Below are 144179 nucleotides of genomic sequence, written 5' to 3' on the forward strand. Positions count from 1 at the left end.
TTGCCACATCTTTGCATTACCAGAGACTCACACAACCATGACAGTCCCTAGCCAGAAACCTGCTGCACAGATTCTGGCTGCCATTTGCCATTCTAGGCACCCTGCTAGCCAGATGAGGCTAGCAGAGAAAAGTTCAGAGGGCCAGACACAAAATGACTCCGCGGGCCTTATACGGCCCCCGGGCCTGAGGTTCCCCATCCCTGGTTTAGACCACATGCTCCAATGCTCCCTAAAACTGAAAGGGATAAATTTACTAAAGGTTGACTTTTATTGACTAAGGGGGATATGTATCAAAGCTTGATGTGAGATAAAAATGTGAGATATATATCACCAACCAATCAGCTCCTAACTATAATATTTTAAACACAGCCTGCAAAATGTAAGCTAGAAGCTGATTGGTTGGTCATATATATCTCACAAATTTATTTCAAGCTTTAATACATATGCCCCTAAAAATCGATTCAAATCATTCAACATTGATGTTGTGTTTCTGGGGCTAAATCACACGATTACAATTTAAACAAATTGACTCGGTTGATCAATAAGCCTTGTGGGTTCTGTTGTGTCATGACTACAGTACAGGAACAGAGGGGCATACTGTACCATGTACCCACATCTACTGTACGTCATCCTACAGATAGAGCCACCATTATGGAGGTCACCTATCTATCACCCTACAACTGACTGACTTTCTCCTAGTTCATAAGACAAAGCTGAACCTGAAATACTATTACTGCACATTTAGTAGTTTATAAATGGCCACAAGAGGGCTCTTCGAGCACATAACATATTTCATTAAGTTTGCATTCAGTACACCATAGATTCACATCGGGTTTTGTCAATTAAACTTAATTGACCATTTAAATAATAGTTTGCTCTGATGATCATTATGATTCTGTAAACACAATGGGGAATATAGAGCTGCTTCTGCACTCTGGATCTGACCCATAATGGGTATATTTACTAAAGTGCGGGTTTTAAGAAGTAGAGATGTAGCCCAAAGCATCCAATCAGATTCTAATTATCATTTATCTAGCACCTTCTTAAATATAATAGCTAGAATCTCATTGGTTGCTATGGGCAACAACTCTACTTATAAAAACACACACTTTAGTAAAATATACCCCTAAGAAGCACCTTAGGGGATTTATGGGGTCTATTTACTAAGCTGTGTTAGGAGATCAAGTGAACGGTGATAAGGTACCAGCCAATCAGCTCCTAACTCTCATTTTTCAAACACAGCCTGTGACTTGGCAGTTAGGAGCTGATTGGCTGATATCTTATCACCGGTCACTTTATCTCCTAACACAGCTTAGTAAATAGACCCCATAAATCCCTTAAGGCACATGCGTTACACAGAGTGTAGGCACAAATGGGTTCTGCTGCAATCAATTCAGACGGTATCAGAAAGCTGGTGGAAAAGCGATGGGTGTTCCTGGGCGGAGACTGGGAGGTGGCCAGTAGTGCATGCACAAATAGGCCATTCAGTGGGCGTGTCATGGGAGTGTCGTGGGCGTGTCAGTGCAAGAAGCTGAGTTCACAGACCCTCAGCCGCAGCCATGGTCAGACGGAGACACCGCGCCTGCCTTAGGGCTGGTGCAATTTTGGATGGTGCGACTGAGGGTGGCATCTAAGGATGTACCAATCAGTATTTCAGTGTGCATGGGCGCTAAAAGTGGGCGTCTCTGTCCTGCATTCGGCCGCATGTATACAAGGGAAGAGTTTGTAGGCCATTTACATAGACTGGCAGACAGGCGACCGCCAATTCACGCTGCTGCCTGCGACTCAGAATCAGCCTGCTGAGCATTGTACTGCACTGCGCATGTGTCTGAGTCGCACCGCGCATGTGTCGAGGTGCATTACTGTAGTCACACGCTGTGAGTCTTTATTCACAGTGTGAGCGACAGGCAGGGAGCGTTTGGTGGAGGCAACGGGGAGTGTCGGCTAAAAACACAGGGGTGTCTCCCCCATTTTGGGTGCGTATCACATCCTGCATCTGCGATCTCGTACGCGGTTTACATGGCTCCGGCGTCTCTGCAACGTCGTGCATTCTAAGTGAGCATAGACTGACTCAAGGAGTCGATGTTGTCATGATCTGTGTCCGATGCTGCGTATGTGTACACAGTTCATTCTTGCCTACCCTCCCTATTTGGTCGGGAGCCTCCCGAAAATCGGGTGTTGCTCCCGACCTCCTGGGAAGGCAGGCAATCCTCCCGGCTGCCGCCCACCCCTCCTACCCCCCCGCAATTACCTCTGAATTCCCTGCAGCGGGGGGGGGGCCGTGACGCGATTCACGTGTAATTTTGGCCTCGCCCCCTGCATCACAATGCCTTTAATATCGGCATTGTGTAGCGGCAGCGGGGCCAAAATGATGTGATTGCGTGGCTCCGCCCCGCCCACAAATACTCACAGCCTGGCCGGCCCCGCCTCCTTGAGCTGGCCACGCCCCGTCATACCGATCTGGCTGCTCCCTCCCGGAAGGGGCAGCCAGAAAGTTGGCAAGCCTGACACAGTTGCGATGGCGTCCTGTGGACGTCTCAGTACAGGTCCAGGCGGCTGTACCATTAGCATATTTTCACACATCCTCAGCTGCTAAAACGCAGCTGCAGAAGCAATAGCGTACAGCTCTGTATCAGGCCCATGGAGGATCCTGCTGAGAAGAGGGACATGAGAGGTGTACGGATACTGTGTCACTTTGTAAATTAGCAAGAGCGATGAGACCTAGATCTCAGATGCTGAGTGCCATGCTCAGGCCTGCTGCCTGGGGAAAAGGCTTATCCGACTGCAAATAATATAGGGTATAACGTAGTCTTGCTATAGATTCAAAGCATATTACAGTTTGACCGTGAAAAAGCTACAGGATCATTGATGCTAAAATTCTCCACCTCAGATGTGTTTCTAATGTAAGTTCAGCGCATGAAAGTAGAAGTGAAAATAATAATCATTGTACTAAATAAGATAATACACATTTGCATGTTTTTTGTGCTGTAATGCAGAGCATTGTTTTTGCTTTTATTTTGGTACCACTCTATTTTACTGTCCAATACGTCTGATGGGGTTGGGTTTGTTTTGTTGACATCCATCATTTACATACATTTATAATGTCACCATGAGAAAGTTCACATGGTCTTAATGTTAACAAGCAGCACGCCAACACTAACGAAACCAGTCCCAGTGGAGCAGCGGCTTCACCTACCTGCTCCGGTGGCTCCAGCAGTGTCCTGTGGTCTGGCAGCCAGCTGACGCTGAGTTCCGATGGAGTAATCTGCAGTCAGTATGCTAAACAGGGGCGTATCTATAATGGGTGCAGGGTGTGCGATGCACATGGGCCCCTGGATCCAAGGGGGGCCACACAGCACATACTGCACCCATATTTTTTATACTTACCTCTCCGAAGCCCCGCTTCGACTGTAGCAGCGTTACACAAAACCCCTGAAAAATGACTGCGGTGACCATTTTCCCGGCATTTTGCGCATGCACAGGAGGGAAATCACCGGGAAAATGGCTGCCGTGCCATTTACCCGGTGACCTGTGTATGTGCAGTAGACTCTGGGCACAGACTAGTGCCCAGAGTCTACTGCTTCGTAGACCCAGCCGGACGAGGAATGAACATGGCCCCACTCTCTTAATACGCCCCTGATGCTCACCCTATTCCTCCCCCTCCCCCCACAGCATAACCCTAACCCTCCACCCCGCAGCCTAATTCTCCCCTCCTGCAGCCTAACCCTCCCCTCCAGCAGCCTAACCCTCCACCCCGCAGCCTAATTCTCCCCTCCTGCAGCCTAACCCTCCCCTCCAGCAGCCTAACCCTCCACCCCGCAGCCTAATTCTCCCCTCCTGCAGCCTAACCCTAACCCATTCCTCAACAGCCTAACCCTCCACTCCAGCAGCCTAACCCTCCACCCCACAGCCTAATTCTCCCCTCCTGCAGCCTAACCCTCCCCTTCTGCAGTCTAACTCTAACATCTCCCCCACATCATAATCCTCCTGCAGCCTAACCCTTCCCCCAACAGCCTAACACTCCCCCCAAAGCCTAACTCACCCCCCAGCCTAACCCTCCCCTCCTGCAGCCTAACCCACCCCTCCTGCAGCCTCACCCCCTGCAAGCTCACCCTAAACCTCCCCTCCCACAGCTTAAACCTCCCCTCCCACTGCTTAACCCTCCCCTCCTGCAGCCTCCCCCTCCTCTCACAGTCTAACCCTCTCCACCCACTGCCTAACCCTCCCCCCTGACATCCTAAACCTAATATCAGCATTGTGCAGAAGGTCAACATTTCAAATGTCAACTTTGCGCAGATGATGACATGTTCTGTGTTGACACCTGAGATGTCGGCATGTGAAATTCCCTATCTGATACACATCAATGTAGTTGAAAATTTACATTCATCTCAACGGGAAGCGTGTGGTAACTACAATGACATGCGGTTCAACTGCATACATGTCATACTTGCCTACCTTTGAAAAAGCATTTCAGGGAGATTGTGAAAGCAGCACCTATGAGCGTGGCGGTAAAGTGGGCGTGTACCGCTACATCTGAGAAGGGTGTCATAATACTGACTTACATCCAAATGTAAATGAGACCCAAAGCAATTAGTAAGATCTACTTGTTGATGGAAACACACTGAGACGTTTCAGAAAATACATGTAGCCATAGGGATCACTGTGCCTTATAACCAATGCAGGAAAATACTAATGATCCCATTTGAATGTATATATCTCTGTTTTTATTAATATGACAGCTTCATATTGGGGGTAAGGTACAATCAGGGAGATTGCTAGACTCTTCAGGGAGTCAGGGAGATTGCTGCTATTGCAGGCAGTCTCCCTGACAATCAGGGAAAGTTGGCAAGTATGATACATGTATACATATATCTGTGTTTCTATATGGATTTTCCTTTAACAAAATAACTAATTTCTATTATGTCATATATGTATGGTTAACAAAAACAAATAAAAGATGATTGAATGCATTTGTAAATACCTTCATAAAGAAATGTGGTTTATATAGGTTTTTACTTGTTCTCTTAGCATGTGATAAAACATGCCTTGCAAATGCTTAGCTACTGTATATAAACGTTATATACAGATCTTTATACATACAGTACATAACCATTTATATAACCGTTTCTTCTGTATAAGGATAATATGAACACTATTAGCACTACAGCTCTACAGTGAGGACTCTACACATGTGCTTGGCCAAATGATAGCGCTACCCGCTGACTGTATAGGCAACTACTGGTCCAATGCTCGGTATTCAGTGCACAACACAGTAATATGCATATGCTTCTGTTGTGTAGGCATAATTGTTGTTTCTATATAGCTCTAGCTTTACATTTCTGCCCTATAAACCTCCATATTACCAATGTGTTTTTTTTAGCTCTCCATTTATTTTTGTGTGTTTACCAGTATCCAAGGCCGTTTCATCCTCGCCCAACCACTCTCAGCCCAGTGACTGCACTAGAATTCACATTACAGGCAACAATTGTGTTCGAACCACTCTTCTGCCATTCAGCTAAGAACGAAGTTCAGGCAAATGGTTTACAGGTTAGGAAATTAATTTCTGATCTATGCATAGTTAAATGTAATGTAGCTTCAATATTTGTTAAGGCCACATAGGCACGGTATAGAGCTTTCAGTGGCAGCGTCTCTATCACTATTTTGTGTCATTTGTTATATCAATAATATGGGGGAGATTTTTCAAAGCTTGGAGAGAGATAAAGTACCAACCATTCAGCTCCTAACTGTCATTTTTCAAACTGAGGGTTCTATTTATTGAGCATTGGGTGGAGATGAGATCAAGTACCAGTCAATCAGCTCCTACCTGCCATGTCACAGGCTGTGTTTGAGAAATGACAGTTAGGAGCTGGTTGGTTGGTACTTTATATCCATTCACTTTATCTCCATCCAAGCCTTAGTAAATAGACCCCAAAGCCTGTAACATGACAGGAGCTGATGGGTTGGTACTATATCTCTCTCCACTTTATCTCTTCACTCCAAGCTTTGTTAAATCTCCCTCTAAATTAGTCTTTATCATAAACACCCAGCCATGGAATTAATTAGGGCTGACTGATTTGCAGAGAGGGGCGTGTAACAGAAAAACAATTGGTTTGGGGGGCAAAAAATGTGAATCCTGTTTGAATCTATTGATAATAAGGGGTCTATTTACTAAGCAGTGTTAGGAGACAGAGGGCCTGATTCAGAGCCGGACGCTCTGACCAGAGCGCTCACTCTGAATCAGGGCCCTCCTACCTCTTATTGGAGCGGCCTTTTGGACGCTCGCATAGCTGTGGGTTACCACCCACAGCTTATGCGAGCGTCCATGATGATGGTCACGATGGTCAAGACCATCGCGACCATCGGGCTTGCGACGAGACCCTGCGGTAGGATCTCGCTGCCGCAAGCCCTGGAGTGATTTTGGCTCTATCAGAGTCAAAATCACTCCCACTGACATCACTAGTGATGTCAGTGGGGCCGGACCCAGACGGTAGGCGTTCCCATGGGAACGCCTCCGTCTGGCAGGCACGCCCACCAAAGGGGGCGTGCTGTCACTCACCATCGACAGCACGTCCCCTTTTGTGCGAGACCCGTCTCCGTCGCTCGCCGGGTCTCGGTCTCACGCATGCGCACGACGGAGGCGCCTGTGAGATGGCAGTTGGTATCTGATTGGCTGGCACCTTATCACTTTTCTCTCTGTCTCCTAACACTACTTAGTAACTAGACCCCTAAGTAACAAAGGGACCGATGTATGAACGTGTTAATTGTCTCTGCGCTAAAATACATCCTGCATCTAATCTTATCACAGCAATAGGATGTCTTAGAGCAACAATATATTAAAAAGAGAGGCCCCGGAGAGGTGTTACAGTAACTTACCCCTCTGGCGATTTGTCCCGTCTGTATATAGGGATGGCCATCAACTATCAAAGGTTACCCACCGATGGTAGATGGATTTGCTATCAATAGCTCCAATGGTTCTCTGCCATCAATGGTACAGAGCTCTCCGAAGGACTTTTTCTTTCTACTTGGTGTCAGGACCTGGAGCTTATCTCCGCCCATGATGAGACCCACGAAGCCCCATTCCCAGTTCTGATTGACCAGCGTCCCAGGGAGTCGTAGTGCAGGGATGACCATCGGTGGGTGAAAACATTGATGATTACCCTGTCAATGGTTTCATACCATCAAGGTTAACCAATCGATGGCCATCTGTATCTCATTAGCCTAGTTCTGATGCTATACCTAATGGCTCCTGGGTGACTGCGTTGGGCAAGCGTGAAATCTTGATAACCTGCGAGATCTCAATGAGTGTGAAGCATGCATGTGGCGTTGGGACATGTAAATAGCTGTAACGCCATATTAAGACTGCAATATGTGTAATTAGACAAGCAACAAAAGCTCAACCTTTAGGCACTTAGTAAGTGGCCGTCATGCTTCACAGCCCTAGCTGGGTATAGGGGCTGCGTTATACAGAGAAACCATAGGCGCCCTTGAAGAAATCTCTGATTTCCCTACAGACTGTCTTTATTACATTTCGGAGAAGCAGCAATGACCACTTTGTTCTGGCAAGAACGCCACAAAAAGAGGTTATCACTGTTTGGTACGTTTGCCCCATAATCATTTATGAGAAGCATCACAGTAGTCAGTGAATGTATTGATTTATATAGAAAATAATATACACACTTTATTATTGTTGCGACTTTAGCAAATCTATGCAGTTGGCTGTCATTTCATGGCTACAGATAATGTCTAAAACCAATGTATTCTTGCATTAGCAGCTCCTCGGTGCCTCTGGGACCACACTCGTCATATTTTTATACATGTGCTTTTTATATCTGGAGTATCTGACAGCATATTAAAGCAGTGTGACATGGAATCTTCAATGGATCTCAGTAAAAATTCACCCTCAATGCATTTCAAATGTTCCTAGTGTTATGGAGGATTGCAGGAGCTGAGGTACGTATGAATCTGAGACCCTGATATAAAGGTGTCTGAGACATAAACCTGGGCAAACGCATTTTGTAGACAAACAAACATATCAGAAAAGTGACATTTTCCTCTAACAAATCAATGCTTTCAATGTTGTCCAGGAAATGTTGTTTAATTTAGTTTTTTAGCCAATTCTATTTGCATTGATCAGTAAATAAGCAAAATCAGCATTTTGTGATACATTATCCACAAAACAGTAATACCAATACTATAATAGCAATAACAAACATGATATACACTCTTGGGCATATGTATTAAAGCAACCAATCAGCTCCTGTCATTTATCAAACATAGGAGTCTATTTACTAAGCCTTGAATGGAAATAAAGTCCCAACCAATCAGCTCCTAACTGTCATTTTTCAAATACAGCCTGTGACATGGCAGTTAGGAGCTGATTGGTTGGGACTTTAGGGTCTATTCACTAAGCCTTGGATGGAGATAAAGTGAACAGAGATAAAGTACCAGCCAATCAGCTCCTAGCTGCCATGTCACAGGCTGTGTTTGAAAAATGACAATTAGGAGCTGGTTGGCTGGTACCTTATTTCCAATCACTTTATCTCCATCCAAGGCTTAGTAAATAGACCCCATAACCTGTAACATGACAGTTAGGAGCTGATTGGTACTTTTTATCTCTCGTCAAGGTTTGATACATATGCCCCAATGTATTATGTATCTGTTACTATGCCTTTTTATCTGCCACTAAAACTATACTGTTTTGCTGCATTGTTTGAACAGACACAATACACAGCAGATACAGAGTGATATTCTGCACCCTCTATAAATGTATACATTCATTTTAACTCCATCCAGGCTTTTTATAGAATTCTTCAGTTTATATTCACTGGGGGTATTAGTTTGAAAACTGGTGCACAGATTCTGTCAGTGCAATGGATTGCAGGACCTTATTCTACGGTTATCTGTGCCCCAGTTTTGATAAATGTCATAAATCCCTGTAGCTATTCCATATAAGTCACATACATGTGCTGTATGTCACGCAAGGGTTCTGAAACCATCCCCAGTCTCAAAGGAAGTGCTGCAATTTATGAGTACTGACATTTAATGCTCACCTCTTGGTGTACCACTAGGACTGTGGTGCGAACACTTTGTGGTGACTAATAAAACATAATAATAATAATAATAATGTAATAATAATAATATAATAATAAAGTGTGTTTTCTTAAGGCAAGAAGCGTCTGCTGGCTCGCCCACTTGTGTCATATGAATCATGGTGGAAGCAGTCATAGGCATATCACACGTAAAATATAATTATCTGATATAAAATGCACTTACTGTACTCCTCATTCCTTATTGTATTTTCCGTCTTTGATATACAGTATAGTTTAGCATATACATTGAAAAATTTAATTATTTCTGTAAATTAGTGAATCGTGGCTGCGGCCTCTTTCCTGGGAAAAAGGTGCCCTTTGCCAGCCAGTGACTGCACGCCAGCAGTTACGCTCATAAAATTGGGTGCAATTGTAGGGTTTTGTTTCAGCGCTTCTCAACTTTGTGGTATAATAGCCTCAGGTTGAGAATGGTGGTGTACTATAGCATCCAATATTCAATTGCTGTAATGAGAAAAGAAGAGGTAGATAACAATGTACACTGTGAGTGAATATTTCAAAAGTGAAAAAGTGTGCAGTAGCACTCAGCAATACCATATGCGGCAACGTGCCGGGGTTGTGCCCAGGTGTGCGATGGTCGGTGGCCCTTAGACACTCAGGAGATGATTAAGATGAAGAACAACACACAGTATTGTGTGCCAATCACAAATGGATGGGTATTCCCAATACTTGTCATGAAAGGTACTCACCGTCTCCTTATAGAATACGGGTATTGGACATTTATTTATATTTGCAATGTCCGTCAGTTTCTTGGAATGTGGAATATAATAGTTCTGATCTTAGGGGTCTATGTTCTAAGCCTTGGAGAGAGATAAAGTGGATGGAGATAAAGTTCCATCCAATCAGCTCCTAACTGTCATTTTTCAAACACAGCCTGTAACATGACAGGAGCTGATTGGTTGGTACTTTATCTCCATGCACTTTATCTTCATCCAAGGCTTAGGACATAGATCTGTAAGGATGTAATCTAGGAACAAGTCCTATGTTGCTTAACCCTCTAAGTGCCTAAACCTAACCACCCCTTCCCCGCAACCTAAACCTAAGTCTCCTGGGGGGGTGCCTAACCCTAAGTCCCCACCGGGAGCCCTTAACCTGATCCTTCCCCCCCCCCCACAGTTGTCCGCGCCCGGCGCACGGCTTACCTTCGATCGGGATGCTGGGCGTCAGGCTCCCGGCATAGGTAAAATGACAGGCATCGGGATTTTGACACCTGTCAGTAGATCCTTGCCGGGATTAGACAGTTGGGATGCCGACGGTCGTCATTTAGACCGTCGGCATCCCGACTGCACACCGTAGTTATGCCACTGGTTTGGATGCTGCACCACGATGTAGGAAATGAACTAGCCATACATGTTGTATGACAAGTTAAAAGTGATTAAAAAAAATGGCAGTAATTACTAGTTAATAATAATGGTATGACAGAGCAAAATATCCAACTATATATTACATAGGGAAAATAAGCTGTACATAAAATGAAAAAGAAAAGGAGAAAAACCTACTCACATTAAAATGGACATCCAGTCCAGGCTATCTTCTTCAGCTTGACCTTGGTTTTAGTATCACTCTATATGCTATAGATAGAAGAAGCCATCTTGGAAGTATTTACATAATTAATGCAAGAATATGCCAGATATGAAGAGAGCAGGCCGTCCCTATTGCCTTGTTAGTGTCACCTCCATCTAGTGTTATTACCAGTGCAGCCCGCATGTCAATATGTCAAATACATAACCTTGGAGTATTTATGTGTTAGCTGTGACCTGAGCTCCTGTCTGCATCTACAATGCAGCTTATTAAGGGGAGATGTTTCAAACCTTGGTTAGGGATAAGGTGGAGAGAGATATAGTGACAACCAATCAGCTGCGGTCATTTTATAGGCTGTGTTACAGTTAGGAGCTTACTTTATCTGTCTCTACTCTATCTCACTCCAAGTCTTGATACATCTCCGCCACAGTCTGTAAAATGACAACTAGAAGCTGATTGGTTGGCACTTTATCTCTCTCCACTTTATCTCTCTCCAATGTTTGATATATCTCCCCATAGATTCCTTAAACACTGGTGCTGCATCAAAAAACAAAAGTACATGGTAAAAAGCAATTGTGTTTGATATGCGATTGCCATGTTTGCATGCATTTTTTTTAATGCCTTGGCAATGCGAGTGGTTGGGAATTTTACCTGTTCATTTCTACAAACAATTAATTTCAATGGCTTTTCCAGAGAGTAAAAAATAAATAGTTATCGAAATTTGGGCAGCAAGTCCACTAACAATGCAAGACGCTGTGGTCACAAAGAGTGTGGGAAACTGCTGCTAGAGTGATAATCAGCTCGAACCTAGACAGTCTGGGCTGGTTCCCATTCCCAATAGTAACAGGTAGAACATGAGTGTACGGTTCCCAAGTGGAATATGCTTATGTACCACGAAAAGGTGACCTCATTCAGAAGGAACCTCTGCTAACAGGGGCTATTGTTACATACTGTAAATACCACTATCTAAGCTAACAGTTCATTCCTGTAATGAGGAATATAACCCTTTTTGTGGCAATTGCCTGCAAACCTCAGATAACACTTTTAGTACTAATGCTGTATATTTAATTAAACAAGTGCCAACATGCTCTGGCAACCCTTGGCATGCTGGCACATATACCAAAACAGTTAATAATAGATGATTATCCAAACTTACCTCGTCTGTCGTCTACCAAAACGTTGGGAAGCTTAGACCATACTTGCCTACTTTTGAAAAAGCATTTCAGGGAGATTGTGAAAGTAGCACCTATGACCGCGTGTTACAGTGGGCGTGTACTGATAAATCTGAGAGGCGTGTCATACATGTGATGGGCGTGTATTGATAGATCTGAGAGGTGTGTCCTAAACCTGATTTACATCCAAATGTAAACCCAGCCCAAAAGCAGTTAGTAAGATCTGTTTGTTGTTGAAAACACACTAATACTTTTCAGAAATTCATAGGGATCATTGTGCCTTATAATAACCAATGCAAGGAAATTACACTAATGATCCCATTTGAATGTATATATCTAGTTTTTTTTTATATAACAGCTTCATAATAGGGGTAAGGATGAAATGAGGGAGATTGCTAGACTCTTCAGGGAGACAGGGAGATTGCTACTATTTCAGGGAGTCTCCCTGACAATGAGGGAGAGTTGGCAAGTATGGCTTAGACTAGCCTCCCAATTCCCTCCCACTACAGTCCCCCAGCCTTCCCTAGTGATGACACCTCTCACCTGCACCTTTCAAACCATGATCTCCTGGGCACAGTTGATAAGTTTGCTAATACTGGATTATCTAACTTCTGCACATTACCCCTTCATCCACTGCACAGTGGTCAGGAAGAGCCGTATAGCTATTCATTTTTCTTAGAAGGACCCAGGCATTTTTAAAGGGAATAACTCCTAGGTTAATCAGTCCACATGATTGCAAGTCAGGGTCGTAACTAGGGGGGTGCGACATGTGCCATGGCACAGGGCGCCACAGGGCAGTGGGCATTGTTCGGCGACGCCTGTCAATTTTCTGTTCATAATCATTCTCACTTTTAGCTTCCTCTTCTTTTATCCCTAGCATCTCCTGGTCGCCCCTATCTCCTCCCTGGCTGCCTCCACCTCCATCTGGCCACCTCACCAAGCACCTTCAGTCACATCCTCCTTTATTTAAGGCACATATTTCATAACACTGTCGTACCCGGGATGCCCTTTGAAAGCATCTCAAATCCACCGCTCATGCACGAAACCGTAAACATCAGAAACATCGAAGGCAAATCTGAGTAAGTCTAAGCTGTCGCAGACATAGCGGGTCTCCAGACACGCATAGGGCTCTCCTCAGGCTTGCCTACCCTCCCGATTGGGTCGGGAGCCTCCCGAATATTGGGTGCCGCTACCGACCCCCTGGAAAGGCAGGCAAGCCTCCCGGCTGACACTTGCCCCCCCCCTCCCCGCTAATCATAGAAACCAACGCAGCGGGGGGGGCCAGTGAAGCGATTCGCACCAATATTTTCGGCATTGTGAAGAGGGGGCGGAGCTGCGATGACGCAATGACGTGGCCCCACCCTCGGCTCCACCCCCAATGACACGTCATTACACGGCCATGCCCGCAGCTGTGTGCAGACATTCAGCTCCCTCTGGAAGGAGGGAGCTGAATGTCTGCAAGTATGGCTGTCCTGCTGCGAGCAAGAACGCAGTGGCTAATTTATGCACTCCCCAAAAACAGTGTTTAAACAGTCCAACACACGTGCATTTTTCTTACCACCGCCGTTACCTCCTGCAAACGCTGACTACTGGTCACTCACTTTGCAAGTGAATCCTCTGTCGCAAAACATTTGCTTTCGCATATGCGCAATGGCTATCAATCGCTCAAAGTGCGTCAATATCGGCATTGCGCGCAGTTCTGAATCAGGCCCAGTAGTTGGCAGTGACACCTGGATTACAGTGGTACAAAGGGATCGGTACCCCTTCATCATCATATGGGACAGTCATATTTGTCATGCCCCTTCCCCATGAAACCCATTTTCAGGTGCATGTTTCTATTTGAAAAGGGGGGGGGGGTGCCAATGCTCTTTCTGGCCCAGAGCACCAAAAAGTCTACTTACGGCTCTGATGGCCAGACTGGGGCTGCAGCGTTTTATGACAGGGGGGGACCCCACACTCCGGGTCTCCCTGCTATGGTACCCATTCCATCTTATGAAACTCCAGGTCTCCCTGTTATGATAACCATTTTAACCAGGCACAGGAGCTCCGAGAGGTAGAAGACAGCGAATATATATTACCCAAGCCTCTGTAGGGGCCTTAGAGTGCAGGGGAGGTGTAACCATGCCCCCTGTGATGTTGCAATCATGACCTCTGATACATGCGCCACAGTAACATATACAAGGGGCTTGGCTGCACCCCCTACAGCATCTACACCTCCCAGCACCTGTCTTGCCCAAAGTCTTGGCAGCCCTGGCTAAGCATAGTACTGGGTGCTATTTGAACACCACACTCTTTGTTACCCCACAGTAGCGGTAACAAGCCCAGGTTATTTTTATTTTAGGGGGGAGGGGGCACTTTTTTGTTTTATTTATTTATTTAGTTTAAAACTAATTCTGGGGATCAAAGCTTGTGTTTACATGCACCGTAGAACCCATTTAATAATGGCAATAACATAAAACAACATCATATTTATTTAAAGCAAAGTCTGCAAACCACTGGGAAATAATTAAAAGCCCAAACAGCACAAACTTTATTAATCAGGAGGCATACAAAACGTGACAATATTTTTTACTTAAAAAGGAGAGTGTTTTATGGTTCCACCTGTTTTCTGCAGTCTTGAAAAACCAGGAGACTCTAATAAATCCTCCCTAACTCCCCCAGCACTGTCAAGGAAACACTGTATGCATTTGTATTCAAACAACACGCCTTGCAAATCACTTTTTATTGTACATTATACCACATACAGATGAGCCAGGTTTAATCTATTTCCCTTGATTTGCTAAACTACTGCTTAGCAGTGGTTTCAGCTGAGAATAGATAATGGGGGGATTCAGTTACCATATATTTGTTGTATTATATTTTTCTTCCTCTCTAACAAGTTATTTTCATTGGAATCACAGTGTCAGCAGTTTACACATTCGCGTACAGATTAGCAACATCTGGACAAGACCCTCTGGTGCTTTCACTATAAGGAGGCAAAGTTGGCTGTAACATATGTCTGCGCTTCTGAATAAAATGCCAAAGGACGAATTCCTTCCCTGGAGCTATATCAGCTCAGGCTTTCATTTTGTCATCCCACCATTTTTCTTATTATACGCTGATTGCTATACACACAGGTAGTCAGGGGAACAAGACAGTATGTATTAAATGAGCTAATCCCTAATACATATTGTCAAGGAGAGCATCCATTAAAAAAAACGTTTTTCTCTGGTAGTTGCAGCACTGACTGAACACAAATGAAACAGCAGCATGCTAATAAACTGTATTAAATGCCCACCTTTAGATGCACTGGCGAGGGAGGGAACACAGGGCTTAGACTGACGCCTATGCAGGTGATTAAAGGCCTGTATCACTTATCAGTGCACCTGTCAGTTACTATTTAAAATACATAAAGACCCTCAGGATATCAGATAGGGTACAGTAACCATGATTGATGCTGGTGGGCACAGTATGCAGTCACTGAGCTATTTTCAAACTCCACCTTTGAATTTCCTGTTCAGACCAGTGCTTATTTAACATTAATTATAAATTTGACTGACACCTATTATTTGGGACAGATTTAGTGCTTAATTATCACTATGGTTCTGATTCTGTGTCACACGCTGCTGCGACCACGTTAGTTTCTTTTGCTGTAGACGCATCTCTGGCTTTATGCTAATGCTGGTATCAGCCCTTCCTCCTGGCGTACAGCCGTGCGCTCTGAATGCGGAAGGGCAGGGACGCCCACTTTCAGTCACAAACAGGGCTGGCTCTAGGGGTGTTCGACCAGTGTGGTCGCACAGGGGCGCCACCTATAGAGGGTGCACCCCTCCCCAACATCCCGATTTCAGCGGGACAGTACTGTCCCGCTGTTCCACTCGGGGGCCGAAGTGGCCCGCAGGTGGTCAAACCAGGAGGTTGGGGACCCCCAGCACCGCAGCTGTGCAGTGGTGCCGGACCTCGGAGTGTGAATGGATGCAGCGTGCTTGAGCATGGCATCCATTCACTGACAGGAGAGGGGTGGGGGAAGCCCAGCCAGTGACGGAGGGCTGGGCTTTACCCCCAGCCTGACGTTATTTGGAGGCGTGCCATGCGGGCACACCTCCAAATAGCGTCACTTCGGGGGCGTGGCCTATGGTAATGAGGCCACGCGTGATTGCGGGGCGCTATGTACCGGGCAGGCACAGGGTTCTCAGACCCCTATAGCCAGCCCTGGTCACAAACATCGGTAGCAGCATCAGGCACCAGCCCCATGCTAGCTGCAAAATCTCCATCAGAGTATTGTCTCCAATGTACTTGGTAAAGCATCTGAGTCCAAAACCATTCTTGCTCCACGCCCGCAACACTCCTATAACATGAGAAGAAATATCTGCTGGCATCTGCATAGCCACCTCCCGGTCACTGCCCAGGAACGCCAAATACATTTCAGAGCTGGTGCGGCTCAATAGGTCCTAGGACTCCGTATGTTGGCCCTGTGTGATACATGCGCCATGCGACTTTGTAGTGATTTAGATGCATGCGCAGATGGAAAACATTCCCGATTTACATGGACATCTCCATTGCACCCGACTCAGAAAAAGCCCCTGTACTGTATGTGTCCACAATGTTATCAGTAAAATCTACAATAGTTGGAGATCACAATAGGCCTGGTCATTGTCAGCGCTGTCATAGTTAGAAAGTGAACAGGTGTTCTGCAGCTAGTGTACAACTTTGACAAGTGCTAAATGTCAGTGATAGTTTTGATCGGTTGTATTATAGGGTATATTGTAGGCTATTACCACTACCATATTTTCTCAAGAGTCTGTCACACATTACACTCCACAACAATGGACAATTTCAGGCCTCCTAACTGTTAGAAATTCATATTACCATGTTAGATTCAGCAGTACAGTAACTGGCTGTCTAAAGTCGCTTATACCCCTTTCACACACAGTGCAAAAACCCGGGTTTTAGCTATGTGTGAATGCAAACGACCTGGGTTGAAGTCCCAGGTCCACGACCCTGCTCTGTATCAAGATCGGGGACTGAGACCCGGGAAATCCTTGGTCATCGGTCTGAGATGGGTAAAACAGAACCATAACTTAAAATAGAGAAAACTTTTTCCTGGGCATACATTATACAACATCCTATGAAATTGAAGGATAAGAACACAGTATGCAGTGTCTCCCAGTAAATTATAAACATCCACTGTACAGTTACAAGTCACAGGGCAGGATGAACTATTGCGGTTTATGGCAGTTTTTGTGGTCAAACCTCTGAAAATTATGTTTTCAGAGGTTTGACCGTTCATCGCATGCGATGCATTCCGGGGCTTGGATGCAGTGCTTCTATTCGCAACACTCCTCTGGGAGGGATCTAATTGTATCCCTCCCAGCACCCCCTGTGGCGCGTGTGTCACTTGACACATGCGTAGAGGGACTTCTGGATCATAGAAGACCTTCTATTGCCAAGGACAGCTCTTAACGGGAGAGCTATAGTTTGTGATTTTATTCATGCATATCGGCATTATTTACGCTGGTATGCATGCGATGAGTGGCGGGTGGCATCGCATACAGATTGTGCATCCCGTCCACATAGTCTATGTCAGAGGTAGCCAACCTGGTCCTCAAGAGCTACTAACAGTTCAGGTTTTCCAGATCACCTAACTGGTGCACAGGTGTAGTCATTACTCACTAACACATTTTAAAAGATCCCTTGGTGGAGCTAATTATTTCACTTGTGATTCTGTGAGGAAAACATGCACTGTTGGTAGCTCTTGAGGACCAGTGTTGGCTACCCCTGGTTTATGTAGTACTGGGGTTCCCAACCACGGTCCTCAAGGCACACTAACAGTCCAGGTTTTAAGGATAGCCATACTTGAGCACAGGTGTCTTAATTAGTACCTCAGCTATTTTGATTTAACCATCTGTGCTCAATCATGGATATCACTAAAACCTGGACTATTAGTGTGCCTTGAGGACCGAAGTTGGGAAACACTGATGTAGCATTACCATTTTATAAAGCATATACATAATACTTGATGATTTTTCCACCCTGTCCACCTCGTGGAGATTGCAGAGGATTACTTACCTGCATTATATAGAATCATTTGGTTAATGATTTTGTGATATCAAATGGCAATACATTTATGTTCTAATGTATTGCTTGTATCCCACATGCTTCCAAGATGGTGAGACCAAGCCACGTTCAGCTATGGATTTCTATCGACCATGGATTCTTTACAAACATTAATGACCAGGGGCTGATAGTCCATAGTTTGCCTACCCTCCAACATGACCCGTTCCACCCGGTACAAAATGCTCTGCTCCTGGACTTCCCACCTAATTAATGATTGCAGCCACCTATGTTGAGCTAGTTAATAGATGAGGCAGGTGTTTCACCACAGGTGGCTGCAATCATCAATTAAGAGAGAAATCCAGGAGCAGACCATTTTGTAAGGGGTGGAAGGGGTCATGTTGGAGGGTCTGAGGTTGCCCATCGCAAGTTGGAGGACTGATGGTTTCCCACCATCGATGATTTTAAAGTAATGGCTTGCTGAGCTGTAATTTTCAGTGGTAGTGGATTCTCTCAATCAGTGTTTTTTTTGCAAAGACAGTCTGATGGACTCCTGGGGTCATGACATAGCCAGCCCAGGGGTGGAGCATCGGTCATCGATGTTCAAAATTTTTGGTAGTGATGACCATAGACCTTCATTGGTCTTTGACTGATGAAAATTGCTGATGCTGCACTGTTGATGGTGTTGCCTGATGTTTAGATCTACATGTGTCCAATAATCAACTCTTGATGGCTCAACCATCAGTGTTCTCCACCTAATGGTAGAGCCATCAATGTCTATTACTAATTTTTTTTGTCATCGATGTTTAAAACAAAATACCATCGATTTTAAAACAAACAACAGGAAAATCATATTAGGGCCTAAGTGTTCACAATGGGACATAGCACACTTCCACATGTTTAACCATGCCCTCCAAGTGTGGCATTTATACCTCAATTGCTATGATAAACAGTAATCCCCCTTTTGTTGGTGTCACCCTCTGCTTACTTGTAGTGGGACTGTGTAAAAGCGTTGTGTAATATGTGTACGGTATATAAATAACTATTAGTAAATAAATAAGTAGGAGCAACTAATAAACTGCTGCAGGGTATGGTTTGTAAACCTAACGGTGCCCCTGTATTGCCAGCTGAGTGCCCAGACTTCTTAACCTCATGAATGCCACAATCATAGGAGCTACATATCAGCATCTGGTGTGCCTATGATAAGGGATGTTTAGATGCCTATAAATAGTCTCCTATACCTTCTTACCATATGCTAAAATAGGTGTATGTAACCTGGGAATACATTACCTTTTACCGCCTGTATTACAGACCCCATAGGAAATCAAGGCTTGTAGTATTAACCTTGATTGAAAACATTAACCTTTACACAGACCTCGCCAAATCAAACATCAGTGTTTCGCTACTGAAACTGTGGGATTATGAAAATCCTTTCCACGGGTGGTTTGTTTCCCTGGTTTATTGTTACAGCCCAAATAGCAGGGATTGGTGACACAGTCATCCAATAAACAGCAATGCTTATATAGTGACACATTCTGAATGTAAGTACTGTCGGGGGAGAAGAGAGAGAATATAAAGGGAGCTCAGTCTTTATCAGTATTGCTATGGAATTAACGTTTATCCGGCTGCCTGGATTGTAATCCTGGGATATAATTAAAAAATCAGTATTAACAAGGAAAACGGTGTGCATCAAAATGTAATCAATTCTGCAGAAGCTTAACCATCTGCTAAAGGTTAAGTCTATGCATGTATACGGATGTCAGACTATTTATATGCAGGGTTTAGCTCTGGGTGAGTGTTTGGTCCTTTTAATCTACTGCAATGATAAAGCGAACATCTGCAGACAGATATCCCTGACATGGTGCTCAGCTGTTGGAGAGGGCAGTGGGTTTATCATGGTTAGCAGGATAAAGTTCTAAAGTATCACGGAACAATTTACTTCCATCTACGCTTAATACATCAGCCAATGCTATTACTATATTAGGGTATTTGCTCTTGTAGGGGGTTATCATCCTAAAAACACTGCATTTATTTTAAGCATATCTATAGAACAGTGTTTTAGTATAGTTTCACACAACAATAGGTGGAACTCTCTACCTACCTTTATATTCATCTGTTTGTATAACTCTCTACCTACCTTTATATTCATCTGTTTGTATAACTCTCTACCTACCTTTATATTCATCTGATTGTATGTATAACTCTCTATCTACCTTTATATTCATCCGTTTGTATGTATAACTACCTACCTTTATATTCATCTGTATGTATATATATATATATATATATATATATATATATATAGATACTTTTATCCATACAGTGTATATATATATATATATATATATATTTGGCCACACCTGTTAATTAATGAATTGAGCTGTTTGAATCAGACCCGTTGCCACAGGTGTATAAAACCAAACACCTAGCTATGCAGTCTCTTTGCAAACATTTGTGATACAAAATTGGTTGTGACTTAAAGCGTGGTACTGTGATAGGATGCCACCTTTGCAATAAGACGGATCGTGAAAGGTCAAAAACTATTCGGGATGAGCCTATTGGAATGGGATCCCATGGCCGGGCACCTGCATGCAAGCCTCACATCACCAAGTCCAATGCCAAGCATCGGATGGAGTGGTGTAATGCACACCAACACTGGACTGTGGAGCAGTGGAAACGTGTTCTGTGGAGTGACGAATCACACTTCAGTGTTTGGCAGTCAGAAGGTCAAGTCTGGGTTTAGTGGATGCCGGGAGAACACCTGCCTGACTATCTGTCTATGGGGTCTATGTACTAAGATTTGGAGAGATCAAGTAGATGAAGATAAAGTACCAACCAATCAGTTCCTAACGGGATCAGTATGATTTAACGCCGGCCGCATGGTTGGCGGTTCAAATCCAGACAGCGGAAGCCCGGCAGAGGTGAAGATCCCGACTGCACTACAGGTAAGTATAAACTAACCTAACCCCCCCTTAACCCTAACCCTCCCCTAGGGGTGCGTAACCCTAACCTCTCCCCCCCAAGTGCCTAACCCTAATCCCCCTCTAAGTGCCTAAACCTAACCCCCCCTTCCCTGCTGCCTAAGCCTAAGTCTCCCGGGGGGGGGGTGCCTAACCCTACACTCCCCCTGGAGGTGCCGAACCCTAACCCCCCCTTCCCCTAGCCTAAACCTAACCCTCCCCGGGGGGATGCCTGACCCTAAGTCCCTCCCGGGAGCCCCTAACCTAACCCTCCTCCCCCACGGCTGTCCGCGCCAGGCTTACCTTCGATCGGGAAGCCGGGCGCCGGTCTCCCAGCATAGGAAAAATGATAGGCGTCGGGATTTCGATGCCTGTCATTTAACCCTTGCTGGGATTAGACAGTCGGGAAGCCGATGGTCGGGATTCCGTCCGTGGGCTTCCCGACTGCTTCCCGTTCCTAACTGTCACGTTACAAGCTGTGTTTGAAAAATGACAGGAGCTGAATGGTTGGTACTTTATCTCCGTCCACTTTATCTCTCTCCAAGGCTTAGTACATAGACCCTTATATTAGCACACAGGACCCATTGATTCAAGGGGTAGAGAAGTCTCCCTCCCCAGACACTTACACAAGCTGTGCCATAGTTTGGCTGATACCCATTATCCCCCCACAGGAGGAGCTGTTAGCAGGGGGGTGGAAGGGGGGCATGTTCTATTCCACTATGCATGTCAGAGACTGGTCAGACCATACACTCTTATATAGATATAACGTATATATGTATGGATTAATGTACTTGCTACTACAAGAAAGAGATATCAGAAGCCACCATGGGTATGATAACCATTCTGCTTTCTTGCAGGTCTCAGAATGCAAAGTTTACCTCTTATATTGTGTGACCTTAGGAAAAAAAAAAGTTTTATTCAAATAAAAAATGGGTGTTTTATGCCGCAAATATTTAATGATTAACTACAAAAGGTGATACAATATAAAAATGTGCTGTACTTTATAATACTGTGAGAGGTGATACAATATAACAATGTGCTGTACTTTATAATACTGTGAGAGGTGATACAATATAACAATGTGCTGTACTTTATGTGTGAGAGGTGATACAATATAACAATGTGTTGTACTTTATGTGTGAGAGGTGATACAATATAATAATGTGCTGTACTTTATGTGTGAGAGGTGATACAATATAACAATGTGCTGTACTTTATGTGTGAGAGGTGATACAGTATAACAATGTGCGGTACTTTATGTGTGAGAGGTGATACAATATAACAATGTGCGGTACTTTATGTGTGAGAGGTGATACAGTATAACAATGCGCTGTACTTTATGTGTGAGAGGTGATACAATATAACAATGTGCTGTACTTTATGTGTGAGAGGTGATACAATATAACAATGTGCTGTACTTTATGTGTGAGAGGTGATACATTATAACAATGTGGTGTACTTTATGTGTTAGAGGTGATACAATATAACAATGTGGTGTACTTTGTGTGAGAGGTGATACAGTATAACAATGTGCTGTACTTTATGTGTGAGAGGTGATACAGTATAACAATGCGCTGTACTTTATGTGTGAGAGGTGATACAATATAACAATGTGCTGTACTTTATGTGTGAGAGGTGATACAGTATAACAATGCGCTGTACTTTATGTGTGAGAGGTGATACAATATAACAATGTGCTGTACTTTATGTGTGAGAGGTGATACAATATAACAATTTGCGGTACTTTGTGTGAGAGGTGATACAATATAACAATGTGCTGTACTTTATGTGTGAGAGGTGATACAATATAACAATGTGCTGTACTTTATAATACTGTGAGAGGTGATACAATATAACAATGTGCTGCACTTTATGTGTGAGAGGTGATACAATATAACAATGTGCTGTACTTTATAATACTGTGAGAGGTGATACAATATAACAATGTGCTGTACTTTATAATACTGTGAGAGGTGATACAATATAACAATGTGTTGTACTTTATGTGTGAGAGGTGATACAATATAATAATGTGTTGTACTTTATGTGTGAGGTGATACAGTATAACAATGTGCTGTACTTTATGTGTGAGAGGTGATACAATATAACAATGTGCGGTACTTTATGTGTGAGAGGTGATACAATATAACAATGTGCGGTACTTTATGTGTGAGAGGTGATACAGTATAACAATGCGCTGTACTTTGTGTGAGAGGTGATACAATATAACAATGTGCTGTACTTTATGTGTGAGAGGTGATACAATATAACAATGTGGTGTACTTTATGTGTGAGAGGTGATACAATATAACAATGTGCTGTACTTTATGTGTGAGAGGTGATACAATATAACAATGTGGTGTACTTTATGTGTTAGAGGTGATACAATATAACAATGTGCTGTACTTTATGTGTGAGAGGTGATACAGTATAACAATGTGCTGTACTTTATGTGTGAGAGGTGATACAGTATAACAATGTGCTGTACTTTATGTGTGAGAGGTGATACAATATAACAATGTGCTGTACTTTATGTGTGAGAGGTGATACAGTATAACAATGCGCTGTACTTTATGTGTGAGAGGTGATACAGTATAACAATGTGCTGTACTTTATGTGTGAGAGGTGATACAATATAACAATGTGCTGTACTTTATATGTGAGAGGTGATACAATATAACAATGCGCTGTACTTTATGTGTGAGAGGTGATACAGTATAACAATGCGCTGTACTTTATGTATGAGAGGTGATACAGTATAACAATGTGCTGTACTTTATGTGTGAGAGGTGATACAGTATAACAATGTGCTGTACTTTATGTGTGAGAGGTGATACAATATAACAATGTGCGGTACTTTATGTGTGAGAGGTGATACAATATAACAATGTGCGGTACTTTGTGTGAGGTGATACAGTATAACAATGTGCTGTACTTTATGTGTGAGAGGTGATACAATATAACAATGTGCGGTACTTTATGTGTGAGAGGTGATACAATATAACAATGTGCGGTACTTTATGTGTGAGAGGTGATACAGTATAACAATGCGCTGTACTTTATGTGTGAGAGGTGATACAATATAACAATGTGCTGTACTTTATAATACTGTGAGAGGTGATACAATATAACAATGTGTTGTACTTTATGTGTGAGAGGTAATACAATATAACAATGTGCTGTACTTTATGTGTGAGAGGTGATACAATATAACAATGTGCTGTACTTTATGTGTGAGAGGTAATACAATATAACAATGTGTGGTACTTTATGTGTGAGAGGTGATACAATATAACAATGTGCTGTACTTTATGTGTGAGAGGTAATACAATATAACAATGTGCGGTACTTTATGTGTGAGAGGTGATACAATATAACAATGTGCTGTACTTTATGTGTGAGAGGTGATACAATATAACAATGTGCGGTACTTTATGTGTGAGAGGTGATACAATATAACAATGTGTTGTACTTTGTGTGTGAGAGGTGATACAGTATAACAATGTGCTGTACTTTGTGTGAGAGGTAATACAGTATAACAATGTGCTGTACTTTATGTGTGAGAGGTGATACAATATAACAATGTGCTGTACTTTATGTGTGAGAGGTGATACAGTATAACAATGTGCTGTACTTTATGTGTGAGAGGTGATACAATATAACAATGTGCGGTACTTTATGTGTGAGAGGTGATACAATATAACAATGTGCTGTACTTTGTGTGTGAGAGGTGATACAGTATAACAATGTGCTGTACTTTATGTGTGAGAGGTAATACAGTATAACAATGTGCTGTACTTTATGTGTGAGAGGTGATACAATATAACAATGTGCTGTACTTTGTGTGTGAGAGGTGATACAATATAACAATGTGCTGTACTTTGTGTGTGAGAGGTGATACAGTATAACAATGTGCTGTACTTTGTGTGTGAGAGGTGATACAATATAACAATGTGCGGTACTTTATGTGTGAGAGGTGATACAGTATAACAATGTGCTGTACTTTATGTGTGAGAGGTGATACAATATAACAATGTGCTGTACTTTGTGTGTGAGAGGTGATACAATATAACAATGTGCGGTACTTTATGATACTAGTGCGTCTGCCACGTCTGTGCTAAACAAAAGGTGACTACTAATGCTGAGCACATCCCGCAGACACATCCAACATTATAGCTTTGTGCTTGCACTGAGCACATTGTAGTAGCCAGGCTGATGAAGGTGGCTATTACTGGGAAATATTTATACATTGACATAACAGCTTTATACAGTATGCATCCTTGTAAATGTATATACAGTATTTACTAATATACATATAGATGTTCAGTTCATCCTCCAGCAGCAGAACATTAAAAGCTACAGGAAACATCATCACATCTGTTTCAGATTTTAGGAATACTGTTAACTCCTCGCCTGCCGAACAGTGAGGACAAGAATCCCCTATGCGCCGTTAACGCGCTCCTGTGCGCCCTGGCAACTCCACTGTTAATGCATCACCCATTGCCATTGGCGTTAAGCAACAACCCCCCCCCCCCCCCTGCCCAATCTGTGGAAGGGGTTAAGGACAACAGCTGTAATAATAGTTTACTTACATCTCTGTCCACCAATGCTGAAGCTCTGATGTGAATTTGGATCCCTCCCTCCCCTCATCCACCTTCTAAAATGAAAAAAAAAAAAAAAAAGTAGGGGAGGGGGGTGACTGGGGAGAGAGGGGGATTGCTGAAAGTATATTGAAGAAACACAAGTCCGTGTAGCACGATCTTCACATTTAGCAAAAGAGCTTCCGATTTTCTGCTATCAGATTGGATTAAGAGATCTTCTGGAACCAGGTTCCCCAGTGAGAGGGGAGAGAGCAAGAGGAGGAATATTTCTTTTTCTTCTTTTTTTTTTTTTTTTGCCTGAGGATTTGTTGAGTTTCATTAGGTCTGACCGGTTGCTCAGCGATCAGAATCAGCAGCCAGTGGAGATGTGGTGGGGCATGAGACGACCATGGTCTGGCCAGGTCCTGCTGTGGAACGTGAGAAGAAGACCATGGAATGGACAGTTCCTGCTGTGGAGCGTGATAAGAAGACCATGGTCTGGCCAGGTCCTGCTGTGGAGCATGAGAAGACCATGGTCTTGCCAGGTTCTCCTGGCTCTCCTAACTTGTTGCCTGGTCCCTGCTTCCAGCCAGATCCGCTACAGCGTCCCGGAGGAGCTGGACCATGGAGCATTCGTGGGCAACATCGCTGAGGACCTGGGTTTGGACATCTCCAAGCTGTCCCCGAGGCGCTTCAGGATCGCCTCAGGGAGCAACAAACAGTACCTGGAGGTCAATTTGGAGAACGGGATTTTGTTTGTCAACGAGAAGATCGACCGGGAAGAAGTTTGCGAGTTCTTGCCGGTCTGCTCCTTGCACCTGCAGGTGGTGATGGAGAACCCGCTGGAGCTCTACCGAGTGGAGGTGGAGATCTTGGACATCAACGACAACGCGCCCAGCTTCCCCTGGCACGACTACGTGCTGGAGGTGACCGAGTCCGCCGCTCCTGGCGCCCGCTTCCCCCTGGAGAGCGCTCAGGACCCCGACGTAGGCACCAACTCCTTGCGCACCTACAAACTCAGCCCCAACGGGTTTTTCTCCCTAGAGGTGCAGAGCAGGAGCGACGGGAGCAAGTTTGCGGAGCTGGTGCTGGAGAGGCCCCTGGACCGGGAGCAGCAGAAAAGCCACAGGGTGCTGCTGACTGCCATGGATGGGGGCATCCCTGAGCGCTCTGGTACAGCTCTGATAATCATCAGCGTCCTGGATGCCAATGACAACATTCCCACTTTCGACCAGACCTTCTACCGGGTGAGCCTGCTGGAGAACGCCCCTAGGGGCACACTGGTCATCAGACTCAATGCCACCGACCTGGATGAGGGCACCAACGGAGAGATAGAGTACTCCTTCAGCGGACACGCCCCTCAGAGGGTGAGGGACCTGTTCCTGGTGGAGCCCCGCACCGGCAACGTCAGGGTGAAGGGAGTCCTGGACTATGAGAAGTCCAATCTCTATGAGCTGTACATCCAGGCCAAGGACCGCGGCCCTTCCGCGGTGGCCGTGCACTGCCGCGTGCTCCTCAGCCTGCTGGACGCTAACGACAACGCCCCCGAGGTGCTGCTGACCTCGGTGGCCACCCCGGTGATGGAGGATGCGGCCCCGGGGACGGTCATCGCCGTCATCAGCGTGATGGATCGAGACTCTGGGGACAACGGGGACGTCAGCTGCGATATCCCCGGCGATGTCCCCTTCCAACTGCACTCGTCCTACAAGAACTACTACACCCTAGTGACCACCCAAGCGCTGGACAGGGAGGCTGTGCCCGAGTACAACCTCACCCTCAGCGCTAGGGACTTCGGCTCCCCACCTCTAATGACCAAGAAGGTCATCTCTGTCCAGGTGACCGACATCAACGACAATATCCCGACTTTCCTGCAGCCCTCGTATACGGTCTACGTGATGGAGAACAACCCTCCCGGTGCCTCAATTTGCTCGGTGACTGCCCTGGACCCAGACTCTAACCAGAATGCCTACTTGTCCTACTCCATCCTGGAGGGTCAGATCCAGGGGATGCCGGTGGCCACCTACGTCTCCATCAACTCGGACAGCGGTAGCATTTACGCCTTGCGCTCTTTTGACTATGAGCAGTTGCGCAGCTTCCAGATCCGGGCACAGGCACAGGACGCCGGCTTCCCCCCGCTCAGCAGCAATGTCACCGTCAATGTTTTCATCTTGGACCAGAACGACAACGTGCCAGTCATTGTCTCCCCCTTGCCCAAGAATGGCACGGTGGCCACAGAGGTCCTGCCCAGGTCTGCAGAGCCAGGGTACATGGTGGGCAAGGTCTCAGCCATGGATGCCGACTCTGGCCAGAACTCTCGTCTCTCCTACCAGATCCTCCAGGCTACCGATGCCACCCTCTTCAGCATCGCCCTGTACACCGGCGAGCTGAGGACTATCCGTGCCCTGACAGACAGGGATGCCACCAAGCACAGGCTCCTTATCCAAGTCCGGGACAACGGGCTCCCTGCGCTCTCCACCACGGTCTCCATAGTCCTGACGGTGGTGGACAGCATCCCCGAGACCCCCTCAGAGTTCAACGACCTGCCCCTAAACCCAGAGCCTGCCGCCTCTTCCCTCACCCTCTACCTAATAGTCTCCCTGGGCTCGGTGTCTTTCACCTTCCTGGTGGCCATCATTGTCCTCACAGTCATCAAGTGCCACAAGGACAGGCTGTCCCTGCGGGACTACAAGTGTGCAATCCCCACCTGTTGCTGCTGCCTCAGCCCCGGGTCCTCTGCAGACGTCTTCAAGAACTCCAACATCAACCTGCAGATCTCCTCTGGGAATAAAGTGCAGACCAACTGTGTGGAGTCCTCCGGGAGTGGCCCCCAAAACTATTGTTACAAAGTCTGTCTCACCCCTGAGTCAGCCAAGAGCGACTTTATGTTCCTGAAGCCGTATAACTCCACAACGCAGAACAACGAGAAGGTCCCGGAGAAAACAGCCCCGGGGAAAGGTGGACAGAATCCCCCTGCCGCTAACAATGCAGTAAACGAGGTTAGTCATGGGTTAAATTGGGGATAAGACTCTTCTGTAGTATGTGAGGCTGCTACATTCAACAACTGTTGTTATTCACTATTCCAATATTCATATCTATCTATCTATCTATCTATCTATCTATCTATCTATCTATCTATCTATCTATCTATCTATCTATCTATCTTTCTAAATGGGTATAGAATAGATCGGTGCGCCTTTACGCCTTGCATGCGCTTCCTCTGCGCACAGCACTGGCGCGCAAAGAGTTAATTGGAGACCTGACATCATCAGCAATCAGAGCCCCCTCCAGTACCTATAATGCTGGTGACTTATATAAAACAAGGGGTAATTGAAACACCCAATAGATTATACACCCCCCCCCCCCCCCCCCACTAGATAATGTAACTGTAAGAAATAATGAATTAATTAAACTGCTCCGGCCACTGGCTGATGAAATTGTTTTTTTATTATCAGCTGTAAAATCAAAATATTAACTATCCAAAAAAAAGCAAAGAGCATTCAGCATCCTGCTCATGTATTCCTCCTAAGCTTCCAAGGGCATTTAGCTTTATGGAAGAACATCTCCAACGTGTCCCCAGTTTCATCCTGTGTGTATGTAATTTATGTCTTACAATTATTCTGTCCTAACTCCAAGGGCGTCCTTCAGGATGGACCAAATGGATCTTTCCCGATGGCTGTGTTGTCATTTGCTTTACGTGTGACACATGAAATCAGTGTCTGAGAGCTGTGAATCACTGATCAGTGTGCCTATAAATCCAGCCCCCCCACCCCTCCCTCCTCTGCTCCAACAATAGTGTATTATCTGCCTGGCTGGGGGAGAGCACAGCCCCATCACTATGCGCAGCGCCAGGGCTGGGGGATATATGTCTCTCTTATACAGACACTCTCAAGATTAACAAAAGCACCAGTATGAGGCTGCTGGTGTGATTCAATGTATTGCAATATGTATTGGGGAATAAAAAGCCTTGCAGTGCTATTGTGCTCCAAGGTTACAAGGGCATACACACTCCTGTAGCTCAGGACATATACTGTAGCTATATCTATAGATATATTCCCATTACATATTATTGTGTGTGTGTGAACACATCACTATCTATCTATCTATCTATCTATCTATCTATCTATCTATCTATCTATCTATCTATCTATCTATCTATCTATCTATCTATCATTTATGTTGCAATCAGTTTTTGGTATTATGTAAACATTCTATTATTATTAAATATTGTAACTTGTCTATTTACTAACAAACTGAATATAGTCACACATGTACCTTTGGCACACACAAGTAGTATCTCACTCATATGGTTTAAGGGTATCACATTATCAGGACCAAAGGAAGGATGTTCTGTCTCTTGTTATCTGTCACACAGAGGAGCGGTGACACTCAACCTGTGGCTCAGGAGAGACTCATGCTGCTCCCTGGGGCTCCTATTAGCACTAGAATAGATCCTTAAACTCTACCAGCGACAGATGTGTCAACAATGAATCCAACTGGAAAATAAGATTTAGTATCTGAATGCAGCACATATGGATGTTGAACAGCAGTCATCAGTGGCATGGCAGAGCTTTGGATGGCACCCCTCTGCCAGGTGTTGTAGTGTGAGGAAAGGAGACCTTGATTTCCCTCTATTATCTTATTTTCTCTGATCCAGACTGGCTATCCGTTAATTTCATGCTGAAGATTAGGCACAAAGGAAAGAGATCTGGCTTGTAGTTCGCTAAGATCACCACGAGATGGCACAATTTTATAAGTAAACATCCTTGCAAAACTATATTTATAATTTTTGTTTCAGTGCAGGCATAGGTAAGATATAATGCAGAAAGTACACAGTACTTTAGTCCCTCATATATCATTTTCTTCTGGAAAAATCTTTCCACACACCTCTGAAATGAGCATTCTAATATCAGTTATAATATGAGGGTTATAAAAAAAATTATCTCAAACCAAACACTGTCTGGTATAGCAAAAAGATTAACATCTGCATTTTAAAAATGTCTAATTAACAAAGTTCTGACAAAATGGATTGCATTTGACAATGGGTTATGTGTCATTTTGATATTTTATTTTGCATGTGTGTACCTGGAGCTGAAAATAATTAGATGTCACTCTTAGGGAAAGCTATAACTTAGGTGAGATAGTGCAAAGAGTTCTTGTTACATCACCTGCCTGTTAATGGGTTCGGTGTCTAGCTTTATGTGACATTTCTATTAAAGTGATCAGAAAATAAGTGAACACCTACATCAAATGGTTTTTAATCTTGTGGTTTTTATTTTAGTTTTATTTGAAGTTCTATGAATTTCCTAGATTAAAGACATGTTCAGATCGATTCATTTAGAAGCGATGTATGGACGATGCCGGCCATTTGCTGCTGTGACTGCGTTGAATACTGGAAGCAGCACCCTACATTGCTCTTACATCTCCTGGACATTGGGCACTTTACCTTGTAGCCCCACAAGAGTGTACAGGAAGATGCACAATGTAAGCCTACCCTATGTACAGGATATGTGCACTCTGCACATTGCCAGTACATCGCCCCGGAAAGTACGATGTCACATCGCTTCTAATTGAAATGGCTCATCATTTCCTATAGCAGTTACATGTACTCCAGTACTTTTCTTTTCTCAACTCAGTGAAAGTGCCATTAAACCTATAACGCAAGTTGCCTTACTACTAACATTTTTAAATATTTATATATTTGTTTATATAGGCACCAAAGACTAGTTTGTGCTCAGCTGCATAGGAAATATGAATACTATATTCATACTCATGGATTCTGTAAAGGCATGGGAACGTGAACATATAGGGCCTGATTCAGAGGTGCAATTAGTGATGGTGCCACATGCAAGTGGACAATGTTTTCAGTCTGCACATCCGTCCGAGTCGCGCTGTGCATGCGTACCTATGGTTTCCATTCTAATACACAGTTAAAAATTGCACGTTGGGAGTTTGATTTTGGACGTTTTTAGGAGGTAACAATGGGGTGGGCAGCCAATCGCAGGTGTGGCATGGGCAGCGACTGCGGAAAAAGCTGTGGTTGCACTGACATAGGAGGCCGTGCTCAGATGGCGAAAATTGCACCTGCCATAGGGCTGGTTCAATCTTCAATGTTGCGCCAGTTGGTGCATCTTAGTATGCACCACGACGGAATAGCGGTGCAGCCAGTGGGCGTCACAGTAGGCTGAGAATCGAACGCGGCATTAGCATAAACATGCAGATGCTGTTGCTGAAAAAGATGCAGCTGCGACCCGTCTGCGTGCACCTCTGAATCAGGCCCATATTATGGCAGTAGCCCTTTAACTGACATTCGAATGCTATCTGATGTAGAGCTGGGGCTTTTAGTTATACAATAATTGCAGGTTTGGATTAAAGCAAAGAATAGAAGTGACGTTCCGAGCTCCAGGCTTCAGATTAGTATCCCAACAGTTCCTAACCTATGGTCAAAATGGTGTTTTCTTCTCTATTTGCTGTGTGTGTCCCATTCTGAGTTTTTACCCAAAATCAAGGCATAATACCTATTAAACTAAATATCATCATAAAAAAATGACCATTTATAATTATATTGTAGCAAACAGTGAAAAAGTCAAAGAAAATTGTTTACATTACAGTAATCTATGTACCTTGAACATAGACTGAATTATGGCCCCCCTCAAACAAAAGTTAAGAAACACAGTATTAATCTACCATATATGTCAAGTGTTCCCCACGGTATGCAGTCGGGAAGCCGGTGGACTTAATCCCGACAGCCGGCTTCCAGACTGCTTTATCCCGGCGAGGGTTAAATGACAGGCGTCTAAATCTAGACGCCTGTCATTTTACAGACGCTGGGAGACCGGCGCCCGGCATCCCGATCGAAGTGATGCTGAGCGCGGACAGCCGTGGGGGGGGGGTTAGGTTTAGGGCTCCCGGGGGGGACTGGGAGTTGGGCACCCCCCTGGGAGGTTAGGGTTAGGCTAGGAAGAGGGAGGGTTGGGCACCCCCCAGGGGACTTAGGTTTAGGCAGCGGGGAAGGGGGGGTTAGGGTTAGGCACTTAGAGGGGGGATTAGGGTTAGGCACTGGGGGGAAGGTTAGGGTTAGGCACCCCTATGGAGGGTTAGGGAAGGGAATTAGGTCAGTGAATACTTACCTGGGGACGATCAGGATTTTCACCCATGTCGGGCAGCCGCTGTCGGGATTCCACCCACCGGACAAGTGTCCGGCGGTAAATCATACCGATTCCTTCCCCACACCACTCAGATTGTGCGGCACCATCTTCACCTTCTGTTTCAGTTCATTGTATGTTATTTATTTGTATCACAATCCCCCTCAATGCACTGTGTAATATATTGGCACTTAAAAATACATAATAATAATAATAATATATTATTATTATTATTAATTTTTTATTATTATTATTATTATTATTATTATTATTATTATTATTATTAACTAACCATTCCATATTGTTAATGGGGAGCACATTTATTAAATATTTCATGAAAACACCTATTTTCGGAGCTTACCCACAAGCATTAAGTATCCCCAGGATGTATTGCAGAAGGACCTCCCAAAAGCTTCTATGTTGGCTGTTAAAATGCCAAATTTACCAAGCTTGGCCCTGATAGCTAACCTCATCTTCAGACGGTGTTAGCCATTGTAGCCTATGACGTACATTACGCAAAAGTTTTCAGGAGAGGGAATCCCCCGGTACTGTCCACTCGCACATTCATCGTCTGATGATGCGCAATGGCGCAGCCGGGCTCCAAACCCGAAGTAAAGTGATTGCATTTAGTCATCACAGGGACGGGCTCCTATCATGGCCCCTGTCCCTGGATGTCAGTTTTGTTAAATCCTGGTGATCCTTCTTATTGTTGAGAATTGATAAATACGCCCCTGTGTCTCATTGTTTTCACTACAATCACATGTATTTCAATATTCTCATCTTGGCCCCCATTTATTAATGATCGCACTTGCAATGCGATCTGGGCATGTCAGTACTGCCCATGACCGCATGGCAATATGCAATATATTATCCGGCACATGCAGGGACGTGATGTGCTCGGAGAGTTGCCGGCCAGGGCCGGGCCTGCGCTGCATGCACAGTCTTGCTGGTGGCCATAGCCGGGGAGGGTTCCGGAGGAAGCCTCCACCGGCTAATTATGCGGAATGTAGCCCATAGACTACAGTGGTTAAAGCCATCTTCAGATAGCGTTAGTTGCGGGGGCCAATATTGGGAATGCACCGCATTCTGGATATTGGTAAATCTGGCAGCATCGGCTGTCTGCGGAAATGGAGGGAAACTTAATATATCCGGGGGAAACTTAATATGATAAATGGGCCCCCTTGTCCTGCTAGTATATGGCCCATGCTGGGTCTCCTCTGTTCTAGCCCTATACCTTTTCTTCTTAACTGATATTGAGCCAGGTCTGTATTCTCCTGCATGTAAGTCTTTGCTGGAGTCTGTGACTCGTCCAACGCCACATAACGATCCTGAGACTTTCATTCATGCCATTTAACTAATCCCCTCTAGTGATCAGCTCTTGCAGCAATCCGGCTCGTCATTGATATCACTGTTTCCTAGTAGACGTCTTGTCAAACTGCGGATAGATTTATTGAAGTGGGCAGGTTGGCAGAAATAGTAAATACCATGACCTACATAGATCTATTTCACATGACCTACATAAACCTGTTTGAAGTATATATTGTCATAAAAAAATAATAAAATAAAACCTATTATCTACACCAGTATCAGTTTAGAACACATCACTGCACTGTGGAATGTTGAACTAGAACATTATCTCTTCCTATTGACAGATAACATCATTAATCGAGGTATTCTGCTTGCAGATCTGTAGTATGTAAAATGCCAATTTCTTTTGAATAGGAATAATGTGTACTAATGAACTTCCTCTAATTATTTAATCAGTGAAATCATTACCATTTAGATCATCACTATTATTCTCAGCTCATCTTTTATATTTATTTTTTGTTCCACGCTGTCTCTATTTTTGGCAATTATTGTCGTCGTGAATGCACAAAGTTCCTTTCTTTTCCTTAGAGATCTGAGAAATGTCTTTAGTTTCAATCAGAATGAGTCCCATTGATGTCATTCTTCGCTGTCTTTCAACCGCGCTGTCAGATGGGCAGAGAAAGCTGCAAAGTTGAGTTCAAATGGTCCATTAATCTGATCACAGATAAGGTGTCAGCCGGATATTTGCCTCCCCCATGTAGCTAATTCCAGGCAAACAAGCAATTCTGATATGAGTCACTTATAGCTCCCTATAGTTTTATATAGTTTGACCATATTTTAGATTAGGAGAAGTGCAGCTAAACCACATTATATGGAACAGTTATCAGTACATTGAAAATCATTAATGTTTCAGGAACTGCCAGAACTTATATCTGAGATGATGTTGCTTGGAAGAGGGATTACCTAGTATGTAGGGGTGGGTACTGTATATTATGTCGGCATTCAACACTAACATGTCTATAATGCCAGATTGCTGACATTGGGAATGTCTTCAGTTGATATGTCAATAATGCGATTTTGCATAGAAACCTAATGCTGAGCCTAACCTTAATCTATCCCTAACCCTAATTGCAGCCTAACCCTAATCTATCCCTAACCCTAAAATCATGTGTCGACATTCTAGGGGCTGCGAGGCTGCAGGCCCCCTAGTAAAATCCTCCACTTCAGACTCCCAGAGCTGTCCGTGACTGCACTGGCTACACTGTGACTGGAGGTGGCTTCCTAATGGAAGCGCCACCTGCCAGTCACGCACTGGATAGGCAGCCCCAAGGGGAGTTGTCTCCTCCCCCTGGGACTGCCAGTCCGGGCTGCGATTAGCAGAAAGTGGCTTCCAGTGGAAGCCGCTGCTCTGCCTTTTGGGCAGCCCTACAGGGCATCTCGGGGCTGTAACCAATGCAGCCCTGAGAAGCTGGTCTAGTGTTATGTGCATGCGCAAGTCCCGGTGCCTGACATTCATTATGCTGGCACCGGGATCAGAAGCAGCAGCAGCCCCCCTCAGGTAAGAGGGCAGGAGCCGCTGCTGATTCTGACCATGTCCAAATGATGCCAGTGTTGATATTGTGAACGTCGATATGTTACTGGTTGACACATTGAATATGTTGACATCCTGACTGTCAACATTCAGACCATGTTGTTATTAGGGTGTTGACAGTGTGACTACATACCGTATGTAGGTGACGCATGTGCACGTACACACACACACACACACACACACACACACACACACACACACACACACACACACACACAGTCAATCAATCTACTAGTAAGACATTCTATGCAGTGACCAATATTTTGCCCAGTTTATACCAGACAATGACATCTGTATTCCAGCTGCTCACTATAACCGATCTCTAGTGACAGGATAAATTGTATACATTTAGAGTGTCACAAACTAACAATACATCAATGTCACCTGTAATGCCCATTAATGCAACTCATGCCCATATTTCCAAACCGTTTACATACAGTGTTGAAAGGGACTGCACATGAGTGGCGCCCATTGCCGGCAGAGGGATCTGGAGGATCCCTCCGCCTGCTGACATGCGGTAAGTCCCCATAGGCTACAGCGGCTAACGCTGTCTTCAGATAGCGTTAGCTGCTGGTGGCAATATCGGGAATGCTTCGGGAACACCCGGCGTACGGGATGCCGGGGTTCAGAATGCTGGGACCGGAATCCCGACACCAGCTAGAATCCCGGTGTCAGCATTCTGCCCGCCGGGCATCTTGATGGTAAGTAGTGGGGTTAGGGGGAGGGTTAGGCACTAGTGGGGGAGGGTTAGATTTAGGCACTGCAGGGAGGTTAGGTTTAGAGTTAAACACTGGCATACCGTACCCAACCCAGAACAAAGGTATTACTGCTGCATGTCAGCAATGTTAACCACTGTGCTACCCACTCACCATGGCCAACCCCAAGTTAATAAATACACATATACTTGTAGATGGATTTGGTTCTGTGTCCATAAGTTTGATTGAACATTTGCAGAAAGGTAGACTGACGATAAACACTACATCTATATTGGGAGTATATACTCTTTTTTAAATTTTTTATATGACCTGTTGGATCTCGTCAATGTCATGTTATTGCTTGCCAGACTCGTGCAGAGTAAGGCTGACAGCTCTGTTATACAAGGGTACTGTGAGCAGACAGAAGGGAGAGCACGTGGCTAAGTCACCTTTGTCACTCCAGCTGTTGATTAAGTAGAACTTCCTTCCATCATCGCTTTTGAGGTTAATGTAGAGATAATGAAATTTCATCCAGACAGTAGTTTATGTAACTTGTTTGTCTTCACATTCCACTCTGATTGCAATCACTTAAGATATTTGAAGGTTTTGCATCTTTAAAGACAAAGACATGATTTATAACCATTTATGTAAACCATAAGTGGCATTGTGAAAAAATATTCTTATACGTATATATGTTCCTGACCAGTATCTGTTTTTTATATGATTACGGAGTCCGTTCTTTTTATTAAGAACACAAGTTTATAGGGTCACTTAGCAAGTGTAGGCACATATTTTTATATGCTGTTACATAGTTTTGCAGAAATGATTGGGGTTCTGGGCTTTGGGTAGAGCATTGCTGCAGATAATGTTTGCCTTTTACAGAAATCAGAATAAAAGTAATTAACAACATATCTATAGTAAGTATCCCAAACTCCATTAATTGCTCTATTTCTCTTGGGCATGCACTAAAAAAAAACATCACAAGCATCATAGTGTCCATAGTGTAAAGCTGGGTACACACTTATTTGCTCCCGATCAGCTGAGTGCTGTGTTCCCTACTTGACCCTCCGTCAGCTGCCTGCGAGGCCCGTACACACTGTAGCTCAGTGTGCACGGGCATCTATGGGATCCGGAGGTTGGGCCACCAAATATTAAACAGCCCAGAAGATGCAACCTCCCAATCCCGACTTTTGCCGGAGCATTATAAGCCATTTATTGGCTAATGCTCCTGCAACAGCCCTGCTTACACACCAATACAATTGTCAGCCCGATCCCCCGATATCGATGATTGTATAGGTGTGTTCCCAGCTTAAGGTGGGTGTTTTATTTTCCATTTTGACCAGCACTAGTATCATATTTGTATTCCCGAGTTTTGGTAAGTCCTCGCAGTCTCTTGTAATCTGAATTTTAATTTTGTTTGCAAAAGCAGTCCAGTCTGATAATATTCTCAGTGATGTAACATAGGGCCTGATTCAGAGCCACTCGTAAGCAGCCGCTCATTCGTTCCGAGTGATGTTTGCACAACTGGGCATGCGTACGGATCATAATACGCATGTGCGAACCAGTCAGTGCGGCCGAAAATCGTTTTTTCGCTAAATAGCGAATGCCTGCTATTTTGAGTGACAGGAGGAGGCGTATGTGGGTGGTAACAGGGGAAGGTGCTTGAAAACGGGGAGTGGAGATCCGAACGCAGGCGTGCTTAAAGGTCAAAACGGGTGTTTTTTCTTGGTGTGCAAAATTAATACAGCAGCGTCATTGACCACGTCACTGGGTTATTTTATAGTCAGAACTGCTGCAAGATTGCGGTAAGAAAAACCAACCACAAGAATAGCGAGCAGTTCATACACTGGTCGATGTACTCGATTAATCTAATAAATAGCAGACATGACGTAGGATGCGAGCGGCCAGGGGGCGTAGTTTTCAAAAAAACGACCGCGTGTTTGGTTCGCTCGTTCAGACCTAGAGGCGTGAACAGACCGCAAAGAGCAAACGGTTCATTTTGAATAGCCACCCCTTTTTTCTGAACGAGCGAGTGCAAATAGCGTCCGGCTCTGAATGAGGTCCATAGACCAGAATTTGTAAGGTTATATGAATTCCTAAGGTTATGGGGCATATTTATTAATAGATATGGTCAGCCCCCGATAATAAGGTTTCTTTATCGCAGAAATTCGCGGCATATAGTAGTCCTTATTTGCGTAAATGTATTATTACTGAGTCTCCGGGACAGGGGATACAATGGACTAACGCCATCAAGCTCCGGAAAAATCTGGTAAATCTAACAGCTTTGCAGTCCCCCATAGAACCCTATGGGGGCTGCAGCTTCTGTCGGAAGAGGAGGGACCACAGCAGACATGAAGATATCTGCTGCAATCCCTCCATGGCACATTGGGGTGATACCTAATATTTGTGAGTACCCCCCAAAAATGGGTGTTTTAAGGGGGATATTCAGCAAATATTAGTTGATAAACAGGCCCCTATATCTCCTTGTACTATCACTGCCAAATAATTTAGAATCCAACTAACCCAACAGTAGGTCTTTGTGTTCTGGCAACATCCAGAGCACCTGAAGATAGCAACACAAACTGGGGGAGATGGCATTGCTGCCTTGTAGCAAATCAATGTGCTAATGACTATGGTACAGGGGAAGGTCATCAACAACAACTATGGCCTGATGTTACTGAAGGGCACATAGAGACACAGTCAAAAACATGATAGGATTTATTACAAGTGCTGATAGAATAAGCGTTTGAACAATTTTTACGTTGTTCCTGACTAAATTTATAGGATTACTACTGTCAGTGAGATGCTACATGGGGAGTGATAGGTGCTACAGGGGGAGTGAGGTGCTACAGGGGGAGTGATAGGTGCTACAGGGGAGTGAGGTGCTACAGGGGGAGTGATAGGTGTTACAGGGGGAGTGAGGGGTGCTACAGGGTGAGCAGAGTGAGAGGTGCTACAGGGGGAGTGAGGGGTGCTACAGGGTGAGGAGAGTGAGGGGTGCTACAGGGGGAGTGAGAGGTGCTACAGGGGGAATGAGAGGTGCTACAGGGGGAGTGAGGGGTGCTACAGGGGGAGTGAGGTGCTTCAGGGGGAGTGAGGGGTGCTTCAGGGGGAGTGAAGGGTGCTACAGGGGGAGTGAGAGGTGCTACTGGTGGAAAGGTGCTACAGAGGGAGTGAGGGGTGCTACAGGGTGAGGAGAGTGAGTGGTGCTACAGGGGGAGTGAGGGGTGCTACAGGGTGAGGAGAGTGAGGGGTGCTACAGGGTGAGTGAGAGGTGCTACAGGGGGAATGAGAGGTGCTACAAGGGGAGTGAGGTGCTACAGGGGGAGTTGAAGATAGCAACACAAATTGGGGGAGATGGCATTGCTGACTTGTAGCAAATCAATGTGCTAATGACTATGGTACAGGGGAAAGTCACCAACAACAACTATGGCCTGATGTTACTGAAGGGCACATAGAGACACAGTCAAAAACATGATAGGATTTATTACAAGTGCTGATAGAATAAGCGTTTGAACAATTTTTACGTTGTTCCTGACTAAATTTATAGGATTACTACTGTCAGTGAGATGCTACATGGGGAGTGATAGCTGCTACAGGGTGAGTGAGGTGCTACAGGGGGAGTGATAGGTGCTACAGGGGGAGTGAGGTGCTACAGGGGGAGTGATAAGTGTTACAGGGGGAGTGAGGGGTGCTACAGGGTGAGGAGAGTGAGAGGTGCTACAGGGGGAGTGAGGGGTGCTACAGGGTGAGGAGAGTGAGGGGTGCTACAGGGGGAGTGAGAGGTGCTACAGGGGGAGTGAGGGGTGCTACAGGGGGAGTGAGGGGTGCTACAGGGGGAGTGAGGTGCTACAGCGGGAGTGAGGGGTGCTTCAGGGGGAGTGAGGGGTGCTACAGGGGGAGTGAGAGGTGCTACTGGTGGAGAGGTGCTACAGAGGGAGTGAGGGGTGCTACAGGGTGAGGAGAGTGAGTGGTGCTACAGGGGGAGTGAGGGGTGCTACAGGGTGAGGAGGGTGAGGGGTGCTACAGGGGGAGTGAGAGGTGCTACAGGGGGAATGAGAGGTGCTACAGGGGGAGTGAGGGGTGCTACAGGGGGAGTGAGGGGTGCTACAGGGTGAGGAGAGTGAGAGGTGCTACAGGGTGAGGAGAGTGAGAGGTGCTACAGGGGGAGTGAGGGGTGCTACAGGGGAAGTGAGGGGTGCTACAGGGGGAGTGAGAGGTGCTACTGGTGGAGTGAAAGGTGCTACAGAGGGAGTGAGAGGTGCTACAGTGTGAGTGAGGGGTGCTACAGGGTGAGGAAAGTGAGAGGTGCTATGAGGTGAGGGGAGTGAGGTGCTATATGGTGAGGGGAGTGAATATATATACAGTCAGGTCCATAAATATTGGGACATTGACAGAATTTTCAGATTTTGGCCTCTATTCACCACCACAATGGTTTTGAAATGAAACAAACAAGATGTGCTTTAACTGCAGACTTTCAGATTTAATTTGAGGGTAATTACATCCAAATCGGGTGAACGGTGTAGGAATTACAACAGTTTCAATATGTGCCTCCCACTTTTTAAGGGGCCAAAAGTAATGGGACTATCAACTCAAAAGCTATTTCATGGACAGGTGTGGGCTATTCCTTCGTTATTTCATTGTCAATTAAGTAGGTAAAAGGTCTGGAGTTGATTCTAGGTGTGACATTTGCATTTGGAATCAGTTGCTGTCAACTCTCAATATGAGATCCAAAGAGCTGTCACTATCAGTGAAGCAAACCATCAATAGGCTGAAAAATCAAAACAAACCCATCAGAGAGATAGCAAAAACATTAGGTGTGGCCAAATCAACTGTTTGGAACATTCTTAAAAAGAAAGAATGCATCGGAGAGCTCAGCAACACCAAAAGACCCGGAAGACCACGAAAAACAACTGTGGTGGATGACAAAAGAATTATTTCCCTGGTGAAGAAAAACCCCTTCACAACAGTTGGCCAAATCAAGAACACTTTCCAGGAGGTAGATGTATATGTGTCAAATTCAACAATCAAGAGAAGACTTCACAAGAGTGAATATAGAGGGTTCACCACAAGATGCAAACCATTGGTGAGCCACACAAACAGGAAGACCAGATTAGAGTTTGCCAAACAACATCTAAAAAAGCCATTACAGTTCTGGAACAACATCCTATTGACAGATGAGACAAAGATCAACTTGTACCAGAGTGATGGGAAGAGAAGAGAAGGAAAGGAACTGCTCATGATTCAAAACATACCACCTCATCAGTGAAGCATGGTAGTGGTAGTGTCATGGCGTGGGCATGTATGGCTGCCAATGGAACTGGTTCCCTTGTATTTATTGATGATGTGACTGCTGACAAAAGCAGCAGAATGAATTCTGACGTGTTTCGGGCAATATTATATGCTCATATTCAGTCAAATGCTTCAGAACTCATTGGACGGCGCTTCACAGTGCAGATGAACAATGACCCGAAGCATACTGCAAAAGCAACCAAAGAGTTTTTTAACACTAAAAAGTGGAATGTTATGCAATGGCCAAGTCAATCCCATGACCTGAATCTGATTGAACATGCATTTCACTTGATGAAGACAAAACTGAATGGGAAAATGCCCCAAGAACAAGCAGGAACTGAAGACATTTGCAGTAGAGGCCTGGCAGAGCATCACCAGGGATGAAACCCAGCATCTGGTGATGTCTATGCGTTCCAGACTTCAGGCTGTAATTGCCTGCAAAGGATTTGCAACAAAGTATTAAAAAGTGAAAGTTAGATTTAGGATTGTTTAGTTTGTCCCATTACTTTTGGCCCCTTAAAAAGTGGGAGGCACATATAGAAACCGTTGTAATTCCTACACCGTTCACCTGATTTGGATGTAATTACCCTCAAATTAAATCTGAAAGTCTGCAGTTAAATCACATCTTGTTTGTTTCATTTCAAAGCCATTGTGGTGGTGAACAGAGGCCAAAATCTGAAAATTCTGTCAATGTCCCAATATTTATGGCCCTGACTGTATATACACACAATGGTTGAAACCTGCGTTGGGGGGCCCCTTAAAAATTTTGCTATGGGGCCCACCAAGTTCTAGTTGCGCCCCTGCTGTTGGGCATGTCTGCAGATGATGTGTGCAAGTCACGATGCAGTATAGGGATAAATAGTCACATATGCCCAATGGTACAATGATTTAAGGGAAAGGATCTACCATTGGTGGTCATCTTTAAAGTTGAGTTACATAAATACAAACTTTGAATCCCTCCTGTCCTGGAGATAACACATGACTTGTGCTGTTAGGGATGGGGGTTAGGGCTAGGCACTAGGGGGAGGGTTAGGGTTAGGATGTGGGAGGAGAGGGTTAGGGTTAGGCTGTGAAGGGGGGGTTAGGCTGCAGGATGGGAGGGTCAGGGTTAGACTGCGGGAAAGGTGGGTTAGGGCACTTACCTGCATCTGACTGTCGGGATGCAGCTGTCGGTAATCTTACCATCGGGATCTCGTACCCAACCCAAAGAAGTCTACAAGTCCTTCAGCAGAATCACTAATTGGAATGCAACATTACCCATATAAAATAGAACGTTACAAAAACAATGACAAAGAATGAAAGATAATGTATTCAAACAGGGATACAATACAACAGCAGGAGAAGACAGGAGGAGTTTTGTGTTAGAAGTGAATGGTTGCAAGGAAACATTTAATTAGAGAATTGCTGAAAAGATGTGATCCTCTGCTCACCTACATTGTAACATGTTCTAGTCCCACGTGCATATTTTACAGCACGGAATATTACGCACATCAATATGTTTTAAAAACAAACAACAGCCTGAACTGTTCCGATAACCTGAAACATAATTACTTTGCCTCAAAAATTAATTACCATGTTTTATGCTTAGTGCCTTGAATCTTGATGCATTGCAGAAACTATTAGCAATAGATTGCCTGCGTTGTTCTGGCAGCTATATATTACTGGATTAGTCTGTTGATGTTTGTCACATGAACTGTTAATGTATTCTCACTGTAAGGAATGGCGAATATAATGCTCCTTTTCACATTACAAATGATTTCACTGGGACAAAAAAAATATGTTATAAGGTCTCATATAGGATTACAAATGTACACTTGATTGATGTACCAATGTAACAGAATTAAACACAGTCTAACAAGAATCTAGATTAATAGAGTATTAATGCTGGAAAATTAGATTAGGATGCAGCAAATGAGAATACAGACATGAAGCTTGAAGTCAATGAACAGAGGCCCTGATTCAGAGCCGGACGCTCTGAAAGAGTGCTCGCTCTGAATCAGGGCCGTTCCTCTGAATTTATGAGTGGCCTCCTGGCCGCTCGCATAGCTGTGGGTGACCACCCACAGCTATAGCGAGCGGCCAAAATGATGGTCGCGATGGTCAAGACCATCGCAACCATCGGGCTTCCGACGAGACCCTTGCGGTAGGGTCTCGTTGCCGCAAGCCCTGGAGTGCTTTTGGCTCTATCAGAGCCAAAAGCACTCCCACTGACATCACTTGTGATGTCAGTGGGGCCGGCCCCAGATGTTAGGCGTTCCCATGGGAACGCCTCCATCTGGGCAGCAACGCCCCCGGCACTCCCACCAAAGGGGGCGTGCTGTCACTCACCATCGACAGCATGCCCCCTTTGGTGCGAGCCCCATAATGACGGCTTGGCCGTCATTATTCAGGTCTCGCGCATGCGCACGACAGAGCTGGCTCCGTCGTGCGCATGCGCACTTGGCCAACATCGACCCGCTTGCGAGCGCACACCGCTTGCGAGCGGGTCTGAATTAGGTCCAGAGTTATAGTGACGACAGTGAAGTCGTTTTATATTAAAGTCCACTACAGGGTCATAAAAAGTAAAACAGAAGTTATTTTTAAGTCCATGGGGTATATTTACTAAAGTGCTGGTTTTTAGAAGTGGCATTGTTGCCCATGGCAACCAATTAGATTCTAGCTGTTATCTTCTAGAAGGTGCTAGATAAATGATAAGAAAAATCTGATTGGTTGCCAACTTGCCATGGGCAACAACTTCTAAAAAACCCTCACTTTAGTAAATATATGTTAAAATCCACTCATCGACACTGGGTTATATCACATTGTAAGGTATGAACACTAGGCGGCTGTTCCCTATCAGCCATTTCAGATGATCAGTTCACAGTAATGTCTTTCTGAAGACTTTGATGTGCATAGATAAAATTAATCATTTTACAATAATTTTAATTAAAGAAAAACATAAATTTGTCATGGGGGCCTATTCATTATTGGGGACCAATCATGCCGACTGTGTGTGTACAATCTTAATTCACTCATAAGCACAGCCACAGGGCATGCAGGGGGTGAACGGGGGGAATCCCGCTACTTGGCACTCCTTCCCATAGGAAGGGGTGGAACCAACCTCATCTGAAGCTTGCTGGATATTTGGCGGCTCCATCGGGCCCCTTATAATAGTGGGGCACATGTGAAAACTGTAGTAACAACCTATAACTAATCATGAATAGGCACCATAGTTACAATAAAATATTTACCTCTTAATTAAGGAGACACACCAATGGTGCAACCCCCTCCGTCTCCCTCTCTTGAGGGTGTCTTGTGCACAATAGTCAGGGCCAGTGCTCTCACTAGGCGAACCCAGGTGGTTGCTGTGGGTAACTTCTCCACTTGTCCTCTTTAGAAGATTTGATACATCTACCCCTAAGGAGCAGACTCCATATAACTAAAACTTAAAATAACAAAAGAGAGGGACAATACAATTATCTTCTATATTGCAGACAATTAACATTTTACGGAAGACTATCAACATATTAATCTGATCTAAATAAGAAACCAACTATTGTATAATAGAAATTAGGAATACACAGAGACTGGGGAGCAGATGTACTAACTAAGCCTTGGACAGAGATAAAGTGGAGAGAGATAAAGTACCAACCAATCACCATAATAAAATAATACATTGGGGCATATGTATCAAACCTTGACGAGAGATAAAAAGTACCAACCAATCAACTCCATTTGTCATGTTACAGGCTATGGGGTCTATTTACTAAGCCTTGGATTGAGATAAAGTGATCAGAAATAAGGTACTAGCCAACCAGCTCCTAACTGTCATTTTTCAAACACAGCCTGTAAAATGACAGTTAGGAGCTGGTTGGTTGGTACTTTATCTCTCTCCACTTTATCACTCTCCAAAGTTTAGTACATCTCCCCCCCCCGCCCCTTGATCCCAAAACAGACAGTTGATAGGCATGAATGCAGAATTAATAAGGTGTGTTGCCATCCTGATTGATGGGGAGATGTATCAATGCTTGGAGAGAGATAAAGTGGAGAGAAAGTTATGACCAATCAGCTCCTAAATGTCATTTCCCAAATACAGGGGTCCATTGGATGGCGATAAAGTGAACAGAGATAAAGTACCAGCCAGTCAGCCCCTAACTGCCAGGTTACAGGCTGTGTTTGAAAAATGAGTTAGGGGCTGGTTGGATGGTAATTTATCTCCGCCCACTTTATCTCCATCCAAGGCTTAGTAAATAGACCCCACAGAATGTTACATGACAGTTATGAGCTGATTGTTTGGTACTTTCTCTATGCCAGTGATTCCCAACCTCGGTCCCCAAGGCACACTAAAGCTGGCCACACATCTAAAGATTATCTTTCCAACCAGCCAACTAGTTGATTGGTTGGAATGAAAATCTGGTAAGGGATGAAAGCAAATGACAATCATCAATTTGCTCCCAAAGCCGGAAAATGGACTAAAAACTGTTGTTTGAACAAATCGTTTTGATCAAACATTTAACAAACTTGTCTGACGACCATTTTGATCTGTTTTTCTGGCATTTAGGAGCAAATTGCTGATCATCATTTACTCCCACTGGTTGGATGAAAGTTGGTCTAGTGTGTAGCCAGCTTTACAGTCCTGATTTTAGTGATATCCATGATTGTGCACAGATGGCTAAATCAAATAAACTGAGGAACTAATTACGTCACCTGTGCTCAAGTATTGCTATCCCTAAAACCTGGACTATTAGTGTGCCTTGAGGACTGTGGTTGGGAACCCCTGCTGTATGCTTTATCTATTTCATAAGCTGCATACACACACAACGATTTAGTTAATGAACGATTTTAGTAAACGATTTTCTCCCTTGAAAAAATGAACTAAAATCGTTTACTAAAGTTGTTCATTTACTATGTCCATTTAAATGTAATGAACGATTTTTTAGAACTACAAACGATTTTTGCATATTCCCTTACTGAAAATCGTTGAGTTTACAAGTCTGACTGAACTACAAACTACAAACGTGAACGCGCATGAACGAAAATCGTTCATCGTTTGACTCAGAAAGTGAATGATTTTTACAAACTATTATCGTTAAACGATATCGTTTAACGATAATCGTTCAAAAAATCGTTGTGTGTGTATGCACCTTAAGAATTGATAAATCTCCCCCTGAAGCTGTAACCAGATGTATGAGGCTACAGCATATTTTGCTAAATTTATCCCACTAAAATTATACTGTATGTAGATTGCACTTCAGGACAATTCTGGCCATTCAATTATTTTTTATAAATAATGTATTTTTTATTTTATTTTATTCTTTTGTTGAATGGAGTAACTATCTATTTTATCTACATCACTTTAATTGTTGAACTATTCTAGACGAACTATAATATTGTGTAACCCCTAAGGTATACATACACTAAGTTTTGCGCCTGTGGTTTTGTTTTGTCTTGGGTTCACCCTTGTAAAGGCCAAAATTCCCTTATCGTCCGCAAAAAGCAGCATTAAGTCTTTGTGCGCAAACATATTCAATTTCTAAAGGGCAGCGCAAATAGTTTTCTTTGTCTTCTATAACCTGCTCTAGTTTGGCCAGTCATGCCCGCTTTTCTGCAGAACCTCACCTGGTTTCCCACAAGCCCTACCACTTTTGTGTTCCATGAATCAGGACTTTTTTTTTTTACTGAAATAGGACAGTTGACAGTATGGTAAAAAAACTACAACCCACAGGTATTATTACAGTAAATGACGCCATTTCTATGTAATATGTGGAGTGAGTAAATATTAATAGGAAATGAGCATAATCATTTCACCAGTTGGCAGTGACATCACTATGGTACTTTGTATCCTGGTAATGTCGGTAGTTCCATTGGTTTGGAAGACATGAACGTAAGCCAACAACATGAATCGACACTATCCGCGCTGCCGTTTGTATGTTCCCAGATATTTTGATTTCAAAGCTGTCCCACATTTTATTACATCAGAAGGTGCCTAAGGGGTCTATTTACTAAGCTTTGTTAGGAGATAAAGTGAACAGAGGTAAGGTACCAGCCAATCAGCTCCTAACTGCCAAGTCACAGGCTGTGTTTGAAAAATGACAGTTAAGAGCTGTTTGGCTGGTACCTTACCTCCGTTCACTGTATCGCCTAAAAAAGCTTAGTAAATAGACCCCCCCTTAGGACTTTGTTTAAGAGAACAATTTCATACTTTCAGAAAATGGTGCACAGGGAATGATGCAGTAACCCATGGCAACCAGTCAGATGTTGTTAACTGTTTTAAAACTTTATTAGCAAAATAACAGAATCTGATTAGACATTTCTCTTGTGCTCTGGCAGCATCCCGCAATGTACTCATGTAATTTCATAGTGTCTGAACTTATGAGACATTTTCCTTTGTCTAAAAATATTGGCCATCTATCATTCCATGATTACGCGTATTGCAGATGTTCTATCATCAATTATGTTGGGTTAAAATAAATGATTTATCAAAATTGTGCTTTGCATTTAATCATGTCACTGTCTGGTACAAGCAAGGTTGTTTTTCCCTAGACAAAGTCAGGTTTTTTTCTAATGTGTTTATTGAAGGTCAGTAAATAATAAATATACAAATACATTAATGAGGCATGCATAATACAGAAAAGCACAATCAGCGGCCTAGTCATCATTAATACATGCGATGGAACCATGCAACTTAAGGATCTAACTCACCGATTTCAGTATTGCTTCAATGCTGGCACAGCTGCTCTGAAAAACCGCTGCCCCGCGTTCCCTAAACCTACTACTGTCACTGCTAGTAGTAGTGGCAAAAGTTTACACAGACAGATTTCGTCCTGGGATCTATTTGGATCACAATTGTGAAGATTGGGATCTATTTGGATCACTCCGTCTCTTCCAGCCATTTTCAGTGACACGCCCGCAAACCCCCGCCTCAGCATCACCATCCCCCTAGCACCTCCCACTAAAATTCTCAGACCCTGCGTCTTTTTCTGTGCTGGATCTCTGCGAGTAGATAATCAGGAGTCAGACACATGCACACAAAATCAGTCAACTACGCACATGTTGGCCCTGCGTCCGCCTCTGAATCAAGCCCTTAGGGGTTTATAGGGGTCTATGTACTAAGCCTTGGAGAGAGATAAAGTGGATGAGATAAAATATGTAGTTAAAATTCCTCCTGGCTGTTGGGATGCCAGCGCTCAGAATGGCGGCACCAGAATCCTGACACCAGTCAGAATTACAGTACCAGTATCCTGACCGCCGGCATCCCTTTGGTTAGTGATGGGGTTAGGGGGAGGGTTAGGGGTTAGTCACTAGGGGAAGGGTTAGAGTTAGGCGGGTTAGTGTTAGGCACTAGGGGGGAGGTTAGGCTTAGAGTGTGGGGAGGGTTAAGGTTAGGGTACTTGCTTACAGGTGTCTGCAGTGGCATCATGAGGGGGGTGCGGCCCGCACTCGGGTTCTGCAGTGTGACATTCTCCTGCAGCACCCGGCTCTTGTTATAGGAGAGGAGCCGACAGCCCAGTCTCCGGCTATGCTGGGCTGCCCCCGAAGTGACATAATCGGAATCCACGTGAGGCCACACCCCTTTTCTTTAGACCACACCACCTTTTCGGACACTGGAGCAGTCAGATTGCGCACCAGGTGTAGCCAGACCCGGTGACGCCTCTGGGTATTGGTATCCTAACCCTGTTTGGATGTCGGCTTCTAGATTCTGACTGCTGGAATCCTGAGCGCCAACATCCAAACCAATGTATCAACCAATTAGCTCCTAACTCTGAATTTACAGGAAGTAAATGAAAAATGACAGTCAGGAGGCTGTACACCTCTTGATCTTGACAGGTGCATATGTTCTGTGCAGTGGCTGCATTTGCCCGGCCTATACCTGCACCCCCCTCTCTAACTGTAATGAGTCATGAACTGAATCTATATACAGATGGAAGCATAACAGTTCTTTTTGCCACCATGCGCGGTACCAAAATGTATTTAAACTCCCCCCCCAAAAAAATTGGGCACGTCTGACTCTATTTCACCCCCTTAATGTTTTCCAACTCGGCAGATCTGAGTTTGCCATTTGCTTGTCCAAGTATAGATAAAGAAGGTTTGTTTTTCCCTTCATTGTCTCCGAGGTTGGAAGTGAACTCAGACCTGCTCAGCTGGGGATGTATAAAGGGCTTATTAAATCACCCTGCTGAGTTGCAGACAGTTTTAGGGCAATGGGAATGTACTGTACCCTGTAAGGCTACTACTGTATATATACGTCGTTAATATGTTAATGTATGTTATAATTTAGGTAAATAGTGTAACTTGCTTGAGAAATTGTGATGGTGGGACTAATTTTGTACAGACCCCATGTTTCCCATGTTCTACGTAATATACAGTATAAATATATATATATATTATATATACATACATATCATACATACATACAAACATACATATATAATATATACACAAACATACATACTGTGCATATTTACACACATACATATATAATATATACACAAACATACATACTGTGCATATTTACACACATACATATATAATATATACACAAACATATATACTGTGCATATTTACACACATACATATATAATATATACACAAACATACATACTGTGCATATTTACACACATACATATATAATATATACACAAACATATATACTGTGCATATTTACACACATACATATACTGTATAATATATACACAAACATATACATGCTTACCTACTGTACATATTTACACACATACATATATAATATATACACAAACATACATACTGTGCATATTTACACACATACATATATAATATATACACAAACATACATACTGTACATATTTACACACATACATATACTGTATAATATATACACAAACATATACATGCTTACCTACTGTACATATTTACACACATACATATATAATATATACACAAACATACATACTGTACATATTTACACACATACATATATAATATATACACAAACATACATACTGTACATATTTACACACATACATATATAATATATACACAAACATACATACTGTGCATATTTACACACATACATATACTGTATAATATATACACAAACATATACATGCTTACCTACTGTACATATTTACACACATACATATATAATATATACACAAACATACATACTGTACAATCAGAGAGAGGGAGAGGGAGAGGGAGAGGGAGATAGAGATTAGTCTCCTCTTGGTGTTTCTGTACAGCATCCCTCCCTTTGTTTTTATCTGTCTTTCCATCTCCGGCTGTTTCATTCTTTGTTTCCTTTCTGGTGTCTGCTTTTTCAGCTGTCATTCCTTTACAATCTCTCTCTATCTTATTTGCTTCCCTGTGTTAGTAACTATCTGTTTCCTGAACGCATTGCTTCTCTCAGCTGGGGGCTCACATCACCCCAGGGTGCAGAAAATCAAGTAATGGGAAAACAAATGAGAAAGGAAAGATTATTACCATAATATCATTGTAATTTGTCTTAACTACCGGTAAACCTTGCGTGTCCTTGAGGCTTTATATGGCATCTGTAAGAGTAACAGATCTCTATGGGGACACAAAATGCCACACTGCAGATCAGTATTGGTAATTTCAGTGTTGTGCTTGTTCTGTTATGCAGAAAATGGTTTTGTTGGAGAGATTTAGTGTCCCAGTTGGGTTCCTGTCCATTAAGAAGTATGATTCACGTCTTAGAGGAATATTTCCTATATTACTTGGGGTGAGCTAATCAATGCTAGTGACCGTGGGCAAAATGATCCATACACCAAATACATCCTTATGAACAGACCATCCTCATCAAAGGGCACATTTGTGTTTTATCAGTGTCACTTCTAAAGTGGCTGAGACAAGAATGCGTCCTAGTTACATTTATTCTTAGGATTATTATAAGTAGTATGTTTAATATACATATTTTAATGGCCACATTAAACAATGCAAAAATAATAACTTTATATGACCACATGCCTCTTTATACGATTTCGGTTATTCATTGATGATGCATAAAAAATGAAATTGTTAAGTAACACATAAGAACCAATTAACCATTTGCTTTCATTGTCTAATTTGCATTGCACTTATAAAAGCTGATTTCTGATTGGGTGTATGCACATTTGCCATCTGTAAGTAAATAACACCAACAGGCTGTAGGCAGGTAGGTTTAAGAGCAGTGATGTAGGGCTCTACTCATCATCATTTAATTTCTACAAAAGCAGGTGAAAATGAAAATTTTCACCGGCAATTGTAGAAAGTCATCAAAAGGGTAAAGCAGGTGATATCACAGATATCTCCTGCTTACCGGAATGGCCCACTGTCCCCATATACTAGTATCACAGATATCTCCTGCTTACCGGAATGGCCCACTGTCCCCATATACTAGTATCACAGATATCTCCTGCTTACCGGAATGGCCCACTGTCCCCATATACTAGTATCACAGATATCTACTGCTTACCGGAATGGCCCACTGTCCCCATACTCTAGTATCACAGATATCTCCTGCTTACCGGAATGGCCCACTGTCCCCATATACTAGTATCACAGATATCTCCTGCTTACCGGAATGGCCCACTGTCCCCATATACTAGTATCACAGATATCTCCTGCTTACCGGAATGGCCCACTGTCCCCATATACTAGTATCACAGATATCTCCTGCTTACCGGAATGGCCCACTGTCCCCATATACTAGTATCACAGATATCTACTGCTTACCGGAATGGCCCACTGTCCCCATATACTAGTATCACAGATATCTCCTGCTTACCGGAATGGCCCACTGTCCCCATATACTAGTATCACAGATATCTACTGCTTACCGGAATGGCCCACTGTCCCCATACTCTAGTATGGGGACAGAATTCATCAAGCTCCAAAAATACAATATTTTCGGAGATTGATTGCAGGAGCTTTCGGCATCTTCCCTATGGGAAGGAGTCCCGGTCGCGAAAAGTGGTCTCTTTGGATCCCTCCGTCCCTGTCTGGCTCCTTCCGCCAGACGTCGAGGCTCTTGTGCGCATGTGTGACCTGTAGGTCATGCTGGCATACTTGTCTCACTGCTCCAAAAGGAGCAGTGAACAAACTTGTGGAGATAGCTGATTTTCGGATCAGCTGCCTCTGCGCCGGAGCAATGATGAATTGCCACGGCGCTAACGTTGAGTAGGAAAGTTAATTATCGGGGTCCGTTGAATAAAGCACATGGTAATAAAAGTCTGTGGACCTTGTATAGACTCATTCTGAAATGCTATTTTCCTTATCTCAAGTTACAATTCTCCATATTACACACAAATATTTTCAATCCGCTACTTTTTTCAGTCTCAAACGTGACTTGAGACTGTGTATAATTTGGGGGCTGAGGCCAAGGCCGGAATGGGGGCGGGTATGCGGGAAGTGAGTGTGTGATCGCAAGTGGAAATTCAGTGGCAGAAAAAGTACAGTAAGGGCGAGGTGTGGGCGTGCAATCTCAGAGGGTGACTAAATGGCTGGCGAAAAAAATCACATTTGTTGCGTGTGCTCTGACCCTGGTGTAAGTGTCAAGTTGACAGTGAAGACTGTGTGCGATCGGTCTCAAAGGTGAAAACTCGCCCATTTATGCAAAGCCTCTAAAACTGACGCAACAGTGCTTTAAATGTGATTTATTACTTCAATACACACTTATTTTAGAACACAAAAATAATGTTTCATACTAAATTTGGGATGGGGACTCCATTCCTCTTGGGTAATTATTATCTGCTCTATCCGGCTGTTAACTGTAATGGTACCAGGTAGTGTGTATAGATATTTTATACACTTTGCAAATGCATGCAGACACCACGCCTCCAGTCCCAATCAATTCTTACCTCAGCCAGGTGCTACAGGGGGAGGGAGCCACAAATCCAGATTTGCGCCTGCGGTTGCCTCTGAATCGGACGCAAAAATGCGAATGGATTTGCAATTGCATTTTGCCAGTCTGTTTCAGTCTGACCCTGAATAAGGCCCTGTCTTATATGTAATTCTAAACATAAATCTGAGTTAAATAGCAAAGCACTTTTCAATATTGGATCGGTTTACAATGAGGTGTTAGCACATCAGTCCATTAAACCTAGGTGCTTACTGATGCACCGTTGGTGTAAATTACGCCTCTCATCCTATGGGAGTCCACTTCGTGGGTCAATATGACAATTGAATCTGGACATACTGTAATGTTTTTTTTTTCTCCCAGAATCCTCCTTGCTTAGATAACTCACTTGCGCTCTCTCTAGCTCTCCAAAGACACGTTATGTTCGCTACAGTGTTACTCTGTATTGATTGCACGTTCTAAGAAAAAAAAATGATGTAGTTGTGTCATCTCAAGGTTCCCTTTTTAACCATTCGCCGTTGCGTGAGCCATCAAAATAAAGGTCAAGGTTGTTCCTCCCAATCTATCAGTGAACTACCTTTTATGAGCTTAATTAACTTGCTTCATTAACTGGCTTAGATCTTTCACACAATGTGAAGCTCATTTAGGCTGACTTTACCGCGCACTAATTTATGATGCTACCAGAATCCAGCAGGGCTGGTGGATGATTTGCGAGAAGTAACCTATCTGTATTCGGGACAGGATCTATGGTCATTTACAGATTTCTGATGGAGTTCAGATGTTAATACAAAGCCCCTGGACTTTGCAAAATAGAAGCCGCTGGCAGGGGGGAGGGGGAGAGACAGAAAATATATATCTATAAAAACCATGAATACAGATTCTTCCTGTCCCCGCACAAAACGGCAAATTGCAAAACAAAAGTATGATATGATGATGATAACCATTTGGCACAGAGTTTTCTTTTATTGAGGGCACAGTCTTGTTGTGTTTCAGGGCACTGAACAGCAGTCTTTCCTGTTGACTATTTTCTGTAATAACAGACGTGAGGATTTTGTAATAGAAAAGAGAAATGTTCAGCTGTGGAGCAATGACTTCTTTTGTTAACTACTTTGCTGCTTCAGGGACGGTCATTGCTCAGAATGAGAAGCCATCTCTCTGTGGAAAACATTTACAATATGCAGCATGGCTATATGTAGAACTTGATCAGTAATTGCGCTCATGCTATCATTCAGACTAGACCAATCCTCTCCTCTATTCCACAGACTACTCTCTGCTGTTCCATGAAGACTGCTGACATATTTTAATGCCAATATGTTGTACGATAAATGGACTTGCCCCTCCCATCCTGTTAAGATGGGTACACACTTAACGATGCACCGTTGATGGGCCGTCACATACGGGAGGCTGTTACCCATTACACAATCCTTTGCCCGATTGCCCGATATGTCTGCACCAACCGCATGCCGCTGCATGGGGTCATCAGTCCCAATGTCAGATTGAGCTGCATGTAGGGGACGACCTGAAGATGCGACTGACAACTGGAGCACGCTTGGTTGTTAGTAGTGTGTACACACTGACCGATATTGACAATGTATCGGCCCGATCCGCCGGATCGGATGACATTTAGTTTACATATTGGTTAATATGTACCCAGCTTTACACTTACCTCCCTTTCCTAGTTCCTTTCCTTTTTATCTCCTGGCACTTGCATGGCACACTTAATGTGTACGGCGCCCGCTCTGCACGTTAGGTGTGACATGCACGCATGAGCTGCATCCGCGATAGGTTATCACGTAAATTACCTAATTTTTGATCAGGTTTCAAATTTATAATAATAGATAAAAACCTGAATGTGATTTACAAATCATTAACCTACCACTTGGTGGAGTATGTCATAAATGACATTCAGTTATATTCTATTATATCAACAACATAAAGTAATGCATGCCCACAAACTTTCTGCCTTGGCTGTGTAAAAGCAATGGAGACTGCTCTTCTGGCTTCTGGGTTGTTATGAAGACCCCTACAATGTCCTTTTCTTCCCCCAATGTGCCTTTATCTCTCAGGTGTCATGCTCATTGGTTGGTAGATGGGCTGGGTTTTAGTCCTTAACTGATTGGCTATCGGAGCGTTAAGTAGCTGCGAGGTTGTTAAACCTATGCCAGTTATAATTATTATATTCCTTTGTGTCCTGTTTTTCATACTGACTCTGTTTTCATTTTGGAACTTGTTGCTCCCTCCTGTCCTGACCTTGGTCTGTTTCTTAATAAGCCCTTGTCTGCTGCCAGCTCTGACTTCAGATTGTATAATCATTTATGCCTGATCGCGGCCAAACCTGACCCCAGATAGTGTAATTGTTACATATCCTGTCTGCTAGTAGATCTGACCCCGGATTGTATTGGGCCCATTTATCATAAATTACATTCTCAATGCAATCTGGGCATGATAATAGTGCCCAAAATCGCATTGTAGTATGTGATAATACCTCTGGAATGGATCAAATACCACATGCTGGGACATGGGTATCAGCGGTCTCTTCATTCCTCTATCGGAACTCCTTCACATGCATGTGCAATGGCAATTTTACAAATTGTAGCTTATAGGTTACAGCGGCTGGTGCCAACTTCCGGAGTTTTTGCAGAATATGCTGCAAATATTTAAGGATAATTAGGCCCTTATGTCTTATAGTTGCATGCAACTAACCCTATCAATTGATAGTATACCTGTGCAGTCTACTCACTATCCTAGCACAACAGTACAGATACTACAATATATTTCTGTAGCCAGATCTGTTTCCTGCAAGCTCATATTAGTTAGCTTTGGATATATCATCTGCCAACTGTTGCCTTGTTCCTGTGCTACCTAGTAACATTCGGTGTCCTCTTCATCCTTAAACCTAGGAATTACATTGGGGTGATAATCCTTTACTACCTGGAGGGTGTCTTAGTCCTGAAGGTCTTATCAGCTCTCTGCAGGTATTGCCCTAACAAGAAGATTATATTTTTTCATTCCCTATTTTTTCTCAGCTGATTCAATATATTTAGATTTTTTTTAACATATACTCTGTACAGGGAAAGAGCTGTCTCCCTACAATGACCAATGCTAGGCTCAAGATCACCATGCCTAATGCTAAACTGGCCCAACTTGATATTTAGGAGCTACCCCATTTTTGTTTTCATTGTTAATGGCTGATGGTTACTCTGGAGGTAAGTTACCCCCTGCCATTGTTCATCACAATAAAACTCTTACACAAGAACATTTCCCATGATGCTTTGCCAGCCCATGTAACAGAATTGCTGAAGGTTGTCTGCCCTTGGTACAACTATAAGTCTGTAAGATTATTTATGCAATAGATAGTCCCCTATTTTAATCAACCAAGTTAATTTCCCTCACAAGATAATATCAGTTCAGATTATGTTTTATTAGGCAGCTGATTTATCCACTATTGAGATACTTTACACGCTTTGATGATTAAGCCCCCAGAAAATAACTTACCATGCACTGATATTTATCTCATTTCAGTTTATATGGAAATGTTTGATTACCACAAGCCCCATTGTGAGTCAGTGCTAACTAAATGTTAAGATAAAAAAAAATGAAATTAGATTCCAGCTTCAAAAAACTTTTTTCTTTAATACAGACATTTCTGATACTTTTTTTTTTTTTTTAACGACTGCGCAATTCATCAATGGTAGGAAAGTAACAAAAAATATAAAATGTTTCACATTTCCTATAATGTAGTATAATATTCATATATTTTATTTATCAAATATTTATGAACATCTGTAACTGTGAACTCATCACAATAATAATTTATTGATTTCTTTTACTGTCTTTGAGGCATCTCGTGGGCCCCGGTGCTAGAGAGGAGACGTGGCCTAGCGTGGCCACACCACGTTTGCAAAATAATGTCCTGTGAGTAATTTCCATACTGCAGCAAACCAGGGAGCATTTTGGGGAGGGGCATTGCTTTGTCTCCATGGCTTGCTTGGTTCCCTGCAAGGCCCCAGACAAGCCTAGGACCAGGTAATTAGAACCCGTCCTACCCTCTCTCTAAGCCCCTGTTGCTGGATAGCTTGCTCTTGTGTGTGATTAATGTTGCTATGACTCTCTATGAAAATTTTTAAATTGTCATCATTCCGCACGAAATGATGATGTTCACGAAGTTAAACAATTTTCAACTGCACATGCGCAAAAATTTCAGAAAAATACGGTGCATGCATTACACAGAGGCCCTGATTCAGAGCCGCTCGCTGCCACTGCCCGCGCGCTGGGATTGTGGGCATTTTTTTTGCTCTCCAGCCACTTGCAAAGCTGTGGGAGACCACCCACAGTTTGTGCGAGTGGCCAGGAGACCATCGTGATAATCGCGAACATCGACCTTACGACGAGACCCTACGGCAGGGTCTAGACTGCCGCAAGGCCGAGTGGACTTCCTGCTCTAATAGAGCATAGAGCAGGAAGTCCACTACTGACCTCAGTAGTGATGTCAGTAAGACCTCCCTACAAACACCAGGTGTTCCTAAGGGAACGCCTGCGTTTGTCCAGCCACCCCCCCCAAGAATCCACAAAACGGGGTGAGCTGTTACTCACCATCGACAGCCGTCCCGCCTTGTTCCGAGCCCCATAGCGACACATCGCTTGCGAGCGGCTCTGAATCAGGGCCAGAGTGTACGCACAAAGACTCTGTCGCGATCGATTCAGATGATATCAGGATCGTGGTGGAAAGGTGACAATACATATAAAACCTATATTTATTTTCTTTAAATTGGGGCACTTTACATATAACAGTTTACATTCTCATTTAGGTAACATATCCCAAAAATAAAAATATGATTGTAGTCCTCTTTTAAGGTAAAAAAAATAACAACTTTCCTTTTAGTACCATGTATTAACAACTTTATGTGGACTAACAGTGCGTTCTAGACTAGTGCATTGGGCCATATATTGATACAAGTACATGGTCATTTTGCTTTCATTATGTTATTATCATTACATTCATGTAAAAGTTCAAAGTGTCCAATGTATCTTTAAGGTACAGTTTAACTGCCAGAGATACAAATCTTATATGTAGTGACGAGATGTAGTCTGCATCCCGGCGTGCGGGATGCCGACGGTCTGAATACCGGCGCCAAAATCCTGACAGGTCGGGATCTCAGCACCAGCATCCCGAAGGTAAGTATCAGGGTGTTAAGGGGAGGTTAGGGTGACCCATGAAGAATTGTTTTTCAAGGCACCTGCTACTTTATACAAACTCAATTTTTTTAATACTATTATAATAACATTTTATTACGACTTCAGTGGTGTAACTGTATACAGCCTTACGGAGTGTTGTGAATATAGAATATATGGAATAGCATTTGGTACTTTGTACGCAAGGATATAAAACAACTTGTCCAAGGTGAATCTCACTTTGGGATTCCAGTCCATCACTTATCGCCAGGCAGCATCCTTAACTGCTAATGTACTTCAGTCTTCCACCACGACCAATGGAAACTTCATTCTGATTGTCCGTATGCTGACGTGTGTTACATTTAATTCACATAATTGCACATATGCAGTTTTTTTTAAATCTGGTCTGGCATGGTGCCCAGTTTAAAGGTATTTTTTGTAGGGGACTTAAGTGGTGCCCTTTACATAACTGGAACTGAATATTAATGGTATCCAGATAATTCAAATTGACAGCATCAGGATGACCGTAATATCTGTCGGTCATCTGTGATTGCTATGCCCCATGTCGTGTACCAGAATAATGACATTACACATCTAAGCCACTCAGGTATGTGCACATGCCAAATAATCACAGCCTTTAAGACCCATCGCGGCTTGTACAACTATGATGGCTATTATATATTTATAACACTTGAGAGTTAACATAACTGATACGAATGGATCTGACAATGGTCCTTAAAAGGGTTTTCCATGTAATTATACAATATAAAAAAAATCCACGGCAGGCATGAAGATAATAGACAGTCAGACACGGATAAATTATTCATAGACATGTTACTTCTAGGAGTGTTGCAAAACACAGGAAACATTCATCTGGCCCTGGTGTAATTTAGTCACTCATAACAAATTGATGGAGATGATCTTCAACGTCAGTCAATTTAAGAGATGTGCAAAATTCCCAAAAATATTTTAGTGTGTATATATATATATATATATATATATATATATATATATATATATAAATATTGTAACATGGGGTATAGAAATGAGGATTCAGATAGGAAGGTATTCGGGAAAGCAGTGTCTTTTAATGGCAGCAGACACTGCACTTTAGCATACGTGAGCAAAGGGCTGGCCACACACAGGCACATAACAGAAAATAAGCAAACAAACATAAAAGGTTCCAGCACTCCTTGTGCTTAGCAGTCAGAAGTGGCTTGCAGCCATAATTGGCCATGCCCTCCCAGCATAACCCTTGGACCCTGGCACTACAGACACTTAGTCCTACTACCTGGTCGCTAAACAGCATCAGGGCAAAGAGCAACAGGTGTGTGAGAGTTTTAAACTATTCCTCTGCTGCTCAGTGATGAGTTGCAGCTGGGCCTGTTCAACTGTGAAGACATGGAGCTCCACACCTCTCATGCTGCAAACTGGACAGGGTTCACTGCAGACCCCCTTGGAGGGAGTTGATCCCACAGGAATGTGGGCAATCCAGGTGAGAGATAACCCCTCTCACCACAAAATAAATTATATATATATATATAGCCTTGTTCCACATTTAAGGCCTGATTCAGAGTTGTTACGCCATGACTGGGTTTTTTTGCTCTCTGTATTTATGCTAATGTCGCAGCCCATGGGATTCCCCCTGAGATGCCTACCGGCTGCGTTTCTAATCCGCCGCTGTGTGTAAAAATTCATACATCAAATGCACATCGATCGCACCCTATGGTTGCTCAGAATGTCCCTCGGAACATGGCCACCGGTGCCACTGGAGCTGCATCTTTGGCTGTGACACATCTGCGTCTGAGTGGCCACCCCCCTTTTACCTTCCAGGAATGTCCGCCAAGATTGACTACCTCTGAATTCAAATACATTCTGCTACCGCATTCTGAGACGCATGCGCAGTACAAAAAATTTTGGAAAACTGCACAAACATAGGCCCTGCGTCCACCTCTAAATCAGGACCTTAGCTATGAAATTTGTTGTCTCAATTCTACGGAAACACTCTAAAGTCTAGCTGGACCTGTTTGGAGGTGCCCACTCTAGACTCCCTTGGAGTCTAGAGCGCACTTGCAATTACCTGGTAAAGGGTAAGGGCAAGTGCGCATTGATAATGATGACGAGTGGCAAATATACAAGTTGTTTTCCTGAGCGCAGTTTGGTAACAGCATTTGTCCGATTTACATCCAAATCTTCACCATGCCCTATGTCTAATCTGCAAATTTGCATTTTCAGATGCCTAAAGCTGGCCACACACTAGACCAATTTACATCCTACCAGCCAACTAGTAGATTGGTTGGAATGAGAATCTGGTAAGGTATAAAAGCAAATGGCAATCAGCAATTTTCTCCCAAACGCTGGAAAATGGACAAAAACTGTTGTTTGAACAAATTGTTTAGATCGTACATTTAACAAACTTGTCTAACGACCATTTTCATCTGTTTTCTGGCATTTAGGAGCAAATTGCTGATCATCATTTACTCCCATACGTTACCAGATTTTCATTCCAACCAGCCAACTATTTGAATGGTTGGATGAAAGTTGCTCTAGTCTGTGGCCAGCTTAAGTAGCTTCTCTCACCAATATAACCAGATGCTAAGGTCATCGTGATGCCGAAATTTTGAGTGTTCTGAATCCCACTAATGAAGAGATGATCATGGAAAGGTTCTCCATTGATGGTTGCCATTAATGGCGCCTTTAGTACTTTCTATCATTGGAAGGAAACCCATTGACAGAAAACTATTGATAGCTTGAACCATCGATGGGCATCTCAACATTGGGACAAATACCCAATCAGCGAAGGGGGCGGGTCTAAGTTAAGCAACAGGGGAAGGGGCTAAGCATTCTGCACTGGGAAAAAAAAACAAAAACTTTGCAGCATCTCTGCCATTAATGGCGTAGAACCATTGGCCAGCCATTGATGGTTGATGGCCATCCCTACAAAAATATTCAGTTCCAATTACTGTATGAAAAGTCAATATCTATTTGTACATAATCCTTCTGAACATTTTAACTGTTTGCCACATTAACATGTATTTAATTGCGAAGCAGCAGGAGGTTAAATAAAATTATTACTTTACAACTGTGATGGCTGAATATAGAATTTTGGCAGCTGCTCAACGTTTATTTGCTACTTTTTCAGCATATGGTTCCCATATGGGTGACAGTAAAATGATGTGATAACATGATTGACAAGGTTATTTTTTAAATAAATGTGCTAAAGATGTTAATTGGATTGTGTGGCTATAAATAATTTAATTTAATATGATATTGCTTGATTGGAGTTTCGCTGACCTCCTCTGTTCTGTCAGAGTAAGATGTTATCAGGTAACATATGTTCCACTAGGTGGCAGTATTGTATTATTATCATTTTTGTTTTTCTGGGAAGTTTTTTATTGTCAGGTTTGTTTATGTACAGATGGAAAGTCACATAAAACAGAATGAATGGTGGTCAAGTAAAACAGATCACTTTTTTTTGTCTTCATGAAAGAAATACTTGGGTTCATTTACAAGTGCATTGTTTGCAGTAAAATGCAGTATACTACACCATGTTACTGCTTTCACTCTTCATTTAGAGTAGAAGAAAAACATTTTTAGCAGGGGAATTTAACATGCGGCCCCAACCAGCTGCTGAGGAACTATACATTCCAGCATGCCCTGCCACAGTTTTGCTATTAGGGCATTCTGATGCTGTGGCAGGGCATGCTGGAGGGATATCCCTATTATGTTGAATACCCCTATTTTAGAGGATACACTGAGCACCCTTCAATGGAAGTAGATTAATGTTTGTACCATGATTAATATAAAATAATCAATAACAGAATGATCAAATCATAATTTAGGCAAAAAAGCTGTCCTTAATCGATGAACGTTTCCTCACCCCAGTGCTGAGCCTATTTTAACACTTTTTTGGCCAATCACATTCTGATATATATTACCCTAAATATTTTATTCAGTGACCACACAAATTTTTCCTTATTTTTTTTTTCAGAATCCCATTAGTATTTTTATTCCTTCTAATACAGCAGATGAAATTCTATTCAAAATGGCTGAAATACGCCTCTGGTGATTGCAACAATGAATGGTTGTTAGGAGAGGAGGGGAGGGATGGGGAGAGGTGTAATGTGAAACCAAATGCTTCAATAGTTCCAGGCATGCCCCTGGTAATAGACCACACCCCTATTGTGATGTGGCCACACCCCCTGTCTCAAATCCTGGTTCTACAAAGTTGGGAGGGGAGTATAACATTTTGAATTATGGATTTCCATGATTAAAATTGTAATTAAGAAATGTTGAAAATACAGATCTGGTCAGCCGCAAGTTGTAGGTGAGATTTTACTGAGGAAAAATGAGCTGTGCTATCCACTTACTGTATAGACTACTTAACAACTAAATTGTGGGATGGAAATAGAGACTATGCAGATTTATTAACATACTTCCTCACATTCCAGAGAAGAGAGACAAAAATGGTCACAACTTGTTTCTACTCAGGCTGGTCCCGATCCTTTCAACAATGTCTTATTTAACTGTGACCACACCCCTAAGTAGGTAAACCCTGCCCCTTTGGACTGTTATTTGAAGACTGGGACTAGATAGGGTTACTTACTGGTGCAAGTGGGAGTAATCAGTGAGGCAGAAGTTGTACTCTATCCAGTTACATACATGGGACATTCAATGCTCAGTGTTGTATCAGGGCTGTTTCTATGATGACGAAAATTTTCAAATACAAGACTATTCAGGTACAATACATTCCAAATGTTTTAGGGGTCTATTTACTAAGCAGTGTTAGGAGACACATAGGGGTATTCAATATGGGAGCGATAACATCGTTTTTGCGTTAATATCGCACTTATGACGTCATTATCACAGGTTTTACTTTTACACCGTATTCAATTTCAAAGACTTATCGCAGTTTTGAAAAGTCTTTGATAAAAAACGGTGATAACTTTTCACCATTGAATAGGTGTTGAAAAAAAGTGCAGAATTGGGGTTTAGGGGTGCAGGCTTAAAAAAAAATAGCCTGCACTCCTGGGAATGACATTTAAAAAAGAACTGTGTCAAAAAAAGTTTTTAAAAAAAATAGGGACACCCCAAAAAATTAATTTAAAAATTGGGGTAAAAAAAAAAATGGGAAAAACATGATTAACAGTAGGCAAATAGGTTCAGGGCTATTCTGCATGTATGCGGCAGGTGTTTTCTAGAATAGATTTATAGCGGCAGGTGCACAAATGCAGAATTTTTGAAAACTTACTTTAGGGACACCAAAATATGCTAGTACCCATTTTCATGTACCCCAAATTTGATGGGACCACTTAAAAAAACGAAAAAAAAAACCTAAGTGCTCTTCTGAATCACTTCTTCAATGTTGGGAAAAAAGCAACTGCTGCGGCTATTTAAATCCCCGACTTTCATTTAAAGGCTAAAACGGGGGTACCCATAGTGATCCTCCATGTTTTTACAACTTTAGGGGGGGTCTTACAATTTTTTAAAGGAAAAATTCGTAACTTTACGCAAATCCAACTTCGGAGGCTCCCGTTTTCGTTAATTTTATATTGAATATGGGGATAAGCGGGCGCGCGCCCGATACTTTAACGCAGGTAAAAACTCCGATATGAAATGTTAACTTCGACAGTGAAGTTAACGTTTCATATTGAATACCCCTCGAAGTGAAAGGAGAAAAGGTGCCAGCCAATCAGCTCCCAACTGTCATTTTTCAAAGACAGCCTGTGACATGGCAGTTAGGAGCTGATTGGCTGGCACCTTATCTCCTTTCACTTTGTCTCCTAACACTGCTTAGTAAATAGACCCCTTAATGAGAGTAAATCATTATAATCTTCCAGTATTAAAATTGCAGTGGTATGCAAAATTCTACAGGTATTATTAACATTCTTCCCTCATTCATATAAATATCAAACCACATTACTAGCATATATTATGCCTGGACTGATTTCTGTAGAAGCTAACATCTTGTAGGATCATTCAACAGTAAGTGGTTTACTCCAGGAAAACCTATGAAAGTATTTTATGGCGTCAACAAACCGAAAACATTTTGTTTAGAGGACGGAATATTTACCTAGAGGTGAGTGAGAACCTCATTCTCCCAAAATGTCTATATATTGCTGCTTTGAAATGTGTCAAATATTTTTTCTTTGTGTTATCCACTATTCAAACCATTCCTGTAACACATTAGGTTTTCTTTATAACCAAGCCACCTGCAAATCATCTCCATTTAAATGTAATTAAAGCTGAGTGTATGCAAATTGGTCTCATGCAGCTATATGCTAAAAATCTTACCAGTTGGGGGTCACAATGAGTCTGGAGCTGAAAAAAACTCTATTCTAAGCAAAATTCAACATACCTTCACTAGGAGAAGAACAGACGGGTTATGTGTGTGATTACATTGTTCACCTCTTCTTTGTTTTTTTTTAGATAAAGCTTCCAAATACCGACTGGTCACCACAAAAGACACAGAAACCAGGCCTTAAAAGGTATATAATTATATGCTACTGTCATGTGTTTAGAAAAATTATATTTTCTCCTGTTTTATAGTTAATGAATTATGGATTGCATACAAAACTATTTGATTAGCAATGATTAATATGGAAGAAAAATCTAATGGGTGTTAAAAGGGCACTAGTTACTATGTGGGGTTGGCTGTACGCCGGGGTGATTGTGCTCTTCTAATCAGTGACTAAATGCAAAGTGGGCATGTTTTATTGCACAGAGGATTCAATGATAAACAGACATTGCAACGTTATCAGTTAAATCAAATGCATCCGATAAAATATCGTTTTTTCCTGCTATCAAGGGGTCTGTCTTTTTAGTAAAAATGGCGATAAGTTATGCAAACATCTTTTTTTTACCCTCTTGGACCTCTCATTATCCATGTATTTATATCAGTAAGTATAAGTATAAGTCGACCCGAATATAAGCCGAGGTACTTAATTTTACCACATAAAACTGGGAAAACGTATTGACTCGAGTATAAGCCTAGGGTGGGAAATGCAGCAGCTACTGGTAAATTTTATAAAATAAAAAAATTGCCCCCAGTAGTAGCCCCCCTTGTAGTGCCCCCAGTAGTAGCCCCCCTTGTAGTGCTCCCAGTAGTAGCGCCCCCTTGTAGTGCTCCCAGTAGTAGCCCCCCCTTGTAGTAGCCCCCCTTGTAGTGCCCCCAGTAGTAATATCCCCCCATGGTAGTGCCCCAGTAGTAATATTCCCCCCCTGGTAGTGCCCCCAGTAGTAATATCCCCCCCCCTGGTAGTGCCCCCAGTAGTAATATCCCCCCCTGGTAGTGCCCCAGTAGTAATATCCCCCCCTGGTAGTGCCCCCAGTAGTAATATCCCCTCCCTGGTAGTGCCCCTAGTAGTAATATCCCCTCCTGGTAGTGCCCCCAGTAGTAATATCCCCCCTGGTAGTGCCCCCAGTAGTAATCCCCCCCCATGGTAGTACCCCCAGTAGTAATCCCCCCTCTGGTAGTGCCCCCAGTAGTAGCTACCCCCCAGTAGAGAGAGACGTAATAAAAAACAAAAAACACTTAACTGAAACCCCGCTCCTGGTCCCGACGCTGCTACTGGCTCCTCCGGCCGCTTTGCATTATGGGAGAGACATCATGACATCATGACGTATCTCCCATTACCCACTGCGGGAGCCGGAAGATGGCTCCCGCAGTGGGAGCAGCAGCAGCCGATGAGAGTCTGACAGACTCTCATCGGCTGCTAATTACAACAAACACACAGCTGCCGGCGGCTGTGTGTTTGGCAGTGTGTAGTGCTGACTGAACTTCGTCCGGTCAGCGCTACACACGGTGCAGCTGTGTCACAGAGACACAGTCTGCACCGCACCCCGCATGGGGCGCAGCTGAGTGAGGCGCCCTCCAATATGTGGAGCCCTACTCAGCTGCATAACGGGAGAACCGACCCTGGTCACTCAAATATAAGCCGAGGGGGGCTTATACTCGAGTATTTACCGTATATTTGCAACAATATATGAACACTATATGGTAATAGAACTTCAGAAATATTGGTTGCATGCATTTGCAAATACATGGGAAGCTGCTAGGCCACGTCACGGCTTCTCTGTCACTAGCAGTCCCTAACACTAAGGGGTTCACGTCCAGGGTGCAGAGCACCCCAAAAAATGTCCAGCCCAGGACCCCCCCCCCGGCGCATCACACGAAAATGGAAAAAGAGTAAAGTAGTAAAGGAGTGCAGTGTAAAGTACTACCAGATTGATTGAGCAGCTGCCATTTTTTGTCTATGTTTAGGGGCCCCAGGGCTCGGTCCACGGGTGTGGCCTAATCATGGGAGGCGTGGTCAAGCCCCCCTTAGGAAAGAAATATAAAAAAAATTATTGCATCGCCTCCAAAAGACGCTGCACGCTGGTGATGGGGTTACTGTGAGCCCCTCAGCCAAGGGCAAACCTGTGTGATCGCGCCCCTCCACCCCAGCACAGGCAGAGGAGACTGTTGCTGCTGCCCCCTAGCCCCACTGCAGCCAAACACACAGCAGTGTAACCTGGTCTAGGGAGAGGGGCTGCTGACGGGTAGGAGGGAGGGGGGGCGGCAGTAGCAGACTCTGGTCCCTCCAACAAGCCTCGGGTAATTAGAGCTGAAATGCTGGAGAAAAGCCTTTAATTTTAGTTTACTAAATAGACCCCTTAGAGTGAACGCTGCTGGTGAGATAAATGTGTACGCCTTCTCCATAGTCCGCCCAGCGTTCAAAGGAATGGCAGTGTGTACTTTTAGGGCCTGATTCAGAGGCGCACGCTATTTGCGTGCGCTCGCTCTGAATCAGGGCATCCCTATTTTTTTTAATTCCGGCCTCCTGTGTGACCACCCACAGCTTGTGCGAGCGGCCTGGCGATGGTCGCGATTATCGCGACCATCGGCATTGCGAGGAGACCCTTGTGGTAGGGTCTCTGCACTCGCAATGCCAAGTGGACTTTCGGCTCTAATAGAGCCGGAAGTCCACTACTGACATCACGAGTGACATCACGAGTGATGTCAGTAGGGCCGCCCTCAAACGGCAGGTGTTCCTTCGGGAACGCCTCCGTTTGTTCAGCCACCTCCCCTACCCGCCTACAAAAAGGGGCGAGCTGTCAATCAACATTGACAGCCGCCCCGTTTTGCTGCGAGCTCCGGAGCAAGTGAAGGTCTCACTCGCTCCGGGACTCACACACGCATGTTGCGCACACCGCGCATGCGCACTGGGCCACCATTGACCCGCTTGCGAGCGCTGTGCGCTCGTGAGCGGGTCTGAATCAGGCCCTTAGTGCACATATTGTTTTCTATAAAGGGATACTGTTACTTTAGTCCTTGTCCTCTATATTAATTATGGCTCATTCTGTGATATCGTCTTTACACCATTACCACTATTATCATTGACACAATTCCATAAATTTATATAGGATGAGTAATTGTATGTATGACTTTGGAGCTGATTCAGACCCGCTCGCTAGGATGCGATCACTCGTAGCTGGCCGATATTTGCAATCTGCGTATGTATATCAATGCTCGTGCGGGAACCACTGTGAAAGATCGGGAAGCGCTCGCTCACCCAGTTGAATGAGTAACAGGAGAGGCCGTTTGTGTGTGGTAACTAGAAATGGGGGAGTGGAGGTACAAACGCAGGCGTGCCTGAGTGTTTCAACGCCGTTTCAGAGGCATGCATAATTAACAGACAGCGCCATAGTACACGTCACCTGGTTGTATTTCACACTGAAGTGATTGCAGTGCTTTCAGCAAGGTATAGTCAACCTCAAGCGCTGCGAGCACATCCGATGGTGCTCACTGTACTAATGTTTTCATGCACTTCCAGGAGATGACGTGCGCAAGTGGGCGTCTTATGAATAGCTGGTTGGCATCTGCATACACAAAGTGATCGCATGGCAAGACATAGTGGGCATGCTAATGCCTTGCCGTACGATCGCCTGCTTTGCTGGGCATGCGTTAGATTTGCATATGCTGAGAGAGAGCGAATGCATCTAGCGAGTGGGTCTGAATTAGCTCCTTAGTACTTTACTATAGCCTGAGAAGTCAGCAACTTATGAGATCGCTATAATGTGTAGTACAGGATTTCTAAAAAAAGTTTGTAAACATTTGAATTGTTCAGTGCAGATCTATGGTGGAAACGATCAAACCTGCTACAGAGGACAGGTGGAGGTATTGAGGTATTACCCATAGCAACCAATCAGCTTGTAGATATCATTTATCTTGTACATTCGACAAAATGATAACTAGAAGCTGAGTAGTTGCTATGTAGAACTTCTCCACCTGTCCTTGAGAAGATTTGATACATCTCACCCTATATTTGTTATAGCAAGTTTCTCCTTAATGGTAATAACACACATTCTAAGTTTACTGCCATATGCTGTAGGTCAGAAGCTCCCAGCAATGTATTATATACTGTGTGCTATATAATTCTCTATTCTAATGTGGAGGAGATAGTGAATGAAAATATTCAGGGGCCCTTTGATCATCGGGGGCCAGGCACAAGTTGTGGTGGTAGACACTTAACTACCGGAGCGAATTCCATATTGACCGAGATGGTCAGTGTGCAGGTGGCAGAGGGATCCGCTTGGATCCCTCTTCGCAACCCCAGACCTTGTTCCCATAGGAAGGAGCTAAGCTCTGGGAACCAATAACATCTGAAGATGGCAATGGTTCCTGCTAGCAAACTCTTGAACGTTCAGATTTTGAGTTTGTTGAATACTAGGCGGCCCCATCAGGCCCCTAATAATGAATGGGACCGTTACTAATAAACATGCCGAAACTAGCATTTCCGCATGTGTAACGGGCCCATTAAGGATGATGAATAGGCCCCACAGAGACATACTGTTATCAAAAATGCAGAATTAATAATGAACGTGGCTCTGATATTCTTCCTAACTTGTCCTCCCCAAAAAGCAGCAATTTAAGAGACGTTTCAAATGAGGAATAGGCTTAGAATCCTAAATTGGCTCTTCAAAATGTACCCACAGCAAGACATGCATCCCACCTGTGCCGACTTAGGGTCTGATTCTGACCTGGACGCAAAGCGCCCTTTCGCAGCCATCAGGGACAGGGTTTACAAATTCCGTGAATGCTTGCCAGTCTAAAGACGCCTCCTTTTCCTTCGCACCACACGTCATATATGTAATACCAGTAACATCGAGAGCCATCGGAGATGCTCGTAGCCCTTGAGGTAGACCCTACCCTGCCGCAAGTACTGCGATCACTGCAGGCTGAAATACAACCAGATGATGTGTACAATGACGCCTCCATGCCAATTATGCACACCCATGAAACACCGTTAGAACACACAGGCACGCCTGCGTTCACATATCCACACCCCCGTTTTCATAGACCATCCCCTGACACCACCCACAAACGGCACTCAAAGTAGCGCTCAGTCTGTGTACTGTGGGCCTGATTCAGACCCGGTCGCAAGTGCTGAGCGCTATTCACACATCTTCTCGCATTTTCTCCCACTGTTTCCCTTTAGCAAATGCAGCCATCTACCCTGGTACCAGAACTTACCCTTAATCACCCAGAGATACACAAAGATGTATATGTTTGCTACAGCACAAATACAGTGTGCTAGAGACGGCCACATACAGAGGTGCTTATGACTCGGAATCAGAATTCATCCAATTTTAAGGCATTTCAAAAGTCAAATTTCTTTGCAACAAGGACAAAAATACAAAAGTGGAAACAGTTTTCCTGATCATTGTCAGATTCCCCTGTAACCAGGAAAAAAAATGGTTAGTGGCTGTTCTGAAGCGTGGGTGTGGTCTAGCTCCATTGAGGCCATGCCCCATGTCATGCGCACTATAGAGCGCTTAGGCCATTTAATAACTAATCTTATTACCAGCAACATTTTTCATTTAGTATCGCAGTAACAAATATGCCATTGGTATTACACATGACTTACCACTCTGGCGAGGTCCAGCAATGTCCCCCCACCTCCGTGGTATTGTCCGTTCTGTTGAAGGCAGCCTACTGCTGCAAGCGACAGGCCGCTGTGCCTGACAGCCAATCGGCACATGCACATGACACTTTCCCACGGCAGGGACATAGCAGTGCATGGAAGGCTTCGCTGAAGCCAGGAAGGCTGCTGCCGGGTCCCTATTGCCGACAATAGGGACCATATCACTCTCTCTATCTACAGATGGTATAAGCGGCACAGGGGCAAACAGCGGTAAACTAAGCTTTACTGCAATTTGTTAAATACGGAAAGGATGACATAAGTGCTAAAGATTTTAATGAGCGATTGAATGATTACGACATCGTAATTGCTCAATCGCTCATTAATCGGGCAAAAATCGTGCCTTATATTGTCGGAAATGACCAGTGATGTGCGCTCCCGCGGTCGTTTCCGACATCAATCATCGTCTGAACATGCCGGTCAATCTGCCGATAACAACAGATTGGCCATGTTCAGGGATGAAGGAGGGTGCCTACACTGAACGACATATCATTCAGTGTAGGCACTGCAGGGGAAGAGGAACAACTGTACGATTACGATGACATGTAGTCAGGTAGTGGATGTGCACCTTTAGACTGTTGGATAGATTGAGAGGCATGCATTTACAATAGAGGCAACCTTTTTTACAACAAGAACACACAGGGCCTCAGTTTTGTTCCTGGTTGTATCTTAATTCAGTCTACAAAAATTTTCACTTCTGCTGTTTGTAAGTGAATATTTAAATATGCAAATACCAAGAAAAGCTATCTCGATACAATTAATAACATGCAATGTATAATTATATTTAACAAAACTTTGCAAGTTGTTTTGTGCTCTTTCTCCGAACGTCTATGACTACAAGGGGTTTATTTACCAAGCAAGCCACCGCTTCCTGGCGTGTTTAAGCCTGAAATATAAAATGGCAATGCTTCTAATAGCAAAACAACTTGTGTTTTGCTATTAAAAGCTTTGCCCTTTTAAATGTCCTGCTTAAACATGCCTGGAAGCATCATCTTTCACAAAATGCCTCTTAGTAAATAAGCCTCGAAGTTTTGCTGAAGTAAATTTCAGAGGAATGTGCCAGCTTTTCTGTTCCAGTAAATCTAAAATCTTTAAGTTGCATTGTAATGACAGATTTCCTTCAGAAAGTTTATCTGATACAAAATTGCGCAGTAGGAAAGAGCATGACCTAATAATATCATTAAGAAATGTTTATGAAAATTTTGGACAGAACACAAATATCTTTTTATGTTCTTGATCTCTAGCTCGCAGAGTCTCGAAGATCTTGGAACTCGAAAAGGTGTGAAAAAAGATCACGACAGACTGCGTACACTAGTTTCCCCAGTAACTGGTCTGTATATACACCCTGCAGTGGTTTTAGAGAGCTGAAAGGGCTCCCCCGTTACAGTTATCATAATAATACAGGATAGTGCTCCCAACTGCCAGGGGCAGGAATGGACACGTGGCTGGTTATTGGCAGATACTGTAGTTTGACAGTCCATTAACATTAAACATTCAACGCACCTGTTCGGTAGGTACAACAATGATTGTCAACAGGAGATGCCAGTGATCCTATGTAGATCATTGTCAAGCTTCTAAATAAATAATTTTGCCTTTAGTACATATTTTCAGTGACATTAAAATATCACTATTCACATGTTTTAACATTTAACAGTGACTGTACACTGGGCTGGATTATACAATATCTGGTACAGGCAGCTGCATAGGGCAGATGCATTCTAGGGGGCCCACCAGCCACTGGATAATTAAATGTTGTTTTTTTCCCCCAATAAAAATTGGACTTACATCCTAGCAAGGCCCAAATCTTAGAGGGTGGGTGCTGTAGGTTCTCTGGCACAATCACACCACCGGGCTAGACCCTGAAGATGAATGATAGTATAGCAAGGTGCAATCCCAGCGGATACACTGACAGTGAAGCTGGGGTGGTTCCTACTGATGCTCTATAGTGACTCAGACATAATCACAGGATGCTGAGCTCTATTTCATGTGTATATTCAGCAGTTCATCCTCTAAGTATTAAGATGTGTACAGGAAATTGCTGGCTTTTATTGTGTGTGTCATATGTAACATTGAGATGATGAAGAAAGCATAAACTAATACAACATAATTCTGTATTGTAGCCTATATGATGGGGATAACTATAGTTCTTGTTTATTTATTTAGTATATAGGTGCTGTTTTAATATACACATGTCATTTATTTGGGATGCTATTTTGTGTTCTAATCGGCTAACCTATCCACTTATCTGCTTAGTTGTGATTAATAAGTCAGGTGACAGCAGTGGTGCAAGAAGATTTTACTCTTTGTAGGTACTGGTGTGTGATATCGGTGTGACCTCTGTATAGTGAGCAGTGTGCATTAGGTGTGAGATATTAGTATGACGTGTATAGTGAGCAGTGTGTATTAGGTATGAGATATTGGTATGACGTGTATAATGAGCAGTGTGCATTAGGTGTGAGATATTGGTATGACATGTATAGTGAGCAGTGTGTATTAGGTATGAGATATTAGTATGACGTGTATAGTGAGCAGTGTGTATTAGGTGTGAGATATTAGTATGACGTGTATAATGAGCAGTGTGCATTAGGTGTGAGATATTGGTATGACATGTATAGTGAGCAGTGTGTATTAGGTGTGAGATATTAGTATGACATGTATAATGAGCAGTCAGTGTGTATTAGGTATGAGATATTGGTATGACATGTGTAGTGAGCAGTGTGTATTAGGTATGAGATATTGGTATGACGTGTATAATGAGCAGTGTGTATTAGGTATGAGATATTGGTATGACGTGTATAATGAGCAGTGTGTATTAGGTATGAGATATTGGTATGACGTGTATAATGAGCAGTGTGTATTAGGTGTGAGATATTGGTATGACATGTGTATAATGAGCAGTGTGTATTAGGTGTGAGATATTGGTATGACGTGTATAGTGAGCAGTGTGTATTAGGTGTGAGAGTGAGCAGTGTGTATTAGGTGTGAGATATTAGTATGACGTGTATAGTGAGCAGTGTGTATTAGGTGTGAGATATTAGTATGACGTGTATAGTGAGCAGTGTGTATTAGGTGTGAGATATTAGTATGACGTGTATAGTGAGCAGTGTGTATTAGGTGTGAGATATTAGTATGACGTGTATAGTGAGCAGTGTGTATTAGGTGTGAGATATTAGTATGACGTGTATAGTGAGCAGTGTGTATTAGGTGTGAGATATTAGTATGACGTGTATAGTGAGCAGTGTGTATTAGGTGTGAGAGTGAGCAGTGTGTATTAGGTGTGAGATATTGGTATGACGTGTATAATGAGCAGTGTGTATTAGGTGTGAGATATTGGTATGACGTGTATAATGAGCAGTGTGTATTAGGTGTGAGATATTAGTATGACATGTATAATGAGCAGTGTGTATTAGGTATGAGATATTGGTATGACGTGTATAGTGAGCGGTGTGTATTAGGTGTGAGATATTGGTATGACGTGTATAATGAGCAGTGTGTATTAGGTATGAGATATTGGTATGACGTGTATAGTGAGCGGTGTGTATTAGGTGTGAGATATTGGTATGACGTGTATAATGAGCAGCGTGTATTAGGTGTGAGATATTGGTATGACATGTGTATAATGAGCAGTGTGTATTAGGTATGAGATATTAGTATGACATGTGTATAATGAGCAGTGTGTATTAGGTATGAGATATTGGTATGACGTGTATAATGAGCAGCGTGTATTAGGTATGAGATATTGGTATGACATGTGTATAATGAGCAGTGTGTATTAGGTATGAGATATTAGTATGACATGTATAGTGAGCAGTGTGTATTAGGTGTGAGATATTAGTATGACATGTATAGTGAGCAGTGTGTATTAGGTGTGAGATATTAGTATGACGTGTATAATGAGCAGTGTGTATTAGGTATGAGATATTAGTATGACGTGTATAGTGAGCAGTGTGTATTAGGTGTGAGATATTAGTATGACATGTATAGTGAGCAGTGTGTATTAGGTGTGAGATATTAGTATGACATGTGTAGTGAGCAGTGTGTATTAGGTGTGAGATATTAGTATGACGTGTATAATGAGCAGTGTGTATTAGGTATGAGATATTGGTATGACGTGTATAATGAGCAGTGTGTATTAGGTGTGAGATATTAGTATGACGTGTATAATGAGCAGTGTGTGTGTGTGTGTGTGTGTGTGTATATATATATATTATACACACACAACACAGAATCGCACAGAGCTTTAGATACACAGGGTGAATATGTGCAATCGCACAATCATAATATAATTACCATTGTCTGTCTATCTCTACAGATATATATATATATATATATATATATATCTGTAGAGATAAGAGGGTAAACTAACAATACACACAGCAGCACCAGACATTACACCAACCGGTAGCTACATGTACAGTATGTGACAGCAGCCCTTTGTCCATGTATTTCCAATAGCAGCTCAGCTTCTACGGCTCCACTTCATCATGATCTCAGTGCCCAGTTGCCAATTTCCAATCAACTCAGTAATTCTCCAGGGAGAGGTAATGGGCGGAGCTTCAGATACAACAGGGGCGGTGCTACAGTCACCGCAGGTGGGCAAGGCTTCGGTGAACACTGGTAAATGGGCAGAGCTTTGGTGAACATGGGTAAATGAGCAGGCCCAGGGCTTTGAGGCAGGGAGTGAATGGGTGGGGCTTTGCAATGCCGCTGCCCACTGGTGATGACATGAAAAGAAAATCCTGTCAACATCAACACAGTCCAACTACGCTGGTCATGTGGGCCTATTTGGACTGGGCGCCTGGGGCTGTAGCTCCACCCACCCCATTGTTAATCCAGCCCTGAATGTGGTAAAACCCCTGAAAATGCAGTTTTTGTGGGTTTTACCGCATTTTCCTTATGTACAAAGCACATCTCGGTGGGTAACACCATCTTCAGATGAAGCCTATGGGCTTCTTATCAGGCTGCTCACCCCTGACAGGGATCTAATTGGATCCCTCTTATCTCCCCCTGCATCCTGCGTCCTTCTGCGCATTAGGAATATCGGAGGGGTTTCAGAGTGTTAAACTCAGAAGTCCCTCTAAACAGGGGCATTGCAAAGGACAGCTCTTATCGGGAGAGCTGTCTTTAGCAATATACCCGATGAGAGACTAGATGTACTGCATCGCAGATGCGATGCTTAGTACATTCCGCCCTGTATCTGGGGTGTGTTATCGGTGTGACCTCTGTATATGATCAATGTGTATCAGGTGTGAGATATTGGTGTGACCTGTGTATAGTGATCAGTTTGTATCTGGTGTGTGTTATTGTAGTGACCTCTGAGTGCACAGTTCTAAAATGTCAGTGACGTGTAACCTGCTCTAGAGAATGAGATTTACAATTTGAGTAATTTGGTTCCCAGCACATTTATGTACTTTACACCCCATTTATTAAATAAACCCCCAATATGATAAATATACATTGGACTGGGTTTCTTCACGTTTGGTACACGTCTTCTGTGGGGCTTGGGTACATGATAACAGCACTGATAATGCCAGTGGTCAGAATCCCGGCAGTGTAATCCCGACGGTGGAAATCGTGAACCATTCAGGTAAGTATTCTTGCCCTTCCCCTAACCCTACCCCTAACCCACCTTTTCCACAGCCTAACCCTAGCCCTCACCTTCCACAGTCTAACCCTAACCCTCCCTCCAGTGCCTGAACCAAAACCTAATACTCACCATCGGTATCGCAGCCATCGGGATACTGACTGCTGTCGGGATTTTGGCACCGGGATTCTGTCCACTGGCATTGTCTGCGCCAGGATGGTGACTACATCCCTTCCTGTGAAACTTTACAGGATTGAAGAGAATTATTAGATTAAAATAGGGTCTCCACAGATTTCTTTGGAGTATGCAAAGTTAGGAAAAGGTGTGAAACACCTTTTTCAGAATTACTAAATAAAAGTTTAAAGTTAATTCGATTTGAATGGATGAATTACAAGGATTGAAACATTAATGCATATTATAGTTTACACTGGGTTCCATATTCCAACCAATCTGGCTGCACCCTGGACATCTGCCAGGGCCAATAGCATGATTTTGATCAGTAACACACTGCCTGAGTGTATGTTAAAAGCTTGGAGAGCAGCACCTTGGAGAGCACCCTCAGCAGCACCTTGGAGAGCACCCTCAGCAGCACCTTGCAGAGCACCCTCAGCAGCACCTTGGAGAGCACCCTCAGCAGCACCTTGGAGAACATTCTCAGCCCATGGTAGACTCTGGCAAGTTTCACACCTGCCGGTTTTGGCCGTCCGGCCAAGAAACAGGCAGAAGCTGGACAGTGTTTTTCAAGCACTCAGTGCCTTTCACAAGCAGCGGCTTTAAGCTGCTTTTATTTTTTTCATTTTTTACTTATTTTCTGGGCATGTGCAGCAGCAGCTGCTGCACAAGCCGGCCGGTGTGTGTGTGTGTGTGTGTGTGTAAGGAAACATTGCTTCCTATACAACACAGGTGTGCAGGGATGGCACGGGCATGGCACGGCAGCCGTTCTTCTCAGTAAATATTCCGGCTGTTACGCGGCAACCATGCCGTGCACGGGCCATGTGAAGGAACCCACCTGCTTCCCTGCTCATAACTATATTTCACACCTGGCATTAAACCAGGTGGATTTTTGCCGCCCGGTCAAAACCGGCAAGTGTGAAACTGGCCTCTGTGTTTCATACTGTCAGTGTGTCGTACACTGGCAATACACAGTAAGAAATACGTTTTATGGAGTCCGCACTAGTAAAACAGAATAATTATGAGAAATAAAGATGAATAATCAGACAAACCAACGTCTTGGTCTTAACTAATATAATTGTTGTAAGACACTTTGTTGGTGGTGCTACCAGACAAAATTTGTGAAAGACACAATCATATCATAGTTCCAAAGAAGCAGAAGAACAAAAAAGTATTTTCTGGTGCACTCTTAGAAGTATCTAATTAATCGTCAAATAAAGTGAAGTAATGAAAACATAAGATTTAGCTTTTATGTATTAACCTTTAAAAAAAGAGTGTATTAAAGATTCACTCCTTGTTACCTAGGATCAAAAAATGACAATAATTGTTTTAAAATCATTAACTGCACATCACAGTGATTTAGTTTACTTATTGTATTTATGGATGTATCGCATAGAGATGGTTTTATAATAATTGTTGTATCAAAAATTTGTCACTCTCTAACAGATTCCCTATTATACCTTGGTTATTAGTAGGGAATGGAGTAGATACCCACCTTATTTTGATGCGTGATATGTAAAATGCAGCGATTAAATTCTTAATGAGATATTAGCTCAAACACATCAATGTCAAAGCAGTCGTATATTATTGCTAATTATTTAGTCACATAATTGTGAATGATAGAACTCAAAAAAGGGGATAAGTCAAAAGCATAAAGAGCATCAAACCCTTATCTATCTAAACAGTATCAAAAACTGAAATTTCACTTTATAAGTGGTTGCTTTTCAATAACATTTTGCACATAATATGTAAAAACAGAAGTTATAAAATAGGTAAATCAATAAGTGACTGCACTGCTCATATCAAACAAAGGGTATACCAGTTTGGATATACATCAGGCTAATGTCACCTCATAAGCAGACATAAGATAACCTGATTGACTATTGCACCCTTTAGTATAAATGCAAATGACCTATATGAGCCTTACACAGAATGCTCAAGTACACACACACACACACACACACACACACACACACACACACGCATAAAGAATACCAGGATTCCTGTTACAAAGAAAAACGTATATTTTCTTGTATGTTTCTACAGGGCTAACCATATGTCCTGAGACCAATTGACAATGTGTGATTGATGGTAATTGTACCCACTTGATATACAGATCAAGACTTTCAAACTAAATCAGTAGGTCACAGAATTAAGGAATGCCCAGGGAAAAGCACAACTTCTGCTTTCCCTTGTCTAAATATATCGAACAAGGGATGAGAGAGAAGTGAACATGATTCCCCAGGGAAACAAGAGAGAGAGCGCTTCTGCTATCCCCGCTCCTGACAGTATCTTCCCCCTGTTGCTGTTTGAGCATTGCAGAGGGAGAGTCTCTGTCCGGCTGGGATGAGAGAGCGATATGGAGCAAAAGTAAGAAAAGAGACCTCTCGCTAGTGTGAGATCCGGGTGCGGCTGTCGGTGGTGTATTTGAATCAGTAACACTGGATTATGGCAGAGTTCAGGGGTCCCACCAAAATAGGTTGGACTCTGGATCCCAGTTGACTCATATTCTATACCATGTTTATCCTTTAAGCTTAATAAAAAAATAAAATTTCCTTTCAGAGAAATCTATCAATCAAAACAAACATTGGTTTTCTATATTAAGCATGCATGAAAACCCATGCATACAGCTTTTCTTCTCTATACGTGCTATTCAAGTGTTTCTTTATCCTGCTGAATGCAAATGGGATTTACATCCTTGCCAACTAAATACAGATTTCAGAAATATGTGACAGCTGCTGGATACAATAGCATCGGCTCAGACTGGCATTTGTGTATTGTAACAAAACAATTGTTAGAAAGAACATAGTATTTTTCTTGTTATTTCATTAGACATTTTTACTTTGTATTTCAAAGGATGTATCACTTATTTAGAAAAATATGTGTTTGTGTGTAGTTACTGTTGATTCAATTGCTGATTGCGGGAACATTATTTCTCGATAATAGGTGGAAATGTTGTGTAGGAAGACAATAGTGTGCAATTTCAAAAAGTTGGCTAAATGAACTTTGTTTACACCTGTCACCACAATATTCTCTTATAAACTTTACTCACGGAATCTTTTTGTGCTATGGGGGCACACTGCTCTTTTCACTCTATAACTCTCAGTCTGCAGTTTCCTGCTGCCTCCACATTCTTCTCTCTATATCATGACACTGCTCCTGTCAAAATCATCCCTGTTCCACTCAACATAATTACTTTACTGGGAGGCAGTGAGCAGTCCATAAGTTCAACACACTCATCTCCTTAAACATTCTGTGCAGCTGTTGAACATTCCAATGAGGTCATTGGTTAGACATTTGCTTCTGCCAAAATAGGAAACAAGTAGACATTGAGGAAATTAAGAAAGATAACAAAAAGGTCCTCTTACACTATATAAATCAGGGCCGGCTTTAGGGGTGTTCGAACTGAGTGGTCGAACAGGGGTGCCACCCATAGAGGGCGCACCCTTCCCCAGCATCCTGATTTCAGCAGGACATTATTGTCCCGCTGTTCCACCCATGGGCCGAAGTGGCCCATGGGTGGTCAAATCGGGGGGGTTGGGGACCGGGACCATTCAGTGCCGTGAGAGTGCTGGGGGAAGCCCAGCTAGTGAGGCGCCCCCCTGCCTGACATTACCTGGAGGCGAGCCATGTGGTCATGCCCCTCAGATAACGTCACATAAGGAGGTGTGGCTATGATAATTAGGCCACACCCCCAATTTTGGCCGCGTGCGGCGATAAGGAGCACATAGCACTCAGCCGGCACAGGGCACTATTAGTCCTGGAGCTGGCCCTGATTTAAATGGTTCCATTTTCAATAGGTTTTGTTGAATAAGTAATTTGTATTGCTAAAGGACTATAAAATTGTATAATCATGAAACTCCAGTCTGGTTATATCATTTTAATAAAATAACTTAATAATTGATTATAGTAGGTGATTATTCTAGTGGTGGTGATTAATCTTATAGGACCACTAAGCACAAAAAAGTACTTTTGTGTAAACTTTCTTGTCATTGAAAAGACTTGCAGGTGAGATGCAGTTTCCCCATGCTGAGCCTGAAGCCATATTTGGCTATTAACTCCTTCGTTGCAGAGGATGAGTGGGGCTCATCCTTTGCATATGCATCAAGAATTGAAAGTCCCACTCATCCTCCACAGCAACTAACACCTTACAAAAAAACAAAATTACTAGTCCCCCACCAGTACAGTCAGTGGGTGATCGGCATCTGGAGGTGAAATTGTCATGCTCACTTAAAAAAAAAAAAAAGAGAATGAAGAAGCATGGGAGGAGAGACTTTAAGGCCCTATATCTGCCCCACCATGGCACTTCAAATGATAGGGGCCCCCTAGTTGCTATTCTTTAGAAACCACCTGTCATCACTAGACAACCCCACATTGTGCAATGAAAAACATATGACCATAATTGTACCTGTGGGGGCAGGGGCGTTTCTAGAGAGGAGTGGGCCCGTGTGCAGTCTCTGACATGGGCCCCCTCCTCTCACTGTGGCCAGCACTGGAGTTATAGACTCTGGGCACTAGAGTGTGCCCAAAGTGTATAATGAATGCACAGGTAACCGGGAAAATGGCCGCAGCGGCACATGCGCAAACGACGGGAAAATGGCCTCCACGGTCATTTTCCCGTCATTTTACAGTGCCATACCCCTGCGCCGACATAGAACTCCGGAGAGATAAGTAATGTTATGGGTGCAGGGTGTGCGGTGCGGGGCCCGTGTTCCCTGCACACCCTGCACCCATTACAGATACGCCCCTGTGTGGGGGCACCCAGAGGTAAAGGTATTTAAAATAATGCAGCGTTATAGCAGCTATTATCTAGTGATCACCAGATAATACCACATTCTATGTAAATATGGTGTTTTCCAAAAAAGGGTGTGTGTACAAACATAAAAACTTACCACAGAGGGGGAGACTCTAAAGCTCATATCTCCCCCTTCAAATTAAGAAAAGGGTCCCTCATTTAGTTGTAGGCATTCTACTTTAAAAAAGCGGTAGGCCATTTTTGTGTACCATATTATTTATAACACTAAGGGGTCAATCCTATTAGGTGCGAAATGTGAGGTGTGAGTTGCTATTTTCACTTCGAATTCGCATAGCGAAATCATTCTGCAATCCAACTAGCAACTCGCACTGAATCAGAAGACTGAATTAGCAACTTTCCACTCGCACCTCCCTGAGGGTGAGAGATCAAAAGGAAAATCTTTATTTTAAGGTTAATATGTTGGGATACTGTGCTGAACCCCTTGGACACCCCCCTAATGACTAATTAGGCATTTGGAAGTTTTCAATTAGCTTAATTAGTCCAATAATTACATGTCATTTTTTTGGGTAAAAACAAATGTCCTCAAATTACCCCAAAATCAACTTTATTGTTAGGTTAGGCACCCCAAATTTAATTACAATAAATTTTTAGTTGAAAAATATTTTTTTTTGTAATTTTTTTTAAAAAAATTCAAGGTGCCCTCAAAGTACCCCAAATTCACCCTTTTTCCTACTTTTTTTCAAAAGTTAGTTTTTTTTATCATTTTCTTGCATTTAAAAAAAAACCAAGACACAAATTAGCAATTTGACACCATTTAAAAACCTACAGTACCTCCCTAATGCACACAAACAGCCTTCTATACGGTCCTGCTAATAAAATTATTTATTTTGGGGGTTCCAGGATGGTCTCCCCACAATTTCATTCATTTCTCGCAAATCTCATTTGGCAGTCAATTCGCACTCCTCCGCTGCGAGTAGTGCAAATAGGCATTTTTAATTGGATTGGAGAATTCTCGGGAGCGCGCTTCAATGCGAAGTGTGCGAGTTTCAAGAAACCAACTTGCTACTCACAATTTGTACCTAATAGTCCCCATAGTCAGAATTGAAACTAAGGGCCTGATTCAGACCCACTCGGGAGCAGCTGTCCGCTCGCAAGTGGGTCGATGTTCTGGACTGAGCATGCGCACGACGGAGGGAGCTCCGTCGTGCGCATGCGCCAGACGCGACGAACGAAGGAAAGTCCTTCGCTCGTTGTGTCTGATCAAAGGGGGCGTGCTGTCGATGTTGATTGACAGCACGCCCCCTTTGGTAGGCGTGCCGGGGGCGTGCCTCCCTGGCGGGGGCGTTCCCACGGGAACGCCTCCCGTCAGAAGCCGGCCCACTGACATCACTAGTGATGTCAGTGGGAGTGATTTTGGCTCTGATAGAGCCAAAATCACTCCGGAGCTTGCGGTTGAAAACCTCAACCGCAGGCTCCGGCTCGCAGTTTCGATGGTCGCGATGGTCAAGACCATCGCGGCCATCAAACTGCACGCTCGTATAGCCTCTGGGTGGTGACCCACAGCTATACGAGCGTCCAGGAGGACGCTCCATTTTCATGGAGGCCGGCCCTCATTCAGAGCATGCGCTCTGCTCAGAGCGTACGGCTCTGAATGAGGGCCTAAGACTGTAAACATTAGCAAAAAAAACAAGCAAAATGCATTTTAATTTTCAAGTGCAGATTTTTTTCTGTGAAAAACTCCACACATAATCCTGATTCTTTTGTAATTATAGAAAAGTGGTTTAATGCCAAAACCAGAAGTATGAAGTACAAAGTAATTACAGTTTCTTTCAGTTCAGTTTTTGAAATTTCAATTAAAAAATACTTTTTCGTTCAATTTGGTTACATTTTATTAGACGACTTCGATGGAACAAAAAGCCTAACGGTATTTTCTGAAAATGCAAATGTCTTTTGAAAAAAAAATACCAACACTGATTGAAAACATCTTCAGCAGTGAAGAGGTTAAAAATGCTGTCACGCTTTCCTTTATCAGACCGCATAGTGTATCAGAAATGTTGGGACCTCACACTATCCATATTTTGAAGGAAAGGGAAAGGAGGCATTTACTGTAGCTCTGTCAGCAGGCTGATACTCTCTCACATGTACAATGAAGGTAGTTTCACATTCAGTCAGGGCCGGATTAATAATGGGGCTGATGGAGCTACAGCTCCAGGCCCACCACTAGAATAGGCCCACAGCAGCATCTGCTGTGTGGGCTGGTGCAGACAGGATAAAAAAAAAATCTTGCTTCATGCCTTCATTAGCCAGCGGGCCCTTAATGCTCCGCATGCTGGTACTTGTGGTTCTCCAAGTACCAACATGCGGGAGGCATGCTGTGACCTGTAGTTCTACTGTTAAAATTTTTTTATCACTTTTATTTTTTACATCACACTTTACACAATCAACCTGGCACCCACCGCTCAGGGATTCCAGGAATAGCCTGGAGAGGGGGACCCCTTTTTTGGGGTGGTCCCCACCAGACCTCCCCAGGGATCCCAGCCTTGTCTGACTAGCGGTCAGGTGTAATGCTTTGACCAGGGGACCCCGTGAAAGGGTTCCCCTGGCTGTAGCATTACACCCCCGCTAGAAAGAGTCCGGTGCTGTTTATGGTAAATACAGGGGACCCCTACTCATTGTCCCCTGTATCTTCAAAACCAGGCCTGGCTCACTGAGCCCAGTGCTGGTTGTGCTAAATACAGGGGACCCTTACGTCTTTTGTCCCCTGTATTTTCACAACCAGTCAGGGTCTGGTTGTGCTTTTAGGGGGGGACCCAACGTCATTTTTTAAAAATGTTTTAACACTTTACAAGCATTTTACACACAGATACATGCATGCATGCATGGATCATGCTGATGTATGCATTGTGTCATTCATACCTGCTCATGTTAAAATTGAAAACTTGAAGCAGGTCTATTCATTTTGTGATTTTAAGTTTGATTCGAAGTTCGAATATTAGTAAATAAGGGATTTGTGTGTTGGTCTATGTAAAAAGTCTGATGTTTTTCCGATGTTCGATTTTGAGTGGGATTTGAGTGAAATTTGGTTTTATGTTCGATTTGACATTCAAATTTGCCTTTAGTAAATCTCCAAATGCAAAATGGAATGTAATTCGAATGTCAAATCACATTAAAATCAAAATCGAACAATAGTAAATATACCCCTAAGTCTCTTTCTAGCGAAGTAGGCGGAGACCTTGAAGACACATTTCCATCATCTGGCAGCACTTGTGTTGCACTTTTGTATTGCTTAATAGTTTCGCTGCTGATTATGCAAATGGCACTATCATGGCCGCATCCCCTGCTGTGCAAACATGAGTTGCGTCATTAAGCACGGTGATATTAATCATGTCCTCACACTCCTCACATTTACACCTTGGACCTACCCACTAAGATCTCCTGGAGTCGAGGTCCAAAAGTTAGGCTGTCATGGTCGTTTTTCGCATTTCATTGTCTTTTCATGAATTGTTTGAAATGTAAGTAGCATGGGGGGTTAAATGCAAAATCTGAAAATATTATAGCATTTCTCATTTCACCCAACAAAAAAAACAATTATATATTGTTCACATTTAAAGAAAATACAAAGTTCATTAACTACTGTAGATAATGAACTAATACTGTACATTTCATTGACCATTTGCACACGCATAGATTTTTCATACAGAGCATCTACTTGGAAATAGATTCTGATTCTCCCCTTCTAAGTATTACAATATTCCTATATTTTTGTCACGTAGAAATGTGACTTTGAATGATCCCTTTGTTGCTGTAAGGGATGAGCTTCACACTTCATTTGTCTGCTCTTGTTGGTTAGACTCATCATTGCCAGAATTGCGTACAGCCAGCATAAGGGCGGTGTGCTTCAGGGTTCTCGGATAGCAAAGGGTTAACATGTGGTTCTTTTTTTTAGAGTTTGTTAAGCTAACTAATAAATTTAAAACTATAGCGTGAAAGGGAATACAAGACGGTAATACCAGAGGACATGCTATATCATATTATGGCTGTCCAACAGGGTCCCTGTGGGTGGCTGTGTGTGGCCGTTTTCATAGAAATATAGGAACAACACAGTATTATATCATATCAGAGTACATAGCCTAAAACACTGCTTGCCTGCTCAGAGCTAGAAGAGGAAATCTTTCGGGGGAACCTTTGAGAAGAGTTGGAATAAACCTCTAAAAATAGCAGAATTGTAATAAAAATTAAATCACCAAAAGCTTTCAAATATTACGGACATTGTAACTGTTTTTTCCTAGTCCCAGTGTGAAATTGGCAAAACTGCTAACATTTGTGCAAATTTTACATCAAGATTACTTTTCATCTCAACTGAAAATACCCCTATATTGTAAAATATGTATAAACACAATTTTGTCATTGTCCAAATTAACATATCATAGTGCAATGTGCTGTATATTTAGTGGTATTTTTTTTTAAAATAGTTTTCTGCTAATAGTTTGAGCTATTTAGTATATTTTTATAATCAAAATAATTACTTTATCGATTAAAAGGAAATGAAAGCATTTGTATTTCAATGTCCGCCATGTGCAGTCTATGTACATATATTTAGACTTTGGCAAGGTTCCCCAGAGAGGGCGGCCCAGGTGGGCTGAATGGAGATGGGGTGGTGTGAATCGTGTCATTGTGGCCACACCTCCTGTAACATATTGGCAGTATATCCGGCTATGCATCACTGGGGGTGGGGTCACAGTGATGTCATCAGTAGCGAATTGCATCATCACTGCCTCTTGTCCTGTCAATTTCATAGTTTAGCCAGGGGGTGAGTGCAGAGTGGTGTGCATGAGTGACCCACCTTTCTGGGAGCTGGGAGAATCCCCCCCCCAAAAAATTGTGAGTCTCCCGGGATGGCGGCCATGCATGTCTACGAACAGTAAAAAAGCTAGTCAGAAAAGTTTCTTCGTAGTCTTCAATTTATTTTAGAGATCATCACTTCCCCAAAAATTACAAGACTCAAGAGAAGCAGCCATTTTGTTTGCTCTCTGAATTTCAGGCTTGGGCACCTCATTGATTCCTATCCATCCGATTTGGCCCTCTCACTTGCTAGTTTTCTAGCTTACTGGCTAGCTCGTGTTTTTCGTTGTCCTCATCCCAAGACTCTGCTCCCCCTTTAAAAGCGTACTATACCAACTTCCCATGTCCCTTCTACAGGGAACTTTTCTTATTCATCTGAGCAGATTTATCTTTTACCGAGCCTATACTCTTTTTCAAAAAAGTACAAATAAATGAGATCCCAATGGCACACATGGTTATCAAAAATGAATACATTTGAGAGAAAAGCCAGTGCGACCACTTGAATGCCTCCAGTCATTACTCAGTGACTGCCCGAATCACTATAAAAAGATATCTGAGCTGTCACAGATCTGGAAACCTTTATGCTCAAAATTTGTCATATTCCACCAATAAGAACATTGGTGGACAAAGGGAGACATTATGACAGTTCTGTCATTGCCTGGGGCAGGGTGTCTGTTTCAAAATGTTATGTTGCTGTCCAAATTCTGTGTTTTGACATTTTAGAATTCAAATCCATTTCACATTTTTGAGCTTTTAAAATAGATACATATTTGTTGTAATAATAATAATAATAAAACAAATTTGCTAATTTGCCTGTTTATACAAATAGCAAAACATTTTGGCAAAGTTTGGTTTGTTTCTTGATTTTGAACGATACATTGATTTTACATTAAGGGAAGTTAATGATTTGGAGCTATTATTTTACTTTATTCTGTCACATTTTTAGAAAAAGGCAAAATGCTATAAAAATATTCCAGTCATCCCTTTAACTTATGACCTATGGTGCAAGACCTGTGGGTGGCTACCCCAAATGAGGTTCTTTAACCTATTTTTGGGGTCTTCTTACTATCAAACATGCAATATACTCTATTAGATACCCCTACTTTTAGGGTACCAAGATAAAAGCATGTTGATACATGGGATGGGGATATATTTATAAAGCGGGTTTCAATATACAGCAAGCCTGATTTAGCATTTATTACTATTGCCATTATAAATTTATCTGTCAAAGCCGCTGTGAATCAGTGAGTTTGAAAACCCGCTGTTTAGTAAATATACCCCACGGAGTCCCAGCTGAAATAATAGTTTGAACACTACTGGCCTATACTGACCTTGTCATTTATGTTCGTGGAATGAACCACTAACTGAAAGTCATTGTAAAAAGTAAAGACTGCTATGGTCACAATTAACGATCTAAAAACACCAAAGAGAATGGACACTAATGATTATTTTAGGTAATAATGACACAATAAAAAATGTAAGAAATTAGAAAAATAAAAAACATTATTCTCAAAGTTCTGTGCGCAAAGCATAATATCTCTGTTTATTGTTTTTATTTTTCTACTGAAAGATCACTACCCTTATTTTATTGCCTTATTTATGGCAACCATGTAGCGGGAATGCAATATGCTAGAATAAGTAATTGCGGCCACAAACAGAACCTCTGCATGAACTTCTGCCTCCTCTCCCTTGTTGCTGTCGTTTAGATATTGAGATCACTGACTTCAGCAAAGTTGGCAAATAATGTTAGTGTTATGGTAGTGAGTTAGATATAACTAACGGTGCACTTCTAAATAATGTTTCCAGAGTTGCCTGCCTGCATATTTGCAATGAGTTTTTCAACTATGAAGAAACATCTCTACGACAGGACAGCCCCTATCCATACACTTGGGGGGTTGAATTACCATGCAGTGGTTTTTCAACGTTGCCAATAATTGAAGGCTTGACCAATGGAATTCAAAGGGCAATAGCTAGTAATGCTACTGTAAATCCATGTCACTTAGCGTTAATTACCATTGGGATTTGAAAAACACTGATCAAAGCTGCCATTTTTGGCGGTTTTGCAAACCCAACGTTTAATAAGTCTGCTCCTTGGTTTATTTGCCACCATCATTATCTGTGCACAACTGCACCAGCCTACACCGGGGACAAAAGATCTGATAATAGGCCTATTTACACATATGCCCAAATCTGTGAGTCCCGTAATTTTGACAACTCACTGAATTTAGCCTACGTGAAAATGCTTCAATTCAAACCAGTTCCGCCACTTCAGTGGCAAGTGGAGATGCATACAGCTGGTGTAGGCATTGCCCGTGGTTGCATAAGCTTGGTACTGGAGCCTGTGCAGAGTGAAAACAATCAAGATAAGCACTGCAAACAGACTTAAGCTGGGTACACACTGACAGATATATTGGCCGAACAATCTATGCCCGTCGGGCAGCGTGTACCAGCAATATATCTGTGAACGACGCAGTTCACAGACATATCGCATCTGCTGTGCTGCAGGGCCGATGGCAGATATATCTCCAGATATATCTGGCCATTGGCCAGTCTGTAAGGGCGGTCTACCAAGCGCCTGTACACATGCAGCAGAGGTCGTGGGGAAGGGGGATGACACGCCCCCGCCCCGCCCCGCCCCCCATCCGTCGGTACCTGCAGCCAGAAGCAGATGATGGCCATTCAGTGTTTATGAACGATCATCATCTGCAGATATATCTGTAAAGTGTGTACCCAGCATTAAGCTCAACTCCACACCCGCCCCTGTGATAAAAATATTTAGATAATGTGCAGGATTCATAGGCGTGACTAAGCATGGGACTATCTACACGCCCATGATACACCCACAAGAGTTCCCTTTGATTGAATTATTGACACCCAGTTTCTGCCCCATTTCGCGCAAAGAGTGAACTATCCAAGATCCTTTTGGCTCAAAATTGGTTGCAGATACGCAAAAATGCCGACATTCACTTCTGTGCATGCTCTGTATGCTAAAATTCGCTATTTGCAGCCATGAAAAGGGATCTATTTGACTGCCCATTGTTTTAAAGGGCAAATAATTTAACTGACGATTTTTGTCCCTGCAAAATCGGTTTGTCTTTTTTTTTAATTTAATATAATTTAAAAATTATTTTCAAAAATATGTTTAAATATTTTATTGAAAATAAAATATGCCTGTAAGTTGTCTCGCACCACCCCTTATCCATAGGCCCCCATTACAAAATAACTTCCCACTCCCCAATGTCAATAGACCAACCAGTGGTCATAAATCCTAATAACCGTACCCCCCCACACCCCGACTACATCCAGTACCTACTACATTCCTTAGTCGGCACGGGATATAGTCAGGGTGTGTGTGTGTGTGTGTGGGGGGGGGGGGGGTACTACATCTAGTAACTGGTCCCCTATCGCATGTATAGTGCATTAATGTGTTGTAGACAGGATCACCATAGTGTACTTAATTATTAATAAGTTAATATACACTTGTTACATTATACTGCATTCCCAGAACTATGGTGTATTTATTACAGTGCATTGCTATTATCAATCTAGTACTGTATATTTTTAAAGAGACCCAAACCACGCACTCTCCCATGGTTAGCCAAGCCTCTGTGGTAGCTGCCCTCACCCTTTCAGAGGAGGGATCTGGAGGTGGCATTAGCTATAGATTTCAAGCTCTGAAAAAAATAAAATGTTTTTGAATCTTGATAAATTTGACAATATCACCATTGCCTTAGAGCATGCCTGGCCGACCGGTGGCTCTCAAGCTGTTGTGAAACTACACATCCCAGCATGCTTTGCCAGCTGATTGGTGAAAGGGTATGCTGGGACTTGTAATCTCACAACAGCTGGAGAGTCACAGGTTGGCCAGGCCTGCATTTGAGGGCTATGGGAATGGCAGGAGATGTCTGTAATATCTACTGCATAACAAATTTGATAAACTGTCCCAAGATTGCAATTCATTACAATCATGTGCAAACGGCAGGTTCTGCATGGTTTACTTTTCAGGAACAAAATGCTTAAAATAGAGTAGGTGCCTGTGTGCACCAGGGACATTTATAGAACTGTCGGTGTAATTTATATAAATGTAGGGCATTTCGCCCATTGCTTACCTGCTGCTTTATTTTTCCTCTCATTTTCTGTATGAACAGTATTAGAAATGGCCACTTTTAATAAACAAGACTTTTTCTCCACGTTTGATAGATTTACAGAGGTAAATACGACTTTTTCAGAACTGTGCTGCAGCAACTTTGACTTTATCAGGGGAAAATAATAATACGACAAAAGTGCTATATTTTATTTCTTTTTAATAAATGTACCTTATGGTTGGGTGAACCAGGATGACCAGACTTCATTGTAGTGCCTGAATCAGTGAAACAAAAGTCTGATGAATGCTATACATGTAGCCCCTCAGTGGTGCCCTCTTAGAGGGGCAAATATATTTTTTACTGCACCAATTAATATGACATACAAGGACATCAGAGGTCACAGAGAAATGATATGACCATATACCATCTATATGGGTCTCCAAGGAAACTTCTTTTATCCCTATAATTCACAGTAGGGGGCGCATTATTCCCAATAATATCTGAATACAAACAGGGCAGATGCAAGTCATGGGGGCAACCTTACTGGGGCTCCCCCATCCTCATCTAAATATGATGCCCTCTACCTTTGGGCAGGATGCAGTTTGATTACCGGCGGCCAGGATGCCGGCTGTTGGAATCCCGACAACTGAAGCCCGACCCGGGACTAAAGATAGGCATAAATCCTGACGCCTATCTTTAGCCCCATGTCGCGGGGACAGGTTAGCGTTAGCCACGGGGGAGGGTTAGGTTTAGGCACCCCTGTTGGGACTTATTGTTAGGCACCCCTCTAGGAGTGTTAGGGTTAGGCTGCGGGGAGGGAGGGTTAGGTTTAGGCACCCCAGGGGGCAGGTTAGGGTTAGGCACCCTCCCAGGAGTGTTAGGCTGTGGGGAGGGAGGGTTAGGGTTAGGCACCCCAGGGGCAGGTTAGGGTTAGGCACTCACCCAGGAGTGTTAGGCTGCGGGGAGGGAGGGTTAGGGTTAGGCACCCCAGGGGGAAGGTTAGGGTTAGGCACCCTCCCAGGAGGGTTAGGTTTAGGGTGCTGGGAGGGAGAGTTAGGTTTAGGCGCCCCTAGAAAAACTCAGGCGTGTCTGACCGTTTAAACACCGTTTCATGGGCGTGTATAAATTAGCCATTGCAATCACCTACACAACGTGTCATGAGAGCTGCAGTGTTTGCGGTTGGTCAGACATGACTTACATGCTGCGTGTTTGACCGATGTGCATGTTTACGCTGTAGTACGTCATTGGACGAATATGAGAAGGCAGCAGTGGGTGTGCCTATGATCGGCTATACTTTGGAAGGCATTAGCATATTTTTCACAGCTGCGATTGCATTAGCGTAAATCTCTGAATCAGGACCTTAGTATGGCACAGGGGCGTATCTATAACGGGTGCAGGGTGTGCGGTGCACAAAGGCCCTGATTCAGAGCCGGAGGCTCTGACAGAGTGCTTGCTCTGAATCAGGGCCGTCCCTCTGAATTTAAGAGCGGCCTCCTGGCCGCTCGCATAGCTGTGGGTGACCACCCACAGCTATAGTGAGCGGCCAGGAAGATGGTCGCGATGGTCAAGACCATCGCGACCATCGGGCTTGCGACGAGACCCTTGCGGTAGGGTCTCGTTGACGCAAGCCCTGGAGTGCTTTTGGCTCTATCAGAGCCAAAAGCACTCCCACTGACATCACTTGTGATGTCAGTGGGGCCGGCCCTAGATGGTAGGCGTTCCCATGGGAACGCCTCAGTCTGGCCAGCCACGCCCACCAAAGGGGGCGTGCTGTCAATCACCATCGACAGCACGCCCCCTTTGGTGCGAGACCCATAACGACGGCTTGGCCGTCGTTATTAGGGTCTCGCGCTTGCGCACGACGGAGCCGCCTCCGTCGTGCGCATGCACACTTGGCCAACATCGACCCGCTTGCGAGCGCTCAGTGCTCGCGAGCGGATCTGAATTAGGCCCAGAGGCCCCTGGGTCCTGCACACCCTGCACCCATATTATCTAATAACTCTCCGAGGTCCCGCGTCGGGTGTCTCAGCCCTGCACAAAATGCCAGAAAATGGCTGCCACGACCATTTCCTCGGCGACCTGCGCATGTGCAGTAGACTCTAGGCACAGACTAGTGCCCAGAGTCTACTGATGCTGCTGCCGCCGGCGGTCACCTTCAGCCTGCTGGTGGCCGCTGGGGAGAGAGGGGGGGCCCCGGACAGGGAATGCACATGGGCCCCCCTCCTCTCTTAATACGCGCCTGATGTGGTAGTTACAAGCAACAATCTGCAACACGTTACCAAGATTGGAAAAGCTTCACCAATGGAGGACACAGTGATTTGGAATATCACTTAGTTATTCCAATGGATGGAGAGAATTATTTCTGGCTGACCCTAGGGGCTCAATTATTCACTGGCATATGTTGCCTTGAAGGCTATTTATAATATATATGTATAGAAAGACTACACTGCATACCATTATTTCTAATAATACGTTCATATGCTGCTGAACAATTTTTCTCATCCACGTTCAGCTGTGCGCCCTTATTTCATAAAAGACTTTCGGCAAGAAAAGGAAAATCATATTCTGTTTTCTTACTATTTGGAGAACTTTGATTTTGGAATATAGCTAATTATTTTTTAAAGTGTGTGATTGTATAATATATGCTGCTCGACCACTGAATGTGGTCATATATTCATGTTTTTTTTATGTTTGTGAGAATAGAAATAAGATGTGTAGTGAGTAAATGATATTGTGTTTTCACATAGTCATGGCTGATAGTTTTAATTGACTACAGCTCTGTGCTGTTGCTCTTTTTTTATTTAAAAAATAACATCCCACCCCCAGCCGTTCTCTGCTAACTTCTGTATCCAATATAATTCCCCAAGCAGAATGCCCACTGTAGTAGTGCCCCTTATGCAGTGCCCCCAGTAGTAGTGCCCCTTATGCAGTGCCCCCAGTAATGCCCCTTATGCAGTGCCCCCAGTAGTGCCCCTTATGCAGTGCCCCCAGTAGTAGTGCCCCTTATGCAGTGCCCCCAGTAGTAGTGCCCCTTATGCAGTGCCCCCAGTAATTCCCCTTATGCAGTGCCCCCAGTAGTGCCCCTTATGCAGTGCCCCTTATGCAGTGCCCCCAGTAGTGCTACTTATATAGTGTGCCCATAGTAGTGCCCCCAGTAGTAATGCCCCTTATGTAGTGCCCCCTATGCAGTGCCCCCAGTAGTGCCCCTTATGCAGTGCCCCCAGTAGTGCTACTTATATAGTGTGCCCATAGTAGTGCCCCTTATGCAGTGCCCTCAGTAGTGCCCCTTATGCACTGCCGGCGGCTCCTCTGAGATTCAGCAGCGCAACGTCATGACGTCACGCACACTTCGCCAGAAGCTATCCCTCCGTATCCTCCCTGACTCTGCCTGTGCCGGCCTTGGTGGATCTAGCCACAGCCGTGCTGAGTGACCTGCTTAATGTTGCCTCTGCCAGCTGTTGTGTAATCACCTTACACAGCAGGTGGCAGAGGCAAGGGTGACACATGAACTAGCTCCCAAAATTCCTGAGTGGTCGGGGCCCCTCAGAATCTCGGGGCCCAATACAAGTGTCCCCTCTGTCCCCCCCTGTCGCCAGGCCTGGACATATGAGAATCAGTGGGTGGTGATTGGTATGTGGTGGGTATTGTGGGAGAAGAGATATACTAGAAAAAAAAATTATATAATATATCTCTAATTTTAAATGTTTATGATACAAAGTGACATATAAGAAGCCTGACATTCACTAACAAATTAATGGAGAAGAGCAGACTGGTAAGAGCAGAGGAGCACATTCATAACCACCTGGCGGGATGTTCAGCAGCAAACACTCCAATCAACTGCATATGCTGCCCTGGTCCGCGGTACCCCCCCCCCTCCCCCCCCCCCCCCCACACACACACTCTCTGTCAATCCTGCCACAGCGCCTGGGGTACATGCCCCACACAGTCCTTCCTGGATATGCCACTGGAGCATAGCATGGCATATTAGAGCATAGCATGGCATATTAGAGCATAGCATGGCATATTAGTTAACAGTTACTGTAATAGCATATGTATACAGGAAATGTAATTGGGAAGGATAGTCTATGGAAGTTATATGGGTGGTTCTGTGCATAGCATGATGTAGGGCATGGCATATTAGCACATAGCATGACATTTTAGAGCATACCATTGGATTATATTAGGGCATAGCATGGCATATTAGGGCATAGCATATAAGGGCATGTTATACTGGTTTTAATATTGGGAAAGATGGGAAGCATGAGAATACATTTTGCCGATTATTTCCATCACAGAAAGCTATATCAAAGAAAGCGTTGCTTATAGTATTTTTTGTTATTGTTTGTAGCCCATTAGAAGGGGATGCAGTCAGGAAGCCGACGGTCGAAATGCCGACCGCTGGCTTCCCGACTGACTAATCCCGGCAGGGGTCTAATGACAGGTGTCGACATCCCGACACCTGTCATTTTACTTCATGCCGATGCCCGGCATACCGAACGAAGGTAAACCAGGTGGCGGGCGCGGACAGCCACGGGGGGAGGGTTAGGTTAGGGTCTCCCGGGGGGGACTTAGGGTTAGGCACCCACCCCGGAGGGTTTGGGTTAGGCTAGGGGAAGGGGGGGTTAGGGTTAGGCACTTGGGGGGAGGTTAGGGTTAGGCACCCCTAAGGGAGGGTTAGGGTTGGGGAGGGGGCTAGATTAGCAAATAGAGAATATACTCACCTGTCCGGATCTTCACTGCCGGTGTTCCAGCGTCGGGATTCGAACTACCGGACATCCGTCCGGCGGTATTTCATACCATTCCCATTAGAAGAATATAATCTCTGCCTATAACATCCACTTGTATGCATCCTCTTTTGCATACAGCTCTATAATTTAACCTTTTATAAAATAGATAATTGTATCTGCTGAACCTGTGATTGCTGCATGTACCAGGAATGCATTTCACAGCTGATTAATTTTCCCCATTGCAAGAAACCTTTATTCTTGATTTAGTCCCAAGTACTGTTCTAATATCATAACTCATATTCTAGCGAAAGTCTATTACATTATTCTTCAATGTAGTGTAATTATATCCCCTCTCAGACTCCCTTTTCTAATGTAAACAATTTTAATTTGGATAGCCCTTCTTCATTTAGATCTGCATCCTTTAGAAAATTAAATCGGCCTCAGAGTAAATATAGTACCTATTACATAGCTGTAGATAATTAATGATTGTATTATCTCAGGGCTTTCGGTATTTCTAATCATATCTTGTAATAATTGCCTCATAATTGTCTAAATAACACATGTACATTTTCAATTCCCTTTCTGCAACTCACAAGCAACCTTTCAGCTTGGAATAGTAAGTAGCATGTTATATAAATCATTTTAAAAGTTAACAAAATAAACTCTAACAAAAATAACTATAATCCTTATATTTACCTAAAGTCCTCTATATATATAATATATACAATAAACAAATGTTAAGCCCTTCCCCCAGTAGTAATGGTATGCTTGCATATTTAAAATGTTATTATTAAAGGGATTATCTTATTTTTAGCAGGGCCCCCTGTGTCACCGATAGCAATGGGTTAGATCTTACTGTTTATGCAAGTGTAAGATGCTGCAGCCAGGCCCTAATGGGAAAGCACTACATTAGCCTAGGCCTGTGGTGGCTTCCAGTTTCTGGGTTGCTTTATGTCACTTGAGGGTCTATTTACTAAGCAGTGTTAGGAGGCAGAGTGAAAAGTGATAAGGTGCCAGCCAATCAGCTCCCAACTGTCATTTTTCAAACACAGCCTGTGAGATGACAGTTGGGAGCTGATTGGCTGGCAACTTATCACTTTCTTATCACTTTTCACTCTGTCTCCTAACACTGCTTAGTAACTAGATCCCCTGGTCTTGTGTGTTCACTCCAAGATACCTGGTGCCACTAACACTCAGTCAACCCTTTTGTTTATTGTCCAGTCCTCAGATCCTAAAAGTTGGAAGTTACCTTGGCTAGAAAGACCATTCGGGGTCACCCCATGTTCAGTGTATAATCTTTATGAAAATAATTGATCAAATCAGTATGTAGCATTAACCATGATTGAAAAGGCATCTGTGTAGATTTGTAAACCACTGAAAGTAACATGTGTTGTAAATATGTGTGTGTATATATATATATATATATATGCAGCATAAGGAACCTACAGTGATAAAGTATACCTCCAGAGGAATCCATATACATATATGTATAATAATAATGCCATATTCAGGGGCGAATTCAATAGGCCACGGTACCTTACAGCTGGCTTATTGATCCCCAGGCTATCTCCCTGGTCCCACTGCCGCTCTGCACGCAGCAGTGTGTGCTAGGCTGCTCACAGGAAGCCGGCACTTATCGGGCCTTTTTGTTCACCCGATAACCAGTCCCATTATCACGGCCAGGGCCGCAAAAACATATGGGTCCATGTGTTAACGAGGATCCTATCCTATTTTTCCACCAGAACAAAAATATTTTTCGGGTGAAACAATTGAACTAGGTGTTAAAAGAAAAAACGCACACAAAAAAACAGAACATTTATCGCACCTGCAGAAATATTGGGTCTAAATTCCCCCCTGAGTGGAATTAATGCCATATCTCTATTATGTTCTAGAAGAGAATTATAATAATGTATTTATAGAATCACAAAGTTTCTTTGAAAAATGGGAAATAAAATTATTGTAAATCAGCATAGCATTCCAGCACAATTCTATAGCCGCAACATCACAGGGGAGGGGGGTATGGCCGAGAAAGTACAAGATATAAAAGGGGTGAAGTAGAAGTACAGTATGCATATATGAAGAGTACATTAGTGTATTTTTGTTCCTGTGTTTTCTCATTGCTTCATTTTAAATAAATTGTTTTCACCATTTTATATGCAGCATGCATGACTTATTGCTATATTTAAACAAAGTTAATAACATTCTTCCTTCGTTTTCTTAAATAAAACAATTCACATGACAGATTGGGTTATTTTTTTATTACCATGCATAGCTTATATTTTTAAAGCTAGGCATGGTAATTGTTTGGTGTACAGTAACTCTGGTTAAATTAGGATGTGATTCAATTTTGGGATAAATCAGGGAGTAGCAGAAGACTGCCTCAGTCTCAGCTTTTGAACAAAATCTTAGCGGGTGTGTAATATAATTTTGGTGATTTTTAGTCATTTCCAGAGAGGCCTGGTGGGTATGTTTCGATTAACCATTTCACACCCACATGTCACTCATGCCAAGATGGGCCTACTGTTAATGAATTGGACTGGATGTGTTGTGAAGTCCTCAGTAATGAGTGGTCTGGTGAGGCAGAGCCTTTCCTGTCATACCTAAGTATACTCCACATTTTTTTACTATAAAGAAAATATTATATATATCTTCTTTGTATTATTCTAATCATTTTTAAAGTCAAAATCCTGGAGTAAACAGTGGCAGGTGAGGCACAGCCTCCCATGTCTACCTTTTCTGCACATCCCTGATCAAACCTCACCAAATTTCCAGCACTATATACTACTGCACCTCTGTATAATGCCCACATGAACTCGGGTTCATATATGTATCTGTAAATCTGGCTTTGATACTAGCCAACGCCTCCCGAGCCATTTACCTCATCACAGGTCACTGGTACTCCTGTACTGCCTTCTAATAAAAAGCAGGGTTTGGCATCTGGTAACAGATAAAGAAAAATACAAAATAAGTGATTGTGGCTTATGAACATTACAGAAGTACACACTAAAAATGTGAAACATTTCTAACGAGAGTACATAGAGTCAATGTTTATTTTATGACCTTACCTTTATTACTTTGAGGCAGACATATCCTGGTGCTATGGGGCAGTATGTAGCCAGCGCCATCCTAATGTCTTGATCACATGAATACAATACTTGTTTTTTTATTTTTTTATGGACTAAATGTTTCTTAAACAGCAAATTAATCATCAACATAAGTTAATCTAAATATGAATGTAACAGTTAGCATTTATATAAAAAAAACTGACATAAAGGTAGCAGCCTACTTCACTTAGAACATCAAGGATTTTATGCTTTCGTTGTTTGATTTGTTATTTTTTTTTTCAATTAATAACATGTTACTTCAATAATATTACTCTTAAAGTGAGGGGTTAATCATTACCAAATGATATCTACTTTTTTTTCGATACAGAGGGCCTGATTCAGAGTTGGGAATAGAGAGAGATATCTCTCCCAACTGATCACCTTGGTGAAACCATGCTGCACTGCAGGGGGGGCAGACTTAAAATGTGCAGAGAGATTTAGATTTGGGAGGGAGGTGTCCAAACTGATATCTAAATTCTAGAGTAATAATACAGCTGTGCAGTATTTGTGGGCTACATGCAAAAGCAGCCAGTATTTACCCCACATGCAAAAAAAAAAAATATGTATTTACACCCCTTGCATTGCAACATGGTTTGTCCAGGTACACACTTAAGTGCTATCTCTCTCTCTCTATACCCAACTCTGAATCAGGCCCAGATCATACTTGCCTACATTCAGCTCCCTCCTTTCGGGAGGGAGCTGAATGTCTTAGCACAGCGGGGGCGTGGCTGGGTTATGATGTGGCATTGGGGGCGGAGCCGGGGAGGGGCCGCATGATCACAGCGTCAGAGGCCTCCGAAAATATTGGCATTGTGAAGCAGGGAGCAGGGCCACGATGACGCAATTCTGCCCGAATCGCGTCACTGGCCCTCTCCGTTGTGGGGGTTTCTGTAATTAACGTGGGGGTCTTTCTGGGGGGTCGGGTCCGGCATCCGATATTCGGGAGGCTCCCGACCAAATCGGGAGGGTAGGCAAGCCTGCCCAGAATACCATAAAATTAGGTGGTGGTAAGTTGGGTGGTTTTATGGGGGTGAATCTGTAACTCTCCACAATAGATCTATGGGCATTTCTCTAATGTGGTAGAGTGATCATATTGTCACTGTTATCACATTTCTCAGGGTGGGAGAGAAAAGTTAATCCTCTCACCTATGACCTCATTTGTAGTTACTAGTTCAATCCATCAGAAAGGTGCGCCTTGGCAAAACCACATTTGATGGGACAAATATAAAACGTGCGCATAGATTTAGTGTTGGAAGGGGGAACACCTTCCTGAGCTCTAAATTGCAGTTTTAAAATAAAGTTGGCCGGTATTTTAGTCCATCACCCAAAAGCAAGCTGCAAAAGAACTAAAATGAAACTCAAAAGTTGCACCACTTGCATTGAAATATAGGGCCTGATTCAGACCCACTCGCGAGCGGCTGTCCGCTCGCAAGTGGGTCGATGGTGTGCACTGCGCATGCGCATGACGGAGGGAGCTCCGTCGTGCGCATGCCCGAGACGCGATGAGCGAAGGACTTTCCTTCGCTCGTTGTGTCTGATCAAAGGGGGCGTGCTGTCGATGTTGATTGACAGCACGCCCACCCAGACGGGGGTGTTCCCAAGGGAACGCCTACTGTCAGAAGCCGGCCCCACTAACATCACTAGTGATGTCAGTGGGAGTGATTTTGGCTCTGACAGAGCCAAAATCACTCCGGGCCTTGCGGTTGAGAAACTCAACCGCAGGCTTCGGCTCGCAGTGGCGATGGTCGCGATGGTCAAGACCATCGCGACCATCAACCTGCACGCTCGTATAGGCTGTGGGTGGTGACCCACAGCTATACGAGCGTCCAGGAGGACGCTCCATAATTATGGAGGAGGGCCCTGATTCAGAGCGAGCGCTCTGGTCAGAGCGTCCGGCTCTGAATCAGGGCCATAGTTTGTTCATGTACAAATGTGCACCCTTTGACACCAAAGAATTATTGAGGCCCCCCCCCACATAGCCATGCTGGCTTGTGGTCTCCGTCCCCATCTGTCTGTCTATCCCCATGTTTTTGAACAAGCTCATTTTGTATATACTGCGCTGCACAAGGTTCCAAGGACATGTTCGAATTTTAGGACTTTATAATATCTGGCCACGATAAGCGCCAAGTCTAATTGCCATACAGAGCACATCATTAATATATGCAGCGCAGCTAATGCGGACACAAGGCTAATAGCAATTAATATGTATATTAAAGCATGTTAACATATTTCAAATTTATTTCCACATTAATGTATAAATGAAAGCAATTAGATACATAAAATGTTCTTTCCGGAATATTTGCAGCACCCTGATGATGTTTGCTTTCATGTTCGGTATTGCTCTACGAGAGGAATGAAAATCATTCAACCCTGCATTGATGATACGGTGCAGTGAACTCAGATGCAATAATACTGAGCAAATCCCAGTGCTGGATCACAGAGGCAGATCCATATGACGAGATGAGTGCAATAGAAAGAGTTAAATCTGCACTCGGGAAGCTTTATTGATTGTTAGCACAGTTACTCATAGAAGCCAGCAGATTCCCTGATGCAGTTTGTATGTCATGTGTGTTCTTAGGCACAGGTATATTTGTGAGGACACAGGTGTTACATACTTTCCTAACCAGTGCACCCATTAATCAGATTACTTCTACCTATGAACAAGGAAATGAACAGACATTTTAAAAGCATGTTTAGGAAAATACAAAAGGCTAGCATCAACGGGAGATGTCCCTGCGGAATATACACTATATTGACCCACATCACATAAATATTCATTACAGTATGGGATACACAATACAAAATAAATGTCAGTATGAGAATCTCAAAGCTGAGGATGCAATAGACAGTGTAGGACTGATGCTGATTGTGCATTATGCCGGTGTATGTTGTGCACATAAGCATCTATACAGACCTGCATTCATGTTGCACGTGTCATGCCTTCTGACCAGGGAGGTGGAACAGGGGAAGGAAATGGACATTCTCACATATAGTACAATAAGGTCCATTCACCCAAATGCAGCTCCTATAGGCCAGTGATTATGAATATAGGGCTCAATTCAGAGATGAACACACTGCCAATGTTTACGCAGTTGAGCAATGTTTTGCTACTATGCATGTAGGAAAACTACAAGAAAACCCTTATTGTTCAGGTGTGTGATGGTGTTTGCAATTGCACTTGAGAAGGGGTTTGTGATCCCTGGTGAAGGCTGGGAGGTGACCTAAAATAATGTCAAAAAGGGGCCATTTCATGGGGCGTGTTATGGGAGTGTCAGGGGTGTGTCAGGGAATTCTGTTGCGTTCCCAATCACAAATCCACAGCGTCAGAGGCCTTGTTTAGTTGGATCTTAGGAGAGTAGGTAGAGGAGACGCTGGGCTAATGCAAATTTAGATGGAAAACCAATGTTGCGTCAATGTTGTGTTTTCAAACTCCATCGCAAATGCACAGACCACGCAACCTGAATGTGGCCATCACAGAGCTCATACACTCCATCGCAAATGCACAGACCACGCAGCCTGAATGTGGCCGTCTCAGCGCTCATACACTCCATCGCAAATGCACAGACCACGCAGCCTGAATGTGGCAGTCTCAGCGCTCATACACTCCATCGCAAATGCACAGACCACGCAGCCTGAATGTGGCCGCTCAGCGCTCATACACTCCATCGCAAATGCACAGACCACGCAGCCTGAATGTGGCCATCACATAACTCATACACTCCATTGCAAATGCACAGACCACGGAGCCTGAATGTGGCCGTCTCAGCGCTCATACACTCCATCGCAAATGCACAGACCACGCAGCCTGAATGTGGCCATCACATAACTCATACACTCCATCGCAAATGCACAGACCACACAGCCTGAATGTGGCCATCACATAACTCATACACTCCATCGCAAATGCACAGACCATGCAGCCTGAATGTGGCCGTCTCAGCGCTCATACACTCCATCACAAATGCACAGACCACGCAGCCTGAATGTGGCCGCTCAGCGCTCATACACTCCATCGCAAATGCACAGACCACGCAGCCTGAATGTGGCAGTCTCAGCGCTCATACACTCCATCGCAAATGCACAGACCACGCAGCCTGAATGTGGCAGTCTCAGCGCTCATACACTCCATCGCAAATGCACAGACCACGCAGCCTGAATGTGGCAGTCTCAGCGCTCATACACTCCATTGCAAATGCACAGACCACGCAGCCTGAATGTGGCAGTCTCAGCACTCATACACTCCATCGCAAATGCACAGACCACGCAGCCTGAAAGTGGCCATCACATAACTCATACACTCCATTGCAAATGCACAGACCACGCAGCCTGAATGTGGCCATTTCAGCGCTCATACACTCCATCGCAAATGCACAGACCATGCAGCCTGAAAGTCGCCATCACATAACTCATACACTCCATTGCAAATACACAGACCACGCAGCGTGAAAGTGGCCATCACATAACTCATACACTCCATCGCAAATGCACAGACCACGCAGCCTGAATGTGGCCATCACATAACTCATACACTCCATCGCATATGCACAGACCACGCAGCCTGAAAGTGGCCATCACATAACTCATACACTCCATTGCAAATGCACAGACCACGCAGCCTGAATGTGGCCATCTCAGCGCTCATACACTCCATCGCAAATGCACAGACCACACAGCCTGAAAGTGGCCATCTCAGCGCTCATACACTCCATCGCAAATGCACAGACCACGCAGCCTGAAAGTGGCCATCACATAACTCATATACTCCATCGCAAATGCACAGACCACGCAGCCTGAAAGTGGCCATCACATAACTCATACACTCCATCGCATATGCACAGACCATGCAGCCTGAAAGTGGCCATCACATAACTCATACACTCCATTGCAAATGCACAGACCACGCAGCCTGAATGTGGCCATCACATAACTCATACACTCCATTGCAAATGCACAGACCACGCAGCCTGAATGTGGCCATCTCAACGCTCATATACTCCATCGCAAATGCACAGACCACGCAGCCTGAAAGTGGCCATCATATAACTCATACACTCCATCGCAAATGCACAGACCACACAGCCTGAAAGTGGCCATCACATAACTCATACACTCCATCGCAAATGCACAGACCACACAGCCTGAATGTGGCCATTTCAGCGATCATACACTCCATCGCAAATGCACAGACCACGCAGCCTGAATGTGGCCATCTCAGTGCTCATACACTCCATCGCAAATGCACAGACCACGCAGCCTGAATGTGGCCATCACATAACTCATACACTCCATTGCAAATGCACAGACCACGCAGCCTGAATGTGGCCATCTCAGCGCTCATACACTCCATCGCAAATGCACAGACCACACAGCCTGAAAGTGGCCATCACATAACTCATACACTCCATTGCAAATGCACAGCCCACGCAGCCTGAAAGTGGCCATCACATAACTCATATACTCCATCGCAAATGCACAGACCACGCAGCCTGAAAGTGGCCATCACATAACTCATACACTCCATTGCAAATGCACAGACCACGCAGCCTGAATGTGGCCATTTCAGCGCTCATACACTCCATCGCAAATGCACAGACCACGCAGCCTGAATGTGGCCATCTCAGTGCTCATACACTCCATCGCAAATGCACAGACCACGCAGCCTGAATGTGGCCATCACATAACTCATACACTCCATTGCAAATGCACAGACCACGCAGCCTGAATGTGGCCATCACATAACTCATACACTCCATTGCAAATGCACAGACCACTCAGCCTGAAAGTGGCCATCACATAACTCATACACTCCATTGCAAATGCACAGACCACGCAGCCTGAATGTGGCAGTCTCAGCGCTCATACACTCCATTGCAAATGCACAGACCACACAGCCTGAATGTGGCCATCACATAACTCATACACTCCATTGCAAATGCACAGACCACGCAGCCTGAAAGTGGCCAACACATAACTCATACACTCCATCGCAAATGCACAGACCACGCAGCCTGAATGTGGCCATCACATAACTCATACACTCCATTGCAAATGCACAGACCACGCAGCCTGAATGTGGCCATCTCAGCGCTCATACACTCCATCGCAAATGCACAGACCACACAGCCTGAAAGTGGCCATCACATAACTCATACACTCCATTGCAAATGCACAGCCCACGCAGCCTGAAAGTGGCCATCACATAACTCATATACTCCATCGCAAATGCACAGACCACGCAGCCTGAAAGTGGCCATCACATAACTCATACACTCCATTGCAAATGCACAGACCACGCAGCCTGAATGTGGCCATTTCAGCGCTCATACACTCCATCGCAAATGCACAGACCACGCAGCCTGAATGTGGCCATCTCAGTGCTCATACACTCCATCGCAAATGCACAGACCACGCAGCCTGAATGTGGCCATCACATAACTCATACACTCCATTGCAAATGCACAGACCACGCAGCCTGAATGTGGCCATCACATAACTCATACACTCCATTGCAAATGCACAGACCACTCAGCCTGAAAGTGGCCATCACATAACTCATACACTCCATTGCAAATGCACAGACCACGCAGCCTGAATGTGGCAGTCTCAGCGCTCATACACTCCATTGCAAATGCACAGACCACACAGCCTGAATGTGGCCATCACATAACTCATACACTCCATTGCAAATGCACAGACCACGCAGCCTGAAAGTGGCCAACACATAACTCATACACTCCATCGCAAATGCACAGACCACGCAGCCTGAAAGTGGCTGTCTCAACCCTCGTACACTCCATCGCAAATGCACAGACCACGCAGCCTGAAAGTGGCCGTCTCACCCCTCGTACACTCCATCGCAAATTCACAGACCATGCAGCCTGAATGTGGCCATCTCAGCGCTCATACACTCCATCGCAAATGCACAGACCACGCAGCCTGAAAGTGGCCGTCTCACCCCTCGTACACTCCATCGCAAATGCACAGACCATGCAGCCTGAATGTGGCCATCTCAGCGCTCATACACTCCATCACAAATGCACAGACCACGCAGCCTCAAAGTGGCCGTCTCACCCCTCGTACACTCCATCGCAAATGCACAGACCATGCAGCCTGAATGTGGCCATCACAGAGCTCATACACTCCATCACAAATGCACAGACCACACAGCCTGAAAGTGGCCGTCTCACCCCTCGTACACTCCATCACAAATGCACAGACCATGCAGCCTGAATGTGGCCATCTCAGCGCTCATTCACTCCATCGCAAATGCACAGACCACGCAGCCTGAAAGTGGCTGTCTCAACCCTCGTACACTCCATCGCAAATGCACAGACCATGCAGCCTGAATGTGGCCGTCTCACCCCTCGTACACTCCATCGCAAATGCACAGAAAATGCAGCCTGAATGTGGCCGTCTCAGCGCTCATACACTCCATCGCAAATGCACAGACCACGCAGCCTGAATGTGGCCGCTCAGCGCTCATACACTCCATTACACAGTGGAGCACAAAAGGAAGGCTGGGTTCAGAATTTGCATATTCCCTCAACTGCTTTTGCGAGAGCAGCTGTGAATGTGTCTGAATTACCAGCCATCTCTGAATCAGGCCTATATTCTCCAGTTAGGAGGCACCTCTATTCTACCTGCTAAAGGTCAGGCGTAACACACCGATGATGATGATGACTTCCACAAGCTGCTTAATCCAGGCTTAATAGAACCGTTTGTATAAAGCTGAAGGTTGATCACTAAAACAGCAATAATAATCTACACTCACACTTTCCATTTGACCTTCATATGTCCTAAAGTATGACACATATATCTTTGCGAAACTTGAACTCGTATTATTTTTATTAAATTTTTATTACTTTTCCAGCTTCATTTTATCTTGTTTCCCCTCATTATTTGTTATTTGCCATATGTGCAAATAGGAGGGAGTAGGCAGATTTGTTTAGCAGTTGAAGAAAAAAGATATCTAACACTTATTAGGGTAGAGGGAAAGACGTCTTCAAAATTCCCCAAAAATTATTTTGACGTACTCTCGTCTTCGAAACCCCTGATACTTTCAACACAAAATTGGCCTTTTTGTTGGGTGCCTGAAATTGACCTTAATTTTTTTTCTCTCTCTCTCTCTCCACAGACATAAAAAAGACGCCGCCGACGTCCAACGGCATTTGGAGCCCCAAGTATGGTGCACCGTTTCAGCAACATGTGCCAACACTGGACTATCAACATAATGTATACATTCCTGGGACACCCACACTACTGGCCAACAAGCAGGGGCTTTATAGGGATTATGAGGAGAAAAACAGTTTTTCCACTTTCGGAAAGAAGAGGAAAATAACGTCTTGTTGTGACGTAAACGATGACATGATCATTAACAATGACCTGAAATGATCATCGTCCCACAGTGACAGCTCATATATAAGACAGAGAGCCCAATGCTACATTTTGTGCAGACTGGACCCTCAGCGGTTAACCAAGGAAATCATTACTATGCCAAGAGAACACTGTCTCAACGAACCTACCTGACGTCTGTTTGTGTGTGATAATCCTGGAGGCACCAACTGTGACAGTTCCCAATCTATACAGTGCAATGGGAGAAGGAGATCTAAAATTAATCTGTAACACTTAAAAAGATAGTACACCATAGGCGAGGCAATAATGGCGCCAACTGAACGTACACAGAGACAATGAAAATAAATGACGGCGAATCGGTGTGTTGAGTAAATGGACAGAATGCAATTTCATTCGGTAAAACAGATTCAATGTTGGTGAGAGAGAAAGTCGCTTGTGTGTAAAAAGCAATTTTCTCTATCTGCACCCAAGCGAAATACTTCCTTCAGGACTGGAGTGAATGAGAGGACATCCTTTCTCAAATGTCATTTTGAGTTTCAGCCTTTGGCAATTTCCATTTAGTGACAGTTCTGTCTTTCATTGTTAATATGTGAATGTACCCAGTGAATATATAGATTTTTTTTTATTTGTGGAACCTGTGTGTCTGTTTTGCTGAGCAAATGAAGGTTGTGTGGACTCATATCTGCATACAGTGTATTATTGGCTGAACACGTTCATTCCCATTACGTGTTGAAGAATTATAAATAGTTCCCCAATCCCCAAACACATGTAAATATATGTATATGCTATTTTTTTGAAATAACAGTTGTATTAAAGAGCACTGTACTCACTGTGATATTTAATATTAATATGCAAAACAAAACATTTTTTGTACGTTTTTTTTTTTCCTCCCAGGGGAGGAAATTGTCAAGGATTGAAATGAAATGCAAATGAAAAGGTCAGAAGTGTAATTAGACAGTTAAATACACATATTATGTGCCTGCACGTTTTTGCTTTTTTCTCAAGTTATATTTTTTCATTGTGTTTAATTTGCTTTTGAAATCGTGAAAAAAATATGCCGACTCTGAACTTTAGCTTCTAGTGGTGGCGTCTGGCGGTGACATGAATAGAGCTCCCAAGGCGCCACCTGCACTAAATGCTATAATTTCCTGCTAACTGCAGAACAACAGAATTTAAAGGCACAAGGGTAGATGTACTAAGCCTTTGGAGAGAGAGATAAAGTACCAACCAATCAGCTGCTGTCATTTTTTTCAAACACTGTAACATGACCGTTGGGAGCTGATTGGGTGGTACTTTATCTCCACTTTATATCTCTCTCCAAGGCTACTACATCTTCCCACCAGCCTGTAAAATTACAGTTAGGAACTAATTTATTGGTACTTTTTGGGTCTACTTACTAAGCCTTGGAAAGAGCTAAAGTACCAACCACTTCCTAACTGTCATTTTTCAAACACATACTTGTACAGTGACAGGATCTGATTGGTTGGTACTTTATGTCTCACCATTTCATCTCTCTCCAAGGCTTAGTACATTTCCCCCACAATGTTTTAGGTACATCATTGTTATATATCGGTGGGATACAGGAGACTGCATTAGACCTGAGATTGTTCGCTGCTGTGTGTGTTGCTCTTCAATAGCCAGGGTGCAATCATGTTTCAAAGTGATGTAGCCTTTATGTTTCAGTGTAAGGGGGAGATGTACTGTATCAAACCTTCTAAGGAGGACATCTGGGGAAGTTTATCATAGCAACAAATTAGCTTCTAGCTACCATTTTATTGACTGTACAATATAAATGATATCTAGAAGCAGATTGGTTGCTCTAGTAAATTTCTACATCTGTCCTTTTTAGAAGGTTTCATACATCACCCAGGTTGGAATCCACCAGCCGGCGTAACCTACCAGGCTCTGGAGATGCCTCGTGGTGCACGGGAACCTCACTCCCCACCCACCGGCTTGTGTTTACAGTATGACCTCAGGGGGAAGGAAGGGGCAGTGGGGGATGGCAGCGGCGGCTGTGTAGCACATGGCACAAGTGGACCTAGGGCTGAAATGACCCACTAAATGTAATGCGGACCATTGTTTGACTATGGGATACTGAGATTGACCCAGTTGTGTCACAACACAAAGAAAAATGACCAAAACATTTGTTGTCCTTCCAGTCACTCCCACCTCTATCCCTGCCAGTATTATTCTAGTTCCTGGCTGTGCACGGGATCACCGCCATTGCACTGGTGTGTGACCTATATGGCTCCTGTAGGTAAAGGGGGCCATGGTGTATGCTCAGTGAATACATGTTCTTGGCTTCTGGCTTCACTGCGTGAAACTACTCATGCTCAGTACAGCAGGGTGGGGAGCTCAGTACAGCAGGTGCTGATTCTTACACACTTCAGCACCACTGAAAAACATAAAGCAAAATGAACAAAATAAAAATGACTTCCTCTCGCCAGTCCCTTCTCTGTCTATACTAGTATTTCCTCCTTGATTCTGGCTAGCAATAAGGCGAGTATTGGGGTCCCACCACTGCAAGTGTTCCAGCCCCTATAGGGCCATAGTGCATGAGGAGTGAAGCGATGATCGGAGCAACACTACACATGAGCATGAGAGAAGTGGGGCCTCTTCTGAATGTATGTGGGACAGTTGCATTATTATTATTAATATTATTACTACTCCTATTTATAGCAGGGGTGGCAATAATCGGACCTCCATCTGCTGTTGAACTACACATACCAGCATTCCTGGCAACAGTTATAGCATGCCCTGATAGCAAAACTGTGGCAGGGCATGCTGGGAATTAGTCCCATAACAGCTGGAGGGCCTCTTATTGTCCACCCCTAATTTAGAGGGTGCCACCATGATCCGCAGTACCACACAGAGCAATGATACAAAGATGATAGCTTCATTCTGCATGCACTGGCCCCACGTATGGTCACAACAGGACCCTGCTCTACTCTTCTGAAAACAGGCTGGTCACTCGGGAGACTGGAGCAGTGATGTCCCCATAGACAAATTTGAGGCAAAGCCACTGTTTTGCCCCTGTATAAAATGCCGCCAATGGTTCCCTGTTGGTCGGTGACCAAAGAGGGCATACAGTATATGCTTTTCTCACTATAGCTAATACACGTGCTGAGATGAGCTTTGCAAAACACATCCAACAGCTACATTTGTACAGTTTTTTTCACTGCTTATTATTTTCTTAAATATAGAGACATATTCAATTTGGAGCGAAATGTCGGAATCAGCGATAATTTATCGCCGATGACGTCATTTTTGCCTATTTCTATTATGCCCGTATTCAATTACTTTTCGCCGGTGTAAGAAAACAGGGAAAGTTTTCACCAGCCTTTTGCTGGCGAAAAAAAGTGAAGATTTGGGGTTTATGGGTGCAGGATTTTAAGAAAATAGCCTGCACCCCTGGGAATGGCCCCTAAAAATGATCTGTGTAAAAAAAAAAGTTACAAAAAAAATAGGGACACCCCAAAAAATGTCCTTTTTAATTTTGGGGTGAAAAATAAAAAATGAGGGAACCCACATCTAAAATATCCCTATTAAATCCAGAGGGGTTCCCTTATGTGCAGCAGGTGTTTTCTTCATTGCCGGAATAGCGGCAGGTGCATTTTTGATTTTTTTAAAATCATTTTCGGGACTTTAAAATATGCTTGCACCCATTTTCATGTACCCCAAATTTGATGGAACAAGTTATTTAAAAATAACAAAAAAACCTAAGTGCTATTCTTCAGCCCTTCTTCAATAGCCGCATTTATGCACCTGCTGCGGCTATTACAATCCCCGACTTCCTTCAGCAGGCTAAAATGGGGGTACCCATAGTGATCCCCAATGTCTGGACATCTTTAACGTCATCTTGCACGGACGAACATCATCATTCCTGGACTTTTGTCCAGGAATGATGATGTTCGTCCATGCAAGATGACGTTTTGCCTCTTTCTGAGTTCCGTTTTTTTGGAGGGAAAAATCCGAACTCCACGTGCAAACTCGAACCTATCCGAGCCTGCACATCCCTACTTTTTACATGGTCCTAATGGTATTTCAGTACTTAGCTGGGTAGATATGTTCAACTGTATTTCCAATGCCAGTGTGATGGAATATGTAGAAAAAATATATATGGAGTAGTCCACAAGCGCTGTTAGGGATTAGATCGGTCATTGTCTTTCTTTTTTTCCTTTTTTTTAGGCGGTCATGTAAGGACGTCATATGGCTTCCAAGGAATTCAAGAAGAGATAACGTCAGTCATATACAGGAGCCAGACTTCCAAATATTTAAGGAAACCTTTGGACTCACCCAGCTGAAATAAATTGTGTTCATCAAATGGTTTATTTTTGCAGTCATATGCTTCCTTATTTCTTATATCTGTAAATCACATTGGAATAGCACTCACCTAATATTGCATAAATCTGTTCCCATAAAGGTATCTATTAATATCAGGTATCCAAAATATGAAACCAAAAAAGGATCACTCCAATGGGTCCAGAAAAATGAATGACATTTATTTCCAAAAGATTAAAAATAGAAAACTATCTTCATATAACATAGTCCAGAAAAACAAAAACAATGCATTTAAGAGAACACTCCAGACCAGATGGTTTGTTCCAATACAAGCCACACAAACAGAAGTCCAAAGGAGAACCTTCCTCCCACATCTAATCCCGGGAAGAAAATTTTTTTGGGGATATGGGTCAATTTGGACAAATAGTCAAATTTGTGTGTTACCATACAGATGGAACTAGGTCCTGGCGTGTCACTTCCTCCTCCCCTGGTGACTTACAGATATAAGAACTAAGGAAGCATTTGACTGCAAAAAGAAACCTTTTGATGAACACAATTTATTTCATCTGGGTGAGTCCAAAGGTTCCTTGAAATATTTGGAAGTCTGGCTCCTGTATATTACTGACATTATCTCTTCTTAAATTCCTTGGGAGCTATAGGATGTCCTTACATGACCGCCTAAAAAAAAGGAAAAAATGAGAGAGACAACGTCCGATCTAATTCCTAACAGTGCTTGTGGACCACTCCATACATATTTTTTCTGTGTATTCTGTCAAGATTTGGTGCTCTTGGGAGTTGGTACAAAGTAGCAGCTAGGGGGTGCAAGTTATTCTACCTCTCTTTCTGTTTTTGATGGAATATTTAGTTGCACAAATGAATATAAAAGCTAGAGAGCTGATTTCTGATGACAGAGTAGTGTGATAAAACCAATTGATGGAATGTATGGCTTTATTTGTTAGTAGTGGTTGGCTGTATGACAGTAACAGACATGCCATCATAAAACATTTTCATAGTGTGATAATGTGCTGTTCTTGTTTTTTTCATTTAATGTGCCATATTGTGTTAAACTGGTAAAAAAAATATACGAGAGTAGTTTTCCACCAGGCCAGAGCAGGTAGACCAGTGCTTCCCCTCACACCCATTACACTGTACCTCAAATAGGTCTTACTGTCCCAGCATCAGTTGTAAAATGGCGGGGCTGGAGGAAACATGGTCAAACATTAAGGACGTAATGTGATCAGATTTCCTGGGTTGAAGGGCACATCAGCAGCTGCCAACTTGTCGAGGTGTACGGTGATAACACCACGTCACGGAAACAGGTTTGGGTTTGGTGCACTGTCTTCGATAACGGCAGGACAGACGTTCAAGATGAGAAGTGATCCGGCCGGCCAAGCACGTCCACCACAGATGGCAATTTGTGCCGCATTGAAGGTCTGATTCAGGAGGACAGACGCATTCAAGTTAGTGATATTGCTGACAAACTGACCATCTGTGCTCAAGATTGTTCAAGTACTTCTTGTCCTGGCTTCAGGCACTTGACACTGATATCTTCTATGCTGGGACAGATGCCTTGGTGTACCTTTGGAACAAATGCTTAGACAAATATAAAGGACTATGTTGAAAAGTAATCTGTACCAAGGCCATACTATATATTATATGCATATGTATGAGTAGAATACATTTACACCATGAGAGGTCTTGTTACCTTATTTAACCACCCTCATATATAAAAAGCTTTAAGGATCACACATAACCCCTACACTGGTGTGCAGTCATGTCGTCAACAATTACAATGTCGACAGTCAAAAGGTTGGCACTATAATGCCGACATGGTTAAAATGGTGACACTTGAAAAATATTGACACATGAAATGTCTACAATAGAAATTTTAGAGTTTAGGGTAATGGGCAAGGTTATGGTTGGGGCAGGGTTACGGTTAGGCTTAAATCAGGAGTTAACATTATGTACCAGTTGACAGAAAGCAAGTCATCATTGTGGTTGTCGACATTCTGAATATGTTAACATTTTGTCTGTCGACATAATAAACGTGAAAAAACAGCGAAAAAAAAAAAATCCCTCAGCACACTGCAAATAGAATTACATGATACCTGATACTAGCAATGCAGAGATCTCAGTTGCATACATTTGCAAATATATGGTAAGTCACCAGGTCCCGGAAAGGGGTTGTGTACGCAATCCTGGTGCACACAATGGCGGCATTCGCAATATCGATGCCGGAATCCCGATAGTTGAAATGCAGACGCCTGCAGGTAAGTAAACTAACCCTCCCCCTAGTGCCTAATCCTAACCCCAACCCTAAACCAAACCCTGAACCTAACCCTCATACCTACCTTCGGAATTGGGCCGCCGGGATTTGTCGAGCCGGGATCCTCGAGCCGGGATCCAAACTGCATTCACCGGTGAGGCGTCTCTATTTTGAAAAGGAAGTCTTCATAGCATGGATGCAAACAATATACTGTCTTTTTTCCTCTTCACTTAGGGCCTAATTCAGAGTTTGGAATACAGGAAGAAAGAGCAAGTACAGTAACTGTGTACCTGGACAAACCATGGGCCTGATTCAGCAAGGATCGCAACTGTGAATGCAATAGCGATTACACACACAGGGCCTGATTCAGACCTGCTCGCAAAGCGCTATGCGCTTGCAAGCGGGTCGAGGGCCGGGCAGTGCGCCCTGGAACGAGTGAGAAATTCGTCTTTATATATCACTTACCTGTCCTCAAGCCACTGCCATCCTTTGAGTCCTCTGTCTTACTGCATGTCCTTTTTGCTGTGTCACAAATCCAATGTTGTGCAGTTTATATAAAGTAACGTGAAAAGATAAGGTTACGTGAAAAGATGTTCCAATGACGTTGGCAAGATGATGTGGATGAGCTGGCAGCTATTATATTGCAATAGAGGACTGATAGCCTGATTCAGAGACGCACGCTCTGAACGAGCTCTCGCTCGGAATCAGGGCATTTTTTTTTTCACTGGGGCTTGTGGCAGACGAGACCCTACCACAAGGGTCGCGACCATCGCGACCATCACCTGGCCGCTCGCAAAAGCTGTGGGTGGTCACCCACAGCTTAGCGAGCGTCCAGGAGGTAGGTTTTAAAAAAACATGAGGCCGCACTGATTCAGAGCAAGCGCTCACTTTTTGCGAGCGGCTCTGAATCAGGCCCACAGTCTCATGCGACAGTATGCTAATCCATTGCGATCGCTATGCCGTTGCAGCACAACATATGGATGCCAACTTTACCTTACACACATACGTAATGTTTAGCAAGACTGTAAAACCATCGGTAACATCGAGTACCATCACAGCCTCACGCACACTTACACAAGCTGTGACCTTACTCAGGAATTGCTAACCTCATCGCACGCTGTGAGTGCTCAGGCTGCATATGGCATTGCAGTGGATAATTTATGCACGCCCCTGTAACAGTGTTCAAATGCCCTGGCACGCCTGCGTTTCGCGACCACCCCCTCATCACCACCCACAAATGGCACTTCCTATCAATCACTCTGCGATGGGTCTGCGTGGTCACTGTGATTGCAGTCCCCGGTTCGCACACGCGCACTGTGATGTATACACATTTGCAGTACGCAACATTTGGCGTAATCACAGTTGCGATCGGTAATGAATCAGGCCCCATGTAGCAATGCAAGGGGTGCAAATACATACATTGTTTTACATGCAGGGTATACAGAGGCTGCTGTTGCATGTAGCCCACAAATACTGGACAGCTTTGTTATTACACTGCATATTACATTTCAGGTTGGAAACGACCCTCTCACTTGGGAATCTCTCTGCACATGTTACATCTGCCCCACCTGCAGTGCAGCAAGGTTTAACCCAGGTGCACAGTTACTTTCTCCTTCTTCATCTGTTCCTAACTCAGAATCAGGCCCTCAGTCAAAAAAACTCAGCTGTGCAAAAAGTGGCGCAGGGCCCGTCATCTGTCTAAATTTGCACACGTGTGCTTAGATTTCTGCTTTAGTTAATGGGTTTATAGTGGAGGAGGAGCAACTTGCACAGGCAGACTGGAGGGGTTGGGCCAAGCGTAGGACTTCCTACAGAAGTGAGGAGTAGGTGCACCTTATTTTGTCCAGAAATGCAGTAATTGGAGAGTGAGATTATGGTAAAGAAGGAAGGAGTTTTTAGCTCCAATCCCCATGTACCATCAACAGGTCATGCACAGGTGAGTTTCTTCCCCTGCTGTCAGGGGCGTATCTATAATGGGTGCGGGGAACATGGGCCCCTGGGTCCAGGGGGACCCCGCACTGCACACCCTGCACCCATAGAATTACTTACCTCTCCGGAGTCCCACATCGACACGGGGGTCCGGCGCTGTAAAAACGACTGGAAAATGGCCGCCGCGGCCATTTTCCCATTGTTTGCGCAAAAGCACTACAGGGAAAATGGCCACCACGGCCATTTTCTCGGTGACCAGCGCATCCTCTATAGACTCTGGGTGCACTCTAGTGCCCAGAGTCTATAACTCTGGCGCTGGCTGCGCACAGCTCAGTGCGCTGCCGGCCGCCGGACAGAGAGGAGGGGGCCCGTGTCGGAGACTGCACATGAGCCCCTCCTCTCTAGAAACTCCCCTGCCTACTGCCACAGACTAGTCTTCAAAACATAACCTGTTGTGAAAACTTGAGGGTTGAGAATAACTGTTGTAAAGGAATAACAGGATGACGGGTTTGGACTTTCAGGGGCATCCTTGTTGTGCAGAGGGGCTCCATAACAGTACATTAGCTAAGACCTAGTGGAGATCGAGGCTCATCCTATACTTATAAGGGGACTCATTTTGTGCCTCCATCTTACACTTCAGAAACAGAGAAAATAGCATTTTCAGGCTCTCTCTGAGCAATGTAGTAATAAGTCCATCAGACAGAAAATTGCAGTTTCCTCCACTCTCATAACTAACATAAGCCATAAATGAGGCCAAGCCGAGCAGTATATTAGGTGAAAAAGGGGGAGTATTAAGGGGGTAGAGCTTTAATGAGGTGCTTACATGTTTGCACTATGAGCATGTACAGCTAATTGTTCCTCTTCGTACACCGGTGGCTACGGATCCCTAAACTGGTGTACAGCCATGCATCTGAATGTGTAAGGACTGAGATGCCCACTTTGAACATCTTCAGATGCTGCAATCATACTTGGAGCATCTTTAGATACCACCATTGGTCACACCATCGAACTGTGGGCCTGATTCAGACCCGCTAGCTAGGATGCGTTCGCACGTAGCCTGCCGATGTTTGCAATTTGCACATGCGCAAACTAGTCCATGCGTTTGCAATGCGTTTGCAGCCTGTACATAGCCGCCCTGCTAGAATGAGTAACAGGACGAGCCATTTGTGGGTGGTGATAGGGGTTGGTCTATGGTAATGGGGGTGTGGTGGTGCGAACACAGGCGTGTCTGTGCGCCTGAATGCTGTTTCAGGGTCGTACATAATGAAGACGCAGCGTCAGCATACACATCACATGGCTGAATTACACACACCATACTCAGGCTGCTGACGGTTGCATGCAAACGCATCCTAGCGAGCGGGTCTGAATCAGACCCTGCGCACCAATATGGCCTCCAATGGGAGCGATTGAGCATCGGTATATGGAACCACTTTCTGCAACATGCCTGCACCACTCTCATGTTGAGTTGTATAGAGACCAGGACAGGCAATTATTATTATTATCATTTATTTATACGGCGCCACAAATGTTCTGCAGCGCCTTACAAGTACATAAACAAGTTGTAGACAAGCGACTTACAGAACAATACAATACAGGACCAGGACATGGATAATATATATTGCTACATTAGCGACCATAACACCCAGATAAGCAACAGAGCATAAGTAACCAAGTGTTAGGTGCCCTGGTGGTGAGTAAGAAGTAGATGAAACTAAAGTATGGAGAAGCACAAGAGGGTAGAGGGCCCTGCTCATAAGAGCTTACATTCTAAAAGGGAGGGGAAGACAAACAGGGGTGACACAGATGGGGTAGAAGGGGAGGAAGGAGCATGTAGCAGGGAGTTAGAATGACAGCTGGAAGGCTTTGATGAAGTAGTGGGTCTTCAGAGCCCATTTGAAGGATTGCAAAGAGGTGGAGAGTCTGATGGGGAGTGGGAGAGAGTTCCAGAGGTGGGGCAATAACAGTCTTTCCAATTTTCCAGTTCAAACAGAAACTGTGTCAAATTCAACTAACACCAAGGTCCGATCTGTTCATCTATAAGTTAAATGCTGTATAAGTACAATGCTGGACATGTATGTTTTGGGTTGTGGGTGACCATGGCTCTACCATCTCTCTATAATCCCCGCACCTATGGTCATATACACCAATTAGCTTGGTAATAGCACAGGTGCCTGCATTGTCTCTGCATCCTCACCATCTGCTCTATTGTACTTACACTTGCGTTATCTATAGTACCATGTGCAGAAGTGGTAAGTGGCGAGGATACCCGGCAGGGTATTCTCATAGAGGGCGCTGTTTTATAATATAATATAATAGTCATGCTTACACTTTTCTGAAACTGTTCTTTCATCACTTGTATTTAAGATCAGTGTGGGTAGGTACAGTATATTGCTAAAGATAGACCTCCATCTTTCATTACACATACAGAGCTGATGTGTAACTTGTATTTATGGGTGTTGTTTCAGTTTAAAATAAATGTCTATTTGGAATAAGTACATTTGCAATACCAATATTGTATACAAATCTGCACAGGAAACTCTAATTAAAAACTCCCTACCAATTTGCTATTATTTGTTTTTTTGTTCCATCATGATAACCTTATGGGTCAATTCAATTATGGCTGTGATGTGCCAGTGCATCTGCATTGGAGGTCTGGCAATGGCACCCTAACTTGCTCCAATTTTGCCCTGAATCTGCCCCTAAATGGCACCATTTTTGTTTGCAACCCCATAGGGTGTGTATTAAAATATGTGATTTATTAGCTACTGTATATGCAGTATAGGAGCACATTAAATGGCCGTCATCGCCGTCATCACCCCTTATTAAATTAATCCGTCTTTACATGCTTTGTGATAGCTGTCAGCGCTTGAGCTAGACTCCGCCTGAAAACAGGCTCACTCAAGAATTCTAAATCGCATTATATCTTTAAATAATTTTTTTGACAGTGATGTCCACCACAGGCAACATATAAATCTAAACTAACACAAGTGACTGTTATTACCACAGATCAAACAATCATATTTTTGGGCAACGAACATGTCTCTTCTGTATGGAACGGGTGAGTCACTGCCTTATTTAGCCCTTCAATGAGATTTCCCCAATAAATTCCTGCCATTAGCTGGCTGAGCTCGCAGTCCTACCCCACTGGCAGTATATAGAGCAGACAGTTGTCAGCGAGGCCATTTGGACAGTTCAATTATCCCAAATAGGACACTTGGCCAGTTCGATTGGCAAATATACTACAGACCATCTGTTCTAGCTACTTGGATTCAGTCCACCCAGGACCAGATAAGAGCCAGATGGGCCTGGGGCTGAAAATGATGAAGGGCCCTATTGTGAGAACGGTTAAGGTGTGACCATTGCTGTGTGGGTGTGGCCAGTGCCATGTGGGAGTGTACCTTCCCCATATTTGCCAATGCTGGCAGCAATGGCACTACAGCGGCATGACCCCCGCTGACCACATTGCCCGTCGGCCCTGCACGCAGGTCCGATGAGCGATGTTGCTGACGACGCGCGGGAGCGAGCATCGTCAGTGACATGGCCGGTATACACTGGATGATGTGGACGATAAGTCGTCCGTTCCGCCGGATGGGACGACATATCGTCCAGTGTGCACCTGGCTTAAGGGTGAGTTGTTGAAGAATAAACAAGCCCTTTACACATTGGCCCAGGCAGGTATAACTTTAAAACTCTTTGCAGTAATATTAGAGAACCGTAATAGCTTTTGAATTTCAACCATCCATGGTCCCTTGCATATTATACAAGACTACCCACATTGTTTACTTTTTTTTTTTCACAACGGTTTGACACTTGGGGAATGACAAGATAATACATGCTAATGAAAGTAAATTAAACTAACTTTTGAATTTGAATATGCCTCTGTCATCTATTCCCTCAGTTGGCACTGAAATTTCTTGTTAAGGTTTCACATGAGAAAAACGAAGACTGTTGAATTAATTTATACCTTTCAAAACCTTGATGATCGTAGTTTGCTTTGCTGGAAACCTTTGCTGTCAGCAATTTTTATTTTTTTCTGCTGACTTTGAGTTCACCATTAAAATATTAAAGAAAATTGTTCATTGTGGCAGATATTTTGGTGATACATTTATTAACGTGCCATCCAAAGCAACATGGGAAATTGCTGTTTTATTTTGCTTTTTCATATTGTATTAATGTCTAAACTCCAGGGCTAATTCAAATGCATTTTGCCTACTCAGGGATCAAATATCAAAGCAATGTCAGGAAAATGTTATTCTGCTTGTTTTCTTTCCGGTTTTTCATCAATCATGTTTTGGCATATTATTTTATCCAAACACTCAGCATAATGCAGACACACACTGTAATATATACTCTAGGTCAAAATATTTAGTAGTTACTTGCAATATAAGTTCTGTGTGTTGTTGTGACTGTTTCCTTTAGTTATAATATCACACTGGGCGGGATGCATCCTGACACTCATCGCAAGCATCCCGGTGTAATCAACGCCGGTATGCCTGAAGAAAATCACAAAGGACAGTTCTCCCCATAAGAGCTGTCCTTTGTGATAAAGGGACTTCCGTGTTTAGGACCCAGAATTCCCTCTGGCGTCCTTCTGCACATGCGCAGAAAGACGTGCGTTACGGGGGACACTGGGAGGGATTAGGTTGGATCTCTCTCAGGTCATCATGCGATAAAAAGCCCATAGGCTGCTATTGGGCAACGCCATCTGAAGATGGCGATACCCACCAGGTCCAAGCTGCAGAAAGCCGTGCCGAAACCAGCATTTGACCGCATAATAGAGGATAGTGCATCCCGCCCAATGTAACCTTATTTCATACTGTATTGGAAAAATGTGTAAAGTAGGTTTTGGTTACAGCACATTACATTCGGCGTGGAATAAAAAGTCGACATACTATCTGCCAATGATGTATGTGTCGGCACTGTCAATGTCGACATGTCAAATGTCGATATTCAGACCACAACGACATTCTAGTGTTGACATTCCGAATGTTGATATGCTGGATGTTTATCTTACATTCTAATAGCATTGTTTGCAGTATTGTACAGTTAGGCAAGTATTCAGTTCAGATATGGACTAAGGGGTAGATTTACTAAGGTTTCTAAAAATGAAAAGAGGTGTTACCCATAGCAACCAATCAGATCCATGGGGAACTGCTTTTTCTATAGGGGCTGCTATGCAATCGTATTTACCAAACTGCAGAATGCAATGGCTTTTGCCTATAGTTGCCTATGGGCTACTTACCGCAGATGGCGATAGACTATAGTAGCCTTTGGGCTACTTACCACAGATTGTTTTGGCGAGGCATTCTCCAGATCCCTCTCTGTTGCCCCCCACTGACGTAATCAGTCTCTCATTTTCACTCAGTCTCCCATTTTAGCTTGAAAAAGCAGCCACAATAGGTTTCTATGGGGGCTGTTTTTTTGTGGAATTTACTACGCACCAGAATGCGGTAGCTAAAGTAATTTTATCCTATATGAGTTACAGATCACAATAAGTACCAGGAGAGGGATCTGTAGGTTGTCACAGCGCACTGTGATTGAGAGTAAAATACAGGATACAGGTCCTATTATGTTATTTAGGGGTCTATTTACTAAGCCTTGGATGGAGATAAAGTGAATGGAGACAAAGTACCAGCCAATCAGCTCCTAACTGTTATGTCACAGGCTGTGTTTGAAATATTACAGTTAGGAGCTGGTTGGCTGGTGCTTTATCTCCGTTCACTTTATCTCCATCCAATGCTTAGTAAATAGACCCCTTATTATTTTAGTTATGCACAAGGCTGAAATATTCAGTGGAACACAGTGGAATACAGAAGTACTATAATCATTGGAGTATAATTGATATATATAAAATTATTATTATTAATGTTGTTTAACATAGGTTTGCAAACAAAAAAGTGGATAATGATATTTCTGCTCATAAATAATAATAATAATAATAATAATAATAATAATGTGAAAAGGCACAGAGTAGTTCCTTAATTATCATTACTGAGTGTATAGTAGGTGATGTTAGGTTGGCGGAAACCCCAAACAGACTGTCACATGTGCACGGAGCTCTGGGTGATACAGCGCAGTGTAATAGGCAGGTTTCTCACACATTCAGTGGACAATTACCAAATCTGGATATCTGGAGACTTGTAGGGCTCCCTGAATAAGCATCAAACAATTTGGTATGTGCTCCAGTGACTACTCCCCATATGGCAATCTGAAGGGAATCACAGCCATATCAAGCGTCCCACATCCTGCCCACTACTCCTGTGAAGTGGGCACTGCAAGGGTGAGGCGGCGGGTGGGGTGGGGGGCACAGTGCTGGCATAATCCGTGGGGTTAATAGTAATGTAATCAATAGGACACAATTATTATATACAGTGGCTATATATGATATTCACGCCCCTTGGAGTTTATCACATTTTGCTGTGTTGCAACATGGAACCATGGTCTATTTAATTGAATTTTAATAATCATTTATAACAATTAACAAGAAGTGATTGCATTAGTGCTGTATTCTCCCCCTTGCTATATCCATGCTAGATTTCCTCTTACGTTACCATACCTCTGGGTTTCTTTGGGAGGGCAGCAAGAATAAAGCCCTTGTTGAAACAAACTCACATCAAAGCTCATCTATAGTTTGCCCAAAAACATGTGGGAGACATGACCAGGTCTATGGTCTGATGAGACCAAAATGTAACTCTTCAGCCACAATGCTAAGTGCTATATATGGCGCAAGCCTAACACATCTCAGTGAAAACACCATCCCTAGTGAAGCATGGCGGTGGCAGCTTCATGGATAGGAAAGCTCATAAAAATGGAGGGGGAACCCACAGGCTATAACTTTTGATCCCCAGTATTTACTTGACTGTAAAGAGTTTCCTGGTAATTAAGAAATAGCAATTTAAAGACTTCTGGAAATTATATGGACCCATATACTATGGGCCAGGATATATGTGTATAAGTGTGTTACCTAAAAGTGTCCTATTGGTCAGGGCCAGATTTCCCACTAGGCACATGAGACAGGTGCCAATGGGCGCCACTAGCCAGGGAGCAGCACAGCAGTCCCTCTACATCAGAGCTTCAGCCGATGCTATGTGGACACAGAACCTGATTTAGCAAGGATCACAAAGAATCGATTGCACGTACCTGGCCGCTGCGAAAATATGCTAATGAATGCATACGCATGACAATCGCAACACAAGATGCAGATGCCAAGCACTACATAAAGCCAGCCCACCTCCCTTTACTCTATGCTTGATCAGTACACAGGCTAGCAAAAACATTGGTAACATCGGGAACCATCGAACCCATACGCACAACTGTGGGAGCCCTAACCAGCCTCAGGATTGTGGCAGCTTCCTGTGTACATCGAAACGTACAGCTGCACATGCCGCTGCAGAAGCTTAATTATGCACGCCCCTGTAATGCCATTCAGACGCAGAGGCACGCCTGCGTTTGCCCAACCACGCCCCTTCACCACCCACAAATGGCACTTCCTGTCGATCAACGTCTCTCCATGCTAATTGCATATGCCGTGTGATCCCTTACTTGATCGCAATAACTGGCTCGCGCACACGCATTGAGGTGCACACGCATGCGCAGAGATGCAACATCGGCCAACTGTGATCGAATTCTTCTTTGCGATCCTTGCTGAATCAGGCACACAGATCGTAAACTACATCCCACCATTATGCATCCCGGGGACTCTCAGGAGCGGGAGCTTGTGTATTCCAAATGCCCGGAAGATTAGGTTCATATCAGCGAGAATCTGAGAGCTTCCACATGTGCAATCCTGGAGCCCGGAAGAGGAGGTACTTAGCTTGCCAAAGACCAAAAGGTATTTGGAGGGAATGGAGTGTCATCAGATTCCTAAAAAGGAAGGAGGGAGGGTGGTGGTGGTGGGTGTCTATAATATTGTGCCTAGGTCAGGGCAGCCTAACCCCTAAAGCTGCCCCTGTTATTGAAATTCTGTTAACAGACCTTGGTGAAACTGTTTTGCTGCACATGGCAAGTGCTGCTTGCCCTAACGTCCACTCGGGGCCACCTGTACAAAGGATATCTCATGCATCCATTTTCTAATAAGGTACTTGAAGGAGTGGGAAAAACAGAAATATTAAAATATTTATACCATTTTCCATCTCCCTCTCTCCAATTCCACCCTCTCTGGTATTTAGGATGATGATTTAGGATTTACATTTCTCAGGCTCAGCATACTGTATGCTATATTTAGGAATGCTTTGCCAGAATATGGGTCTCCCAGGCAGCTGGGGGGCTCTGGAATCTGCCTTTTTGCCCTGCCCAAACAACTGCCATGGAGAAGTAACTATAAAAGAGAACCAATCAGTGATGGTTGGTTGCAACAATTGTATTTCATTTTACACATTGGATTGACAGGCATAATTAACTTAGCAATGTAAGTATGTTAAAAAAGCGTGAACTGATAGCCTAACCTATTTGCATTTTAATTGTAATGCATTAGTGTAAAGTTAATTCTGTTCCTTAGTTAAGGCTTGTATTGAACCCTGTGTCATGCTCTCTTCCATCCAAATGTAGACCCTAGTTCTGTATTACTATAGTACAATATATAGGAAATAGCTAACACAAGGAAGTAAGGTCCATGTGTGATTGGGGGGGATGGTGCTGCTACGTAAGGGGCTCCTTGTATAAAGAAACAATCCTTGTTTAATGTATATCTGATTATATTATGTAGAAGTGTTTCACCTAATCATGTTCTATTCATTCTATGGCAATATAGTTGTGTCACCTTCAGAATAGTGTCCTACTTGTACATAATTAATACTATTTCTATAGAAATACCATGCATAAGTGTCTATACAATTAACATTCCTGATGCCATGTGTCAGTTATGATTAAAGGCTACAAACACATACATGTATTATTCAAGCGTGATATTATCTCCAATCTAATATCAATTTGTGCTGTATATTTCTCCAAGGCTGATTCATTGCTCAGCATGATAAAGTATTCCGGACTTCTTCATCTATCAACACTATGGAAGACCATGAAGTTCTGTAATTCCGTGAGATAATATCTTTTCATTTCATACATATAACTTCATCTGTCATATGTCAGGATAGAACTTGATGATGTACAGTGCATGTAATGCTCACTGTGGACGCACATCTATAAGATATATAGTGTGTGCACCATCCTTGCCATTGTTCATGTCAAGCCCTGGGCATAGAAATCAGTAAGATATTGATTATTGCAGAAAAATAGGATAGTCATACGGAAAACTAATTTTCTCCACTTGCCTCAATATATAGAAGTACAGATTTGTACGCTGTTCCGATATGGGGGAGATACAGTACTAAAGGTGATTTACAGTTTACAGTATGAACTTACAGACTACAGCACTCACAAGGTTCTCCACTGAATTACGATGGATATAAAAAGTATTCACACCCTTTTTGTTTTTCACTCCTTTTCCTAAAATTTTTTATTGGTTTTCTTCACTTGCATTTTGTTGCATCCAAGGTCATGATAAAAAGTGATGAAAGGCCTAACGAGAATTATATTCATTAAAGTAAAATACAAATTAAAAAAAAAGGGCGTGTAGACTTTTTATATCCATTGTAGGTACTGTAAGTAATTATAAAAAGGCAATATACACATATCAATGTATTATTATTACCCATTATGTCTAAATATATGGGGGTAATACCAACGTATTTGAGGCGGTTTATAGGTGGAATTGCATCCCACAGATTTACTAAGCTCAAACCTGCTACAAAACCACAGCGTACCCACGCTTTACAATAGGATAGAATGTTAAACTAACTAATAGTTTTTTTACATTACAATAATTAAAATGCCAGAGTTACTAAACATGGAGTTTTGAATCTTCTGCAAACCTCCACAATTCTGCCAAATAAATGACCTGTCTCTGGCAAGTGAGTATGAAGAAACCACTGCACGGATCAATTTAATCTGTGCAGGCTATTATGTTGTAAAATGTAAAAATAATTAAAATTTTTTAAAAAATGCATAGGGGTCCCCTGCAATTACATAACCAGCCCTTTTAAGCCTAGTCTAGTATTGAAAAATAGGAAAAGAAAAACTGTGCGGGGTCCTACCTATTTTTCACTAAAATTAATATTGTTCTTTACAGGTGGACTACTGATCCAAGAAAGACTGACAGGTTATGATGTTACTTGGAGAGCCACATATTCCAGTATGCCCTGGCATCAAGGCAGGGGCATTTCTAGAGAGGAGGGGGCCTGTGTGCAGTCTCCGACACGGGCCCCCTCCTCTTCGCCCGGCGGCCAGCAGCGCACTGAGCTGTGCACGGCCAGCGCCTGGAGTTATAGACTCTGGGCACTAGAGTGTGCCCACAGTCTATAATGTATGCACAGGTCACCGGGAAAATGGCTGCAGCGGCCATTTTCCCTGTACTGCACATGCGCAAATGACGGCAAAATGGCCGCCGTGGCCATTTTCCAGTCTTTTTACAGCACCGGACCCGCACGCCGACGTGGGACTCCAGAGAGGTAAGTAGTATTATGGGTGCAGGGTGTGCGGTGCGGGGGCCCCCTGGACCCAGGGGCCCGTGTTCCCCGCACACCCTGCTCCCATTATAGATACGCATCAAGGGTCCGCTGGCACCTGTAGTCCACCTGAAAAAAAATTAAATTAAATGTTTTAATAATTAATCAAATAACCACACTCAATGTTATCCATGCCACAGGCTACCCTCATGACAGTAGGAGCTTCAAGTCCATTCATCCAAAACGTATGCTGGCAGGGCCGTATTAACCCATGGCCAGGCCCCTAGGCTTTCAAGTATTTCGGCCCCCCTCTGGCACTTCAATCTGTCACCCCTCTGCAGCTGTTGAAGGAGTGCACTGGCTGATTGCAAAGGTGGTATTTGACCAAAGAGTCTTGAGAGAGTTTTAGTGGACAAGTAGATGAAACGCATTGACATCACCTAGCCGTACAGCGGCTTATACGCAGATTAATTGGCTCTGGGCACCGCTACTTAGTTGAGACATTGCCGCTAATACAAACGGGTGCTGGATTCTCCCTGCTATTTCCAGCATATCACATTATCCAGCTGGCCGTCTGATTTGGTACTTAGAAAGACTGCAAAGCAACCTTTGCTGGTACGCCAGCAATCAGCCAGCACACTCCTTCAATGGAATTAACAGCGCCTGTATTTACAAACTGCACTACATACAAATAATACCCCTTTTACACTATAACCAGGGTTATTGCCACATCAACTCGGCACGTGGCTCAGTGTAAAATGGGCCAGGGTTGGAATCCAGGGACAAGTTACCCAGTAATCCAACCCGGGTAGTGAGCAGGGTTGAACATGGGAATGACCCATGTAACCCTGCAGTGTGGAAGGGTGACCTGGGTCTTTCGACCTGGGACCTGTTCACAGCATAGGAAGACGCTGATCCCCGGCGCTTGGAGATGATGTCACCCAGTGCGCTGTATTCCTATCACCCCTCCTATTGTCCTCTGTGCACAGTGAATCGCTTGTGTAAGGAACATAACCATGTGCCAAAGAAGCCATGCCCCCTTATGCATGACCTTTTGGGAATGTGACCATGTGCTGCCACTCCCCCTTTTCTCATCATACTAAGGTTTTGGCCAGCGATCCAGGAGTCGCTGGGCAGCCCCCTGCCTCTCTCCTGGCACAGTGGATGATGCCCGCATGCGCGCTTCATCCATCACCGCTGCTCGCCTCTCGGAGACACCATCTGAGGGGGTGACACCAAAATAACAGAGCAGCTCTCCTATTTTAGTGTCACCTCCTCGGATGGTGTTACCTGGTGTATCCCACACTCTCCCCACATCCCTAGTGACACCTCTGCAAATGATACTTTGTTTGAGTTGGATACATCTTGATACACACCTGACGGATCATACATATTCTTTATAAATATACTTTATCTCCTGTCCACATTGTCCTATGTACATTCAGGGCAGACATACATCCAACACTAAATAAGCCCCACTGTGCAGATGTAACCCACTTAGATATGTTACATTTTGTTTATCTGGAAGCTAGTCTTGTTGAGCCAACCATCGCTGTAAATAGTTGCAGGGCAGAATAAAACATTACTTCAATGTATTAATATGCAATATGCTGCTTCCAAAGTCAGAGCATGAGCTATTTTCTCCACGCTTTGCAGATATGCCTCAGATCTATTCTACTTGTACATTTGCTGTGTAAATTTGATATTTTCTCCGTGAAACCTCAAGAGCACTTTGACTTGTTACAATTTTCACTTCAAAGTGTTAGAACACTATATATATGTGTCTTCAATATTGAAAGGCTTCTACTGTCAAATTGTTGAGGGCATAAAAAACATGTGTTATAAGTACTCACGGGCCGCTAGATTACAGCCTTTTTTAAGTAAGATGGGAAGTCTTAAAATTGATCATCAAGAGTAACTTTTCGAACTTGCTTATGAATACATTTCACATCTGTTTTGAATAACGTGTCTAATCCATGCGGCATATTATCTATTTAAGTACAGACTAGACTTGGATGCTTACAAGGTAGAACATTCAGTCGTCTCTCTTGCATTATATTCTTTGTTTTGTTTGTCTAGTTTAGGTTAAAATATTTACTGGGCCGGCTCCATGGGAGCACACACACAAGCTGGCGTAATGCTGTTTACTTGCCATCACAGATCAATGTGCATCTAAGGTTTTTCTCTGCGGCCACTAAGTTGTCGCTCCTGGGTTGTGACTGGGCAGCACCAATGCAAATGCACACGAGAGAACCATGCGCGCATCCGGGGTTACTTGCTATTCCGAGTCGTCCGTAGGGAAAGAGGTTGCTAAATTTAGAGGGCTCTCTTGCATGGTAACTGGCGATGGTAATGATGACGGCCACTCTTGCGGATGGAAGAGAAGGATCATGCTACACATAGATGTGTACGGTGATTAACAATCCATTTGAAGCAGGAATCCACTATTGCCTTGGGCTTTATGTGCAACTCAGGATAAGGCCCTTCATTTTGTGGCTGTTTTATATAAAGTTATGTCCAACTATACATTGCTCAATTGCCAGTTCCACACTGAGTGCTGCAGGTTGTGCTGTAATTGTTTTTAGGTGTGTAAACATAGTGTCTGAAACTTCTGCATTGAGGACCTCATTCAGAGCTGCTCACAAAAAGCGAGCGCTCGCTCTGAATGAGGGAGCTGTGGTTACCACCCACAGCTTTAGCGAGTGACTAGGTGATGGTCGCAATGGTCGAGACCATCACAACCATCGGGGCTTGCGACGAGACCCTTGAGGTAGGGTCTCATCTACTGCAAGCCCCAGGTAGCTTCCTGCTCTAACAGAGCAGGAAGCTCCCTACTGACATAACTGGTGATGTCAGTAGGGCCGCCTACAAACAGCAGGCGTTCCTTCAGGAACGCCTGCGTTTGTCTGGCCACTCCCCCACCCCACCTACAAAATGGGGCAAGCTGTCGATCATCATCAACAGTGCGAGTGCTGCGCGTGCACAGGCCCTCACCATCGACCCGCTTGCAAGTGCATAGCGCTTGCGAGCGGGTCTGAATGAGGTCCTGACTACCAACACATTGCAAATGCTGGATATAAATCAAATAGCCACGCACTCCTCTTCAAGTAAATGTATTTGCCACGGTGCCCGCTACACGATAAATACAAACACCTCCAGGTGCGGCACTCAGTGGGTTCATAAATGAAGAAAAAGTACTGTCGTTACTGCAATGTTTCGGGCTTTAATAGCCCGTCTTCAGGCTTCAGACATACAAACATGAATGTGTACAAAACATACCTTAAATACCTGTTGCCATTTCTCCAGACGCCGTCCAGCACCTACCGCTCTGCATGTCTGACTTTCAGATTCCTCCAGTCACTCCCCTTAGACACAGGAGCGTGTTGGTAACCATGGAGATCCGTCAGCTGGGGAAAGCACAATATAACCATGTATTGTAAAACATTACCATTACATACATAGACAAAACAAAATAATAATATGAAAAGTGTTTGCATATATTGGCTATAGCTAACTCTATCAAGTAGTTCCAGCAGTGAGTTCTGACGAGTTAAATATACCAATACTAATGACAAGATAGGAGAGGTGATATACAATATAAAGATATAACATCCAACAATTCTGAATTATATTTAGGTGTTGGCATGAACCTAACTAGAAAAAAACATTAAGAGTAAGCTGATCGTTTAATCCCCTGGGTCTCTCTGTATCCAAAATATGGATCCATTTTGCTTCTAAACGTAACAACTTTTTATGTCGATCCCCACGTCTCCCATCATCTGGCATATGATTAATGTTCATGTGTCTAAAATTTGACATATTATGTGTAGAAAAATGTTTCGCAATAGGTTGTTCTGACCCTTTGCCATTGATAGCAGATCTTATTGCTGATCTGTGGAGTGCCATGCGCTCCTTAAAGGTCCGCATGGTCTTCCCCACATAGCAGAGCCCACAAGGGCATTTCTGCAAATATACCCCATATGTGCCAGAGCAGGTGAGCCTGTACTAAATTTCATACCTACATCCATTATGAGGATGATAGAAGTATTTACCTACAGTCATATGGCTGCAGGTGATACAACCTGTACACTTGTAACAACCATTGTTTCTTTTTGTTTTAACTCCCTATCTTTCATGGCTACAGTAACATCTGAATGGACTACTGGGGAGTTCTCTATCTTTCTGTGTAACAGGCCACATCTTCCTGTTGTTGGTAAGAATATTGTTATGTGCTGTGGTGTATGTGTGTACCCAATTTAAAGTGTCAGATGAGTCTCTCTTTATTTTATTATTGAGAGCTTCTGATCTAGAAATTAAATCCACTTTCCTACTTGCCAATCTTAAGGTTTCCTCTGAATAGCTTCTGTGTCTGAATTTATCCATCATTAAATCTAAATCTCAAATCAATATCTCAGGATCGCTGGTAATTCTTTTTACTCTGAGGAGCTGTGAAAATGGTAAACCTCTGATGCTTGCCTGAGGATGAAAGCTATCTGTCCAGAGAAGTGTGTTTCTATCTGTGGATTTAAAAGAGAGACTCATACAGATTTTGTTGTTCTTAATTGAAATGGTGAAATCCAAAAATGGAATCTCTTCTAGACTGGCTTGACATGTGAATTTTATAGGGTGGTCTTATCTATTGATGTCCTCCATAAGATCTTCAAACTCACCATGACTCCCTCTCCACAATAATATCACATCATCAATGTAGCATCTAAAAAAAAGGATTCTATCCCTGGTTGTTAGCTTTAGGTAGGGATAATCACGAAGGAGCCAAGTCCAGCACAGTCTAGAAGGCAGGAAAGTAACAAGTCCCGGAGTGGTGCGAGACGTTGGGCCAAGATGCAGCCCTTGTACTGTGTAGCAGCCTTGAGGGCTGCTAATGCTGGGTTATAGCGGCCTCTGGACCGTGGGGCAGCCTTGGGGCCTGTTAGTCTTGGCTGATGCGGCCTTTGGGCCGTGCAGCAGCCTTGAGGGCTGGTAATCTTGGCAGCATGTAGCCTTTGGGCCGTGATGCAGCCTTTGGGCAGTGCAGCAGCCTTGAGAGCTGATAATCCTGGCAGGATGCAGCCGTGCAGCAGCCTTGAGGGCTGAGAGACTTGGCAGGAAGACACTGGGATGCGCCAAGTGCCGCCGAGATGACCCTGGTGGAAATTCACTATTTTGCCCAATCGGACGCTGAGCTGCACCAAGTGCTGCAGGGATGACACTGGCGGCAGTAGACTGAGTAGCAGAGTTGGACGCTGAATTCCGCCAAGTGCCGCCAGGATGACACTGGTGGCAATACATTGGATAGCACCGTCAGATGCTAAAGTGTGCCTAGTGTCGCCGGAATGACACTGGCGACTGTACACTAGAAGGTGCACTCTGGACTCAGGAGTGCGGCCTGTGCCGCCGGGTTGACACAAGCAGCAGCATGTGGGATAACGCACTTGTGGCGCAGGAGTGTGAACTGAACCACCTAGATAACACTAATGGCTGGTAACTGTAACACGAAAAGGAGTACTGGAGCTTGACTGAGGAGGAACATAAACTTGCCAGTATGCTATTTATGACACGGACTGGCAAGGTTAAGGTCCTTCCCTATGTTCATGACTAGTGGTTCAGCTTCACATGACGATGGACGCTCTCCTTCTCTCGCTAGAAAAATGAAACGAGTTAAGCTGGCAAAAGCACAGCAAAGAACTGTGCGTTCTAAGAAGATATCATAAATCCCAAAGGAGAGTCCAAATGTGTCAGCGGTTGAGATGCCTGACCTTCCCAGCACTGGATGGGAAGAGGTGGCTCCTTCCACCATTTGCACGCCCTCTGCAAGTGCTGGAAGGAGCACCCACAGTCCAGTTGCTGATATTCAAATTGAAGATGTCACTTTTGAAGTACAACAGGATGAGGATATTGCTGTAGCTGGCGCTGAGGAGGAAGATGTTGATGAGGAGGATTCTGGTGGTGATGTGGTTTGTTTAGATCAGGCACCAAGGGAAACAGTTGTTGTAAGTGGAATGAAAAAAGCCCATCATGGTCATGCCTGGGCAGAAGACTGAACATTCCACCTCTTTGGTCTGGAAATATTTCAATCCAAATCCAAACAACTACTGTCTTGCCATATGTTGCGTATGTAAAGGTGTAATAAGTAGGCATGAGGACGTTAACCACCTAGGAACATCCTCCCTTATACGTCACCTGCAGCGCATTCATAAAAAGATACTGTCAAGTTCAGAAACTGTTGCTAATACCGTAAGCAGTCCAGGGACACCTAAATCCCTTTGTCCTGTTGTATCCATGTGCCTGCAAACCACACCGTCAACTCCCTCATCATCAATTTCCTCCTCAGTCAGGATCAGAAGTAGTCCTACAGGCCATGTCACTGGCATGACTGATTCCTCTCCTATCCGGAATTCCTCCGGAGGCTCCTGCATTGCTACGCCTACTGCTGCTGCTGCTGTTGCTGCTGGGAGTCGTTCATCATCCCAGAGAGGAAGTTGGAACACCACTACTTCTTTTACTAAGCAAATGACCCTCCAACAGTCCTTAGCGAGGAGGATGAAGTACGACAGCAGTCATCCTGTTGCAGTGCGGATAACTGAGGCCTTGACAGCTATGTTGGTGTTAGATGTACGCCCGGTATCGGCCATTAGTGCAGTGGGATTTAGACAATTGATGGAGGTAGTGTGTCCCCGGTACCAAATCCTGTCTAGATTCCACTTCACTAGGCAGGCGATACTGAGAATGTATAGAGACATCAGAAAAAGTGTCCTCAGTGTCCTAAAAAATGTGGTTGTACCCAATGTCCACTTATCCATGGACATGTGGACAAGTGGAACAGGGCAGACTAAGCACTATATGACTGTGACAGCCCACTGGGTAGATGTATCGCCTTACGCAGCAACAACAGCAGCGTCACCAGTAGCAGCATCTCAGAAATGCCAGCTCGTTCCAAGGCAGGCTACGCTATGTATCACTGGTTTCAGTAAGAGGCACACCACCGACAACCTCTTAGAGAAACTGAGGGAAATCATTGCCCAATGGCTTACCCCATTTAGACTCTCCTGGGATTTTTGATATCTAGCAATGTCACCAATATTGTGCGGGCATTACAAATTACCAGCACGTCCCATGTTTTGCTCACACAATAAATTTGGTGGTGCAGAATTTCTGAAAAAGGACATTGGCGTGCAGGAGACGCTTTGGATGGCCTGAAAAATTTCAGGCCACTTTCGCCATTCAGCAACTGCGTGCCGAAGACTGGAGCACCAGCAAACACTCTTGAACCTGCCCTGCCATCACTTGAAGCAAGAGGTTGTGACGCAGTGCAACTCAACCCTCTATATGCTACAGAGGATGGAGGAGCAGCAAAAGGCCATTCAAGCCTATACATCCACCTATGACATAGGAGGGGGTATGCACCTGACTCAAGCACAGTGGAGAATGATTTCCGTGCTGTGCAAAGTTGTCCAGCCCTTCGAACTTGCCACACGTGAAGTCAGTTCAGACACTGCCAGCTTGAATCAGGTCATTCCCCTCATCAGGATTTTGTAGAAGCAGCTGGAGAAAGTGAAGGAGGAGCTAAGACGGAGCGATTCCGCTCGGTATGTGGGACTTGTGGATGAAGCCCTTCATTCGCTTTGCCAGGATTCGAGGGTGGTCATCAGTTGAAATCAGACCACTACATTTTGGCCACCGTGCTCGATCCTAGGTTTAAAGCCTATATGGTATCTCTCTTTTTGGCAGACACAAGCCTGCAGAGGTGCAAAGACCTGCTGGTGAAAACACTGTCAGCTGAAGCAGAACGTGACACTTCAACAGCTCCTTCTTCATTTTCTCCCGCAACTGGGGCTGCCAGGAAACAACTTAAATATCCTAAGTATCCCACTGGCAGTGATGCAGGGCAGGCAGGACCAAGTTTGGACATCTGGTCCGGACTAAAGGACCTGCCAAAAATTTCTGACATGTCTACTGTCACTGCATGTGATACTGTCACCATTGGCAAAATGGTGGAGGATTATATCGGTGACAGCATCCAAGTAGGCATGTCTGACAGTCCGTACCTGTACTGGCAGGAAAAAAAGGCAATTTGGAGGCCCCTGTTCAAACTGGCTCTATTTTACCCAAGTTGCCCTCCTTCCTGTGGGAATCGGTATGAAATACCGCCGGCCGCATGGCGGTTTGATTCCCGGCAGCGCCTGGCCGACAGATGAGCAGAGCCCGGCAGCAGAAGCCCGACAGCACTGGAAATCCCGATCGTCACTAAGGTAAGTATATACTAACATAACCTAACCCCCTAACCCTAACCCTCCTTAGGGGTGCCTAACCCTAACCTCCCCCCAAGTCCCTAACCCTAATCCCCCCTCTAAGTGCCTAACCCTAACCCCCCTTCCCCGCTGCCTAATCCTAAATCCCCCAGGGTGGTGCCTAACCCTAAGTCCCCCCCGGGGCTGCCTAACCCTAACCCTTCCTCCCCCTAGCCTAACCCTAACCCACCCGGGGGGTGCCTAACCCTAAGTCCCCCCCGGGTGCCCTAAACCTAACCCTCCCCCTCCGCGGCTATCTGCTGGCGGCACCCAGCATCCCTTCGATCGGGATGCCAGGCGCCGGTCTCACAGCGTCAGGGAAATGTCAGGCGTCTAAATCTAGATGCCCGGCATTACACCCTCGCAGGGATATGACAGTCGTGAATCTGGCTGCCGGTATTAAGGCAGCTGGTTTCCCGATTGTATACCCTCCAGTGTGTACTCCGAAAGAGTTTTTAGTGCAGCCGGGAACCTTGTCAGCGAAAAGCGTAGGAGGTTGCTTCCACAAAATGTGGAGAAGATGATGTTCATCAAAATTAATTATCAATTCTTCCAGGAAGACCAGCCTCCAGAAAGTACAGAGGAACCTGTGGTGGTGGATTCCAGCAGGGACGAATTAATACTCTGTGAGGATGAATGTGTACACAACACTGAAGAGGGTGAAGAATCGGTGGATGAGGAGGATGAGGATGACATCTTGCCTCTGTAGAGCCAGTTTGTGCAGGGACAGATTAATTGCCAGCTTGTTTTGTGGGGGCCCAAACGAACCAATCATTTCAGCCACAGTCATGTGGCAGACCCTGGCGCTGAAATGATTGGTTTGTTAAAGTGTGCATGTCCTGTTTATACAACATAAGGGTGGGTGGGAGGGCCCAGGGACAATTCCATCTTGCACCTCTTTTGTTTCTTTGTAATATGTACTCTTTGGGGCCTAGTTTTTCAAACTGCCATCCTGTCTGCCACTGCAGTGCCACTCCTAGATGGGCCACGTGTTTGTGCCGCCCACTTGTGTCGCTAGCATAGTCATCCAGCTACCTTGGTGCAACCTTTTGGCCTAAAAACAATATTGTGAGGTGTTCAGTGTTCAGAATAGACTGGAAATGAGTGGAAATGAATGTTATTGAGGTTAATAATAGCGTAGGAACAAGAAAAAAAAATTCTGAGATATTAGCTGTTTTTATGCTTTTTTTCCCAAAAAAAATACAGATCCAAAACACAAAACCCAAAACACAAAACATGGCAGGGTGGTTTTGGCAAAACCAATCCAGATCCAAAACACGAAGAAAGATCCATATCCAAAACACAAAAAACGAAAAGTGGCCGATGCACACCCCTAATATATATATAGACGAGTATATATGCTCTGTATGTGTGTGTTTATTAAACATACGTATACAGTGTATATACATACATTTCAAACATATATATTATATATATATATATAACATACACATATACAGTATACTGTACACACACTAACACAGTGCACATATATACACATAAATACATACATACACATATATACACACTAACAAACACATATACTGTATATATACACTAACACACATGCACACATTAACACATACATATACACAGTACACACACTATAAACACTCATATACACATTAACACACATATATACACACTAACACATATGCAGTATACACACACTAACACATATACACAATAACACATACACATATATACACACTAATATATAATAATATACACATATAATGTAAACTATATATACACACTGACACATACACACTAACACATACCCCTCCTCTGGGCGGTAGAGAGGGGGCATGGTGGCTGGGAAAGTGGGCGGTGCAGGGGGCATGGTGGAACAATTGCATCATCATGGACCTGCCCCTGCTGCACATGGTGAGAAAAAAGACATAGTATAGCAGGGGTTGGGACAAAGTGATAGATACAGTATTGCTCTTACATTCCGGGTACTAACCTGGCGAAAATACTGCACGTACATTAGTAAGCGCTAGTAAGGAGCGATTTAAAGGATGCCTCTTGGTAAAAAATGCTAAATAGTGGCCCATACCAGGGCCAAGATCTGTAATGCTTGTCAATTTACCTGCAACCCTAATACAGCTGCAGCTGCTCAAACATACATCCTGGGGATACTTAATTCTTGCTGGATATGCAACAAATTTCCCTTGATAAATATGCCCCTTGGGGGTCAATTCAATTAGTTGTTCATGCTGCAAACTTGCACTGTGAATTACATTTGCAATTCAATTCCAAACTCGCATTGATTTTTCAGTAGAAATTCACATTTATTTATGCGCAACCCTCTGAGTAGAAGAAATGGTAGGGGAAATCTTTATTTTAAGGTAAGCAAAGGGAACACTGTGCATAAACTCTGGTACACCCAACCCTAATTAGTGACCAAGCGCTTGGCGGGATTTAAATAGCATAATTTGTCCAATAAAAGCATGTCAGTCTTCAGGTCAATTTCTCAAAATGCTCAATAATGGGTAAAATGATGTGGGACAGGTATATGGAGGTGTAAAAGATATATGACAGGCATGTGGAGGTGTAAATGATGTATGACAGGTATATGGAGGTGTAAATTATGTGGGACAGGTGTGTGGAGGTGTAAATGATGTGGGACAGGTATGTGGAGGTGTAAATGATGTGGGGCAGGTATGTGGAGGTGTAATTGATGTGGGACAGGTATGTGGAGGTGTAAATGATGTGGGACAGGTATGTGGAGGTGTAAATGATGTGGGGCAGGTATGTGGAGGTGTAATTGATGTGGGGCAGGTATGTGGAGGTGTAATTGATGTGGGACAGGTATGTGGAGGTGTAATTGATGCGGGACAGGTATGTGGAGGTGTAAATGATGTGGGACGGGTATGTGAAGGTGTATATGATGTGGGACAGGTATGTGGAGGTGTAAATGATGTAGGACAGGTATGTGGAGGTGTAAATGATGTGGGACAGGTATGTGGAGGTGTAAATGATGTGGGACAGGTATGTGGAGGTGTAAATGATGTGGGGCAGGTATGTGGAGGTGTAAATGATGTGGGGCAGGTACAGTCAGGTGCATAAATATTGGGACATTGACAGAATTTTCATATTTTGTGCTCTATTCACCACCACAATGGCTTTGAAATGAAACAAACAAGATGTGCTTTAACTGCAGACTTTCAGATTTAATTTGAGGGTAATTACATCCAAATCAGTTGAACGGTGTAGGAATTACAATGGTTTCTATATGTGCCTCCCACTTTTTAAGGGGCCTAAAGTAATGGGACAAACTAAACAATCCTAAATCTAACTTTCACTTTTTAATATTTTGTTGCAAATCCTTTGCAGGCAAATTACAGCCTGAAGTCTGGAACGCATAGACATCACCAGATGCTGGGTTTCATCCCTGGTGATGCTCTGCCAGGCCTCTACTGCAAATGTCTTCAGTTCCTTCTTGTTCTTGGGGCATTTTCCCTTCAGTTTTGTCTTCATCAAGTGAAATGCATGCTCAATCAGATTCAGGTCAGAGGATTGACGTGGCCATTGCATAACATTCCACTTTTTAGCCTTAAAAAACTATTTGGTTGCTTTTGCAGTATGCTTCGGGTCATTGTCCATCTGCACTGTGAAGCACCGTCCAATGAGTTCTGAAGCATTTGACTGAATATGAGCATATATTATTGCCCGAAACACTTCAGAATTCATTTTGCTGCTTTTGTTAGCAGTCACATCATCAATAAATACAAGGGAACCAGTTCCATTGGCAGCCATACATTCCCACGCCATGACACTACCACCACCATGCTTCACTGATGAGGTGGTATGTTTTGGATCATGAGTAGTTCCTTCCCTTCTCCATACTCTTCTCTTCCCATCACTCTGGTACAAATTGAACTTTGTCTCATCTGTCCACAGGATGTTGTTCCAGAACTGTAATGGCTTTTTTAGATGTTGTTTGGCAAACTCTAATCTGGTCTTCCTGTTTTTGTGGCTCACCAATGGTTTACATCTTGTGGTGAACCCTCTATATTAACTCTTGTGAAGTCTTCTCTTGATTGTTGACTTTGACACTTATACACCTACCTCCTGGAGAGTGTTCTTGATTTGGCCAACTGTTGTGAAGGGGTTTTTCTTCACCAGGGAAATAATTCTTCTGTCATCCACCACAGTTGTTTTCCGTGGTCTTCTGGGTCTTTTGGTGTTGCTGAGCTCTCCGGTGCATTCTTTCTTTTTAAGAATGTTCCAAACAGTTGATTTGGCCACACCTAATATTTTTGCTATCTCTCTGATGGGTTTGTTTTGATTTTTCAGCCTAATGATGGCTTGCTTCACTGATAGTGACAGCTCTTTGGATCTCATATTGAGAGTCGACAGCAACTGATTCCAAATGCAAATGTCACACCTAGAATCAACTCCAGACATTTTACCTGCTTAATTGATAATGAAATAATGAGGGAATTGCCCACACCTGTCCATGAAATAGCTTTTGAGTTGATAGTTCCATTACTTTTGGCCCCTTAAAAAGTGGCAGGCACATATAGAAACCGTTGTAATTCCTAGACCGTTCACATGATTTGGATGTAATTACCCTCAAATTAAATCTGAAAGTCTGCAGTTAAAGCACATCTTGTTTGTTTCATTTCAAAGCCATTGTGTTGGTGAATAAAGGCCAAAACATGAAAATTCTCTCAATGTCCCAATATTTATGCACCGGACTGTATGTGGAGGTGTAACTGATGTGGGGCCGGTATGTGGAGGTGATACATTGATGATAGAAGGGTTTTTGAACTTGCACTTGAGAGATGAAAGTGTTTATTCCAAGTATTTAGAAACATATAAAACTCTGAAATATTTCTATGGAGATGTTTTCTGTACCCCAAAATACTGGAAAGACTTTGGGGTCTATTTGCCAAGCAGTGTTAGGGGAAGTGAAAAGTGAAGAGTGAAAAGTGATAAGGTGCCAGCCAATCAGCTCCCAACTGCCATCTCACAGGCTGTGTTTGAAAAATGACAGGAGCTTATTGGCTGGCACCTTATCACTTTTCACTCTCCACTTTTCACTTCTCCTAACATTGCTTAGTAAATAGACCCCTTTAATTTGATGAAAAGCACTTGCTTGTTATCATTAATAAAAAGTTAAAATATCAGCCATTTAGCACCTTTTGAGAACCTCCAGTACTTTCTATATGGACACTAAGAGCTTTCTATATGGTCCTGCTATCCTTTGTTGGTGCAGGACGTTTTGGCCACTTGTTAATGCACTTCTTCAAGGTTGCCTTTTGAAAAAAAATTGCGCAACTTCACTGCGAGTACCGGAAATTGGTATTTCTAATTGGATCTCACATTCTTGAGTGTGCGCATTTGTGCGATGTACAGATGTGTCTTCCTACTTCTATCCTCAATACGCCACGCAGCATGACATGCCCGGTGTGAGTGAGCTGCCAGTTCCCGTTCAACGGCGTGAGTGAGCCGCCAGTTTCCATTCAACTCTGCTAGCATCGGGTTTACCTTTCTGGTAAAGCTGAATGCAAGAAAAGGCTTAAGTGCTTCCATATATATCCAATGTCTTGTGTGGCGCTAACATCTCACAGAGGGTCAATTAAATGAGACGTGAGTTTGCAAATCGAGTTTGTTCCATGAAACTCGCATACAGATGTTTCTTCGCACATTTTTGCTGCAGTCATACTAAACAGCCCCTGTCGACGTGCCAGGTCCCGCGAGACTCTGCTAGCGTCGGGTGTTTTATTCATGTCTGTTTTTGACAAAAATGCGACCCATAGCTTTCTTATTCCTAATGGGACTTCATGTTATTTTTATTTGTGGATTGCAGAAAGACAATACAGCCTTCTGGCTGTGTATCCAAATGATAGCATCTGAGAACTAGCATAATGTGCTTACACAGTATATGTTATGTACATGACAAGGAAACTAAGCACATTTCTTCCCCGAGTCCCCGCTGCACCCAGGATCCTGGATACAGCTAATATTTATTTATTGATATGTTTAATCTATTTTTTAAGCATGCTGTGCGGCTTCAGCAGCTGGACAGCATGTATATCACAGTTCACTGAGAGCCTTCATCATTGCAGGGTTTCCATAGCAACTGCTGCTTCTCACCATCCTGTGCTACTCACTGCTGAACCATTTAGTGAATGTTTTTTTCCATTGTTTTTTTTTATTATAGCTCTTTACAGCTGATACTAGTTTTAAGATCTTCTGAATGCTTTCTGTGTTTTTATTTAAAATTTTTCATAATTATAGACTTTTGCTCTTTATTTGCAATCACACTATGTACAATTGTACTGTTTTGTAATCAATTTTGTAGCATGAATCCCAAATGTAAAAAAATTTTGTAATGTTGCTGATATACAGGGGCTGACTTGGGGGTATGTGCGCTTCATTAGCATAAAATATGCAAATTTGTATTGCAGATGCATTCAAAATAAAATGTTCACCTACGTGGGTATTCAGATCTGACAAATGTGCAATGAGAGGTGGAACGGGGGAGGGAAGGGGCGATTTAATGTTGGGTATGTACAGTATGGCGCCTTCATGTAATTGCAATTGTAATTACGCACGCAATCGGCCGATTGTTGCGTTCTGCACATGTGTATGCACCGCAGTGCGCGAGCACTAACTGGCTACTGTAATTGCAGTGACTAGCAGGTGACGGGGGGTGGTTGACGAAACGCAGGCGTGCTAGTGTGTTTGAACGCCGTTGCATGGGCGTGCATAAATTAGCCACTGCGATGCCGTACGCAGCCTGAGGTCTCATAGCGTGTGATGGATTTAGCAATTCCTGAGTAAGGTCAGAACTTGTGCAAGTGTAAGTGAGGCTGCGATGGTACTCGATTGTACCAATGGTTTTGCAGTCTTTCTAAACATTACAGGTGTGTGTAAGGTAAAGTGGCGCCCTCATGTTATGCTGCGATGACATAGTGATCGCAAAGGATTAGCATACTATCGCAGTGAGACTGCGTGCGTCATCACTATTGCAATCGCAGTTGCAATTCATAATGAATCAGACCCAAAGGCAGATCCACATGGACAGAGCTGTAACTAGGGCTGTGCAAGCAGAGCCGTCGCATAGGGCACAGGGCCTAGGTGAAGGCAACACTCACTGCCTCACTACACCTACATGTGGCCTGCACGTGCGACACTATGGGCAGTACTCTACTTCCCAGAGCCGGCGGCCGTGCCCCATAGACGTGATGCCATGATGTCATGGGTTTAGGATGCGGGGCCAGCACAGATTAAACTGCCGACCTATTATGGAGCTGCGCATAGAGACACATGTAATGGCATATCACTTGTGGGTGTACCTGAGGGAATACAGTTAATATCCCAGTAAAGGGGATGTCGGCACTTAAAATACCAGTGCCAGAGTCTCGACACCTGTCAGAATCCCGGCGCCGGCATCCCAAAGGTAAGTAGCGGCGTTAGGGGGAGGGTTAGGGTTAGGCACTAGATGGAGGGTTAGGTTTAGGCACTAGATGGAGGATTAGGGTTAGGGTGCAAGGAGGGGGAGGTTATGTTTAGGCACTAGGGGGGAGGGTTAGGTTTAGGGTGCAAGGAGAGGGAGGTTATGTTTTGGCACTAGGGGGAGGGTTAGGGTTAGGCACCAGCGAGGGAGTGTTAGGAATAGGGGGATGATTAGGGTTAGTCACTAGGGGGGAGGGTTAGGTTTAGAGTGAGGTTATATTTAGGCACTAGGGGGGAGGGTTAGGAGTAAGGGGATGGTTAGGGTTAGTCACTTAGTCACTAGGGGGGAGGGTTAGGTTTAGGATGCAAGGAGGGGGAGGTTATGTTTATGCAATAGGGGGGAGGGTTAGGGTTAGGCACCAGGGAGGGAGGGTTAAAAAATAGGGGGATGGTTAGGGTTAGTCACTAGGGGGGAGGGTTAGGTTTAGAGTGAGGTTATGTTTAGGCACTAGGGGGGAGGGTTAGGATTAGGCACCAAGGAGGGAGGGTTAGGTTTAGGTTAAGCACCAGGGAGGGAGGGTTAGGAGTAGGGGGATGGTTAGGGTTAGTCACTAGGGGGGAGGGTTAGGATGCAAGGAGGGGGAGGTCATGTTTATGCAATAGGGGGGAGGGTTAGGGTCAGACACCATGGTGGGAAGGTTAGGGTTAGGCACCATGGTGGGAGGGTTAGGGTTAGGAGTAGGCGGAGGGTTAGGATACCTACCGACAGGTGTTGGTATCCTATCCCTGTCGGATGCCGACATCAGGATTTTGACCACCTGGTTCCCGAGCGCTGGCATCCCATACCCAACCCATGTCTGAGGGCTGGTGCAAATTCACCCAGATGTTTGCTAAACTTTGAACCCTATATAGTTGGTGCTTTCATTATTGATCTTGAATATTATATGAAATTGTGGGCGCATTTTAAAACATATTTATATATTTTTTCTACTTTCCTTCATACAGGAGAAGAAATATATCAGCTGTATTACAGTTTTTTTTTAGTAAAAGCAAACTTAACAGTGAAAGCAATATTATTGTTACTAAACTTTTCTTATACTTATGACCTGGTTGGGTATAAGTGCATCTGAATGCATATTCGATATCTGATGTAACCCAGCACCTAAGCTGCTGCAGAGTTTATATTTATGTGGGGATTTTCTAAACCTTAATTTTTTTTTTTAATGCCTATGAGGCCAACTCAGAATCCTCCACATTGTCAGCAATAAGCAGTGGCAGATCAAGGACAGGGGCAATCAGGGCAATCAGGGCAATTGTTGGACGGCCTCCCTCTCCTCCCCTGTCCCTCATCATCTCCCAGGGGCCAAGCTGTCGGTCATTCTCAGTGAGTGAAGAGGTGGAACAGGCTGATAGGGGGGCAGGGCGGTAGGCACCAGGTTGGCCGACCAAAGTGCTAATCTGGGGACTGTGCGTGTGTTATGGGGGATCAGCTAATGGATTTGCTACTGGCAATAAGGTATTGAAGATAAGTAATATAGCAACATTGAAAATCAGAAAAAAAGTTGCATTTTTATTTCCCAAAAATAATTTGCCTTTGAAATCCAGAAAAATGTGGAGGTCTACTCCAATAACCCATTTGTTCTAATGGTTTGCCACAATTGTATTTATCTTCAATGAACAACAACTTGATGTACAGACGAAAGAAAAAAATGATACTGCTTTTTAAATAGTCAATGTCACCATTGTTTGCATATTCCTTCCCACTGCAGGATAAATGTGTAGCGTTATAAATAGTATGAACTAATCAGTTTAATTATTTCTAGATGAGAGTAGACACCTTAGCGTACAGAACAAATTTTGACATTTTGTCCAACAGAGAACTAATCCAACCTTGGGAAATTAAATAAAATATGACCTTTTACAGCCGGCAAGCGGCTTGATTAGTTAATTAGGTTTCACAATTAACTAACATCTCCCAATGTAACAGTTTGCTGTACTGTAATTCATATTTTGATGATTGATTATATTTTATTATGCACCTAATCATGTGGCAAAAGAAAACATGCAATAAAAATATTAAATCAAGCATGAAAATATATTTATTTATAATAATTTAGCATAATTTGTCATTAATCCACCAACAGGTACTACGAAACGATTCTGTTATTCTAGGAGAAATGCGCCTTTCAATTACACCAGAGTGCCCTTAAATCAACATTGAGAATGAAATGATAAATTCTTATATGAAAGTACATTTTCTAACATGAAGAAATAACAGTATTGTCGTTTCCATACTGTGATGGTGATAGAATCCAGGCTATTAAATTATATATGTGCTGGTCACAAAATTATAGGGAACACATTTATATTTCAGATTTCAAGTTCCTGTTGTCGGCCATCACCAACCTTATGCTTCTCCACAAATGAAGAACAATTGAAATCTTTCATTTAAAACATAAAGGGGCAGATGTAGTTGAAGTTGCCCATAACCAATTATCTCCTAGTTATCATTTTATGGAATGTACTGGATAAATGATAGTTAGAAGTTGATTGGTTGCTATGGCAAACCGAGCCTGCATCTTAGTTGCACAGTACAGGTGTCAAGGTACTTTTACTGTAGTTGCTCGCAGTGACAATTTACTTGCAGTGTGATTGACAGAGCACATTTGGGGAGCCAACGTGGAGTGCCAGCAAAGAACGCAGGTGTGTCGTGACCGTTTTGAGAGCGTGTTACACACTGCATCTGCGATCCTCCCATATGCAAGAAATATAGCTCCAGCGTCTCAGTTCCCATTGCCGGCGGGAGGATCAATACATTCCTCTGCGTCTGCGACATTTGCATGTTTTTGCGCAGCAGCTGAGTATACGGAAGCAGCCGCAATGGCTTTAGCGTACATCTCTGAATCAGGTCCTTTGTTCTTAACCTTCTAAGTCCAGGTACTGTGACCGGTATCCGGGTGGAAGACCTACAGGGTCTAGATAGACAGTCAATACGTCAACACCAGATGATCGACAGACAACAGGTTGACATGGTCAAAAGGTACAGGGTTATATGGTTGACAGTTAAAAGGTCAACTTAGACTTAGGTCGACAGTGTCAAATGGTCAACAGGGTCAAAAGATTGACACACAAATGGTTGACACAGAAAAGGCAGACACATGGTTTCTCGTAATTTTTCACAATTTTTAGGATTAGGATGAGGGTTAGGGAAATGTTTAGGGTTAGCGTTAGATCTAGGGTTAGGGTTAGGCACTTGGCAGAGGGTTAGGGTTAGGCTGCAGAAGGGGACGGTTAGGGTTAGGCACCAGTTAGAGGGTTAGTTTTAGGCACTTGACGGAGGGTTAGGGATAGGGTGAGGATTATGGGTAAAATTATAAAAAAGGTGTTGACTTTTTCTGTGTCTACCTTTTGTGTGTCGACCGTTTGACACTGTCAGCCATTTGACACTGTCGACCTATGGCGTGTTGATCATTTGGTGTTGACCTATTGACTGTCTATCTAAACACTGTCAAACTTTTATACCACATC

General features: G+C 43.6%; 1 protein-coding gene across 3 annotated transcripts; it reads left to right on the forward strand.

The window, feature by feature from the left end:
- Positions 1-25541: 25541 nt before the first annotated feature.
- On the forward strand, positions 25542-106834 carry LOC148505995 (protocadherin-10-like). Of its 3 annotated transcripts, none has more exons than XM_088447376.1 (4): positions 25542-28369; positions 64818-64876; positions 71596-71681; positions 105755-106834. In XM_088447376.1, the coding sequence occupies exons 1-4, from the start codon at positions 25760-25762 to the stop codon at positions 106009-106011; spliced, it is 3012 nt and encodes a 1003-aa protein (XP_088303502.1). In that variant the 5' UTR covers positions 25542-25759; the 3' UTR covers positions 106012-106834. The 3 variants fall into 3 exon arrangements, with proteins under 3 accessions (XP_088303502.1, XP_088303503.1, XP_088303504.1); XM_088447377.1 differs by having other exon boundaries at positions 71596-71630; XM_088447378.1 differs by lacking the exon at positions 71596-71681 and having other exon boundaries at positions 105755-105947.
- Positions 106835-144179: the final 37345 nt, after the last annotated feature.

This window comes from Taudactylus pleione, unplaced genomic scaffold (assembly GCF_031769625.1).
Source record: "Taudactylus pleione unplaced genomic scaffold, aTauple2 ptg000431l, whole genome shotgun sequence".
Classification (NCBI taxonomy): domain Eukaryota; kingdom Metazoa; phylum Chordata; class Amphibia; order Anura; family Myobatrachidae; genus Taudactylus; species Taudactylus pleione.

Coding starts and splice junctions, on each gene's coding strand:
- LOC148505995 (XM_088447376.1), top strand. CDS start 25,760: ATGTGGTGGGGCATGAGACGACCATGGTCTGGCCAGGTCCTGCTGTGG. Junction 28,370..64,817: donor CTAACAATGCAGTAAACGAG/GTTAGTCATGGG, acceptor GTTTTTTTTTAG/ATAAAGCTTCCAAATACCGA. Junction 71,682..105,754: donor ACTAGTTTCCCCAGTAACTG/GTCTGTATATAC, acceptor CTCTCTCCACAG/ACATAAAAAAGACGCCGCCG.